At 40.1% G+C, this 120,084-nt stretch overlaps 2 protein-coding genes, 1 long non-coding RNA gene, 1 other non-coding gene and 1 pseudogene across 9 annotated transcripts; 2 read left to right on the top strand and 3 right to left on the bottom strand.

Annotated features, from left to right (window-relative positions):
- Positions 1–289: 289 nt before the first annotated feature.
- Positions 290–92,520, bottom strand: WDR89 (WD repeat domain 89). 5 transcript variants are annotated; one of them, XM_054716003.1, is made up of 3 exons: positions 26,300–26,350; positions 25,619–25,845; positions 290–2,326 (listed from the first exon to the last, which is right to left on the bottom strand). In XM_054716003.1, exon 3 carries the CDS (start codon positions 2,293–2,295, stop codon positions 1,132–1,134), a length of 1,164 nt encoding a protein of 387 aa, XP_054571978.1. In that variant the 5' UTR covers positions 2,296–2,326; positions 25,619–25,845; positions 26,300–26,350; the 3' UTR covers positions 290–1,131. The 5 variants fall into 5 exon arrangements, with proteins under 5 accessions (XP_054571978.1, XP_054571977.1, XP_008137184.2 ...); XM_054716002.1 differs by lacking the exons at positions 25,619–25,845; positions 26,300–26,350 and adding an exon at positions 92,472–92,520; XM_008138962.3 differs by lacking the exon at positions 25,619–25,845 and having other exon boundaries at positions 26,300–26,386.
- LOC114230613 (uncharacterized) lies at positions 26,616–91,840 on the top strand. 2 transcript variants are annotated; one of them, XR_003616541.2, is made up of 4 exons: positions 26,616–26,827; positions 73,496–73,537; positions 75,233–75,437; positions 91,760–91,840. It is a non-coding gene; the product is annotated as an uncharacterized LOC114230613 (long non-coding RNA). The 2 variants fall into 2 exon arrangements; XR_008556086.1 differs by lacking the exon at positions 91,760–91,840 and adding an exon at positions 79,541–79,772.
- On the bottom strand, positions 59,334–93,428 carry SGPP1 (sphingosine-1-phosphate phosphatase 1). Its single transcript, XM_008138960.3, has 3 exons — positions 92,472–93,428; positions 73,152–73,241; positions 59,334–61,725 (listed from the first exon to the last, which is right to left on the bottom strand). Exons 1-3 carry the CDS (start codon positions 93,189–93,191, stop codon positions 61,174–61,176), a joined length of 1,362 nt encoding a protein of 453 aa, XP_008137182.3. The 5' UTR covers positions 93,192–93,428; the 3' UTR covers positions 59,334–61,173.
- An 85-nt stretch (positions 93,429–93,513) lies between these two features.
- Positions 93,514–119,863, top strand: LOC114230562 (coiled-coil-helix-coiled-coil-helix domain-containing protein 2-like; annotated as a pseudogene).
- Positions 107,567–107,670, bottom strand: LOC114230694 (U6 spliceosomal RNA). The gene has a single exon (XR_003616660.1). It is a non-coding gene; the product is annotated as a U6 spliceosomal RNA (small nuclear RNA).
- Positions 119,864–120,084: the final 221 nt, after the last annotated feature.

Genomic DNA, 120,084 nt, shown 5'->3' with positions numbered 1-120,084 from the left:
ATATTTTATTGATTTTTTACAGAGAGGAAGAGAGAGGGATAGAGAGTTAGAAACATCGATGAGAGAGAAACATCGATCAGCTGCCTCCTGCACACCCCCCACCGGGGATGTGCCCGCAACCAAGGTACATGCCCTTGACCGGAATCGAACCCGGGACCCTTGAGTCCACAGGCCGACGCTCTATCCACTGAGCCAAACCGGTTTCGGCAACATTTGTATTTTTCATGACAATATTTCTAATGTAAAAGATAAAATATTTAAAAAATACTGTTGCAAATAATTTAACCTGAAAGATATTTTTATTTTTAATTAAGCATAAGAAGAAATAGCAAACCTTTATAGAAATTAACTTTATAATTAAGATTCTTTCATCAGCAGCAAACAAAAATTCATGTTTAAAATTATGAATGAAACACTATGGAAAAATTTTATCACAAAATATTAGGGTATTTTGAAATAAAAAGCCATTCTGCTATCATACTTTCATTTTTGTATATTCACTTTGAGTCTCAAAATGAATTTTACAAAATAATTTCATCAGTGAAATACCTGCCACTGTTTAACCTACAATATTTAAATACAGATGCAAATATTTACTAAGCATTTTCATTAAATAGATATCAAATCACTTTATTTCTATTTAGACTCATTAGAATATTTATATATAAATACTCCAAGGTAACCTTTGTGTATTAGGCAAGTAGGAGCTACTCAAATGAAGAAACGTCTCATTTGTTTTGTAAATAATAAAGATTATTTAAAATGTAAAAAATTGAGCATAAAAAATCATAGCCCAAACTACCTGTTTTTTAAAGTCACACCAGCCATCTACTTCTAAAAAATACTTATCAAAGCTATTTTTTAAAACCCAACATTTACTAACTCAACAGATGGGTTTTAGAAATGAGGAAAGTAATTTTACTTTCAATTCACTGATTATATAGTCAACTGGTGCCTTTAAAAAATAATTTTAGAATATGTGAAGATTAAATTAAACCATTCTCAACATTTTCCAGGACTGTTTGCTAACTGGCTTTTTACATATGAACTTTAAACATGTCTTCCACAGGTAGTATACAAAAATAATTATTTGCAACTATAAAGTCTAACAAGTAAACTCTCAATGTAGTTTCATTGCTTTTTCCTTTTCTTGTAAGAATCGTTACTGTGAATTCGAACTCGCTGGTACACAGAGGATGCTATTTTCATGTTGTCTTTCTTTGTAAATTTCTTCTCTATTGCTCCTGGTTTCCAAAGTAACAACTGTGCATCTTCTCCTCCAGTCAGCAAAGAATCATCCTGCATATTCCAAAAGAACGAACGGACTGTAGCAGCATGCCCTCCCTGAAGGCTGGTCACATGGCTCAATCCTGATGTAGTACAGCTCATTAAGTGAATAATTCCTGTGTTTGTTCCTCCAACAATAAATAATTTGTCCATCTTTTCATGATAGAGGCCACCAATCAAATAGTCTAAAATACCTCCTTTCATATTAATTACTTCTCTGACATCCTGGACGTTCAAACGTGTAATTGGTTCATCAGTATCCAGATGATTAAGATCCCACCAACAAAACCCTTCATCATGTGTCATGCAGTATATCTGTTTATAATCTTTCCCAGACCAACCAATATAGCTAACTGATGAAACTGAGTTACAAGTTGTAACCAGTGCATCTTCTTCATTATCGGCACTAATGTCAAATACATTTACCAGGCCATCTGTAGAACCTGAGACTACCATGTTGGGATTGTTGGGATGGAAACATACTTGAGTGATATCATCACTATGTGTTTCTGAGTATGCACCAAGTGGGTCTTTAGTAGTAGACAAATCTTGAGAATTCATTCTTGCATCCCAAAATACCAACAATGCATCATCATCAACTTTTTCTGTACCAGCACAAATGACATGATCATTACAGCTGATATCAAAACTGATAAAAATATTGGAAGCATAACCCTTGAAAAGCTGGACAGGCTTTTCACTGGCTAATCGAGCATCCCAACATTTTACTGTGCTATCGGTACACGACGAATATACAATGTCACAAGAATTTGCAAATTTGACGCCATTAAGATGTCCAGGATGTCCACTAAATTCTCGTACTATGTTTAACCTTTCTTTATCATATATTCTGATTAATCCATTAGAACATAAAACAGCAACCAAGCTTCCTTTTTCTGCTGGTACAGTCTTGGATGTGTCTATGTCAAGCAGATAAGTAGGCTCTTCAGTTCCTGAGGAACGTTTAACAATGTTCAGATTAGCAAATTGCTCTTCAATCTTCTCCATATCAGGAGTGGCATCTAAGGGTAGTAAATATCTGTAATAAAAATATAAAAATTAAAATTAAATCCACAGCTTCTCTAAAATTGTTAATTAAATCAAGAACATTTCCTTTCTGAAGGCTGACATAAACAAATAAAATCTATTTTATATATATATATTTTTATTGATTTTTCACAGAGAGAAAGGGAGAGGGATAGGGAGCTAGAAACATCGATGAGAGAGATACATCGACCAGCTGCCTCCTGCACACCCCCCACCGGGGACGTGCCCGCAACCAACGCACATGCCCCTGACCGGAACCAAACCCGGGACCCTTCAGTCCGCAGACCGACGCTCTATCCACTGAGCCAAACCGGTCTCGGCAATAAAATCTATTTTAATATTGTAATAATTTCCCTACCATGATGTAACTAAAAATAAGTTACCTCCTTCTAATTCTCTCTTGAACACCAAATCTACTACATATACTTTATGCCATTAAGAGAGTTTACAAACATGTACATATACTGCTGAGTAATTGGTTTTTAGCTCAAACCCACCTATTGGTCTTATACATAATCCTCAGCATTAGTCAGGATCTCCACTTTGGATTCATCTACACCTGGTCCCAGCTGCCTTATACAACTTTAGACCCTAAACATACATGTGTAGGCAGAAAAATGTTCCCCCCAAAGAGATCCATACCTTAATCCCTGGAACTTGTAACTATGTTAGGTTACATGGCAAAAGGGAATTGAACCTAGCCAGTGTGGCTCAGTCAACCCATGAACCAAGAGGTCATGGGCTCAATTCCTGGGCACATGGCCCAGGTTGTGGGCTCAACCCCCATTAGGGGTCGTGCAGGAAGCAGACAACTGATGCTTCTCTCATTGATGTTTTTCTCTCTCTATCCTTTTCCCTTCCTCTCTCACTAAAAATCAATAAAAACAGTTCTAGCTGATGTGGCTTAGTGGATAGCGCATCGGCCCTCAGACTAAAGGGTCCTGGGTTCGATTCCAGTCAAGGAGACATACCTCGGTTGCAGCCTCGATTGGGGTGCATGCGGGAGGCAATCAATCAATGTGTCTCTCTCATATTGATGTTTCTCTCTGTCCCTCCTGCTCCCTTCCACTCTCATTAGGAAAACAATGGAAAAATATCCTCAGATGAGAATTAATAACAACAAAATCAAAATAAAATTTTTTTTAAAAAGGGGGAGTTAAGGTTGCAAATGGAATTAAGGTTACTAATTGGTTGACTTTAAAAGGGAGAGATTAGCTCTGGCCAGGGTGGCCCAGTTGGTAGGGCTTGTCCTGTGCACCAAAAGGTTGCAGTTAGATTCTGGTCAGGGCACATGCCTGGGTTGCAAGCTTGATCCCCAGGAGAGGGTGTGCAGGAGGCAGCTGATCAATGTTTCTCCCTGTCTCTCTTCCTTTCCCCCTCTCTCTAAAACTCAATTAAAAAAAAAAAAAATCTCCCTTTAAAAAAATAAATAAAAGGGGAGATTATTCAGGATTATCTTTGTGGGCCCAATGTCATCAATCACCTTTAAGTCCATGGAGCAGAAGGTAGAATCAGAGGGAGATGTTACTATGGGAGAAAGGCACAGAGAGATACTTTGCAGGGAGAAAGGCACAGAGAGATATATTGCAAAGGAGGTCAATAAGTGGGTAAATGTTAATATGAGATTATTTTTTTAAACCCACAATTCTTTGCTACTGCTTCCATTTGATCTCTGCATATGGAAAATCAGACTGATGGGAATTTTAAACAATAAGACAGTTTAATGTGGCCTTTAAGCTAATAGTAATTTATAGGACTATGCCTATGAACTGTTATTCCCAAGCAGGGCAGTAGTACTAGACTCCTTCCCTTCAATTTGTTGCCTGGAAAGTGTTTCACATTGAAACAATCCTGCAAGGTTTTAATTCAAAGGATTCGGTGATTGATGAGGCAGGACCTCAGACAGAATGGCACAGCAAACTAGCACTTCAGGAATGTAGCAATGTTAACAATCACAATGGTTGTCCATGTGATACACTGTTTAAATGAAGTACAGTACAAAAAGAAAGAGAGAAAAAAAGAAATAAACAAATAAGATATCAGAGGTAAGGAGAGTATATTCTTCCACAGATACATTTTAATCTCTTATGGGGAAACATGAAAACTTCTAGCTTATGTTTAAACACATCAGTATGCAAGTAAGTAATATTTGAACTAAAACTTCCAAGGCTATATAGTTATTGCTTAATTTTAATACTAGTGAATCATTCAAAAATGATGAATACACTTTTACTTCTATGTATAGCCCTCATCTGAGTTTTATTTGCATGATCCACTTCCCAGTGTGCAAGAGAAGCCATAGGCTGTCTTGTCTTTTCTTCTCACTACACTCTCACGGGGTAACCTCATTCATATTCATGTTTTCAAGTGCCACCTATATGCCAATGATCTCCTCTCTCTATTTACAAATCCTATTTACAAATCTCTACTAGCCATTCATTTCTCCTTGAACGTGTCCCCCTACACCGCAAAATAAACTCATTATTTATGCTGCCCCCTAACCCCCCCCCCCTGTCCGCCAAGCCTTCCCTTAACAACACAAACAAACAAAAAAGTAAACTTCTCAATTTTTTCCATTTTGGTAAATTTCCAAATCTTACTTATGGCTAAAGGTTGCTTAGAGAAGTATTAGGTTAAATCTGTGTCTGTGGATCAAAAAAATATTGACAACTTCATATGGTTCAACCTAACAAACACATATGCAGAGAGCAAATAAGAGTAACCATAATTTTTATCTTTTCTTTGTTAGATGTATAAAAAAAAAAGCTTAGTTAGCATTCTAGATCTCAATAGATTAGTGAGAGACGAGGACATGGAGAGTGCCTTTCTTCTATCAACACACACACACACACACACACACACACACACACACAAATTAAAAAGGATGCAAAAAGATATGGACAGAAAAGAGTACTAAAGCAGAGTAAGAGAGGAGAAAAGAAGAGAAATGAAGATAATCTAAAAGAGAAAAGAGAAAGGAATGAATAAAAAAGAAAGGGGAATTACTGCCACTACCTCCTTAATCATATGTGGGTGAAACACTGCAGTTCTTACTGTCCCAACACAGAGATGAGACAATGAGAAGAGGTCCAGATAAAGGAAGTTTAGTAAAGTATAAAGCTATGATAGTTTGCTCGGCTAAAAGGAATTTTTCTTCATTAAAATAAATTCCTTGTCCTTGAGTTAAGAGAATGTAGCAAGCAATCATAACCAATTTAAATATGAACCCAATTGTTCTGAGAATGGAGGCAGAAAAAGTATCTCATCTTCACCCACCTAGTGCAGATCAGGACACAGCAGAACCACAAGCAGTGCCCCGGCCCTGAGCCACTACTGCTGCTGTGGTTCTCACTGGGATACACAATTCCCACGTCTGAATGTAATACAGGTGTAAGATGTTAGAAAGACACCCAAAAAAACCTTCAAGAGGGTGAGAATACAGTATTAAATTCCTGGTGAACCGCCATCTTGCAATACACTAGATGGAAATTGCTAACTAAACTTTTATCTGAATAACTGTCCTTATATAATTAAAAGTTGATTACCTAATAACAAGCTCCTAAACATAATTATGAATTCCTCTTGTGGCTTTGGCCTTAAAAAGATGTTATTTTTTATCAATCAAAATGTTATTTTACTTCCTATTAAAATAAACCCAGTAAAATAGTCTTTCTGCATATAAAGTACATCCTAAACACATCTAGCTGCAACTAGGTATTGCTCTTATTGCTGAACTGTCTAAGTTTGAATATGAAATCTTAAGGACAGCCTAGCTTAAACAATTCCATAATGAATAAGGAAGTAGCTTTTCCCCCACATAAACAAGGGACAAAAAAGTATTAAAAGAAAATAACATACACTTTACACCTATTCAGAAACTACTGATTACAAAAGGCACAATACTAAAAGACTTCTACATATCTATATAATAAAACCGTAAAATGCAAATCGACCAAACAGCCGAACAGCAGAACGACCATCAGGACAGCCACACTATGACACACACTGGCACCAGGCCAGCCAAGGCGGGTGCGATACCATTGGTTGGGGGGCCCTGCCATTGCCCCATGATGGCCCCGCAGAGGGAGGCCCAGGCCACCCTCCGCAGGGCAATTGATCGGGGGGCTCCATGAAACCGGGGAACTGGGATTGTGTGGCAGCGGACATGGGCAGTGCCAGGCCAAGGCGGGTGCGGGCAGGGGCCGGGGCTGCAAAGCCGGCAGCTGGGGGAGGGAAGGACTACGCTTGCACTAATTTCGTGCATCGGGCCTCTAGTTATTTTATAAAATCAGAAATGAGCAGTATTCTTAGAAATAGGTATATTTCTATTTCTCAGGCATGAATGTTCACCATACTTGAAAGAGTTGACAGCATAAGCATCATATACAATTATATTTTTTAACTATTGAGACAATTTATTAGACTTGGGCCAAAAACCTAATTCCCCACAGCTAAAACTTAATATTGCCCATTGACCATAAGAAACTAGCTATGATGACTATGAAAGGCAGAGGCCCAGCAAATGTCCCAAATGTAGGGAGATGGTTAATGGGAAAAGACATTCAGGGATGGGTTCTAATAACTTCACAATCTGCTCTTATAATTCAACTATAATAATGCTACCACATCTATCAAATTGGGCTAGGATAATTGAGCCTCACAGAGAAGAAAATAACCATAATTGGAGTTCAACAAATGCTAGGCTATATGCTAGAAACTTACACTTAATTTTTTATCCTAATCATTTAACCCTATGAGATAGGTATTATTATCCCCATTTTAGAGAAGAAATTGCAGTTCAGAGAAACTGGGTAACTTGCCATTGATCTCATAACTACTAATGGGAGGACACAGGGGAATCTGGTGAAACCCAAGCTGTAACTTCAAAACCTGTGAAGCTGTGTCCATTCCAATACCATGCTATTGCTCTTCTATATAAGTACTATAAAGTATTAGTGTCAACTTTAATTAAGGTATATGCATATTAGGCTTTGAGAGGAGGAATTATATGTTAATTCTACATATAAGCAGAGAAGAGAGCAGGATGATTGGAAAAACAAACACCAACCTAGAAAAATGTTGCCATAAGGAATCATCACTCTATTTTCTTGCGCCCCACTTTTCTTTCTTTTAAACTTTTTATTACAGAATTTGTATGGAGCAGAGACTAGTGAAAGAAACACCCATGCTTCCATCACCCTGTACGAACAATTATATTCCGAAAGACGGAAGTCAGTTAAACATCCCATTTTTTAAAATATTTTATTGATTTCAGAGAGGATGGGGGGAGGGAGGGAAGGAGGGAGGGGCAGAGAGGCAGAGAGAGAAAGAGAGAGAGAGAGAGAGAGAGAGAGAGAGAGAGAGAGAGAGAGAGAGAGAAAGAGAGAGAAACATCAGTGATTGGTTGCCTCCTGCACACCCCCTACTGGGGATCGAGCCTGAAACCTGGGCATGTGCCCTTGACCAGAATCGAACTCGGGACCCTTCAGTCTGTAGGCGGACGCTCTATCCACTGAGTCAAACCAGCTAAGGCTATATCACTTTTTTTTTTTTTGAAGGGCAATTAAGAAACTCTAGTGGACAGTGTGATGAAACCCCTCCAATTCATTCCCCTCTCCCCATTCTTTGTGGCATCGACAAAATTTTAGGACTTTGACCTCAGTTCCTAGGGCAGATCCTGATTAGCCAAACCAATCACAGTAATTCCATCTCTTGTAACCAGTAATTTGGTTTAGAAACCTTACATTTTTGCTAATCCATGTATGTATTCCCTTCCCAACTACAATTTGTTCAGATGTAGAACACTAATTCTAAAGTGGACCCAATCCAACTGATGGAAAGAACCTTTATCCCATGGTTATGAGATTCCACATTTTCTGACTATTTAAGTCATTTTGCAGCACAGTTTTTGTTAATGCAATCAGAATCACCCTAACTAATTAGGGATAATCAAATAAAGTCCTTGGGTATATAATCAAGTACTGACTTAATATAAGAGGCTCCTACAAAGAAAAATGTAGAGAGCATACTTTAAAAAGCCAAATTTTATTCACATTAAAGAGAGATTTTAATCTTTTGTTTCCTTTAGAACTTATATCCTCTCCTCCCCACTTTTTTAGTTGTTTTTGTTCCAAAATAAAAGAAAAATGATACACAAAGGAATTCTCAGAAGACTATAAAAATCTATGCTCAGTAATAATTGTAGAATTTCCTGATTCTAAAGACATCATCATCAACAACAACAACAACAACAAAAACCACTGAAATGGTATAATATATATTTTTTGAATTTATATATATTTTTTTAAAATATATTTTATTGATTTTTTTACAGAGAGGAAGAGAGAGGGATAGAGAAGTTAGAAACATCGATCAGCTGCCTCCTGCACACCCCCCACTGGGGATGTGCCCGCAACCAAGGTACATGCCCTTGACCGGAATCGAACCTGGGATCCTTGAGTCCGAAGGCTGACGCTCTATCCACTGAGCCAAACCGGTTTCGGCAAAATGGTATAATATTTTAAAACTTAATCTGAAACTCCATCTAGTAAGTTTCTGGATATTTTAAAAATGCATTTATAGTTTTATTTTATTTTATTTTTTAAAATATACTTTATTGATTTTTTACAGAGAGCAAGGGAGAGGGATAGAGAGTTAGAAACATTGATGAGAGAGAAACATCGATCAGCTGCCTCCTGCACACCCCCTACTGGGGATGTGCCCGCAACCAAGGTACTTGCCCTTGACTGGAATCGAACCTGGGACCCTTGAGTCCACAGGCCGACGCTCTATCCACTGAGCCAAACTGGTTAGGGCGCATTTATAGTTTTAAAAATCGAAAACAGTCACATGGTTCAAAGTTCAAAAGGTTTCAAAACCAATGTTTTAGAACATTTCTGTCCTCAAGTCCCTTTCCTCTCACAGGAGTCAACAAACGAATGCTTTCAGAGACTGTCAAATTGGAAGCAATGCACTTAAGTATTTTCAGCTTATCAAAAAAACTGCCAATTTAGTACAATAAAAAACGCAATAGGGCCCTGACCTGTGTGGATCAGTTGGTTGGCCGTCATCTCATGTACTAAAAGGTTGCCTGTTCAATTCCAGGTCAGGGCGGGGCGTGCAGGAAGCAGCTAATTGGTGTCTTGCTCTCACAGCAATGTTTCTCTCTGACTCTTACCCCTCCCTCTAAAAAAAGTCAATTAAAAAATCTTTTTTTTTTATTAAGCTATTATATGTGTACATATCTTACCATTGCCACCCCCCACCCCACTCCCATATATGCCCTCACCCCCCAGAGTTTTGCATCCGTTGGTTATGCTTATATGCATGCATACAAGTCCTTTGATTGATCTCTTATCTCCCCCACCTCTCCCTAACTTTCCCCCTGTAATTTGACAGTCTGTTTGATACTTTACTGTCTCTGTATCTATCTTTTTGTTCAAGTTTATAATGTTCTTTATTACCCATAAATGAGTGAGATCATGTGGTATTTTTCTTTCAATGACTGGCTTATTTCACTTAACATAATGTTCTCCAATTCCATCCAGGTTGCTGCAAATGATGAGAATTCCTTCTTTTTTATGGCAGCATAGTATTCCATTGTGTAGATGTACCACAGTTTTCTGATCCAGTCATCTGCTGATGGAGGTTTAAGAAACACCCCAATTTCAATCCCTTGTTCTACCACAAACTAGCAAAGTTATCATTGTACAAATTGCCTAACCTCCCTAAGCCTGTTTTCTCAACTTTAAAGTGGGAATAAAAATTAACACGATATTGAGTGCTTATTATGACAAAATACTATGCGCTAAATGTGGATGAAAAACTTATTTGCTGTCAAGAAGATGGGAGTTAGACCAGTAAACAATTATAATATAGGGTGACAGACACAAGGACAGAGGTAATCAGAGTATGATACAGGAATATAGAACAGAATTATGTAGAGGGCATAATTCTTGGCATAAAAAAAGTAAGCAACAAATATTAACTTCCTTTCTAATGAGTTTTCATTCAATTTGCCTTATTTAATTTAATTTCATATTCCTGTTCTTAAAACTACAATTCTTGCCTGGCCGGTGTGGCTTAGTGGTTGAGCATGGACCTATGAACCAGGAGGTCACGGTTCGATTCCCAGTCAGGGCACATGCCCGGGTTGCGGGTAGATCCCCAGTGTGAGGTATGCAGGAGGCAGCTGATAGATGATTCTCTTTCATCATTGATATTTCTCTCTCTCTCTCCCATTCCCTTCCTCTCTGAAATCAATAAAAATATATTTTAAAAATTAGGGGTAGACTAAGTTACCGGTATAAGAAGCATATTTCAGACTTTTTTAAAAAAAGGGGAGTAGGGTGTTTAGCAGAGCACCCGGAAGCAGTAGCTACTAATGTCTAATGTGGCAAAGTAGCTACTAATGTGCTAGTGACAAAGTTAGTGGCAAATTTGAAAAATCTAATGGTAGCCAGAAAAGCTCCATACTGAATATTAAAGAAGGTTATTATTTATCAAGCATATCTAAAGTCAGCTTATTGGAAATGAAACTGCATGGGTAAAACTTAGGAATCTGGTTATCAGTATTTCAGGGAAGAATGAAATAGGAACAGTCACTCATATGCATTACCAGTATGTCCTAAAAGCACCACCTTGGGATTAAAAGCATGTACTAGCTTAACTTCAGCAAAACATGTCTCAGAAAACTTCTATATCAAAAATTCAGATAAATTTGTGTGTGTTTTAAACTAACCAGAATTGGCTTTTAAACAATTTGCCAAAAAAAAACCACAAACCACTTGTTTTTAATTTGAGGAAAAGTGCTGAATATTTAGTGGAAGGTATGCTAACCTGACATCTGCTACAACTTCAATGTAATTTTAAATATCATATTCACTAATGACTGAGTCTTAATGTATTTGTAAATTAATCCTGTTTAGTGAGTCTGAATATGCTCTTCTTATTCACATGAATGTTCAAGAAACTGGTTGCAGCAACATATGGCATCTCATGCATTAAATACACTAAAATTCTTACAAAAAGCACAGTTTTCAAAGTGCAGGAATCTGTTACCAAGGAAAATGGGGGTGGGGGTTTGGAGGGAATGACATACCTTTTTATATGGTATGATATTATCTTCCATGCAAAACTCACCCTTTATTTTTTATTTTAAAATATGCATTTTTATTGATTTCAAAAAGAAAGGGAATGGGAGAGAGAGATAAAAACATCAATGAAAGAGAATCATTGACTGGCTGCTTCCTGCATGCCTCCTACTGGGGTTCGAACCCGAAAACGGGGCAAGTGCCCTGACCAGGAATTGAACCGTGACCTCCAGGTTCATAGATTGATGCTCAACCACTGAGCCACACTGACTGGACAAAAACTCACCCTTTAAATTAAGTCTATGAATACCCAGCTTCTTTCAACAAGAACAATGATCTGTCTTTGCCTTTCCATAACAACCAGCTGGTTAAGCAAACACAGAGAAACCACACTTCCCCAGTCACCAGATGCTTAATTTCAAAGTCAGTAACAATGTGGAATAATCCAATTCTTGAATTGGTAATGTTTACTACTAATTCTTTTTCTAATTCTTAGCAGACCCTTTTGAAAATTAAGCAAATGCTCTCTTTAATAACTGCAAAAAGAAAAGGGGTGGGGGATAAAAAGAACCATGACCTGCCCTAGCCAGATTGGCTCAGTGGATAGAGCATCAGCCTGAGAACCGAAGAATCACGGGTTCGATTCTGGTCAAGTATGTAGAGAGCACAATTCTTGGCATAAAGAAAATAAGCAACAAATATTAACTTCCTTTCTACCTGTTGTAGGCTCCTCCTTACCCAGGGCCCTGGTTGGGGCACACCCAGAAGGCAACCAATCGATGTGTTTCTCTCACATCGATATTTCTCTGTCTTTCCCTCTCTCTGAAAATCAATGGAAAAATATCCTCAGGTGAGTATTAAAAAACAAACAAACAAAAAGAACCATGGCCCAAAACAGAATGATGTAGCATTATGAAAGAAACAATCCCTTGAATACTGTGTTATAGTTAGAAATTGATAAATAATGTCAACATTAAATCTACTCAAAATTCCTAAAGATGTACCTTATTCAATAATTCAACAAGTCTCAAAGGGCTGATGTAACAGGCCTAAAACACACTAGATTGAGCAAAGAACAAAAGCAAAATCCCTGCCCTCAACGAGGGCAGTGGGAGGACAGATGAATAGTCAGTGATTTGTGTTATAAAAATAATATAGGGTAAGGCAAGAAAAATAAAGCTAGAAAGGATTTTTAGATTTGATCATTAAAGGAAACCTCTCCCATGAGGTGACATTTGAGCTGAGACCAGAATGAAAAGAGGGAGCAAGGTATTGGACTCTTGAGGGGCAAGAGCCTCCTGGCAGAGAGAAACAGCAAGTTAAGTCAGAGAAAGAAAGTGGTGTAGGAAATAAAGTAGCAGTAGGCGGATAAGAGCTTTGTGGGCCATGATAAGAACTTTAAATTTCATTCTTAAGCGAGAAAGAAAACCACTGCAGGTTGAGAGCAGGTGAGAACTCTTTAATAAAGAAACTCCTCTGGCTGCTGCCTGGAGAACAGACTTTAGTACAAGAGTGAAAGTAGTGAGAAGAGGTTTGTGCAAAGTTCTAGGCCAGAGATATGAGAGTGGAAGAAGTTGATGGATTCAGGCCACAACTCTGAAAGAGAAATAAACTGAATTTTCTGATTAGACTGCAAGTGGGGTATAAGAAAAGGTGTCAAAGATGATCCTTAAGTTTCTGGCCTGAGGAACAAGGCAAATATACAGTTGGCATGTTACTTTTAGGATACTTACAAGCTTTTAAGATAAATGCAAGATGATTAATTAGATAGACAATTATCCAATTGTTTAAAAAGCCTTTGATAAACCGTGTTATGTTAATAACACACTGGACTTCTACCACAGCAATAAAACATATTACTGGTACATGCAACAATATGGATGAATCTTAGAACTGTTTAGTGACAGAAGCCTGAGACAAAAGAGTACTACATAATTTTATTTATACAAAGTTAAAGAACAGGCAAAATAAATCTATAATGATAGAAATCAGAATACTGGTTATCTTTTGGGGGGGGGATATGGACTGGGAAAGAGAACTGTTGGTGGTGATTATGCACAGATATCTACATTTCCAAAAAAAAAAACCCCAAAACCAAACCATCATGGAGGAGAATGAGGCTCTGCCTTAACATGATTCTCACACTGTGTAAAAAGCATCAACAGTTTACTATTGGAAGAGGAAGAAGAGCAGGACGAAAACGCCTCTATTTGGCACAGACAAGGAGGGCCTGCTAAAAGTTGACAGTAGAGGAGAAACAATGAAAATCCTTCAACATCCCAGGCCCAATATAAGCACAAGATATTGACAGCCCACTGCTGAGGAATTTCAAGTCTATAGTGTACAGAAGGTAACTATAGCAACAACTAAACCAAAATCAGCTCCCTTAGTGATTAGACTGTGCCATATCCAACATCAACAGTCTGACAGAGGCAGAGAGGTGGCCATTTCCAGGGATAAATATTATTTACCTCAGTCTCTACTATTATTCTACACTTGATGTCCAGAATTCAGTTTTAAAAAAGAGACACACACACACACACACACAAGCAAGAAAAACACAACTAACTGTCAAAATGAGTCAATGAACACAACAGACCCAGAGATAACTGAGATGATGGACTTTAAAATAACTATGAATTGGCTAAGCCAAAACAAAAATTAAGCTAAAACAAAACAACAAATGTTAGCAAGAATGTGAAGAAATTGGAATCTTATACAATGCTGGTGGTAATATAAAATGTAGCAGCCCCTGAGAGAAACAGTTTGGCAGTTTCTCATAAAGTTAAACATACTCATGCAAAAATCTGTACACTAATGTTCAGAACAGCATTACTCATAATAGCAAAAAAGTTAAAACAACTCAAAAGTACTTTAACTAATAAATGGATAAACAATATATGGTAGATATGCAGATAAGGGAATATAATTTGCCATAAAAAAGGAATGAAGTCAAAGGCAGGGGTGGGGCAATATCTGTAATAGTGTCAACAAAAGAAAAAGAAAAAAAAAGGAAATAAAGTACTATTACATACTACAACATGGATGAAACCTGAATTTGTGTGTGAAAGCCACCACCCTTGTGACCCCTTGGCAGACGATCGCCTACAGCACTTGAAGTCTCCATTGCAGTGTAGCCCAATGCAATCTTGAACAACAAGGGATCGGATATAACTTCATTTTCTTCATGCTGATTTTTAAAAAGATATTTTTATTGATTTTAGAAAGAGAGAAAGGGAGAGGGAGAAACATCGATGTTGACAGATCGGCTGCCTCCTACATGCCTCCTGCTGGGGATCGAGCCCAAAACCTGGGCATGTACCCTGACCTGGAATCAAATTGGCCACATCTTAATTCATGAATTGCCACTCAACCACTGAGCAACACCAGCTGGGAATCACGACCATTTTTAACTTATACTAAAACTTAGAATAAAGAAAGGAGCCCTAACCGGTTTGGCTCAGTGGATAGAGCGTTGGCCTGCGGACTGAAAGGTCCCAGGTTCGATTCCGGTCAAGGGCATGTACCTTGGTTGCAGGTACATCCCCAGTAGGAGATGTGCAGGAGGCAGCTGATCAATGTTTCTCATCAATGTTTCTAACTCTCTATCCCTGTCCCTTCCTCTGTAAAAATCAATAAAAATATATTTTTTTAAAAAAGGAATATACGAAAGGAGGCAGCAGTTCAGAAGTGAAGAGGGTATTAACACAATTTTTAGTGGAGGTTCCCATGGTGACAGTTTTTTTTTCCCCTCAGAAAAACTTCACCTGCTTTATTTTTAGTAATACATTTCTGTGGACAAAAAAAAAAAAATCCTTAAAAAATAATTGACCGTGTAAGGCAAAAATAGTAATCACATATTGAGGGGTTATTAAAAGTAAAATATATGACAGAAATAGAGAATGGGAGGGAGGAAATAGAAAATGTTGCAAGGTTCTTACAACATAAATGACATCATCTTATTTGAAGGTAGACTTTGACAAGTTAAAGTAGTATATTGTAACCTATATGAATCACAAAATGTGTGGGGGTTTTTTCTCACCTGAGAATATGCTTTATTGATTTGAGAGAGAGAGGAAGGAAGGAAGGAAGAGAAATAGCAATGTGAGAAACACCAATCAGTTGGGGACAGAACCCACAACCTACGGTTTTTATTTTAGGACTGTTTTTTAGATGAGGAAATTAAGGATTAGAAAAGTAGGTATTTCGTGGGTAAGAAATACCTATTTAGATGAGGAAATTAAGGATTAGAAAAGTAGGTATTTCATGGTTAAGAAATACCTATTTAGAAAATGGGTATACAGTCAGACTGCTAGGGTTAAAATCCTGGCTTTGATAGCTATGTTTCAGCTTTCTATTCTTTTTCTTAAATATATTTTTATTGATTTGTATTTGCTTGTTTTTGTTCTGTTAATCCTCACCAGAGGATATTTTTCCATTGATTTTGTTTTTAGAGAGTGGAGGGGGACAGAGACAGAGACAGAGAAACATCAATGTGAGAGAGACACATCGATTGGTTGCCTCTCTCACGCGCCCTGACCGGGGCGGGGATGGAGCCTGCAACCGAGGTACATACGTGCCCTTGACTGGAATTGAACCCAGGATCTTTCAGTCCACTAAGCCAAACTGGCTAGGGAATGTTTTTACTGATTTTTAGAGAGAGATAGAAACATTGTTGAGAGATGAGAAATACTGATCAGCTGCCTCCTGCATGCCCCCTGCTAGGGATAGAGCCTGCAACCCAGGCATGTGCTCTGACCAGAATAGAACCAGAGAACTCTTGGTGCATGGGTCGAAGCTCAATCACTGAGTCACACTGGCCGGGCTCAGCTTCTCTCTTTTTTTTTAAAATAATTCTTTATTGTTGAAAGTATTACACATGTCCCTCTTTTTTCCCCCATTGACCTCCTCCAGCCCACTCCTCCACCCCCACCCCACACCCTCACCGCCTCATATATGCATGGCCTCATCTGTGTCCATGGGCTATGGATATATGCACACAAGGTCATTGGTTGATTACCTCCCACCCACCCACATTCCCCAGCCTTCCCTCCAAGATTCGGCACTCTGTCCCATGCTGCCACATCTCTGGATCCACTCCATTCATCAGTTTATTTTTATTTTAGATTCCACATATGAGATCATGTGATACTTATCTTTCCCTGACTGACTTATTTCACTTAGCATGATACTCTCCAGGTCTCTCCATGCTGTCTCCAAGGTAAGAGATTCTTCTTTTTTACTGCTGCATAGTATTTCATGGTATAAATGTACCACAGCTTTTTTATCCTCTCACCTACTGATGGGCACTTGGGCTGTTTCCAGATCTTAGCTATTGTAAAGTGTGCCGCTATGAACATAGGGGTGCATACATTCTTTCTGATTGGTGTTTTGGGTTTCTTAGGATATATTCCTAGAAGTGGGATCACTGGGTCAAATGGCAGTTCCATATTTAATTTTTTGAGGAAAGTCCATGCTGTATTCCATAATGGCTGTATCAGTCTGCATTCTCACCAGCAGTGTATTAGGGTTCCCTTTTCTCCACATCCTCGCCAGCACTTGTCATTTGTTGATGGTAGCCATTCTGACAGGTGTGAGGTGATACCTCACTGTCGTTTTAATTTGCATCTCTCTGATGATCAGTAACTTTGGGCATTTTTTCGTATGTCTCTTGGCCACCTGTATGTCCACTTTGGAGAAGTGTCTATTTAGGTCCTTTGCCTATTTGTAATTGGATTGTTTGTCTCCCTTCTGTTAAATTGTATGAGTTCCTTATGTTTTGGATATTAACCCTTTATCAGATGTATCATTGCCAAATATGTTCTCTCATACAGTGAGCTCCTTTATGTTTTGTTAATGGCTTCTTTTGTTGTGCAAAAGCTTATTTTGATGTAGTCCCATTTGTTTACTTTCTCCTTAGTTTCCTTTGCCCTAGGACAGTGGTCCGCAAACTCATTAGTCAACAGAGCCAAATATCAACAGTACAACAATTGAAATTTCTTTTGCGAGCCAAATTTTTTAAACTTAACTTCTTCTAACGCCACTTCTTCAAAATAGACTCGCCCAGGCAGTGGTATTTTGTGAAAGAACCACACTCAAGGGGCCAAAGAGCCGCCTGTGGCTCACGAGCCGCAGTTTGCCGACCACGGCCCTAGGAGATTATCCATAAACATATTGCTATGAGAGATGTCTGAGGTTTTACTGCCTATGATTTCTTCTAGGATTCTTATGGTTTCCCGACTTACATTTAAGTCTTTTATCCATGTTGAGTTTATTCTTGTGTATGGTGTAAGTTGGTGGTCTAGTTTCATTTTTTTGCATGTATCTGTCCAATTTTCCCAACACCACTTATTGAAAAGACTGTCATTTTTTTAATGTTACATGCAATAAACTTTAATATTTTAAGAAAAATGATTTTAAATATATTACATGCAATAAATATTAATATTTCAAGAAAAAATATTTTAAATGTATTACAAAAACTGTACTAACAAAGTATAATATCACAAAAGTTGTAGGAAATATTAAAAATCTGCAAATAACAGGATGAAGAGACTGTCTTGACTCCATTTTATGCTCTTGCCTCTTTGTCAAATATTAATTGAGCATAATGGCTTGGGTTGATTTCTGGGACCTCTGTTCTGTTCCATTGATCTATATGCCTATTCTTGTGCCAGTACCAGGCTGTTCTGATTACGGTGGCTTTGTAGTATAACTTGAAATCTGGTATTGTAATTCCTCCAACTTTATTTTTCTTTCTCAAAATTGCTGCAGCTATTTGGGGTCCTTTTTGATTCCATATAAATTTTTGGAGTATTTGTTCCAGATCTGAAATAGGCTGTTGGTATTTTAATAGGGATTGCATTGAATCTGTAGATTGCCTTGGGTAGTATGGACATTTTAATGATGTTGATTCTAATTCTACCAACCCATCAGCTTCCCATTCTTTTCTTTTCTTTTTTTATTTTATTTTATTGATTTCAGAGAGGAAGGGAGAGGGAGAGAGAGATAGAAACATCAATGATGAGAGAGAACCATTGATTGGCTGCCTCCTGCACATCCCACACTGGGATCGAGCCCACAACCCAGGCATGTGCCTCTGACCAGAATCGAACCCAGGACCCTTCAGTCCACAGGTTGATGCTCTATCCACTATGCAAAACCAGCCAGAGCAGCTTCCCAGTCTTAAAGCAGGGGATAACAATTCCAACCTCACAGAGTTGTTATAATGAATAAGTTAATTACTACATGTTAAATGCTCAGAATGATGCACACACACACACACACACACACACACACACACACACAGACAAGTGTCAGCACAGAGAATTTCAAAGAAATACATTAGCATCCTATACAATAAAAGCCCAATATGCTAAGTGTCCGACTGTTTCACCAGTCACTATGATGTGCACTGACCACCAGGGGGCAGACACTCCAACCGGTAAGTTAGTTTGCTGCTGGGGCCTGGCTGATTGGGACTGGGCGAGGTAAGCTGGATGCGCTCTGGATCCCTCCCGTGGTCCCTCCCAACACCGATCATGCACTCGTGGGGTCCCCTCAGCCTGGCCTTTGCCCTCTCGCAATCCGGGACCCCTCAGGGGATATTGGAGAGCCAGTTTCGGCCCTTTCCCCACAGGCCAGGCCGAGGGACCCCACCAGTGCATAAATCTGTGCACCAGGCCTCTAGTCAAATAATAAACTTGTAGAATAAACTATTAGGTATAAAATCTAATGTATATCTATAATACACCTATATACCCCATACTGTTCACCATAACAGAGAAATATATAAAACACTAAAGGCCTGGTGCACAAAATTCGTGCACTCGGGGGGGGGGGGGGGGCGTTCCCTTTGCACGGCCTGTGCCCTCTCGCAGTCCAGGAGCCCTCGGAGGATGTCTGACTGCCTTAGTGCTCCCGCCACTTCCACTGGGCTCGCCAGCTATGAGCCCAGCTTCTGGCTGAGCAGCGCTCCCCCTGTGGGAGCGAACTAACCACCAGGGGGCAGCTCCTGCATTGAGTGTCTGCCCCCTGGTGGTCAGTGCACATCATAGCAACTGGTCGTTCCGCCGTTCAGTAGATTTGCATATTAGCCTTTTATTATATAGGATTATATTGTCACCAAACATAAAGATGCTTTAACACATAAATAATTCCATTTCCATTGTTAACCAGGCACTGAAATAAGATTAAGGACAAAATGAGGCTTCCCGACATTGGACAGCTTATAAAAATGTCAACATATCTCTTATATAGTAAGGCAATATTTTATATTTTTAAATTTGATAGTTGGACACTTTCTCTTACATTTTGAAGTAGATTTACTACTTAATACTCCAAATTAGGTGAATATCCAAAAGGGGTCTGCTGAAATAGAGATCAAAACAGTGAGAAAACCCTTAAACATAAATTTTTGTAGCTTTATACTCATGTAAAGATACAGCAGGACACACCAGCTCTTTTAACCACTGTGCCATACTGTGGGAAGATCAGAATCTAGTTAAGTTCTATACTCATTTCCTTTCTTCTGAACACAGTGAAAGATCCTGACATCAGAGAAATAACCAAGAAAAGTCATAATTTTTTAACCATCCTGCAAAAGATATTAAGAGAAAATTTTTTTTCACATTTTATAGAGCTGATGTAAAGGATAAAAAGAACTAGAAATAACATACTGTCGATTGTAACTTTACTAACATATGAAAATGCTTAGCTTAGACTTAAGCTGCCTAGCCCTTGGCATTGATTACTACTGCCATCTAGCAACAGGTCCAAAAATTAGAACACAAAAAAATCATCCAAGACTACAAAGTCTCTAAACAGAAAGATGCTTTAACTTAGTAATTATTAAAGCTTCTGCTAGTCACCATAAATTAGATTAAATTACATTTTGCTTAGTTGTTCTTTTCCTTTCTCTATGTGAACGCATAGATTTTACCAACTCTGATCTTTCTCCAAAATTACAATCCCATATTTCTGTTTCCCTAGATCCCTACCTTTGAACATATTGCCAAATCTTCAAATTAAATATGCCCAAAACATAACTCAAATATCTATATTCTTCATCTCTTTTAACTACACAATATTCTCAATCATCTAGATGCAAAATCTCAGAATCATCTATTATTAAAGGGAGGCAAAAAACAAGATTCAATTAAGCTAATAAATCCCACCTTGAAAATCACCCTTCACAGCTCTCTCCTCACTGTTTGCTCTGCCATTATTCTCCGGTTTCTCATTACCGCTCATCTGCAACTATAGTAGCCTCCTACATGTCTGACACAGAGCAAAACAGGAAACACTTAATCTAAAATCTGATTCCTGGACAATGATGGGAAGTATATGAGAAAGTCTTATTTCCCGAAGGAAAAATATCATATAAAAGAGTTTTGTTCTTAGAAACTACCTTCATGTTGTAAAAAATGCTAACATTTGCATAACATTAAATGGAAAACAAAAGCAAATATATGATTTCACAAATAGTTCTTAAGTATGAATAGTTCTTAAACGAAATGTTTAATTTTTATAAAGTACATACATTCTTTTGTTGTTTCTGCACATGCTGCAGATATTTGAAATGTGAATTACACATTTTATTGCAAACCCAGACTTTTCAATGTATTTTTTATAATTTTAAAAAGGATTTTGTATTGATTTTTAGAGAGAGGAAGGGAGAGGGAAAGAAATATCGATGTGAGAGTGAAATACCCATCAGCTGCCTCTTGCATACCCCCTACCAGGGGATCGGGCTTACATTCGGGCATGGACTAGGAATCCAAGTGGCTACCTTTTGGTGCAGGGGATGCCACGCAATCAAGTCACACCAGCTAGGGCCAGACTGTTCAATATATTTCCCCGAATAGTACAAAAAGCGTTGCTTTTCTCTCCAAGAATTCTACATCATTTTCCTGAGTTATCTAGATTCTACCAATGCTTCAAGATCTAGCTCAAATGCTACTAGCACTATAAAATTTTTCTTAACCCAGCCTAGTTTCTACTTCCCTTGAATGTCAAAATATTGTCTGTTATTCATACAGCAATAATAATATACTAAATGTATTGAAGTATTTTTATCAAGTTATGTTTTACATACTTATATTTGTTTATCCCCACTGTAGTGTATACACTTAAGGACAGAAGCCATGTTCTCCAATTCTCTACAACCAATCTATTACTGGCCTACCTTATGAAATCCTACTTCCTGTGAGGAGTGTAAACACACAAAACAAACTCAACAGAGGAAGACAAAAAGACAAAGATAAGGAACTACACAGATATGTACAATAATGTCAAAGACAGAACACACACACACACCCCGCCCAAGCCTTAGAAGCAAAAGTCCCTTTTCTGGAGCTTCAATAAACACCTGCTGGTTTGAATGTAATTTAATAGCTAGTTCTATATATCCAAATTCCAGAATTAAACAATATGTTCAAAATGGTCTTCCTTCAGAAAATACTTTATAGGATCAAATTATCTAAAATTTCCTGCAAATAATGCAGTTAATACTATGTGCCTTATATGATATAAACCATGTTTTTGATGCTAAAAAAAGAGATACATCCACATTTTAATCATTTAAGATTTTAAAAAATAACCCAATGATTCATAAATTGTATTCTTTGTATTTTTAGAATAGCTCAGGGGATTTGTGTGATTCTCAACCTCCTTTCTTAGTTCCTAAAAAAACACCCTTCACTTTATTTTTACAATCTCAGAAAAAAGGAGGAAAAGTATGGAGAGAATAAAATAGTTTCATAAAAATAATTCAGTTTTACATTAAATACAAATTAATGATAGGCTAATAAGATCACAACTTAAAAAAAAAAACACTAACCACTATAAAAATTTAGCTTCAATATCTATTCTTTTCTTGGAAAGAAATGCCTGTAATGCATGCTAACAACTTTAGGTCTGAGTGATAGGGGGTCTAAAGGAAGGACTCATGAAGAAAGGGAAGGGCAGCCCGGCCAGCGTGGCTCAGTGGTTGAGCATCGAACTATGAATCCAAAGGTCACAGTTCGATTCCTGGTCAAGGCATATGCCAGGGTTGTGGGCTTGATCCCCAATGTGGGGTATGCAGGAGGCAGCCGATCAATGATTCTCTCTCATTATTGATGTTTCTCTCTCTGAAATCAACAAAAATATATTTTTTTTAAAAAGGGAAGGGCAGAATCAGAACCAAAAATAAAAAAGGTAGTTTAACAAAAATAGCCAAAAACTGGAAACACAATGGGAAATGAAGGAACCTGTATCTGGGATGAACCTAATCAATATGCATAAGCTCAACAGGTGTTACTTTAGAAAAGGTGGCAGTGCTTTTAAAGGAAAAGATCAGCACTAGAAGTGAGGAGCACTTAATTTTTTTTTTTTTTTGCCCATGACCTTTGGTAAATCATAGATCCAACTTGAATCTTGGTTTACACACATTTTCACTTTTTGGCCCCTTGAGTGTGGCTCTTCCACAAAATACCACGGCCTGGGCCAGTCTATTTTGAAGAAGTGGCGTTAGAAGAAGTTTAAGTTTAAAAAATTTGGCTCTCAAAAGAAATTTCAATTGTTGTACTGTTGATATTTGGCTCTGTTGACTAATGAAGAAGTGGGCAAAATATAAAAAGTTTACCAGTAAATACTCTTCTCAAATTGTCAGGCTTACCCTGCTTGCCATTTTTACAAACCCACTAATCTGATCAAGAACTCTCGTTTTAAGAATAAAACCACACATTTTTTTAAAGTTAATGCAACAAGCCTAATGCATTTTCACTTTTATTGTTTTTTTGTGTGTGCACCAATGACATAACAGTAATTAAGATACACTGAATTCTTGCTATATGCCAGGCACTATTCTAAATGTTTTATATGCATTATATTCCATTTAACGTTCTGGACAGCCCTATAAAATAGGTACCTTTACTTCCCCCATTTTATAATTAGGAAATGGAAGCTTAAAAAAGGCAGGTGATTTGTCAAAGGTCACTAAACTCACAAATGCAAAGCAGAATCTAGAACTCAAATATGATTCAAGAACCACTCTCTCTTTTTTTTAAAAGAGAACCACTCTCTTAAATGTTTTCTTACACTGACTCTAAAATGGACATAGTTTACAAAGCATTTTAAAATAACCAAATGTAAAATGGTGTTATAATTCTTTTAAGTTTTTACTTATTTAATTTTTAAATATTTCAACTGACTTTTAGAGAAAGAGGTAGAGGGAGAAAAACATCTATGTGAGAGTAAAACATGGATGTGCTGCCTCTTACACACCCCCTACCTGGCATGGAGCAGGCAATTTGGGCATGTGCCCCAACTGGGAATCGAACTGGCAACCTTTTGGTGCATGGGACAACACCCAACCAACTGAGCCACACTGGCCAGGGCAATTTTTATTTATTGATTGACTTTAGAGAGGAAGAGGGAGAGAGAAACATTGATTTTGTTGTTCCACTTATTTATGTATTCGGTGGTTGATTCTTGTATGTGCTCTGACCAGGGATTGAACCTGCAACTTTGGCGTATCAGGACAAAATCTAACCAACTAAGCTGGAAACCAACGTACCAGGGCAGGGGGTACATATTATAATTCTTATTTGCACTAACTGAAATGAATCATCACCAATCAACCAACCAAGCAAAATAGAGTTAAAATATGTAAAACAGCCCTAACCAGTTTGGCTCAGTGAATAGAGCGTCAGCCTGCGGACTGAAGGGTCCCAGGTTTGATTCCAGTCAAGGGCATGTACCTGGGTTGCGGGCACATCCCCAGTAGGAAGTGTGCAGGAGACAGCTGATCGATGTTTCTCTTTCATCGATGTTTCTAACTCTCTATCCCTCTCTCTTCCTCTCTGTAAAAAAATCAATAAAATATATTTTAAAAATGTATTAAAAAATATGTAAAACATACACATGTGGATTTTTTAAAAGATTATGGCAATATCAATGATATAAAGTCCAGTACAAATTTTGGTTGCCTGTGTAAAGTTTTTATAGGCTTAGAGATTTAAAATAAGATCAGCTATAAGATACAATAAGTTTAAAATATAAGTCATCACCTAGAGCTTTTTCTCTTCTAGCTGTTATTTCACATTAAAACCTGATGAATAAAATCAACAAGAATTTATTTCACAGTGTTTGTCAGGAACTGTTTTCACACATCACAAATATTTTCTCATTTAATTCTCATAACATCCTATGAAGTATTTATAATTATCCCATTCACAAATGGAAAACTGAAGCACAGAATGGTTATGTGTAAACAGCTAAAGATCATAGAGCTAGTAACTGGAGCCAGTACTCAATTCAGGCAGTTTAGTTTAAGAATCTGCTCTTATCTACTAGCTCTGCTACATTTCAAGGAATGGTGAAATTAAAAAAACAACGAACAATAAAAAGTAGTAATAACCAGGATAGCTGCCCACAAAAAGAATGGAGATAAGGCCCTGGCCCGTAGGCTAAGTGGTTAGAGTGCCAGGGTATCCACTGAAGGGTCTGAAGGGTCGACAGGTGCAATTCCAGGTCAAGGTTATGAACTTGGGTTGCAGGTTCAATCCCCAGCCCATTGGAGTGCACGAAGGAGGCAATCAATGTTTCTCTCTTCTCCCTCCTCTCTTTCACTCCTAAAAATCAATGGGGAAAAAAATATATCCTCCTGAGGATTAACCAAAAAGAAAAAAGAATAGAGGTAAGGAATCACTTATCTTAGTATACATACTAGCATTAGAAACACATAAAAGAGATATCTTACTCTACAGGAATTTGAAAAGCAGAAACAGTCATATGTAGTTAACATTAGTAATTTATATTCAAATTTATTTCTCATTTGATCCTAGTAACTCTAGGAAGTCGACAAGGCTGGTACTGATTTCAATTCTACACTTGAAGCAGCTGAGGCTGAAAGGGTGACTCCCCCAAAGGTTAGTAAGTGGCTCCTACTCCGATGTCTTTCTTCGATTAACAACCAATCAATCTACTTGTAGGTGTGCTGTATTCTGAAATAACTTCAAGTTAGGACACATTTTAGTTTTATGTTCATGGAAATCAAAAGCCACACTCAAATTTAAGTTGTCCAAGACAAGCTGAGTAGTCTAGAGAAGACGCGGACTAGTCATTTAGCATGAGTGTATTTTCGCGAGAAAATGAGAACAGTAAAAGCATCTCTTCAGAAGCGCTATGTGGATTAACGAGATCCATACCCGCAAAGTGCTCCACAGTGTGCATGATGACCTCGGAGTTCGTCCTACGCCTTTTCCCAAGCAAACACTTGCTTTCCGACCACGAAAATGAACAAGCCAAAGGAGGTGAGTAGGAAAGAATCCGAGGGGACAAGGGAGGAGCAGGGGGAAAACAGGTTCACCGCCGCCCGTTATCCTTCCTTGAACACTTGGTGAAAGATGCTACGTTTTTCCTGTTGTTGTTAATCCTTACCGGAGGGTATTTTTTCCATTGATTTTTCAGAGAGAGCGGGGGGGGGGGGGGGGGGAGAGAGGAGAGGGAGAGAGAGAGGGACATCGATCACATCGATTAGTTGCCTCCCACACGTGCCCCACGAGCCTGCAACCCAAGTACGGGCCCTTAACCAGAATCGAACCGGAGCCCCTTCAGTCCTAAGGCCGATGCTCCCGTCACTGAGCCAAACGGGCCAGGCCTAGGGCAAGGCGCAACACTTTTAATGAATGACCCAAGAAAGTGCTGGCGGCGGCAGAGGCCCTAGGGTCGGGTCTGCGCGGGTTGGACCGAAGCTCGGACCGCGGCCCCAGAAGCCCCAACGCGTGGTCCTTCCTCCCGGCTCCTCCCCACTACCCTCAGCGCTAGACTTCAGCCGTTCGGCCGCCATCGGCTGAGAGAGCTGCCCAGCCCGGCCCTACGAAATGTACCTCGGCTACCAGATCACAAGTGGCGCGGCAGAGAACACGAGCTCGGTCCCGGCGCAGAGCGGACAACCGGAACCCCACCCTCTCTACCTCTCTGATTGGGCAAACACGCCACGGAAAACGAAGACGATTGGTCAGCAACAGAGAGGCGGGCCATAGCGCAGGGAAGCGAAAGAGGCGGGGCGGCGCAAGGAATTGCCGGGAGCCGGCCTCTCTTCGGATTGGCCGAAAGCCGGACGCCTGCGCCGGTGTGGAGCCAGTGGACGCAGATCGCCGCCCACCACCGCCGCTACGTAAGGTGACGTCACCAGAAGTTTCATCCACTCATTGGTTGGTGATAAAGGGTGAGCCTCCTGGCCGCGCGGCCAATAAAGGGCAAGATTCAAGCGGGTTCCGCCTCTTCCGCTGGGGACTGGGTTCTTCCGTTGACACTAGGTCACGTGAGTTCCTTCCTGGGTTGGATGCTGGGACTCCCACCCGGCCAATGTTGGGGAGGGAACTGTTCTAACGTCTCAGAAGTTTCTGCTGCAGGTGAGACATACTGAGCAAGAATACACTCAGGACTTCTAAGTATGACTCAAAGGAACCAGTCTTTTACTCCCTCTTTGGCGTGGTTGTGTCATTGGCTGAAAAAGTTACCAACTTGAAGGTCGCGCCACCTCCCCCGCAGGGAACTGATTTGTAGTCCCCAACGCGCAAGTCCTGTATCTTGAAATGTGGTTGTTGCTACTGAATCCTTATTAACACCTCTGCTGACGTCCTGATGTGTTGCGATATGTTTTTTTATCCTTTCATTCAACAGCACCATCAAAGCCAAAAGACACCTGGTTAAACTGAAAGGACTTCATGTATATGTTTGTGAAAGAAATATTAGTGTTTCAGACACTTGACTACTCAGCTTGGTGATCTGCTAGTTGTTCGTAGTTACCGTACTGGGGTGAATAGTAACATGTCTGGTTTGTAAGATTTTTACTGTGATGACGAACGGTCTTTGATTTTGATTAGTGTATATTTGAGAATATTTGAAAAGTACCCTTGCCCTAGCCGGTTTGGCTCAGTGGATAGAGCGTCGGCCTGCAGACTGAAGGGTCCTAGATTCGATTCCAGTTAAGGGCACATGCCTGGGATGCAGGCTCAATCCCCAGTAGAGGGCATGCAGGAGGCAGCCAACCAATGATTCTCTCATCATTGATATTTCTCTCTCTCTCTCTCTCCCTCTCCCTTCCTCTATGAAAAAAATAAAAATATATTTTTTAAAAAGTACCCTAAATTTAGCAATTGTACATACTTTGAGATAAATGCAAGATGACTCTAGAGATACAGGAAGAGAATTACAACCCCTCTTTGTATTTACTTTTTAATCTCAACATTTTTCATGTCTGTGTTTTAAAAACTGTATACGTGATATAACAGTATAAACCTTTTGGTATGTATATACATACTAGAGGCCCTGTGCATGAAATTTGTGCAGGGGAGGGTGTCCCTCAGCCCAGCCTTCACCCTCTACAATCTGGGACCCCTTGATGGATGTCCGACTGCCCGTTTAGGCCCAGTTGGATCGGGCCTAAACGAGCAGTCGGACATCCCTCTCACAATCCAGGACTGCTGGCTCCCAACTGCTCGCTTGCCTGCCTGCCTGATTGCCCCTAACCGCTTCTGCCTGCCAGCCTGATCAATGCCTAACTGCTCCACTCCCAGCCCGATTGCCCCTAACTGCCCTCCCCTGCCAGCCTGGTTGCCTCTAACTGCCCTCCCCTGCTGGCCCGGTAACCCCTAACTGCCCTCCCTTGCCAGCCTGATCTCCCCTAACTGCCCTCCCCTGCAGGCCTGGTCACCCCTAACTGCCCTCCCCTGCAGGCCTGGTCCCCCCAACTGCCCTCCTATGCCAGCCCGGTCACCCCTGCCCTCCTCTGCTGACCTGATCGCCCCCAACTGCCCTCCCCTGCAGGCCTGCTCACTCCCAACTGCCCTCCTCTGCCAGCCTGGTCACTCCTAACTGCCCTCCCCTACTGGCCAGCTTGTGGCAGCCATCTTTCACCACATGGGGGCAGCCATTTTGTGTTGGAGTGATGGTCAATTTGCATATTACTCTTTTATTAGATAGGATACTTGTTAAAGTCAGTAAAACATTTTATTCAATGGGGACTATGGTGGGGTTTTGTAATATGGGAGGAAAAAATGGGCTCAACATTGAATACAATAAGAAAGGTGGGAATTTCTAGTCAAGTAGTTGGTTGTGGGCGGTCTGTGGATGGAAATTTACTAAGAGGAAACATCAGAGAGTAAGGAGAATTATTGTTAGATCTACTCAAAGGATTCTTACTGAAAGCAGGCTAGGATAAGAGATATGCCTGGAGGATAATGTAGGGCTGTGGTCGGCAAACTGCGGCTTGTGAGCCACATGCAGCTCTTTGGCCCCTTGAGTGTGGCTCTTCCACAAAATACCACGACCTGGGCGAGTCTATTTTGAAGAAGTGGCGTTAGAAGAAGTTTAAGTTTAAAAAAATTTGGCTCTCAAAAGAAATTTCAATCGTTGTACTGTTGATATTTGGCTCTGTTGACTAATGAGTTTGCCGACCACTGATGTAGGGTAAGGAACCCAATCAGATATTGAGGGAGAGGAATTCTAGTTAAAATGACGTAGCAGGATTATTACTGGAACTGGACACTATAAGGACGGACATAGGAGCCCAAGGTCGGGCCTACTCAAAAAGCTAACGCATGTGTATACTGCCCTTCCCCCCCCCACCACACACACACACACTCACTCCTATATATAAAAATCTATTTGCATTTGCTATTATTAAAATACAAATATTTGTATTTGTTATTATTAAAATATAAAGTCCAAATTGTACATAATACTACTTGAAATACTCATGCTCAATCACTGTATCAGGGCTCAACCAGAGTGTCAATAAAAGGAACATTTAAACCTGTAGAGAATTTTTATAAGTTTATTTGAGCCAAACTGGCAATTGCCAGGAAGCAAAATCTCAACAGATTGAGAAAAGCTCCAGAAAATGGCAATTTTACTAGTTATTTTATACATCAGAATCAAAGGGGAAGATATAAGGGAGTTACATGAAATCCACTGATGGTAGGGAGGCAGGAGAAAGCAAAGCAGGGAAATCTCAGGGATTGGATAAAAAGTAAAACAAATAGACACAGACTTCTTTTACATTTGTGGTTACAGGAGAGTTAGTTAACAACAGGATAACAATAGCAATGAGGGGTTTTGTGGTCTATGCCCTGGTGCAGTGAGGGGTCCGAGAAAAAAAAAGGAAATTACCCTGACATTCCAAAGATATGTTATTGTAGATGCCAAAGACAGTTGGCTCAGTTAAGGTAAAGATTTACCTCTGTCAGGGAAGATACCAGCCTAGGACTTTACTACCCACCATGACTCGCTTTTAGTTAGAGTTTTAATTTCAGACCATCCTAGGTGGTTACTGTAGGTCTCTGAGTTTGTAAGGCCTCCCCTGAGCTTGTCAAGATTAGTATGTGGCCCCTTTTTTTGTATACAAGAGAATCTGAAGCAATATACATTAAGGAATTTTTGCAAGGAATTGACTTACACAGTTGTGGGGGCTGACTAGGGATCAAGCCTGAATATAGCAGGTTGTCAGAAAAGGCAGGCTGTGCCGCGTCCAGCATGGGCAGGTTCGAGTCTTTATTTTATAGTCAGAGCACACAAAGCAAAACAAGGGTAGTGGTCAACATGTTTACAATGTTCTTGTGAGTTTCACCTTGTTTTTGCAGCACTTGTGCACCTCCCACAGCCCATTAGCTACCTAGGAAGCAACTCCTTTATTTAAAGTCTATTGATTATGAACGTTAATCACATCTACAAAATACTTTCACAATAACACATAGATGAAGAACTTCAGACCATTTGAGAGTGGGGTTTCAGGCTTAGAAGTCGTTCCAAGGAACAATATTTGACACAGTCTTGTATGTGTGGGAGTGGGTTAGAATAAGTTATACAGGATGTACAAATCAATCCCATTTTCCAGCCTGCCTCTTAACTCCCTGCTTCATTTGGCTGGCTAGTCCTTGAGACCTTGGCCTAACAGCCTGAATTTGAAGCTTCTGGCTCCATTCCTAAGCACCATACTCATTTGCCCAACTATTGAATCCCAGAACCCCCTTAGTATTTCCCAATACCTAAGGCCCACACTTAGACATGCATACTTCTATGTAAGGAGGACTTTCTGGCACGTTATCAGCTTTGGAGCTTTTGAAAATGTCAACAGGACTGCCCTTGAAGCCCAAAGTGTGGGGTGGTGAGGACATCCTGTGACAGGTGCCTGCTGGTTTATACCGGTCACTATGCCAAATTGTGGTGTGTGTGTGTGTGTGTGTGTGTGTGTGTGTGTTCAATATAGTGGTGATATTTTAACTCCTTCTGTTTTAAGATGGACTTTACTATTACCCCTTTTAGTTTAGCACATGAAAGTTGGGGAATAGGCAGAACTAGTACTGAAACTGATAGTGATGTTAAAAAAACAAAAATGAAACCACACCAATTATCTCCAGAAAACCTCTTCACAGAGCTGATCAAATGTGGCTGGCAATTAGTTTAAGCTGTATGTTCTCTTCCTGCCACTTTGAATTTAAAAAGAATGAGCAAACAGTAACATAGCTACTTTAAATGGAATTAAGAGAAGAGAAAAAGGCCTGAGTATTTGGTAAACTAGTCTCTGGGTCTTTTATTTAAACAGAGAAGTATGGTTAGGACCAAAAGGAGCAGCTTGGGATCTTGATAATTACTGTGAAAATAAATTCACTCCTTTCTTAAATAAGATATAAAAGTGTCTGTTTGTACACACATGTGAAGTTGATTCAGGGCATATGCTACAAAATTGGCTCTAAATGGACAAGCTGTATGTTATTGAATTGCTAAGGCAAATGCTACTACAAATTTCCACCGTCTTTTTTTTCTCCTCGATACTTGCACCAATTTTGTCCTGATTCTACCTCCCAGATTGTACTTACTTTTAAAAACTGTTCAGTATGGAAAAGTTCCCTCAGACACAAATATAGAAAAAACTGTATCATGGACTCTTATGTGTATGACCCTATCACCCAACTTCAACTGATTGCTAAACTTATATCTATACTTGCACCCACTATCTCTTATTTGATTATTTATAAGCCAATTACAGATGTCATTTCATTTGTAAATACTATTCTGTGTATCTCTAAATGATAGGACTTTTTCTCCAAAAAAATAATCACAGTAGGCAGACATTTTAATAAGGACTGTTACTCAAAATTAGGAGTGTGGTTTTGAGCAAATTATTTAATCTCTATAATCCTCATATTGCTTATCAGGTGACAATATCTACTTTCAGGGATTTTTTGAAAATTAACTGTAAATAAAATACCTAGCACAGGGCTTGCCACATTGTAGGCATTCAGGAATTATTAGTTCAAGTTCTAACCTTTGATCAACTAATGCCCCTTGCTCTGAGAGATTATAGGAAGGGTGTGTGAGAAGAAACAAGTCATCTTTTATGTCAAAAAGCAGTTTAGACAGCTCCATTTTGGACTGCGTAACTTGGCAGCCACCATGTTGGCCACATGGCTTACAGTTCCCCTGGGGGCTGCCATCTTGAAACAGCAAAGGCCAACCCCTCCCTTTGAATTAGCCAATCACAAAAGACTGTGCGCCTGAGCTCCAATCAAGAGTGAGGGACAGGTCACATGTGTCAGGGATTATAAAGCTGAGCAGACTGCCTGCTCAGTGTGCACGTGCTTCCAGACCATGTGTGCGCACCCTTCTACGTACAAGTAAAGATATTTGCCTTGCTGCCTGGCTCCCAAGTATGTTTTGTGTTCTACAGGACCCCTGAATTTAGGGGCTCACCTTATTTCAAACATGTGACAGAAAAGATGTTTGCTGAGCCTTTTAATTGTTGAAAATGATCCTTGAAAAAAAAGGGGGAAATAATGAAGTGATAGCACCAGGAATTTACAACAGCCAGGAAATGGAATCAAGGAAGTTTAAGTCAAGTATATCAAAGTTAGACAAAGTAGAGTAGAGGCCAATATTAAAAGAGAATCTATGTGAACTTATGTGAAACACAGACTATTTGACTAATCTAATATCCTTAGGGATATTCTTTTTTTTCATGTAATCTCCAACAGATGTGACAGTATAATACAAAATCATTTATCTGAGCTGTAAAAGAAATATGAAAGCCTTCTGTTTTCTTTTGTAGTAGTTCTAGAACTGTTAGCCACCAGACTCAAATACCAATGGTATCCCTACTCACTATCTGTTTTTTTTAGATTTACATATTGCTTGACTCTCTCATCTCCTATCCTACAAAAATAGTTATAGGAGGTTAAATTTAATTTTCTAAGCATTATAGTAAATACAAGGTGGGGGTAAAGTAGGTTTGCAGTTGTGAATACATGAAACAGAGTTTATTCTTGTATTAGTATTTATTAATTTTTATATTGTTTTACATATGAACAACTGTAAACCTACTTTTGCCCCACCCTATAAATTTTCTTAGCAGAATACACAATAAAGATGGATCTACTTGCCTGGCCGGCATGGCTCAGTGGTTGAGCACTGACCTGTGAACCAGGAGGTCACGTTTCAATTCCCAGTCAGGGCACAGCCTGGGTTGTGGGCTCGATCCCCAGTTTGGGGCATGCAGGAGGCAGCCGATCAATAATTCTTTCTCACCATTGATGTTTCTACCTCTTTCTCCCTCTTCCTTCCTGTCTGGGGAAAAAAAAAAAGATGAATCTGCTCTTGATTGCCAGCATCTTATTATCTGAACAATAATATCACATTGCAACAGAGCCATGTTTTCTTTCACTTTAAAAAGTACATTATGGTAATGAAGGAGATAAAATAGTCTCAGTGATAGTTGACATCTTGAATAAATTTTGTAATCAGGTGATTGCTCTTAGACTAATAAGGGAAAAATTGGAAGATAAAATGAACATTAAGTAGATTTAAGTCTCAGTCATGAATACATTAATTTAATTAATTAGCATTTTTCACCCTTAAATTCCAATATTGAAAACCAATAGATGATAGTTTTTGGTTTGAACTATAAAATTTGCTACTTTTGATAATCATTTCTTACTTAAACTTGTGGGATATAATTTCTCCCATAAATCTTCCATATTTAAAAAATAACATTTGAAAAAATTTACCTGACAACTACTTAGAACAGCATGAACACTTAAAAGAAGAAAACTGTTTCTTTCAAAAAGCAAGATCATAAATACCAAGTATAAATAGGATAAATTTTACCCTTTGCCCCCACCTCTATGAGAACGCTCTGGGTAGGAGAAAAACAAATCTCTTTTCTCCAAATAGTGGCTTTGACTGCCTATGTGATGGGCTAAGACAGTGGTTCTCAACCTTCCTAATGCCGCGACCCTTTAATACAGTTCCTCATGTTGTGGTGACCCCCAACCATAAAGTTATTTTCGTTGCTACTTCATAACTAATTTTGCTACTGTTATGAATCATAATGTAAATATCTGTGTTTTCCGATGGTCTTAGGCTCTACAGCAGCGGTTCCCACAGGTTGAGAACCGCTAGCTGGGTCGCAGCATTAGGAAGGTTGAGAACCACTGGGCTAAGATAAGGAGAAGCAAGATTTCAGTTTTACTGGGCCTTTGAATAGACAGATGGTAGCTTAGAGGTAGATGATTCTGTAACATGAAATGGTTACTGTTTTGGTTATTTCTTACGCACAAGGAGGCATGAATAGGAAACTGGAGGATAAAAAAATGAGATACAGAAACCACTCTGAAAAAAGTAACAAAATACTACATATATTTACATTAAAAATGTGTTTTATTTAGAAAATATTTTTCCTTAAAAAATTGGTTCATTCAACAAATATTTTTTCCATTTTTAAATATATATTTTATTGTTGATAGTATTACATGTATCTCCTATTTAACAAATATTTCTGATCATCCATTATGTGTCTGGTATATTTTAGGTCCTGGAGATGATACCATTGTAATTTTTTTTTAATTTAATAAATCTTTATTGTTCAGATTATTACAATTGTCCCTCTGATACCATTGTAATTTAACGTAGTTATGAGTAACTGGAAAGGAGCAAAGGGAAGGCCAAATATTACAGGCATGCTATTTGTGCAGCTTTGCCAGAAAGCTGCAGTTTAGACACATGCCCAGTAAAGTCTGGGTGAAATAGGGAAAATATTTGACTGTCAGTCCTTCCTGGGGATAGGTAATTGGCCACAGGAGACGTGACCACTGCAAGCATGGGAAGATTTGAGATACTTAATCCTCTAAACTAGGAATGGGGAACTTCTGGCCCACAGCCCCCAAAGGCCATGTAAGGCTCACGAAATTACTTGGTCTGGCCCTGCCAAGGCATTAGGAGTAAGTTGAGTTAATTGAATATAGCAGGCTAACTTTTTAAAATATGTATTTTTTTTATTGATTTCAGAGAGGAAGGGAAGAGAGAGAGAAAGATGAATGATAAGAGAGAATCACAGATCATCCACTGAGCCACACTGGCTAGGCACACTTTATTTTTAAGTTGATAACTTTGTATGGCTCCTGAACGATGTTATAAATATCCAAACGGCCCTTGGCAGAAAAAAGGTTTCCCACCCTTGTTGTAAAAATAGTTCGCTCTCAAAAAAAAAATAAAATAGTTCGCTCTCTTCCCAGTTTGTGCTCATGTTCTCTTCACTCCTGGCTTGTGGAGTTCTCAGGCTCCTGCACTTGCCCACACACAATGGACTAATGGACTGCAACCAGCCTGATGCTACACCAGACCCAGCTCCACCATGGAACAGAAATTCTGGACGTTGGCTTTGCTTCTAGCTCTACTGAATCCCCAGCTGTCCACCTTCCGGGACTGGATTAAGGGAAACGGGACTTTAGAGATGCAGAGATATAATTCCACGCAAATAGAAATCACTCATCCTCCCTTGCGAGTCTCAGAAAATTCTTTTTCTCCAGATATGGTAAGGAATTCACTCTGAGCACTCAGTGGGGAAAAGGATAACAGAGATATAATGTTAAAACAAAGTCCCTGCCCTCATGCAGCTTACTTTCTACTTAGCAGACAGACAATATTGGTCATTTATATTAAAAAGAATATAAAGAGTCGTACTTGCATGGCTCAGTGGTTGAGCATCAACCTATGAACTAGGAGTTCACGGTTTGATTCCTGGTTAGGGCTGGGGTTGGGGACTTGATCCCCAGTGTGGGGCATGCAGGAGACAGCCAATTAATGACTTTCATTATTGGTGTTTCTATCTCTCCCTCTCCTTTCGTGTCTGAAATCAACAAAATATGTACATATTTAAAAAGAGTGATGCTTTAAAAATATATAATTAAAAAGTTTTTTTTAAGTATGTAAAGTAATTTTAGCTAATGATAAGTACTATACAGGGTGGAATATTAAAAATATTTGACACTAGGCCTGGCTGGTGTGGCACAGTTGATTGAGCGTCATCCCATAATCCAGGAGGTCACAGTTTGATTCCCTGTCAGGGGACGTACGAGAATCAACCAACGAATGCATGAATAAGTGGAACGATAAATCTCTTCCTCATTAATAAATTTAAAAAAGAAAATAGGCCAGTCTTAGTTTTGTTGTGACTGGTGTTATGCCTTTAGTTATTGAATCATGGGAAGGTCTTAGAGATGCTGGGGCAAAAAGAGCAGGAAATGGACTCAGGATCTGGGACAGCAGTTACTTACCAACATAGAAGTAGGGTATTTCAATATTATAGCAATTGATGTAGCCATGCTAAAGTACATAGACTGAAAATTGGCTCTGGTGCTGTGAAGAAAAATAAAGCAGGCTAAGAGAGTGGAGAATGATAGAATAATAAGTTTATATTCTTTCTGAGAAGTATGTGTATGTGTGTGCCTGTGTATGTATGTGTGCACACATGCATATAGATATTTTATACAACACTTATCTCTTGGATGACCAGAGATCATCTGTTTACTCCACACTGATGGAGAGACTTCGGTGGGGACAAGAGGACAAGAAGTAGAAACGACAAAGCCAGCTTTAGACTCTTTTGATAAGGCATCCATTGTGTTGTTGTGGACTGAATAATATTTTAGGACATACGTTACAATGAGTTATTGTTTCCCATAAATTGAACTGGTGTGTGTAAGTGTGTGTGTGTGTGAGTGTGTGTGTGTGTGTGTGTGTGTGTGTGTGTATGGGAGAGAGAGGAGAAAGAGAAATATCCTAATACAAAACAAAAAACTTCTGGGTGAGTGTTTGTGTGTATATTTTAAGGGGAGTAGAGTTTATGAGAAGGAAATCCTAGAAATCTCAGGAGTACCCTTCTTTCTGAGGTCAATCTCTGTCCATGAACTTGATCATATGTCCTCTGAGGTATTGAATTATCAATTGCATCCTCACTTTATTTTTAATTTCTTCCTCAATGCTATATTTTCCTTCTTCCTACAATATACGTCTCTTCTACTCTGTAAAGAACATTCCTGTGACCCTGACTACACATTGATTTATTCCATTTTCTATAATACCTTACATTCTGCCTCTTTTTCATCATTACCTTCATTCTTCAATCTGCTAGAATATATCTTTAATCTCTAAGCTTCCATAAAACCTTTTTCTCAAAGGTCACAAGTCAACTTTTAATTGCCAAATGCAAAGGCTTTCTCTATTTTTTTAAAAAATTTATTAATTTCAGCTTTCTCTATTTTTGTCTGACAGGACCTACCTGCTTTGGAAAACATTGACTCCGCCCCTCCCTCCCCTTCTTGAAACCAAACACCACTGCCCTTCGGTTCTCTTTTATCCCAGTCCCTTTGCCTCCCTTTGAATGTAAATGCTTCCAAATCTCCACAAAAAATTGTCTCCACCTTCGGTGCTCCTGCGTGGCTTCACTATCACAGTCAACTACACGGAAAGCCTTGACATAATTTGACCCTCTTCATTAAGTCATGTGTTGATAAACATTTTCATGTACCCTTGCTTTCCCCACTACAACCACCCTAACTCAGCCACTCATGATTTACTTGGACTTTACAATAGCTTTAAACCAACTTTGTTTGCCTCCATTTTTTCCCTTCTCCAGCCTCTTCTCTATAAACTCACCAATATTTTATCTTTAAAAAGATAAGAACTCCTTAACTCTCCTACTTAGAACTTCGGTGGACTTTTGATTTTAAAAGGTAGAGTAACACAGAGTTTCTCTCTGCTTCCTCCCATTTTCTAAAATTATAAAGGACGCCGAAACCGGTTTGGCTCAATGGATAGAGCGTCAGCCTGCGCACTCAAGGGTCCCGGGTTCGATTCCGGTCAAGGGCATGTACCTTGGTTGCGGGCACATCCCCAGTAGGGGGTGTGCAAGAGGCAGCTGATCTATGTTTCTCTCTCATTGATGTTTCTAACTCTCTATCCTCTCTGTAAAAAATCAATAAAATATATTTAATAAAATATATTTAATAAAATTATAAAGGAATGGGAAAAGTTAACCCAGAAGAACCAAGCAAATAAGAGAGAAAAAATGAGATTTTAATAGATTTATAAGAAGATGAAAATTGAATGGAAGAGTGTTAATTGATTTAGCAGGGTGGAGGAAGTAACAATTTAAGGAACAAAAATCAGAAATGTTAATGAAAACAAGTTAATGAGTTCTGAAGACCCCTCAGAAGCTCAGTACTTATAGGCACCAGAGGCCGCTAGATAGCTTTAGACATGGGACCAAAAGTCTGGCCATAGACTCCCATCCCACACACTCTCAGCTTTGAAAATGGACAGACAGCCAAGTCCCAGACATTGGAGGAAACCTCCAACATAAAGCAAGTAGGTCCTGGAGAAAATAGGGTTGAAGTAGGGAAAACTAATTTTTATTATACTCACAAAGAGTTTGCACAAAGAACAGGTATTTGTGTGTATTGTATTTAACATCTACACTAATAAAAGAGAAATATGCAAATTGACCATATCTCCGTGCGTCCACCAGCCAAATCAGAAGTGAATATGCAAATTAACCCAACAAAGATGGCAGGTTAATTTGCATACGCAGGCACGGAGCGGCCGGGCGGGGCGGGATGCCTGCTATGAGGGGGAGGTCAGGAGGCAGAGGGAGCTACAGGAGCAGCGCTCTGGCCAGAGCGGAGAAGACCGAAGGCTCCAGCCAGAGCGAAGATGGAAGACGGTGGCCAGAGCGAAGGCCTGGGTACCGAGTGCCGGAGGAAAACCAGTGCCGGCAGTCAGGGAAAGGAAGGCCTATTGCATGAATCTTTGTGCAACGGGCCTCTAGTATTTATATAACAAGCTTTCTCATTAACATATATACTAATTACATGTGTAATATATGTCAGTTAACAAGGAAGAGCTTGATATACAGATTCTATATTAAGAAAGAGCTCTTTGGAAATGCAAAAAAAAATCACAGAAAGTAGAATAGAAAGCAAAGAAATGGAAAATAGAAGAAAAAACATTTTATAAAGAGAATTAATTCAGAAGGTTCAGTTGATACAAGGTCTGGAATAAGGAGAGAGAAAATGGAGAAAAGGCATTTATCAAAGAAATAATACAAAAATGTCCCTAGAGCCCAGCCAACGTGGCTCAGTGGTTGAGTGTTGACCTATGAACCAGGAGGTCACAGTTCAATTCCTGGTCAGGGCACATGCCAAGGTTGCGGGCTCGATCCCTGTGTGGGGTGTGCAGGAGGAAGCTTGTTAATGATTCTCTCTCATTAGTGATGTTTCTATCTCTTCCTCTTTGAAATATATATAAATATATATATATATATATCTTTTAAAATATCCATAGCCCTAGCTGGTTTGGCTCAGTGGATAGAATGTTGGCCTGTGGACCAAAGGGTCCCGGGTTCGATTCCAGTCAAGGGCACATATCTCAGTTGCAGGCTCCTTCCTGGCCCAGGCCCTGGTCAGGGCTCATGCAGGAGGCAACCAATAGATGTGTTTCTCTCACATCAATGTTTTTGTCTTTCTCTCTCTCTTCCACTCTCCCTAAAAATCAATGGAAAAATATTGGGTGAGGATTAACAACAACAAAAAACACAAAACAAAAAAATGTCCCTAGAAGAAGACATGAGTCTCCATTGCATCCCTTAAGCAATAAATGAGAACACATACTGAAGGTACATTATTGTGAAATGTCAGTATCCTAGACCCAAAAAGCATTCGCAATAATGAGGAGGGGGGGCATGGAAAATGAAGTCCTCATACCCTATAGTGGGAAGTCAATATCTGAAAAAATAACCCTATAAAACATTTAGAAATATGGCTATAAATTCAGGTAAACAGAGGAGTTGAGGACACTTGCCTGGTGACCAGCACTACGGGCAGGGCAGGGAACAACTGTTCTTAATTGTAGGCTTTTTAATTATTTATTTTTTGTATTCCTCACCCAAGGATATTTTTTCATTACTTTATAGAGAGAGTGAAAGGGAGGGAGGGAGGGGAAGAGAGAGAGACACACACACAGACAGACAGAGACATCTATGTGAGAGAGACACATAGATTGGTTGCCTCCCACACATACCCCGACAGGGGCTGCGGATTGAACCTGCAACCCAGGTATGTGCCGGGAATTGAACTCACTACCCTTAGGTGCGCGGGCCAATGCTCTAACCACCGAGCAACACTGGCCAGAGTTTAATGGTAACTTTGGGGAGAGGGAAGTAAGTACTATTAACAGAAAACCCTTCTAGCTTCCCTGTTGCCTACATAATAAGCCTTAAATCTCTTGAACCCTTTGCACTCGGATGTTGAGTGTGACTCGACACGATTAACAGTAGAATAAAGGAATCAAAAAAAGCAAGCGAGTGCAAAGGGTTAAAATCAGGCCTCACCCTGCCTTCTTATCTATCATCCTTCTCTCCCCAACCTGACACATCCTTCATGCCGATCACTCATTCATTTAAGAACAAGTATTGAGACCCTGGCCCAGTAGCTCAGTTGGTTAGAGCATCCTTTGGATATGTCAAGGTTGCAGGTTCATCCGGTCAGGGCACATACAATAATCAACCAGTGAATACATAAATAAGTGAAATAACAAATCTCTCTCTCTCTAAAAAAAAAATCAATTAAAAAGAAAGAACAAGTGTTAAGCACCTACTGTGAACTAGTGAGTATAAGACATCTTTCCATACTCACTAGCTCACAGTAGGTGCTCAAATGGTAGAAACAGATGCATAAAAAATTAACACACCAGTGAATCTGATGTGTAAGTGAAAATATGGACAATGACCTATTCTTTGGGAATCCAAAAAAGAGCAACATGTTGCCCAAGTTTGTCTTTCACTCCTAACGTCATACCCTTGATAATGCTTGTTTGTGGTGCATTTGGGTGTGTGTGTGTGTGTGTGTGTGTGTGTGTGTATACAGAAGGACAACATGAAACTTTCTCTTAACTAGATCTGCCTCCCAGAAACAAAGGCTTTTGTTTCCTTGCTCGCCACTTTGCCCATTATGCTCTGATCAATTTCAGTCAAAAAGCATTCATTATTAGATAATTATTAAGAACTCCAGCTCTGCCCTAGACAGTTTGGCTCAGTGGAAAGAGCATTGACCTGCAGACTGAAGGATCCTGGGTTCGATTCCGGTCAAGGGCACATTGATGTTTCTCTATCTCCCTTCTTCTCTGAAATCAATAAAAATATATTTTAAAAAAAAAAAAAAAAAACTCCAGCTCTGGAGTCAAGAGGATGCTGGCACTTGCTAGATATGTGACAGAGCAGGTTATGTATCTACTTAACATCCAGTTGCTTTATTTCTGATATGGACAATAGGACTACTGGTATAGTAGGGTTTGTTTGAAGATTATGTGAAATAATGTATTTAAAATGCTTGAAACATAGTATTATTAGGGTCATGTCATTCTCCCCATTGGATACATTCCTGAGCTGGACAGGGAGTATGTTTGATTCTATCTCTTTAAAAATATATTTTTTTTATTGATTTCAGAGAGGAATGGAGAGGGATAGAAACATCAATGAGGACAGAGAATCATTGATTGGCTGCCTCCTGCACGCTCCCTACTGGGGATCGAACCTGCAACCCGGGCATGTGCTCTGATCAGGAATCGAACTGTGACCTCCTGACACCAGCGGGGCTGATTTGACCTTTTGACTTTCTGTCACAAATGTTTAGCCCAGAGCTTGACACCTACCAAGTACATGTTTGCTATGATGAGGAGGGAAGAAAGAGACTCTGGAACCTTACTGGAGACTGTGGGACCTGAACTGGGGTTAAAGGCTGGATAGGAGTGGCCAGTACAAAAAGTGTATCATTGGGAAAGAGCATGTGAGGCAGTCAGCCTTTCTATAGAGAGGGCCTGTGCTGGGTTAATGGGAGATAAGGCTGGTAGGTGGGATAACATTGTAAGAATGAACACAGGCAGAGATGTTTATATCTGAGGTGATAAGCAAGGGCTCTGTGGGTTCTTGAGCAAGAATACTATGAAAATACCAATACTTGAGGAAGGTTAATAAGTTAGCAGGATGCAAGACTGAATTCCTGGCCTATTTCCTTCCCACACTCTACACACCCAGTGAGTCACCACACTTTGGATGGAGCTAAGTGAAGAGCATGCATCTGAGAAGTTTTAGCAATGAAAGGAAAACAAGAGATGAGTCAGTGGCTAGTTCTAAAGAGCAGCAGAGTCAAGCAAAGATAAATTTGAAAATGCGAGCAGATTTAGAATTAAACTGTGATAAATACAGAGAGTCCCCTCTCTTTTAGAGGGAATAATACAGGTACACATATATATCTCCATGTACATGAAGAAACATGATAATGCTGGGAGAGAGAAGATGAATGAAGGAGAGAGCATTTTAGAACTGTGGTTTTAAAACTTTTGGGTCTTAGTACCTCTCTTCACTCTTAAAAATTATTGAGGACACCAAAGAGCTTTTGTTTATGTGCATTATGTCTGTCTATTCTTACCTACTTGAAGTTAAAACAAAATTTTAAAATATTTTAAGTAACAATATTAAGCCCATTACATGTTAACAGAAAAATATATTTTATGAAAAATGTGTTTTCCAAAACCAACAAAAATAAATGGTAAGAAGAGTTGCTCTATTTTTTTTAAATATTTTTTTATTGATCTCAGAGAGGAAGGGACAGGAAGAGAGAAATAGAAACATCAGTGATGAGAGAGAATCATTAATAGGCTGCCTCCTACATGCCCCCTACTGGGGATGGAGCCCACAACTCGGGGGTGGGGGGAGGGCCAGGAACCAAACCCTGACCTCCTGGTTCATGGGTCAACTCAGTCACTGAGCAACACCAGCTGGGCTTATTTGATTTTTATATATATATATATTAGAGGCCCAGTGCACGAATTTGTGCACCAGTGGGGTCCCTTGGCCTGGCCTGTGGTATCGGGCCAAAACCAGCTCTCTGACATCCCCTGATGGGTCCTGGATTGCAAGAGGGTGCAGGCCAGGCCAAGGGACCCCATGGTGCACACTTGGCCAGGGAGGGATGCAGGAGGACTCCACGGCATGTCCAGCCTGTCTCGCTCAGTCCAGATGGGCCAGACCTCAGCAGCAAGCTAACCTACCTGTTGACTGTCCCCTGGTGGTCAGTACACATCATAGCAAGCAGTTGAGCGGCCTTAGCATATCATTAGCTTATTACACTTTGATTGGTTGAATGGTGGACTGGACGACCAGACACTTAGCATATTAGGCTTTTATTATATAGGATTTTTTATTGATGTCAGAGAGGAAGGGTGAGAGAGAGAGAGATAGAAACATCAATGATGAGAGAGAATAATTGATTAGCTGCCTCCTGCATACCCACACTGAGGATTTAGCCTGCAACCTGGGCATGTGCCTTTGGCTGGAATCGAACCCAGGACCCTTCAGTCCATAGGCCAATGCTATAACCACTGAGCCAAATCAGCTAGGGCTTATTTGATTTTTTTTAGAGAGAGAGAGAGAGAGAGAAACATTGATTGGCTACCTCCCCTATGAGCCCTGACCAGGGATTGAACTGTAACCTTTTTGGTATATGGGAGGACTCTCTAAAAAAATGAGCCACCTGGCCAAGGCAAGACCACAAAGCTTTGTCTCATCCACTCCACTTCACATAACTGCATACAAATACATATACAAGGATGGTCACTATATCATTGTAATTTTTTAAAACCTAGCAATGTATCTTAGTTGTACAAATAGAATACTAGTTAAATGATACTACAAGAATATAATAATATTCAGGCATTAAAATTAGGTAGATCTTTCATACACTTTTGTTGTTAAATCTTTGCCGAGGTTATTTTTTTCATTGATTTTTAGAGAGAGTGGAAGGGAGAGAGAAACATTTATGTGAGAGAGTGCAGAGGCAATTGATTGGCTGCCTCTCTCAGGAGCCCTGACAGGGCTTGGGATTGAACCTGCAACCCAGGACTTGCCCTTGACTGGGAATTGAACCTGAGACCCTTTGTTGCTCAGGCTGATGCTCCAACCAGCGAGCCACATTGGCCAGGGATCATATATATTTTTAAATAAAAAATGAAATGTACAGCCCTAACCGGTTTGGCTCAGTGGATAGAGCATCAGCCTTCGGACTGAAGGGACCCAGGTTCGATTCCGGTCAAGGGCATATACCTTGGTTGCGGGCACATCCCCAGTAGGGGGTGTGCAGGAGGCAGCTGATGGATGTTTCTCTCTCATCGATGTTTCTAACTCTATTCCTCTCCCTTCCTCTCTGTAAAAAATTAATAAAATATATTTTAAAAAATGAAATGTACAGAACCATATATATAGCTCATTTTATTTAAGTTAAAAAAATATATATGCTAATGTATACATTTAAAAAAAGTCTACAGAATAATTAATCAACAGGTTACCTCCGAATTATTTACTGAAGAAAGGAGACTATTTTCATATTTAGATTTTAATTTTTATGTAACTAAGCAAATTTTATTAATTTATGATAAAATTTTAAAAACATGAATGCACTGAAATGGCCACATAAAATGGCTACATTAAAATATGTACCCAATCAGAAGTCTTTGCTACAATCCCCTTTTAGGAAAAAGCAGTCTTTAAGCTCGGGGAACAGGGTCTCTGTACAGACAGCACTGCCACATGAAAATTTGCTGTTCCAGATTTTGACTGTAAGGGGAGATTAGACTTTCCATTGTTTTTGTTTTGTTTAAAGTGTAATTAAAAAGTCATGGCAAACTCTATTTGTAAACTTTAAAAAGGTGTTCTTTTAACACTCATCTAATTTTAAAAAGTTAATCAAATAGTTCATCTCAAAGTATTCTGGTTAATTTCTATTAACTGACATGTAGCTATAAATCAATACACTTTAAAGTATAGATAATATTAAAATTTACAAGTTAACTCACTGATCTCGTTTATTGTACATAAAAGACATCAATAAAGTTTATTTTATTTTATTTTTAATTTACAACTTACTGCTGATTAGTTTTAGGACTTCTCTATTAAGGACAGTGAAAGGAAGTTGTTAATGTTATTTCCTGAGTTTGCAAAACTCCAACATATTGTTGAATAGCTGCAAAGAAACAGAGAAGTGCTTTCTCTGGAAAAAAACAACTACTGTTCCACATTTCTGTGGTTACACATATTACTCAATTTTGAAATATAAATGTAATTTTTATTCTAGTGAGAGCATTCTTCATTAGATAAAAATATTGAGATTACTATTCTAGAAATACTATATGCAGAAATAGGACAGAATCTTTTTAAGAAATGTCAACCTGTATCACCAGAATTTATACTGAACACTTATTTGAAAGATTAATATTGAAAACCTTGAAAAAGCTAGCGTTGAAGGTTAAGGTCCTACCAGTATTACTAATGACACATTGGTAGGTATATAATATTGGAAATTACCAATAAAACATTAGTCATGCTCTCTTTTGAACACAGCAGAGGGAGCTGTGTGTTAAATCTGGCCACAAAGATTCATTTCCAATCTGGTTATAATACATTTTAGCCCTTTAAAGTTTTAACTGGTAGTTAATTATTAACAGTTGGTAAGTCTTCATCCTTTTATTATTGATTTATTTCAGACCTAGTAAAACATTCCTCACCTCTGCTCAGTTCTTAAGCAGGTGACATTCTTTATTTTAGTCTTAAGCTCTAGTAGCAGAAGAGTTATGTTAATTCTTTGCCGAGGTTATTTCTTTTCTTTCTAGCTGTTTTATACCTTTGTAATTATATGTTAACTTGTGGGAACCCCCCACAATAGGAATGTCTTCAAAGTGAAGTACAACAGGTTCAGGATTTTAAGGAATGCCTCAGAGCAGAAAATAAAATGCTAATTAAAAAATCTGGATAAATTTAGGTGGAAGTCAAATTTCAGTTTGTTCGACTTTCTCTGGAAGAAATAGTTTTATTAAATACACTGAGATGAAGACCTTAAATAATGGCAGGCTGAAAGGCAGAACTAAACAAGATAAGCATGCTTTCTAGATGAAGAGATCTTTTTAAGGGATCTGATTATTTTGAAATGCAGTATAATATGTATGTAACAGCATTGTAACAGATGTATAAATAAACTTGTTGGAGGGAAATGGGGGGGGGGTTTGCAGGATACATGTTACAAATGGGTAGTGAGCCAAAAATTCAAAAAAATTCATCACAAAAATTACTGTATGCAGTTTTGATGTGTTAGGAGTTGGCTCTGGTTGTCTGAGCCTTCTGAGTTCAAGCCATGGGGAGTTTGGGAGAGATTATCTCACTTGTAGGGTTGCTGGTTCCCAAATGAGTAATCATCTTTCCTCCAGCTCAGAGCTTTCTTAATAGACATAGCTGACCAATAGACCACAATACACTTAAAATACTTAGTTAGCTCTAATCCCTTGAACTAGTTTGACGATACAGAATCTAGGTACTCTAAGTCATGCAGACCAAGTAGATTAGTAATTTAATAACTATGTGGCTTATTTAATGAGAAAGTGATATTATACTACAATAACTCGAATATGCATCCAAACCACTTGGTGAGCTTGTTCAACAAATTGCCAGGGACCCACCCTCAAGTTTTTGATTCAGTAAGTCTGAGACAGGGTTCGGGGGTTTTGCATTTCTAACACTTTCTCAAGTGATGCTGACACTACTGGTCAAGGAACTTCATAGAGAGAATCACTGCTCCAGGTAGTTTGTAATCCCCTTGATGTGGTTCCCTAATGTTTTCACTTTGTCTGACAGATGTGAGATAAATGGTACTAAATGGCCAGATTAAGGGCACTAAAAGTTATTGCTTAAGATCAGGTGCTATCGTCATTTGATGGACACTGTTCACTTTAGGTTTTATACTCTTCCTGATTCAGGTGCAGTCTAATACTAGATTTAACTAGATTTTTAAAAACTGTATATAATAAAATCTAAGTTCTAACATGTACTATCTCCCAATTTTACAAATCTATAAATCTCAGGAATGTACTTATTGCTTCATTCCCCAATTTCTTTTTTCCGCCTAAACTCATTGTACTCTGCTGCCCCTACTATACATATTATTGAAATTGCTCTTTTAAAGGTTAACATGAAACCCATGGCTTTTCTCTACCCTCATCCTGAATCCTTCCACTAGCATTTCACACTGTTGAACTCTTAGTTCTTTTGGAAACTTTAGGTCCCTTTCATTGGCTTCTTATCTTCCAGCTCCCCTCCCCTTTGCCCTTGGACAGACATTACTTGATTGTAGCACTTCTATCAACAGAATTTGAATAATTCTTCACAATGTAGCCCTTCAGGAAAACATTCTTAGGTGATAAGTGATGAAACATTGGTTGTAAAGACCAAACTCTCCAGAAGCAATCATAACTATTTCCATGGCTTTAGATTTCACTGGAACAAGCCTGGTCTGAAGCCTACTACGGCTGGATACTCCATCAAATGAGGGAATTCATTCTTTTTACTTTTAAAAAACATTTTGACTAATGTTCCCATCATGTACTTCAAGCTCTATATTGTGTTCACGTATTTGTTTGAATACATGGAGGTTGCTGCTTACATGTTTTATTTGGGGAATTAGTAATAATAAACTCTAAAGACTACCTGCCTAAAATATGTTAATTAGTTCTTATGCCTCATTTGTAATTCATTTGCCAGTTGTTACTTTGTAAGATATTCTTGGGTTTGAACTGATAAAACATTGACAATTTGTTGAAATTCATATTTGAGAATTAGTTATACAGTCTTATCAATATTACTATTTTGGATTTAAAATATCTATAATATCCAGAGGAACATATTCTGCAATTGAATTAACTTAGGTATAGTATATAGTACTCAGAAGGAATAAAACATTGTTTCGTTTTAGCAAAAAACTTAGAGGAACAGTTATAAAGGGAAAGAGTAAGGAACACAAGAAATTATTGACTCATGGACACAGACAACAGTATGGTGATTGCAAGAGTGGGGAGTAGTGGGGTGAGGTAGAAGAAGATGGATAAATGGTGATGGAAGGAGACTTGAATTAGGGTGGTAAACACACAGGAAAATATACACATGATGCATTATAGAATTGTATATCTGAAACCTATACAATTTTATTAACCAATGTCACCCCAATAAATTCAATAAAAAAGAATATTAGCAGATCTGCTCTTTTAACAATTGCTACTAATTTTCTTAAATTATACATTTTCTTTATTTCACTATATCAACATTTTTATTTTAAGTATAATAATATGAATAGCAGTAAATACCCATGTAAAATGATAGTTACAAAATGATAGTTCAGTATGGGACTATTTAACATTCTAGTATAGGTTGCTGAGGATGTGTATAGGCAAGGAGCCAACAGAGATGAATAAGATGATGAGATGAAAGATTGAATGAAAAATTATTTGCAGAGGTAATTTTAAAGATCTTGTTCTAGCTTCTTATAATTCCATGGTGATTTCTGAGATATAAAAGAATTTTAAATATAACTGGACTGGGACAGAGAATACATTCTGGATGATAAAGTAACAACTTCCTCTTTCAATCTGAACTATCAAAAACAACAAACTTATTTTATGTTTAAAAATTAGTTTGTATATAAGGGCTCTTTAAATATCTGTGGGAAAGGAAATAAAAATGACATCAGGGAAGAAAACAGGATATAGTCTTATTTATTTATCTCTTGTTAGCTCCCTGCCCTTTGCAATCACAGCAATTACAAAAAAAGACACAAGATTCTTCCGAGTAGCATTGTTATAGCAGAAAGTTAGCAGCAATCTGCAAGTTCATTAATGGGGTAATGGTTAAATAAACTGTATTGTACCATGCAGCACTATAAAAGGATAAGATAGATCCATTCAGTCATTCATAGGACAAATATTTATTGAGTCCCTACTAATTCTAGGTGCTAGGAGTAAGCAGAGAACATGATAAATATAGTCCATGCTCTCATGGAGCTTCCATGCTAGTGGGGAAAGAATATATAAGCAAACAAATAAACCAGAAAATTTCAATGCTGTGAACAAAACACAACAGGATAATTTGATGAAGAAAAACATATAGGCAATAGGGGTTCCATTAGATAAGATGACCAGGGAAAGCTTCATTGAGATCTGAATAACGAGGGTAAGCCATCCATAGGAAGAGCTAGAGAGAAGTGTTCCAGGCAAGGAAGTTGGCAAAGACTTCGATGCTTGAATTAGAGAAATAGGCCATTATGACAGGAATGGAGTTTAAAGGCAAAGAAGTAGCTAGAGGCCAGTTTACATAAGCCCTTGATGACATTATGATGGTGTTTAGATTTAATTTCAACTACAATGGGAATACACTAGGGGTTTTTAAAAATCTGATTTACATTTTTAAATGTCTGTGTGTGGAGAATGAATCATTGGATGAATAAGGAAGTCAGTGTGGAAGCAAGATCAGTATGCTATAGGATAGTGGGCTAGGCAAGAATTGATACTGCTGCTGCTGCTTTAGGGCTGGGTGGAATGAAGTGGAGGTGTTCAAATTATTCTTTGAAGGTAAATGGATTACTTCGTAAAAGGTAAGAAAGGTGGAAGAATGACAACTAGATTTTTAGATCGAAAAATTGAGGGGGTGATAGTACCACTTACTGAGATGAGTAGGACTAGGTTAGGAACACATTTAGTGGAGAAAATCGAGTCCTGCTTTGTACATGTTAAATTCAAAGTGGAAAAGTCAAATAGACATTGGGATATAAAATCTGAAGCTTGGATAGGGAGAAGATTGAAGTGGAGTTGTCCAGGAACTGGTTGAAAGTATCTAGGGAAAGAATGTAGGTAAAGAGGGTAAAATAGTTCAGGAATGAACTTTTAGGCATTTCAACATCAGGGAGTTGGCAGAGGAGGAGTAGCCAGCAAAGGAGACTGGGAAGAAAACGTGATATAAAAGAAGATAAAAGAAAGTGTTTCATGATGAAAAGGGTGTGGACTGTGAGGAATGCTTCTGAGAATTCAGGAAGATAACACAGAAGATGACACTGGATTTTATAACATGGAGGTTGTTGCTTACCTGGATAAGAGAATTTCAATGAAGTAGTGAGGATGGAGGTCAGATCAGAATGAGTTGAAAAAGTAAAAGAAGAGGACAGAAGAAAGTATCACAAACAGAAAACAAGATGGCAGAAAAGCCCTATGTACCAGTAACTCCAATAAATGTAAATAAATCAGATTCACAGATGAAGGGAGATACCAAAACTTTCAGATTTTATTAAAAACACTAAATATGAGTGTATGTTCTTTAAGAAAGAGATCTATAATAATAAAAGCATACTATGCAAATCGACCAAACGACTGAACAGCAGAATGACCATCCAGACGACCGTCTGGATGACCAGGCTATGACACACACTGGCACCAGGCCAGCCAAGGCGGGTGAGATGCGATTGGTTGGGGGCCCCTCCATCACCACACAATTGCCCCGCAGAGGGAGGCCCAGGCCAGCCAAGTGATAGTACCCCTTGCCTGTCACCTGCAAAGGGAGGCGACTGGTGGTGGGGGAGGGAGGGCAGCGCCACACAGATGGCAAGCAATGGCAGCGGCCGGGGGAAGGAAAGCCCCAATAGACCCTGATTGCTGGCCAAGCCTAGGGACCCTAACCGAGGGGTCCTGGATTGTGAGAGGGCCCAGGCCAGGCTGAGGGACACCCCTTCCCCCGTGCATGAATTTCATGCACTGGGCCTCTAGTCTTAAATAAGACCACACAGAAAATTTAAGAGAAAAAGAAGAATGTGGCATGTTGATAAAAGGAATTATCCATCAAGATAATATGACATTCATGCATATAATATGTACATGCACCTGACACCATATTTTTGAATTATGTGAAGGAAAAACTGACCAAGTTACAGAGAAAATAAGATATCTTCATAATCATGATGGTAGAAGTTAAGAAACTTCTCTAAGAAATGAATAGATCAAAAATCACCAAAATAGACTACTTAGCTAGACTAATTGAAAACAAGATAACAAGCTTAATCAAATAACTATATAGAGACCTTTTTCTCCGAAGATTTTCTTTCAACAACACATGTAATATTTTAAAAACTGACCACATATTAAGTTACAAGAGAAATGACAATGAAATCCAAAGGTAATGTAGAGGCCGAATTTTGTGTTTACACTTTAATAAAAGCAGAAGTCAACAGCACAAACACCTTGAAAACTCTCTATAAATTTGAAAACAAAACAATACTTGCACATAATACATTGTATAAATAGGAAATTAGAAAATATGAAATATTTAGAATTAATGCAAATAAAAGCACTGATACTGAAACTTGGGAGTGAAGCAAAAAGTTCCCTTGAGAAAAAGGTGTAAACTTAAATGAATTTTATTAGAAAACAAAAATGATTTAAAGCAAATTTGCTAGAAATTAATTTTAAAAGATATAAACCCTAAGAAAATAATAGAAGAAATTAATGAAATAGAAAACAAAACACATTTAAAAAACTGATAAATTATTCTTTGAAAAAACTACTAAAATATAAAAACTTCTGAAAATACTGATCAGTACCAAGAGAAACAAAGTAGAAATCAACCCTATTAGGCAAAAATAATAGAAATAACTACACCTAGAGCCCACTATCAGTGACTATTATAACTTCTACCAGAGGCTCTAGTCAAAACACAAAGACAAGAGAAAGAAATAAGAGGCACATCGTTTTAAAAGAAAAAGTCAAGCCCAGCTGGGTCTGGCTCAGCAGTTGAGCATCAACACAGGAAGGAGGAGGTCACCAGTTTGATCCCCGGTCAGGGTATATGCCCAGATTGCAGGCTCGATCCCCAGTGCGGGGCATGCAGGAGGTATGATGATTCTCTCTCATCATTAATGTTTTTATCTCTCCCTCTCCCTTCCTCTCTAAAATCAATAAAAGTATATTAAAAATAAATAAAAGAGTTAAATGGCCATTATTTGCAGTTGATATCATTCACATAGAAAAAAAATGATCAGTACTACAATGAAAGTAGTATGGCAGTATTACTATGAAAAGGTGGTGAAAATTAAATCAATATATAAAAGTTTGTGGCTTTATTTTACACCATAAATAGCCAATGGAAAAAAATTTAAAGATAGCACTGACATATAAAAAAACCCCACTATAATAAAACCCTAAGAATATGCCCTGACTGGTTTGGCTCAGTGGATAGAGTATCGGCCTGCAGACTGAAGGGTCCCAGGTTCGATTCTGGTCAAGGGCATGTACCTTGGTTGCGGTCACATCCCCAGTAGGGGGTGTGCAGGAGGCAGCTGATCGATGTTTCTCTCTCATCGATGTTTCAAACTCTCTATTCCTCTCCCTTCCTCTCTGTAAAAAATTAATAAAATATATTTTAAAAAACTAAGAATAAATATGATAAAAATGGCTTACGGTCTTTGGGAAAAGTAACTGTGTTGAGGGCATAAAGAAGAGCTGATGAAATAGATACTATGCACATAGATGAGACAATGCAATCTTTTAAAGCTGTGATTCCTCCCAATTTATTTTAGATATTAATGTAACGACAGTGTAGTGTAAGAAACTTAATAACTAGATTCTGAAATTCATATGAGAAAATAAAACTGTGAAATGTCTAAGACAATTTTGAAGAATAATGGAGAAAATTTATTAGCTATCAAGAATTAAATGAATTAATGTAAAGATTATAGTATTGTAATGTATTAATGTAAAAAGTGTAGTGTCCTAATGTTAAAAGTAGAGGAGACAAAGATATCAATGAAACAAAATAAAGTGCCTAAAAATTGATCCATGCAAATACAGGAACTTAGTCTGTGATGTAAGTAACATCACAAGTAAGTGATTCTTCAATAAATGATATTAAGATAATTGAGTAAAAATGGTATTAAGATAAAAAGTAGGTCCCATCAGTGGGGGAAAAAGGAGTCATGTAATACTTTAATCAATAAAGAATAAAAAAATTAAAAAAGTAGGTCCCACATTACACACACAAAATTCAGATAGAGTAACTGTATACAGATGGGAGAAAAAACAACCCAAATTCTATAAATATTAGAAGAAAATATGGGGACATATTTTTATGAACACAAGGTAAGGAAGGCTTTTATATATAAAACTTTAAAAGCAGAAGCTATAAAGCAAAAGATAAGTTTACTATATTAGAAAAAAGTCCATGCTGAAACCGGTTTGGCTCAGTGGATAGAGCGTCGGTCTGCGGACTGGAAGGTCCCGGGTTCGATTCCGGTTGAGGGCACGTACATTGGTTGCAGGCACATCCCCGGTAGGGGGCGTGCAGGAGGCAGCTGGTCGATGTTTCTAGCTCTCTATCCTTCTCCCTTCCTCTCTGTGAAAAATCAATAAAATATATATTAAAAAAAAAGAAAAAAGTCCATACTGCAAAGGATATGGCAAACAAGGTTAAAAGGCAAATGACAGAATGGCAGAAGATACTTGCAATTTATATTGATAAAGAATAAAGGACTCCTGTCCTAGCCGGTTTTCTTAGTGGTTAGAGATTTGACCTGCAGACTGAAGGATGGAGGGTTCGATTCCTGTCAAGGATATGGTATGTACCTTGATTGCTGGTTCATCCTCAGTCCTGTCCATGTGGAAGGCAACCATCGATGTGTCTCTCTCACATCAATGTTTCTCTCTCTCTGTCTCTACTCCTCCCTCCACTCTCTCTAAAAATCAGTGGAGCCCTAAATGGTTTGGCTCAGTGGATAGAGTGTTGGCCTGCGAACTGAGGGGTCCCAGGTTTGATTCTGGTCAAGGGCATGTACCTTAGTTGCAGGCACATTCCCAGTGGGAGGTGTGCAGGAGGCAGCTGATCGATGTTTCTCTCTCATTGATGTTTCTAACTCTATCCCTCTCCCTTCCTCTCTGTGAAAAATCAATAAAATACATTTTTTTTTAAATTAAAAATCAGTGGAAAAAATATCCTTGGGAGAGGATTAACTAAGAAACAAACAAACAAACAAACAAAAAAGAATAAAGGACTCCTGAAATTGATTTTTAAAAGACAATTTAATAGCAAAATGGGCAAAACACATGAGTAGGCAAGCCACAAAAGGAAACTCAAATGGCTAAGAGAGGGAAAAGTGTTCAGTTGCACTAAGGAGTAGAGATACAAATAAAAATGAGATCCTATTTCATATTTTAGCCGTAAGATGGCCTAAAATAGTATGTGTTGGTTATGATAGGAAGCAAAAAGCACTATTATTGGGAGTGTAAATGGTACACTTCTTTTGGAGAGCAATTTGGTGATATCTACTAAAATTATAAATGTGCATGACTCATAACCCAATAATTCCACTTTGGATCTGTACGCAAGAGAAACTCTTGCATAATTCCACAGGGAAATTGGCAAAAGTATTTATAAAACCTTTTATTTTTAGCTTTTGTTTTTTTTTTAAAATGTACAATTCTATGGGGTTTACTCACACAGTTGTGTGAGCATCACCACTATCTAATTCTAGAATATTATCACCATCTACAAGAAACCCCATACCCATTAGCAGCTCTTCCCCAATCTCTCCCACCACCCCAGTATAACTCATCTATTTTCTGTCTCTACAGATCTGCCTTATTTGAACATTCCATATAATGAAATCATACAGTATGTAGTCTTTTATATCTGACTTCTTTAACTTAGCATATTTTCAAGGTCATCCATTTTATAGCATATATCAGTGCTTAATTTATTTTTATGATTGAATAATATTCCATCTAACATTTTGGACATCCCACATTTTATTTATTCATTCATTCATTGATGGGCATTTGGGTTATTTGCACTTTTTTGGCTATAATAAATGATGCTACTATAAAGACTTACGTACAAGTTTTTGTGTGGTCATATGTTTTTAATTTATTGGTTAAATATCTAGGAGTAAAATTGCGGGTTGTAGGATAACTCGGTTTATATTCTGAATTGCCAACTGTTTTCCAAAATAATTGCACCATTTTACATTCCCACCCACAACTTATGAGTTCCAATTTCTCTATATACTAACACTTGTTATTGTCCATCTTTTTAAAAAATATACTTTTATTGATTTCAGAGAGGGAGAGAAACATCAATGTTTTTTATTCAGCTTTTATTTTTTTGTCTTAGTTCTGAATGAAATTCCCAAAGATTTTCTTCTCTTTTTATTTATATATCCATTTCCATTGCTAGCAAGATTTGTTGAATGAATTATAACAATACTGAAGTCTTTGGTATTTTCCCTATCCTTCTGTTTGTTTTTAAACAAAGAACTATCTGTATAGGCGGTGATTTTAGTAGGTTGGATTAGGTAACACCTAGTGGTGACTTTAAACCTTGTAATTCAAACAAAAGTTATGACAAAGCCTTGTAACCTCCTGTTATGACTCTTCTAAAGCAATGAACTCATTGCTTCTCTTTGGAAATAAGTGTTACTTTCTTAGAGGGGTGCATACTAAATTTTCATAGACAGGGCAAGATATGCTCCCTCAGTACAAGTGGATTAAAATTCTTTTTCTTTTTTTTTGATAAATTTTAGTATCATAACAATAGAAATATTCCCTTTGTTTTTGCACACTTGATCTAGCACAGTTCATTAAATTTTAGAGAATATCAAGTCAAACCTCTCCATTTTATATGCGAGGAACCTGTCTCATAGAAGATGGAGCTAGTGCCAGAAGTCCAGCAAATGAGCCTGGCCAGTGTGGCTCTGTGGTTGAGTGTCAACTATGAACCAGGAGGTCAGGGTTCAATTCCTGGTCAGGGCACATGCCCGATTGTGGGCTTGTCCCCAGTGCGGGGTGTGCAGGAGGCAGACAATCAGTGATTCTCATTGATTTTCCTATCTCTCCCTCTCCCTTCCTCTAAAATCAGTAAAAATTATGTTTGTTCATTTTAAATAAAATCCAGCAAATTGCAGTCAAAGTCAAAACAAAAATCCTGGTCTTCGGACTTCATCCTTAACATACTGACTTGAGACTATTTCTTTTATCCAACATACCTGTTTTGTCATTGATTTTCTTGGAGAAAACAGACAGAATGGGAATATGAAAGTCAATGCCAGTTTGGCACTGGCATCTTCACACAGAATGGAATTCATACACAAAAATTTTCAAGAGAAATAACAAGCAGCAGGGTCAGGATTTCAGAGAAACCACGGCTTGTAAGCCCAGCATCTGAACCAGCTTTATTATAGACTTGCAAGGGCAAAAATAATATGTAACTTATGGCAATGGATAACATTAAAGTCTCCAAAGACTTATGAAACTGTTCCATGAAAAGTCACCAGAGGTGTCTTAGAAATGCAAGTTGCAGGTGAATGGAATGGCTATACTTGCAGATCTGCAATGACTAGTAATATGTTTGAGAGCTGGTAATTACAAGGTAAATTTAAGACAATATGGTCATTATGTCTTTTAAATAGATAATAGACACGCACACAACTCGAATAAGGAAGCAAAGACCCTTCTGGAACAATAATGTTGAATCAGAAAAATTTAGATGGTCATTGGTGTATTGTAGATTACCTCACACATATGGAATATATTGATGGTGTCTCTGTGATTTTACTAGCAAACACTCTTCCTACACTCACCCTACAATCTTCATGTTCCAAGCAGTTGGGGTTAGTCAGATATGTGACAGGCTCTTAGTTCCATCAACAGATAGTCTCATTGTCTCAAATATGGTGGGATAAATATTAAGTTGAAGAACACCAGCAGTATCCCTAGAGCATGCCTGGAAATCACCAAGTCCTCTGGGAGGCAGTCCTCTGTGTAGAACACATCAAGGCTCCCTGTAACTGGTCTTATCCTAAGACACATTTCCTCACGGTCTGCTAGCACGTTTCTGGGTATGTCATCAGTTTGCTTTACAATGCTCCAGTGAGGTTTTGGAAGGTGGTGTTGGACATCATAAGAAGACATAACGGCTAGGTGACCAAAAAGCTGGACCTGGGCAATTGGAGGCTCCCCACCTCCTCCCTTTTCTGGAATGTGTATTCCTCTTGCCTTCCCTGTACCCAGCAGCTGCCCCAAGATACCTAAAATCTTGAGAGAATAAAGTATCACTGAAACCCTGTGGATGGTATATATAACCACCTCAGTTAGGGGCCTCGATATAAATTTCTAAGATTTGGCAGACAGGTGCATAGATGTACTCAGCCCTCGTGAGTTCCCTTGCTTTTATACCTGCCGCCTTCAAATCTGGGGTGGCCTACCTTTCTTTGGTCTCTCCCTGCCCTCCATATATGGGGGCCAGTTTTAGATTATGGGGGCAGATGTTAACTAGACTTATTGTGGTGATCATTTCACAATATATACAAATATCAAATCAAGTTGAACATCTAAAACGAATATAAAGTTATATGTCAATATGTCTCAATTAAAAAAAAAACCGTGGGCCTGGAGACCTCAAGGGAGCCTTTAAATGTTAAGTAAGAAAATTGATCCTTAAAACCTTAATATATCTTGTCTACTTTTTAATTATTAATAACATTTTAAATATAAAAATCACAGGTTATAAACTGTACAAAGTAATATTCTCCTGAACACATTTATATAGCTTATTATTAAAAACAAGTTATATCCCTATATATACAGAATATTTTCTTTTCAGATTTTGTTTTAATTCTAAAGAAATTATTTTAAAACTAATTTGGATAAAAATCACATTCTATACAACAGCGAATTGTAATTACATGCAAAAACATTTCAAGAATCTAAATTATTATCCTTTAAATATTTGCATAAAAAGTGACAAAATTCTTACCAGATAATTTTAAAACAAGAAGTGACAGGAAGACTATTGCATAACTTTACTTTTTTAGATCATCAATATCTTTGAGCCTCTAATGAATGGTGTAGAATTTTCCCCCAGAAAATAGCACCTGCTGAAACCTGTCTAGGTCAGTGGTCGGCAAACTCATTAGTCACCAGAGCCAAATATCAACAGTACGATTGAAATTTCTTTTGAGAGCCAAAAACCTACTTCTGCACATGGGCCACGAAGTTTCAATTGCACCGAACGTGCGCGCCCGCACGTGGTATTTTGTGGAAGAACCACACTCAAGGGGCCAAAGAGCCGCATGTGGCTCACGAGCCACAGTTTGCCGACCACTGGTCTAGGTACCACAAGTATTCATTCTACATGTATTAGTTGAATGCCTACTGTCTCCCAGGGGTCCAGAATAGAGGCACAAGCTATTTTTCCTCCTGGAGCTTACACCATAGAAATGAAGACAAAAAATTGAAAAATACGTAAGACAATGACAGGTGATAATATATGCTATAATGGATTTTGGTTTTGAAAACTTCTAATTTTGGACAAGGGGTAAATCTCAAATATGAAGATGGATCTATAATAATATAAGCATAATATGCTAATTAGACAGGACAGCCAAACGATCTTCTGGATGTCATTCCGGACGAAGCCACGGCGGCGGGGGCCGAGACAGAGGCAGTTAGGGGCAATTAGGCAGGCAGGCAGAGCAGTTAGGGGTGATCAGGCAGGCAGGCAGAGGGGTTAGGGGCAATCAGGCAGGCAGGGGAATCAAACCAGCCACCTTCTGGTGTACAGAGGAAGGTGTATGGGATGAGGCTCCAACCCAACCAACCAATGGAGCCACACAGGCCACGGCTGTTTCATTACTGTTTCTCAAACTGTCATCTCTTCCCTTTCTCAAAATATCTCCTCAGCAGACAAGAGCTCTCTTCAGAAAAACGAATTCAACTATAAAGCTGAATTTTAAAAATTGGACCTATTGATGTCCCGATTAAATAGTTTTGTTTTTAAATCTAAACATTCTTTGTTAAAAAGAATGAAATTGGGGCATGCGTGGGGAGAGGGGTGGGATGGGAATGGGGAGATGAGGACAAATATGTGACACCTTAATCGATAAAGAAATTAAAAAAAAAAAAAAAAAAAGAATGAAATTGCTTTGGCAATAAAAAAAATACCTTTGCTGTATAAATTGTGATTATATTTAAAATAAAAACATTTTAGTATTTATATATTCATCTTTATCAAATGTCTTAGAAAATCTGCCTTTAAATTATATTCAGATCATTGAATTCATTTTTACGCTGTCTTTGAAAGACATGTTATTAAAAATTACTTGTAAAGAAAACTAGTAAGTAATTTTATAAGTCTGTAGTAGCATTGCTTTATATTAGATCTTATAATGAGTTTCTGGAAGACCTAGTTTTTGCAATTCACATATAATGGCATTTTTAAATGACAAAATGAAATATCCATGAGTTGTGGTGGGTGGATTAAAAAAAAAGGGCTATCCATATGTTTATTCTGCTTGAAAAAGTAGTTGTACCTAGTATGATTAATTCCTGAATTAATGAATTAACAATCAACTAACTGTTAGCCACAGATTTTACTGAAACATGTTTTATACATAAATTTTTCAAAGAAATATTATGAAACTTTTTATTAAAAGTACAATGTCAAAATGATCATAAATGGAGCCCAAAGTCAACTTCAACCTTAAAGAATTACTTCAATTCTTTATGCTGATTTTGAATAAAATGCTTCAGCAGGAAAGCCTACTAGAATTGAAAACTTTAAATATATTTTATAGATTTCTACCAGATAATAAAGACAAATGCATAGAAGGCAAACAAAACAAAACACCCTGCAACCTGAATTTGGCTTTTATTTTTAAATATATTTAGCATGGAACTATCAAGAACAGAAAATAATAAAACACAAAGAAATGGAATATTTTCAAATACCTTTAAAGCTAGATATAAAAATTAATAAGATAGCATGGGCCCAAATTATAGGAAATAGTCCCTAAAATTTGATTCATTAAACACATTTTGAAAGAAAAGTTCTTTGCATATTTTCCAACATACCAATATGTTCCCGAGTGCATTGGTTTCCTATTAATAGATAAAGGTCCCAAATTTGGTTGCTTTATTTAAAATGATCAGATTCAGTATTGGTAAAAATTACCATGTCTCTAAATTCTCAATCAGAATTATAAAAATATGAGCTTTAATAGTTATGCAGCCCAAAATAGAAACATCTTAAAGGATACTTCTGGATAATCAGACAGATATTGCACTAAAGTAATTCCATACCTGATGCTCATTTATGGAAAGTTAATTCTCTTCTTTATGAAAAACTTACTACAAATAAACGTAATGTTAACCTAATTATAATTACACTTCAAAAATATAAAGGCACAGACAGAATAAAGAATAGTTTAATACTATACCAAATTTTCCTCTGAAAATTTGGGGAAAAAAAGGATCTAAATACTGATACTTTTTGATTTTATAATTTACCTTAAGTAACTAATAAGTCAGTATTAAAAGGTAACTGCTACACCCAATCCTTTCCAAATAATTTAGAAAAATGGTTTGTTTATATTTGAAGCTTGTGCATTGTCCCATCTATAAATTTCAATTACCTTTCCATTAACTGGAAATATCTACTTGTAGTATAAACAATCAAGACAATGTACAAAAAAATATATCTTATTCCTATAACTTACAGTGCACAGAAAAATACTTACAAAAATGGAAATATTTGTCCATTTAGTTTCCCAATAAATTAGTGAGAAGATTTAGCCCATTCCACATTTCTTTCTAAACAAAGGCTAAAGAATTGAGTGTGTTTTACTTCTAGCCCTGTTAGCTTGACATATTTTTAAAATATTTGCCTGATTACATGTAAGTTAAGTTAGCATCTTATTTTTATATCACAGTATACATGGCATTTCTTATACGGCAAACAGAAAGGCACAATTAGCAAGCAATAAAATTCAGTACCTGAATTATTAAACTGATGTTCAGAACAATTACAAATAAAGTACATTCAAGACAGTACAGAACTGGGGGGAAAAAGGAATCCAAAAACGAATTTTTCTGAAATTTGGTCCAATAAAATGCCTCCCATGTTCAACATCATGGGTAACATGATGGCAGTATAAAATGAGGCATAAATCAATATGTGGAAGCATATGAATTCTGATCTAGTAATTATGTATTAATTAGGAAATGGCTCCCATAGTAAGTAAACATTAAATATATCTGTAATACGAACATGCCTGTATTAAGTCCAAATACACAGGCACAACTGTTTGCATATTATTATTGACTTTATAATACACCCCCCAGTTTAAAAATGTAGCTATATAATTTTATATATAACATATATTAGATACATAATAGTATATTATGTACCTTAATATATATTATATCTTGAATCCATAACAGCACAAAACTCTCCAAATATTACATGAACAGTCTAAATGAATACTAATCATTTTTTCAGTGTTGAAATAGCTCAGCTCACCTATACAATATCTGGATGTGCAATGGTAAAATGCACGAACTCATGAATTTACTTAATTATTTAAGTTAAATTCCTGCAAAAGCCTAACTCTGATTTGGCTTTTAACTAGAATATATTTTTAGACACCAGTAACTGATACCCTTCTTTCTTATTGTAAACAATATTTCTCCATCAAGAGATACCAATAAAGGAAAATATGTAAGGAGCCACAAATGTGATAGAGAAACCAACCATTCCGTAGGTAATGTACCGATAAGGGAGTTCAACTTCCATGTGCTGTCTTGCTCTTCGAACATCATCACATGGTATATTGAAGATTTTACAGGCTAAAGGAATGGTGAGCTTTTTCATTATTATTCTGGCTAGTAGTACAAATACCATCCCTACAAGGGTACGCAACATGGCTTTTCCAAAGAGAGTCACAGTAATGGGGGGCCTAACTAAAGGTAACGTATCCAGAGAAGGATCTAACATTAGACCCATGTTATAGGTAACATGAGAGCCACATGCAATTCCAGCACCACTTCCTAGAATCTCAGCTGTGTCTCCTCGGGATGTACTCCAGGTGTCAAGAGTGAAAGAAAAGATTCCCAAGGCTAAATGAAGCCCAATGATGATTAATGGAGCATATTTGTGAGTTTGGTTGAAGTTGTCGATCAGGTCCACAAATGGATAGAAGATAGCTAAGATTAAAATGGTATATAGGAATCCAGCAATAATATCCTGGGAAAAGAGAAAAGTAGAGTTGTTTAATATAATACTAAATTTGGCATTAAAAAGATATATGTTTTCATATTTCAAATGTTAATAAATACACATTTTAAAAAATATGTCACTTTGTCAAAGTAAACTTTACTAACTGCATATAATGGGTACTAAAAACTGTTCTAATGATAATAAAAAAGACATATTAAAAGAATTATGTTTTCATAGTTCTACCCTTTCATAAATTAATTTACAATGTAAGTTAAAAGTATATATAGCCTGGCCGGCGTGGCTCAGTGGTTGAGCGTTGACCTATGAACCAGGAGGTCATGGTTTGATTCCCAGTCAGGGCACATGCCTGGGTTGCGGGCTTGATCCCAAGTGTAGGGTATCCAGGAGGCATAATTCTCTCTCATCACTGATGTTTCTTTTTCTTTCTATCTCTGTCCAGCTCCCTCTCCCTCTCTGAAATCAATAATAATATATTTTGTAAAAGTATATATATGTAAGTATTTATAAATTTAAGTAAACACATATATACTACACAGAAATTCATACTCAAATCTTGAACAATTTATATGATTAAATTATGTAGTTTTGATTTCTAGAAGAATATACCTATTTTTCAAAGGTATATTCATTTTCATGCATTTAAACTTAAAATCCAGTGTGATTCAAATAGTCAGAAAGGAAAGAGAGATGTGGTATGAGGTCAAAGAGATAAGCAGAGGCCAAATCATGTAGTGCACTGCAGACTCGGTAAGAAGTTTAATTTTTATTTCAAAAGTGATAGGGAGCCATTGAAAGATTCCAAAGTAGGAGTGCAACAATTGGACTGCTGTGCAGAGAATGAATCATAGAGGAAAAGTATGGGATGGACAGGAGACACTGGTGGGAGGCTACGGCAGTGGTTCACTCTAGAAATGGTTCGTATCTACATGAGGAGAAGTACACAGATGGGTTTAGTAAACTATTTTAGCATTAGAGCTGACAACTTCAACTTGGTGATAGATTGAAATTGGGAGAGAAGCAAAAGAGAAAGGGCTGAAAGATGACTCCTAGTTTTAGGTATGAACAATCTGAGTAGGTGAAAGAGGAAATGAAGCTACTATTAAAAGAACTTGTGTTTCTGAATCATTCTTGACATGAACAAAACTATTTTGGAATTTCTTCCTTAAATTTCTAGGAATTTCTTCCTTAAATTTCTAGGATCTACTCTCTCTCACTGAAAAATTTATCAAGAGTTGCTTATGTTGCCTGACCGGTTTGGCTCAGTGGATAGAGCGTCGGCCTGCGGACTCAAGGGTCCCAGATTTGATGCCGGTCAAGGGCATGTACCTTGGTTACAGGCACATCCCTAGAGGGGGGTATGCAGGAGGCAGATGATTGATGTTTCTCTCTCATCGATGTTTCTAACTCCCTATCCCTCTCCCTTCCTCTATGTAAAAAAATCAATAAAATATATTAAAAAAAAAAAAAGAGTTAAGAGCTGGTTTGGCTCAGTGGATAGAGCATCGGCCTGTGGACCAAAGGGTCCCAAGTTTGATTCCAGTCAAGGGCACATGCCCAGTTGAGGGCTCAATCCCCAGTAAGGGGGTGTGCAGGAGGCAGCCGAACAACGATTCTCTCTCATCATTGATGTTTCTATCTCTCCCTTCCTTCCTCTCTGAAATCAATAAAAATATATTTTAAAAAAAGGAGTTGGTTATGTTCACTGCCCCTACTTCCTCACTTCCTATTTTTTTCTAAACTCATCACTGCACTGAAACCACTCTTTTCAACTAGTTTTCAGAGTAGTTGCTTAATGTTTTTGTCTTATAATTTTTATTATGTAATATTTGGTACATAGAAAAAGATATGTATAGCGCACATAAACTTATATATAATTAATATCTATGAAATCACTGCCCCCCCAAAATATAATATTACCAGTTCTTTGAAATACTGGTATGCTATCTCCCAATTCTATCACTGCATCTTCCCCAGAGACCATTATAAATCAGTGTTTTGGCTGAATAAACATTTCTTTTAACTGTTTTACCACATATCTTCAAACAAAATGTTATCTGGTTTTGCTTCTTTCTGAGCTTTATAAAAATGTTATCATATAGTATGCAGTGTCTTTTGATTTGCTTTTTACTCTACACATTATTAAGATTCATTCATTGTACGTAATTGTAGATCATTCACTTTCACAACTGTAGTATTTTTCTGTGTGATGATACAATTTACCCATTTTCCCACTAATGGTCATTTACATTGTTTTCAGGTTTTGGATTAGTTAATTGGTTATGGCTGAACTTAAATGCTTTCTGAATTGGTATGTATTCTTAAGCCAACCAGGAATATTCCAAGTAATACTACTATCTTTCTTTTGATGTTCTCTGGTGTGGGTCTGCAAGAGTTTCTCCAGGACATATGCCTAGGAATAGAATGGCAGAATCTTAGGTTAAGTGCATGTTCAATTTTACAAGAAAATAAAAAATTTTCCAAAGTGTTTATTGTATATATCCCAGGAGTCATTGCATTTTTCTGATTATTATTATTTTTCATAAGTTTATGGGCTAGTCCTTTTTTTTCTTTCCCTTATTCAATGATGGGAGAGAATCATTGGTCAGCTGCCTCCTGCATGCAAACCAGGCAAGTGCCCAGACCAGAAATCGACCTGTGGCCTTCTGGTTCATTTGTCGGCACTCAACAACTGAGCCACACTGCTGGGCTCCTTTTTTTTTTTTTTTTTTAATACTAGTATGTTTTTATTGATTTCAGAGAAAGAAGAAGGGAGAGGGAGAGATAGAAACATCAATAATGAGAGAGAATTATTGGCCGTCTCCTGCACTCCCCACACTTGGGGATTGAGCCTGCAACTTGTGCATGTACCCTGACTAGAAATGGGACCATGACCTCCTGGTACATAGGTCGACACTCAACCACGGAGCCACAACGGCTGGGCTATTCCTTTTCTATGCAATGTATATTTGTGTCTTTTGGGCAACTGTTCTTTTGGACTGTCTTCTTGCTGATTTACATGATTTCTTTATATAGTCTTCCTGATCATAAAAGAATTTTACTCAAAAAATCTGTTTGGCCCTAGCTGGTTTGGCTCAGTGGATAGAGTGTTGGCCTGCAGACTGGAGGGTCCAGGGTTTGATTCCAGTCAAGGGCACATGCTCGGGTTGTGGGCTCGATCCCCAATAGGGGGTGTGCAGGAGGCAGCCAATCAATGATTCTCTCATCATTGATGTTTCTATCTCTCTCTCCCTCGCTGAAATCAATAAGGAAATATATTAAAAAATGTTTTGTTTGCCTTTTACATTGAAGACATCAATATATCCAAAAATCCTGCCATTGTCCTCACTGTATGGTAGCAGTTCAATAAAAAATTTGGAGTGGTGGATTGGCAGTCAACAGTATAATACCTGAAACCAATGTTCTAAAAGATACTCAATTCCAAATCAGAATATTATGGAATATAAGAACAGCTACAGAAGATACAGATAATTACTAAACAGACTAAGAATTGAATATTCAACTATCATGTTTTTTAGGAAATAGATTCTATTTTGTTCACCACCCCCTACCAAGTAGCTTAGCATATTGTAGAAACTCAAATATTTTTTGAGTGGATAAATGAATGAATGCTTTATAGGAATTTATTTTATCTATTTTAACAAAATCTACTAAATTACTTATAAATGAATATCTTTACTGCTTTTCAACAATTACTACATTATATACATTAGAAAAATATTTCGATATAAAACAAGTTCTCACTGATATTTTCCTATTCTACAGTATGAGGTGAGACTTAAATTTTTTATTTATCTATAAGTGGCTCCTTTTATAGTTGGTCCAGAAAGATAAAATCAATTAACAAAATGTTTTTAAAAGTATCAACTAAGGCAGTAAATACCATTGGTGTATTCAAAGTTCTTAGAAGGACATAAAAAGTATTTCATATCTAGCTTCTACCTATCATTAAGCTTCAATGTCAGATCCTATAATGAATTTATAGACTCTATTTCCTCTCATTTTGGGATTACCTTTACCATGTATATTTTAGACAAATTATTACATATCCTTTGCAATTCTGCCCAGGCATATATCTCCTCCATAAACTTTCTCTTCCTACCCCATAACAGGAACAACTTTCTTCTCTCTGCCTCCTAAGCTTCTTCTACATACCTATTATAGCAGTTACCACGTTGTTCTCCATTTCTTTCTTTTTAAAAAATATTTTATTGATTTCAGAGAGGAAGGGAGAGGGAGAGATAGATAGAAACATCAATGATGACAGAGAATCATTGATTGGCTGCCTTCTGAATTTCCCCCACTGGGGATCAAGCCTGCAACCCAGGCATGTGCCCTGACTGGGAATTGAACTGTGACCTCCTGGTTCCTAGGTTGACAATCAAACCCTGAGCCACGCTGGCCGGGTGTTCTCCATTTCTTTGCTTGTTTACTTCTCCCAGAAAACCAAAGGCTCACAACTCTTGCCTGTCCATTAAAATCACTCAGAGAACTTAAAAATATTGGTGCCTGCGCCAGTCCTCAGGGATTCTGATTTAACTGAGTTGAAGTGGGAGTGAAGCATCAGTATTTTTTTCAAAGCTTCCTAGGGGTTCTATTGTGTAATTTTCAGTTGAAAATTACTGCATTATCTATTTATATTACACATTAGTATTCAGACTGTGATTTCTCAAAGGCAAAGACTTTCCCTTATTATACCTATACTAGAGGCCCGGTGCATAAAATTTGGAAGAGTCCGAGGGAGCCCGAGCGGGGGGTTGTCCCTCAGCCGGGCCTGCACCCTCTCCAATCAGGGACATCCCTCTCACAATCCGGGACCACTGGCTCCTAACCACTTGCCTGCCTGCCTGCCTGATCACCCCCTAACCACTCTCCTGCAGTCCTGATGAACACCTAACCGCTCCCCTGCCGGCCTGATCTCCCCCAACTGCCCTCTCCTGCCGGCCTGATCGCCCACAACTGCCCTCCCCTGCCGGCCTGATTGCCCCCAACTGCCCTCCCCTGCTGGCCTGATTGCCCCCAACTGCCCTCCCCTGCCGGCCTGATTTGCCCCCAACTGCCTTCCCCTGCTGGCCTGATCGCCCCCAACTGCCCTCCCCTGCTGGCCTGATCGCCCCCAACTGCCCTCCTCTGCTGGCCTGATGGCCCCCAAATGCCCTCCCATGCCAGCCTGATCGTCCCCAATTGCGTTGGGGAGGGGGCAGCAAAAAATAGAAGACATCCCTCCCTATTGCACGCGGACCCTATATACTGGCCCACCGGGCCCAGGCCGGTAGGATGCTTGGCACATTCTCGGATCCCTGCTCAGGGGTGGGAGGGGTGACTGGTGGCAGCACACGTGACAGGGGACCTCCAGGTGGCCACTCTGGTCCTGGCTATTGGTCCTGGCACTTCCTGGTCCCCGGTTCCTTCCTGGTCCTGCCTGCAGCCCTGGTCCCCCTACCTGGCTCAGCCTCCCCTCTCTATCCTGGCCTCAGATGGCCCCCTTGGCTCCTGAGGGGAGGTTATGGCTTCTCAGAGACTCCCCAGCAGCCCTGTTGCTTGTGTTCACACAGGGGAAGGGGTGCGTGTGGCAGAAGCTGTATAAATGTGGGTGCAGGGGCAAGTCCTCCGGGGTTACTTGGACAGTTTGCTGATGACCTGGATCAGGGCTGTGTTCTCATCCTTGAGGCACTAGTTGTCAGACCGGAGGTTGGACAGGCCCTTCAGCTCCTCTTCCAGTTCAGCGGCCTTGTGCTCCAGGGCCCTGAGCTCAAATCTCTCCAGCTCCAGGAGGGCCGACCTCTCTGCAAAGCGCTCCTGCCTCTGCATGGCGCACTCCGGCTCCACCTTGAGCTGCGCCAGCCACAGCATGGTCTCGGTCAGGGCCTCACAAAGTCTCTCGTTCTCAACGCGCAGCTCTGCGTAGAGCTTCCTGAAGCCTCCCTCAGGCTCTTCCAATTTAGGCTGGGGTTCTGGGTTGAGGGCCCGCTGCCTACGGGGGGAAGGGCTGGATTCTGGACTGATCCCGCTGGATTCGCCGCCTCCGCCTCCGCAGGCCCTCTCCTCTCCTTGCCAACTCTGCGGTGCTCCCTGGAGGCCTGTGGTCCCTGTCCCTGCCCATCAGGCACCTCTACTCTTTGGGCAGGGCCATCAGAGCTCTCAACCCCAGGGACTCGGGGCTGCCAGGAAGGAAGGGTCCAGGCTCTGTGCAGCCCACTCTTGATCAGGATGGGAGGTTGGCCGGCCCCACCCCTGATTGGGCGGTTTGCTGGAGGCAGGTGGGAGCCGCCTGTGCCCGAGGGAGCCGGGGGGAGGGACCGAGAGGTCAGCAATTCGGCCCGCTCGTGAGTCAATGCCACCTCATGGTGACAGGTTGTTTGGTCGTTTCGGTCGTCATGGCCCCTGGCTTTTTATATATATGGGTACCCGGTGTCTAGCACACAATAAGCGGCAATAAATACTTGGTGAGCTAAATTAAGACAGTTAAAGTAACTCTTTAGAGTCATCACATTTTGCCTGACAAGAACTCTATAAGAGAAATAGATGAAACATAATTTCTTGAAATTAGGCTAAAGACATTTTCAGGGAATAATAATTCTTTGTGTACTAAAAACATTTATTGTAATATTTTATATTTAATTTTCACAACCATCCTGATATAACTTGCCTGGGACAATCAAATATTGCTTTGTTGCCCCAAAAATAAATGTTAAAAGTACTTTTCTTCCCTTTCAAAAGTGTCTAAATTTGATGAAAATTTATCGTTACTGTAAATAACCAGTTTTTAAAGAAAGAAAAATAGACTAAGGCCACATAGCTAGTTATTCAATCTCCTAGATTGAAAGTGCTCAATATGTTTGTTTAAAAAAAAAAGAAAAATGTCAGTATTAGGAATTAAATATTGAGAGTAAGAGAAACTAAAATTTCAACATTCTTTAAAATATGAAGTCTTCCATAAAAACTCACTGATACACACTAGAAGAATTACTCAAGAATTCTGGTTAACTGAATTTTATTGCAATCACTCAAAAATTCTGCAAATAACCCTACCTCTGACCATACTTTAGAATATGCAGATCTCAAATCATATGACTGTCAAACTCTATTCCTTACATTTCAGACCCCCAATTGCCAAACAATTTCACTTTATGAGGTTATGTTCCTTTGCTATCTTACCCTTCCTTCCCTACTTGAAATTAAAGACACAGGTCTCAGGGAACCACCACAAGATTTTCACTACTAGGACGTAAGCTGTTGCTTATTTATTTATTTGCTTATTTTTTATTTAAACTTCATGACTGATTCAAAATTTTAAATTATATGCTAATGTGGAAATGTTCTGAGCTTTATAATTCTCATATAGAATTAGATGTTTTAAGTAAATGATGATTGTGTATCTCCATGAATATTAAACTTAGATTGCTAAAAGACTATGCAAATCTTTATTTCAAATATATTTTTATTGATTTCGGAGAGGAAGAGAGAGATAGAAACATCAATGTTGAGAGAGAACCATTGATTGGCTGCCTCCTGGTCGCCTGCTATTGGGGATCAAGCCCACAACCCTGGCATGTGCCCTTGACTGGAATAGAACCTGGGACCCTTCAGTCCACAGGCTGGCACTCTATCCACTGAGCCAAATTGGCTAGGGCTGCTTCCTTTTATGTTTGTTTATTAATTGTTCATGATATTACGCTGGATAGTAAGGGCATGCTGAAATTCCATGCAACATAACCAGAAGTAATGCATGATAGAGTTCAGGACATAAACACGATGGCTATCAATGGGATATTGAATGTATAACATTAAAATGTATAAGTGCTTTTAAGTATTACATCACAAAGTACGCAATAAAGAAAGTTAATGTTAAATGTAACATAAAGAACTCAAAGTAGCAAATTTTCCAAAAAGAAACTTAGTGAATAATTTAGGTATTAATTATAATTTTTATGCCCTGAAAGTTAAGTTATATGCTAATGTGGAAGTGTCTCTCTCACTTTGATGTCTCTCTCTCTCCTTCTCCACCCCTCCTTCCCTTCCACTCTCAAAAAATCAATGGAAAAAATAACCTCGAGTGAGGATTAGTAAAAAACAAAAACCAGAACCAACCAACAAAATTTAAAAAAAACCGAATAGTTATTATCCAGGAACTACTACTATTAAAACGCATCACTATAAGAACGCTTAGTGTTTACTGTATAACAAAAGTAATTTGACAAGTACTTGGTCTAGTAACTTGGAAATGTCTTGTGTTTTAAGAAATTAAATTTGAGAGCTAGGTTTGGTAACAAAGAAAAGATGGGGATAAAGAAAATCAATTTAGTGAAGTAGGTGGATATTAAAAATAAACGAAGCTGTTGTTCTTTGTGTTGTAACAATAACAAAGCATATAGGAAATAATGAATGAATGAAGTTTTCATTATAAATTATTTAGAACACTTCTGAACTCTCCTCTTAATGTAATGAAGATATCAGCTTAGATAGTATGGTATCTAAGCACCTATGAGCAACCTCTAGGGCACACTCTGCCTATAATTCCATACTAATTTCACAATAAACAGTGAAGATACAAACTATGATTAAGAAAATAGTTCAGCCCTAGGCGGTTTGGCTCAGTGGATAGAGTGTCGGCCTGTGGACCGAAGGGTCCTGGGTTCGATTCCGGTTAAGGGCACACACCTCCTCGTGCAGGAGGCAACCAATCAATGTATTTCTCTCACATCAATATTTCTCTTCTTTCCCTCTCTCTTCCACTCTCTCTAAAAAATCAATGGAAACATATTTTCAGGTGAGGATTAAAAAGAAAAGAAAATAGTTTAAAATGCAGGTAATTACCAAAACATTAAAATATACAAAAAAACCCACAAAAATTGTGGGGAAAATTAGGCCCAAATGTTAAAAGAAAAAGGGTTCATTACCAATTATCAAATGAAATAACTGTGGTTATAACATAATCATAATCCACAATATTTACAAGTTATCTGTGATTTTACTTTTAAAGGAAAAGCAAAAACTTGTAATATACATGAAACAATTCTTAAATACTTAAAAGTACTAAGATTATAGGAGTCATCATTTGAAAAATAATACATCAGTATTGTTTTTATTTCAGCTATTCATGAATAGACATTATCTGGTATATAAAAAATGAACTAGCCCTGGCCGGTGTTGCTCAGTGGTTAAGCATTGACATATGAACTCGGAGGTCACAGTTTTAATTCCCAGTCAGGGCACATGCCCAGGTTGTGGGCTTGATCCCCAGTAGGGGGCATGCAGGAGGCAGTTGATCAATGATTCTCATCATTGATGTTTCTATCTCTACCTCCCTCTCCCTTTCTTTCTGAAATCAATAAAAATATATATATATTTTAAAAGAGCAGCATCTTTGAGATTATACAGTCAATATAATCAGATTCATATTACTCATTGTATGATAATAATGAACCTAGGTATAGATAGTATTATCTAACTAGAGGCTCAGTGCACGAAAATTCATGCACTGGGGGAGTGGGGGGGACGTTCCTCAGCTCCGCCTGCACCCTCTCGCTGTCTAGGACCCCTCGGGGGATGTACACCTGCTGGCTTAGGCCCACTCCCTGAGAGATTGGGCCTAACCTGGCAGTTAGACATCCCTCTGGCAGCCCGGAAACCCTTGAGGGGGTGTCCACCTGCAAGCTTAAGTCCGCTCCCCACAGGGAGCAGGCCTAAGCTGGCAGTCAGACATCCTTAGCGCTGCCAAGGAGGTGGGAAAGGCTCCAGCCCACTGCCGTTGCACTCAGCTGTCAGCCCGGCTTGTGGCTGAGTGGAGCTCCCCCTGTGGAACTGCACTGACCACCAGGGGGCAGCTCCTGCGTTGAGCGTCTGCCCCTTGGTGGTCAGTGTGCATCATAGCGACCAGTGGTTCTGCCATTAGGGTCAATTTGCATATTACCCTTTTATTATATAGGATACATTTTCCTTCAGGAAATCTCAAGGATTCATTTTTTCACTCAAAGATGCATAACCATTTCTAAGTTTTTTAGGAGTGATATTGCTAAATTTTGGTAGTAGAAGGAAATAACTCTAACAAGGCACAGATATAGATAATAATATTTTCTTGTGACAAATATTATGGTTGATATAAGACTGTGATACTTAGTCTCATTAAAAAATTGATTGACATTAGATAGGATTATATATAAATTCACAATTTGTATTAATATAATTATAAAAAGTCAAATAGGAAAATGTTAAAAGTAAATGTTGTTAAGGACAAGAAAAATTAAATATAATTCACTAGAAATTTTTTGATTCTGTGAATTAGTTTATATATCTCCACCTTTTCTTCTGATCTTTCATTAAGGTATAATATATAACAGGTTCATAGAATGTCCTAAGAGACACCACACTAGATGCAAGGATAGTGAGAGAAAACAGTTTATTTTTTCCTGTTGCTTATTGTCTGGTGGGGGTTACAGATAAAGGAAAAAGCATTTGCAGTTTAGGGTAAGTGCAATGCTAGAATTATATTCAAAAGGCTCTGAGAGAAGGGTCTTAAGAAAGGAAAGATGGGAAAGGTAATGAGACCTTTAGGAGATAAGAGCATTTTTGTGAATCTTGAACAATAGGTAGATTAGCTAGGCTAGTCTAAGAAAGATAAAGGGCATTTCGTACATAGGTTATAGCAATCCTATAAGTATGGAGGTAAGAAACACCCTTTGCATTTGAGGAAATGTAAAGTCATTCAGTATGGCCTCATATTTCTGATTTGGGAGGTACACTACAAGAGACTGAACACTGCATGGAACCCTGTCAGACCTGAAAGAGAACTAATTAAGAAGCTGTTGCAGTAATTTGGTTGAGAGATGACTAAGGGAATGTCAATAGGGACAGGGAGGAAGTGAGCACATGTGACTAAAAAGAGAACATGGTCTCTGTGTTGCTGTTTTTGAAACTGAATTGCATTCTCACAGTAAAATATCTGCTGTGAGCCCTAAAGTACTGCTAGGAAAGAGAAGACACTAGAGTTTAATACGTAAATACAAGTTGCACCACAATAGCTTAAGTGCATTTACTAAGTTTCTAGTAATTAACAAGTAGAGCTCTCCTTGGTTTCTGTATTCACACTGTGGTTTTGACTCAGAGTCAGGAGAGGCATAGAAGAGAATGAGAAAAATAAATAAATAAAACTGAGACGGGAAGAAGGGAGAAATGTTATCCTGAGTATAACACCTTGTATTGTGGTTGCTGGGAATTGTTTTTATGAAGTACATGATTACTACATTAAAACTTCACAAAATCATGCTGATATTTTTGCAAAAAAACACACCAGATTTACAATAACAACATTTTCTCATTTAGGTTTCACATAAGTTTACAAATAATTAAAAAGTATTAAATTGCCTGTCAATTTCAGAAAAAATAAAGCACTATAAATACAACATTTTTCTTACCAGAATGGAGTGCATTCCCATGTAAATTCTACTTAGGCAAACTAGGGAACACCAGCAAGGAATAAGAATCAGTCCATATATAAGAGGATACTAAAGGGGGAAAAAAGTAAAATGAAATAAATTAGCCTAAATATAAACAAGCAAATTAAAAACAATCACTATACTATAAGTTCCATGAAAATAAGAACTATGTATTTTTATTCCCCAATGTATTCCCAGCATTAACCCTTAACATGACACATAGCAGACACTCAAGAAATATTTTTGCATGAAATGAACAAGTGATGAAATCTTATGTTTCCTTACTCTTCATTGTGGGAACTGACTCATTTTTGCTTTTACAGTAAAGATTCAATCACCAGCATGCTACAGAAGAAGAAAAACAGGTAGGGGACATACTTTTAATATGGCTACAAATAAAAGCACCCCTGGAATAGTACCTGAATCTGGCCCATGTAAGGGTCTTCACTTCTCTGGACGAAGACTAAGCATTATCTCCCTCTCACTTCCATTAGTAACTGCTATCTGCAATTTCTATTGACATTTCCCCGTTTTGTATTCAATATTCAACACCTTGTAATATATTTTCCACTTCTTCCCCACCACTAAAATTTCAAGTGGTAACTTTATTGAAAAAAAGTTTGATGGGCTACTGGGAGCAGTAGGCTATAAAAAGGAACAAACAAAATGTAGCCAAGTCTTGGTATCAATGGCACCAGTTTATAAGTTGGCTTTGACTCTCCTGGCATTAGAGGGGAGAAAGAAAGGGGGGATGGGGTAAGTTTCTAATTCTCAAGAATTTGAAGCCAAGGTGGTTCAATGAGAAGTGGTGTTTAAAATAAGCGAGTTAAGGAGGGTTGTAAGAAGAATGGTAAAGATTTAGTACATGGTTCTTTGCATGTGACATGGCCCATCACTTTCTTTATACAGCATCATACTCTCCTGATTCCCTTTTAACCATCTATTTTCTTTTGTTTGTTTCCCACACAAGAGCACCTCTTCTTGTTCCTTAAACATTGGTATAAGTACTAGTAAGAATTCAGCCCTTACTAGTTATTTGCAGCTTCACCTTTTATTTTTTAACTTCTACTTAGCATGCTGAAGACTTATCCATTTCCCTGGGTTTAAAAACCAGACAGCCACCTCCTGCACATACTCTACCTTGAGATTTCCATGGAGCTAAACCCACAATACCTCAAGCCAAAAATCATCATCCTGCCAGCCAAACTTGTTCTTAGTTTCATATTCACTATTTCATTTGGAAACATTTAATACACATAATAATTTAAATGATAAACATGAATTATCTTTTACTTCTTCCTTACCCCTCCATTGCAACCAATAACCAAGTCTTACTGACTTTACCTTCTAAATATTTCTTGATTCTGTCATCTCTTCTCCATCCTACTTACACTGCTCTTGTTTAGATCCTCATAGTTTCTTTTCCAAGCTCTATCTATTTTTCCAGCTATTTTCCCATATGCATGAAGAACGTGGTTAAATGGGCAAAAGGAATGTAACCATATAATGAGATAAGTGCTATAATAGGAGTATACTAAAAGCCCAGAGGGAGTCTACGGAATGGGCATTTAACTTGGTTTAAAGATGTTAACAAAGACTCCCAGATTAAATAAGATTCGAGTTATCCTGGAAGGTAAGTAGGATTTAGTCTTTGGAGAGAAAGGAGTGAATACAGGGCAAAAGAGGTGGAGGGCATTACAAACATCAGGAATACCATGAGCAAAGGCTGTGTAGAAGTCATTGTAGGCAGTGTCTAGCAGAATAAGCTTACATTCTTGCTGGAGAGAGGCACTACACAGTAAACATAAAATATGTACTATATAAATATATGAGTAATATATGAAAATATAAATTTTACAAATGTGGTAAGTACTATGGAGAAATAAGAGAACAGGTATTGAAGAAACATTAAACATTCATCAAATATTCCTTGTGTTCCTCCTACATTTTCAGGTTTACCTGCAGCTAGACTGGGGACCAAGTGACTAGTTTTGGCCAGTGGACTGGGAGAATGGGACTTATGCCACTTTCAATCAGTCTATGAACTCTCTTCCCTACAGATGTGACCCTGGAAAGCCACATGCATCACAACAAGGAATGAAGAGAGATGCATCACAAGATGGGAAACCTTCCATCAGCCTGTGATTTTGGGGTTCTAAGTAGAACAAAGCTAACCCATAATGAATATGTAGCAAAAATGAGAAGAGCAAAGATTGGAGGGTTAAGCCATCTCAGAGCATAATCAAGCCTATCATAATTAAAATGGTAAGAGAAAAAGGATCAGATATTTAGGAGTACGTGTGGGGCAGGTTAAAGTAGTAAATAAAAGACTACTATGTGTGGCTCAGTGGTTGAGCATAGACCTATGAACCAGGAGGTCATGGTTCAATTCCCTGTCAGGGCACATGCCTGGATTGCAGGCTCAATCCCCAGTGGGGCATGCAGAAGGCAGCCAATGAGTCTCTCGCATCATTGATGTTTCCCTCTCTCTCTCTCCTCCTCTCCCTTACTCTCTGAAGTCAATAAAAAAAGAAAAAAGAAAAAAAAGCAAAGGCAGTAAATGCAGGCTTTACTGAGAAGCTGAGACTTGAGGCAAGACTAGTTGGAGGAAAGAGAATTAGCTAAGCAGATAGATATCCAAGGCAAGAACACATACCAGGCAAGGGGATCAAATAGAACAAAGTACTTACTGAGGAAATATGACTGGCAAGGAGGCTAGTGTGGCTGGAGCAGAGAAAGCAAGCAGAAGTGAGAGAGTAGGTAATGGGGCCAGCGCAAACAGAGGCTGTTATTGTGAATTAAGTGGGGAGCTATTGCAGACTTTTGAGCAGAGCATTGTCATGATGGCTGCTATGTTGAGATTAGACAATAAGAGATCAAGGGGGGGGGGGGGAGGAGACAGGGAGACCAGTTAGAAGGCTGTTGGTATAATCTAGGTGAGAGATAACCATGGCCTCTGTCTTTGCATCAGGCACTAAGGCCTGTTTAATTTTTTTGTTAATTAAAAAAACAACTCTTGCCCTAGCTCGTTTGGCTCAGTGGATAGAGTGTCAGCCTGCGGACTGAAGGGTCCCAGGTTAGATTCCGGTCAAGGACACATGCCTGGGTTGAGGGCTTGATCCCCAGTAGGGGGTGTGCAAGAGGCAGCTGATCAATGATTCTCTTTCATTGATGTTTCTATTTCTCTCTGCCTCTCCCTTCCTCTCTCAGAAATCAATAAAACCATATTTAAAAAATAAACAATTGTTCAATGAAATAAACATAAGCCTGCAGCACTAAGGAAATCAGTCTTAGAGTATCATATTCATAACTTGGGATTACCAATGATACCATAGTATTCAGTTCCTGACCTCAAACCTGGGCTGTGTTAACGTTAAGTTCTAGTAGCATCTCTGCAATCCACCATAATAAACTGCAATCTGAAAATCCTTTTGAATAAACTTAGGACAAGGAATTTCCAATGCCTGTTTTAGAATAATCCTTATTAAGTACAGATTCTGTAGCTTGAAGCTTTTAAAACTAATATACACTTTCTAAAACAAAGCTTTATAGAAATATAAAAACCACTTTATACAACAGTCCATCATGAATCATATTTTCTATGCAAAAACAAAACAGACCAAAAAACTTAACCAAAGTCATGTTTTCCCTCACGGTACTTTCCACACTAGTAGGCTAATGTAGAATAATATATGAGTTCAAATAGGTAAAACAAAAAGTGACCCACATACAGTCATTTAATTAACATATTAATGATAAAAATATGAAGATGGCTTGGTTGGTTGGAGCATCGTCCATATACCAAAAGGTTGCAGGTTTGACTCCTGGTCTGGGCCTTTACTAGAGACAACCAACTGATAGATGTTTCTCTCTCACATAAATGCTTTTCTCTCTCTAAAAAAATCAATAAAAAAATCAGACAAACAAAAACATATCACCCTGGCAGTTTTGCTCAATGGTTAGTGTCACATGGACCAAAGGTTCTTGGGTTCAATTCCACAACCAGGTTCAGGTGAATGTGGGAGGCAACCAATGGATGTGTCTACCTTACGGGTGATGTTTCTGTCTCTTTCTCTTTCTCCTTCTCTCTCCCCCGCCTCCACTCTCTAAAAAAAATTAATGGGAAAAATATCCTTGGGTGAGGATTAACACACACATCCTCAGGTGAGGATTTAAAAAAAATGTGAACTGAAACATTTTCAATTCAATCTATTGTTTTGACCTATTCATATCTGATGTCATTTTAGTTACTGTTTCTCTTTTGAACTCAAATCACAAAGTATCAGTTTAACAATAGAATTCATCACATAAATATTAATTACAATCATATATATTAATTATATATTACAAACCATAATAAGGAAAGTACTAATTGTTACCATTCTAGTTAATATAGCCTTATGTTAACAAAATAGGATCCATTTCTCAATTCCTATTATAGGGAAGGGATTTGTGAGGAAAGAAAAAGAAAGGCTATGTGTTATGGCTTATGTCATTTTAGAGCTGCAGGAAGACCACAGTTTCCCACATAGTTAATTAAGATGAAGAAATTCCTGACTGCCTCTGCAAAACTGAGTGTAGACACAAAAGAAATAGTAAATCCAGTCTTCCAATCTCACTTTTTAAAAAATATATATTTTTATTATTGACTAGAGGCTCGGGGCACAAAATTCATGTGTGTGTGGGGGGGTGTTCCTCAGCCCAGCCTGCACTCTCTCCAATCTGGGACCCCTCAAGGGATGTCCAGCTGCCTGTTTAGGCCCGATCCCACCTAAACGGGCAGTCGGACATCCCTCTCACAATCCAGGACTGCTGGCTCCCAACTGCTCGCCTGCCTGCCTTCCTGACTGCCCCTAACCTCTTCTGCCTGCCAGCCTGATCACCCCCTTAACCACTCCCCTGACAGCCTGATTGACGCCTAACTGCTCCCCTGCAGGCCTGGTCGCCCCCAACGGCCTTCACCTGCAGAACTGGTCCCCCCCAACTGCCCTCCCCTGCAGGCCTGGGTCCCCCCCAACTGCCCTCCACTGCAGTCCTGGTCCCCCACAACTGCCCTCCCCTGCAGGCCTGGGTCCCCCCCAACTGTCCTCCCTGCAGGCCTGGGTCCCCCCCAACTGTCCTCCCTGCAGGCCTGGTCCCCCACAACTGCCCTCCCCTGCTGGCCATCTTGTGGCGGCCATCTTGTGTCCACATGTGGGCGGCCATCTTGTGTGTTGGAGTGATGGCCAATTTGCATATTACTATTTTATTAGATAGGATTTCAGAGAGGAAGGGGGAGGGAGAGAGAGATAGAAACCTCAATGATGAATCATTGATCAGATGACTCCGGCATGCCCCCTCCTGGGGATCAAGCCTGAAACTCAGGCATGTGCCCTGACCGGGAATCAAACTGTGACCTCCTGGTTCATAGGTCAATGCTCAGCCACTGAGCCACACTGGCCAGGCCACTCTCACTTTCTACTTCTATTCCTATCTAATTCAACCCTTTATTTCTGATAAATAAACAAGGCTGGATTTTTTTAAAACCCAAAGTTCAATTGTAGGCAGATGTTAAAAGAAATGAATGTGGATTTGTTCTTTATTAAAATGTTAATAGATGAAATTTTTTTTTTTCTTAATTCTCACTTGAGGATATTTTTCCATTGATTTTTAGAGAGTGGAAAGGAGGGGGAGAGACTGAGAGAGACACATAGATTGGTTGCCTCCTGCACACACGCGTCCAGACCAGGGTCAGGGATTGAGCCTACAACTGAGGTATGTGCCTTGGGCTAGAATCAAACCTTGGACCCTTCAGTCCCCAGGCCAACATTCTATCCACTGAGCAAAACTGGCTAGGGCATCACTCAGTTATCCTACCTAATAATCCTACCTAATAATAGAGTAATATGCAAATTGACCATACCTTCGCTACACCCACAAGCCATGCCCACCAGCCACGCCCACCAGGAAACCATCTCAGGGACGTTGGGGTGCAGCGGAGCCCAAGGCCAGGAAAGCCTCAGGCGGAGGCTTTCCCGGCCTTGGGCACCAGCGGGGAGCCTGCACGGATAGCAGGCAACCACCGGGGGTCGGCTCCTACGATCCTTAGCAGGGATGCTGGGGTGCAGCAGAGCCCAAGGCCGCTGCCCGGGGCCAAGCCCTGACCCTGAAAGAAGGCAGAAGGCGGTGACCACAGCCAAGGCCTGGGTCCCCGGTGCCGGCAGAAAACTGGTGCAGGCAGCCAGGTGAATGAAGGTCTATTGCACGAATCTTCGTGCAAACGGGCTGCTAGTTTTTAATTATATTTTTCTTATAATGGAGCTAAGTACAAATTTCACTTAGAGGTATGAGATGCTAAAGGTATTAATTTCACTCTCCTTGCTTTACAGATGAAGAAACAGACCCAAGACACACTAAATAACATGTAATAGTGTATTCTAGTGGCCTATTCTGATGCCTTTTACAATTTATTATGCTTGTTATTTTCTACATTTTATCACACACAAATACAGTAGGTAATAATTTAAGTTTGGCAGGAGTTCCTAGTTTCTATTTTCTTTTTCTTGGAGAATGTTGACCTTTATCAGCTGAATTTATGTATCTCCTCAAATAAGGTTTTTACTTAAACTCTATCTTTAGGTCTTATAAAAAAAAGATGAAAGAAAAATGTGTAAGTCCTCACATTATTTTCAAATTAATAAAAATTTACCAAAACCAAAATAGTCCACAGGACCTCCTAAAGCTTTTAATTACATACTTTCTAATCTTTTCATTGCACAACCTACTACAGGAACACTTATCTAAACATTTCCTTCAGTTATTCGACTGAACAGTTGTATTCTTACTGATATGCTTTCCTTAACTATTTATCACACATAATCACAATTATTTTTTACGTTATGGCATTTTCCACTTACATTCATGGAAGTTAGTAAAAGAAGTCAATAAAATTACTTGCAATTAAAGCAATTACAAAAACTATAACAGAATTTAAAATTTTTAGAGTAACTTAAATATAGACAAAGGCAGACACCAGAAAAAATTACATTTTGAATTTGAGGAATGGATAGTGTATATGTAAATAACATTTGACAACAATAACACATTAATGATATATCTGCCTTGTTCTCATACATTGTTATGTTAATGAAAATAGATGTAATCTTTCTGGAAAGCCTTTTTGTCTATACATAAAAGAGCTCTAAATGTTCTAAATGTATATACAATGACCCAGTAATCTCTCTCCTAGAATTGTATACCAGTTCTATATTACACAGAAATGTGGGCAAGGATTCATACATTATAATGTTTATCATAAAACTATATATACCACAAAACAATGAATATGCCAACGTTTACTGATTATGTCATAGTTTAAAATATGGGTTTTTGGAACTCTACAGGCTAGCTCTAGCCATTTACTAATGCATTTATTGGGACTCTAAATAACAGAAATCTTGAGGGGAAAAAAAAGATATAAGGATACAGAGAATCTCACAGAACCCTAAGGCAAAATGAGGCTAAGCTTTAAGAAGAAACTGGAACTATAAACAGGACAGTCATAGGACCATCTCTTCTTTTGATATATTTGCTTCATTCTTTTTCTGCAGACTAGCTTCTCTGCTCTTCAGTCCACATGGCAGATGGTTTCTGAATGTACTTCTTCATTGAGGAACCCTGCCCAAACTCAGTATCTATTCTCAAATCCTGGTGGACAAGATTATATACAGAAAGTATTGGCTGCCCTATAAGTGAGGGAGCTTATAGAGGGCTGTCAGTGAGGCAGACTCCCCAAATGGTGCCTATTTCTTCAGGTGTGGAAAAATGGGCCAGTTTCATAATCTCATGGCATCACAAGTTCCTCATCTCTATATGGAGATAATATTCTACACTAAGGACACCCAATAGTGTAAAAACTATTTTGTAGGAATATAAAAAATTTTATTCATGTTTCTAGAAATTTTTGCTGATTGGAAAATTTATGACATGTATTAGAGTTTCTCCAGAGAAACAGAACCATTGAAGTTAGTAAAAGTCAAAAAAATGACTTGCAATTAACTTGACTAACTTCAATAGGATGTATGTATACACACACACACACACACACACACACACACACACACAGAGGCCTGGTGCATGGATTCGTGAACCGGTGGGGTCCCCTCAGCCTGGCCTGTGCCCTCTCTCAATCCAGGACCCCTCAGGGGATGTCCAACTGCCAGTTTCGGCCCAATCCCCGCAGGCCAGGCAGTAGCAGTGCGTGAAGTGGCAGGCGGCCGGGGGAGGAGCCCGAGCCCCGGCCAGGCGCCCTGCCACTCCCGCTCATCCTGGCCCCACTGCGCCTGCTGCTGCCGCTGCTTGGTAGCTCTGCACAGAAGCAGGAGAGGCTCGCGTCGCTGCAGCTGTGCTAGCCAGCTGTGAACCCAGTGCCTGGCTTTGGTCAACTGAACGGTGCTCCTGCTATGGGAGTGCACTGACCACCAGGAGGCAGCTCCTGCATTGAGCGTCTGCCCCCTGGTAGTCAGTGCGCATCATAGTGACCAGTCGCTTAGGCTTTTATATATAGACACAGAGATTTATTATAAGGAATTGGCATATCAGGAGGATGTCCCAACCAACTGAACTACCTGGCAGGGCCTAAAATACAGCTTCTAAAATAAAAGTGGACCATGGGGCCATGGTGGGCAGGTGGCCATGAAGGATGGGGGTGAGAGGTGGGGCACTTCACCAGCCACCTCTGGAACCAGGAAATCTAAAGTGGAGAGAATACTTGACCAGGCTCCCTGAAGTGCGGAAGGTTAGAACGTTGACCAAGGAAGAAGCAGATGATGCTAATACAGAAAGCTAAATTAAGACGCACAGAATTACAGAAAGGAATTGAAGAACTCAAATTAAAACCTGTTGCTGCTAGAGCAACTGGTAGTTTTTAAAACTGCAGGCAGCTCTCTCTCTCTATGGAGTATGTCCAGCGGTGCTCTCTCTCTCCTTTCTGGAGCAGACCTGCACCTCTCCTCCCTCTTTCATCTCTCAAGGCACATCTCTCTCCCGCTTTCCCGTAAGCTCCAAGGACCTTGCTTTTGCCTCTGTAACTTATTTTTTGAGCCCATTTCTTCTACAGCTCATTTCTTCTACCTCTATGACTTTATAAATAAACTTTCTCTTATAAAAAAGAAAGAAGAAAGAAAGGAGGAGGGAGGGAGGGAGGGAGGGAGGGAGGGCGGGAGGAAGGAAGGAAGGAAGGAAGGAAGGAAGGAAGGAAGGAAGGAAGGAAGGAAGGAAGGAAGGAAGAAATTTCAATCACAGGCGAGTGACAAGTGAGGCAGGCAACTTTTCATGGAGGAGAGAGAAATAATTGCTATCAACAACTACAGCACATCTAGCAGCGCTTTCTGCAGAGCAAGACACCAGGTTGTTTTGAGATTCATTATGGAGATACCAAATTCAGCAAAAGGGAAAACACCTGGAGATTCCAGACTGCAAAAAGCTGATCACCAGGCAGGAATATAAGCAGATGACTAAAGACGGAGCAAGTCCTCAGTTAATATTGTAGATAAAGTCTTAGAAAGTGCAACTTTAAGTAAAATGAGATAACAAAAGCAACTTTACCATAGGCTAATTGATAACAAGAATTAGGTTTCTACAGCATATTTCTGGTCACAAAAACATCACCAAACTTCTAAATAAAGACTCAAGCCCAGCCAGTGTGGCTCAATCGTTGCATGTCGACCCATGAACCAAGAGGTGATGGTTCAATTCCAGGTCAGGGCACAAGCCTGGGTTGCAAGCTCAAACCCCAGCATGCAGGAGGCAGTCAACTGATGATTCTCTCTCATCATTGATGTTTCTATCTCTCCCTTTCCCTTCATCTTTCTGAAACCAATAATATATATATATATATATATAAGACTCAAAACACTCCAGTATTAAACACTGAAATAAATGTGAGCTATACATACATTTAAGAAAGATTAATTTTAAAAGTAAGATAATTACCGTATTTTCTGGCATATAAGATGACTTTTTAACCCAGGAAAATCTTCTATACGCCCAGTCGTCTTATATGCCGGAAAATACGGTACTTTCCAACCTGCTTATTCCAGTTCAAGGTTGCAGTTCGTCACAGCCTCTGCAGGCAGCTCAGGGGGAACCCCTGGACAGGATGCCTTTCTATCACCAAAGGTGTGTGTGTGTGTGTGTGTGTGTGTGTGTGTGTGTCTCTCTGTCGCTGTCTCTCTCTCTCTCATTTAGACCAGAGGCCATTTAGACACACCAGTTAGCCTAATATGGACATTTCTGGGAAGTGGAAAGAAAGCCAGAGTACCCAGAGAAAATCCATGCAGAAATGGGGAAAACATGCAAACTTCACATTATGACAGTGGTCTGGCCAGAAATTGATTTTTTCCCCCCATCAACACTGTACCAAAACAACGCTGAATGAAATGTTATTTGAGGATCTACTATACCTGAAGTGGTATAACATTATTTGAAGGTAGAGCAACCACTAAGACAAATAAAAATATCAGAAGTATAGTTTAAAAATATTAGTAGGTAAAATACCAACAATCTAATAGAGAAAAAATAGAGGAGGCTCTAAAAAGGCAGTCTTGGAACAGTCCACTTATTAAATAAATTATGCTATATAAATATAGTGGAACATCATGCAAATGTGAAAAAATTAGCTCTATACATACAGTCGTGCACCACTTAATGATGGGGCTATGTTGAGAAATGAGAAATGCGCCGTAATGCATCTTTTTCTATTTTTATTAATTTCAGAGATGAAGGGAGAGGGAGAGAGAGAGAAACATCCTATATAATAAAAGTCTAATATGCAAATTGTTTGACCGGGAGTTCGACCGCTCGCTATGATGTGCACTGACCACCAGGGGATGGCGCGGAACATGGCAGGTGTCAGTGATGCTGCACTGGCAGCGGGCGGCAGTGGAGGCGCTGCCGGCCCTGATGAGCCCTGACAAGAGCAGGACCGTGGCAGGATGGTGAAGCAGATGAGCGGGCGGCGCCAGGCCAAGGGGGGTGCGAGCAGGGGCCTGGTCGAGCCCTGCCGATCATCCCACAGATCAGCAGCAGCGGCAGGGGGTGGGGCTGTTGCCCAGCTCCCAGGCACTGAGGGAGCTGGGCATCCCCTGCCCTCCCCCTTCCCCCGCCACGACTGATCACCCCGCAGATGGTGACCCGCAGGCCCTGATCACCCTTTTGGGGGCCGGTCCCTACGCTGGGACGGGGAACTGGGGGTGAGTGGCAGTGACCAACCTCCCGTGGTGCCTGGGCGGGGGGGCTGCGACCTCTCGCCGGCTACCTGGGGACGGGGGTGAGAGGGACAGAGGTGCAGCGAGAATGCGGGATGTCCGCAGAGCTCGCTCTCACTCCCCCTGCTACCCTCCCCCAAGATGCCAGAGAAGCCCCCAACGCTCAGGTGCCAGGTGCCCGGGAGGAGCCCACCCTACACCCGCACGGACCTCAGGGGCGGGGCGGGCTCCCCGTGGGTTCCCTCAGGAGCCGGTCTGCGAGGCCAGCCAGCAGAGAGTGCGCTGCCTGCCCGGCTTCCATGCAGCGCTGCTGGGCAGCCCAGAGGCCCACACTGCGCTCTGGCCAGTGGCATCGACTGCGTTCACCACATCTCCACCTGGGAACTCGGGCGCCGTGACTCAGGTGGAGAGGGGTGTGCAGGGGCCCAGGTGCTGCCCAGGGCCCAGAGGTCAGCTGGGATCTGTCCTTCCATGCCAGATGCTCGAGCTTCGATCGCCAACCAGGCCTAGGGTTGGCACCCGTGCATGAATTTTGTGCACCAGGCCTCTAGTCAATGATAAGAGGGAATCATTGATCAGCTGCCTCCTGCATGGCCCCTACTAGGGATCAAGCCCACAACCTGAGCATGTGCCCTTGACCGGAATCGAACCTGGGACCCTTCAGTTCACAGGCTGACACTCTATCCACTGAGCCAAGCCAGCTAGGTCTGTAATGTGTCTTTAGGTGATTTCTGGTTGTGCAAACATCAGAGTGCACCTACACAAATGTAGATGGTACAGTCTACTACACACCTAGCTTTCCAGGGAGGAATAATTTCCCCTCTATTCTCCTGGGTTCTTGGCTGAGACATCACAGGAATAAAAGACATATTAATAGGAGAAAAACAAACAGAAGTTTAGTAACACCTCCTGTATACACTGAGTGGCCAGATTATTATGATCTCTGAACACATAATAATCTGGCCACTCAGTGTATATCCTATATAATAAAAGACTAATATGCAAATTGTCCCCTCGACCAGGAGTTCGACCAGCAGGCAGGCCGGCCAACCACCCATGTCCCCTCCCCCTGGCCAGGCTGGCCGGACCCTACCCATACACGAATTCATGCACTGGGCCTCATATATATATATATATATATATATATATATATATATATACACACACACACACATACACATACACACACACACACACACATATATACATATGTGCGTACACACACACACACACACACACACACACACTGAGTGGCCAGATTATTATGCATTCAGAGATCTTAATAATATGGCCACTCAGTGTATATGGGAGAGACGCAGGAAAACTGATTTATCTCACCAAATGGCTGAGACCACCACCTTAAAATACCGTCTTCAGTAGAAGATAGATGTTTCAGGTGGAAGGATTCAGTGAAGAGAGGTTACTAAGAAAGAACAGTAAACAAGGGTAAGGTTGTTATGCAGATTTATTTATGTCTTTTCATCTGCATTGAGAAGATAGGTCAGCACCCTGTTCCACACACAAAGGGCAAATTCTACTTGATTTTAGAGCTTCTCCCATGTGTGCCATTTATTTTTAAAATATTTTTATTGATTTCAGAGAGGAAAGGAGAGGAAGAGATAGAAACATCAATGATGAGTGAGAATCATTGATCGGCTGCCTCCTACACGCTTCACTCTGGGGATCGAGCCAGCAACCCAGGCATGTTTCCTGACTGGGAATCGAACCATGACCTCCTGGTTCATAGGTCGATGCTCAACCACTGAGCCATGCCAGCTGGGCGATTTCTTAAAATTAACCAGCCCAAAATAGCTTTCTGTCAAAAAGACATATTTTGGGGTGACATACTGTTTCCCTACAGCTCCTAGGTCCACTACAATCCTATACAGCATGTTACTGTACTGAATACAGAAGGCAATTGTGACATAACAGAAAGTACTTGTGTAATACTTTGCACTACTACATGAGAACAGCTACCATATCACTAGGCAATAGGAATTTTTCAGCTCCATTATTATTTTATGGGACCAACTTTATAAATGTGGTCCTTCCTTGGTGGAAATGTCATTATTTGGCACATGATTGTAATACAGAGAATACTACTATGGACAGGCAGTATAACAGCAGCATAGTGTCATTTTGCAGCCAAACTTCCTGGGTTTGAATCCAGGCTCTGTTATGTACTTGCTGAGTCATCTTGCACAAGTTGCTTAACTTCCTTCTGCCTCAGTTTCTTCTACAAAGAAGTGATAATTCTCATAGGGTTTTATGGCAATTAGAAAAGTTAAGTCATTTAAGGCATTGAAAACAATCCCAAGCACAATATTAGTACTTATTAATTTCTGAGTTAAGCAAAAGGAAAATCTCCACAGTACATTTCTACGTGAAAAAAAAAAAAAACAAGGTCCAGAACAGTATGGTATGTTACCATCTGTGTAAAATATAAACTATATAAATATATGTCCATAAAAATAAAGACTATCTGTAGAAGGCTAAACAAGAAATATAAAACAATAAATCCTTCTGGAAAAGAGATCCTGCTATCTTTGAAACAGAAAAGAGAAATATACTCTTCTCTTTGTATTTTTTTAAAATATTTTTTTATTGATTTCAGAGAGGAAGGGAGAGGGAGAGAGAGATAGAAACATCAATGATGAGAGGGAATCATTGATTGGCTGCCTCCTGCACGCCCCACACTGGGGATGGAGCCGGCAACCCAGGCATGTGCCCTGACGGGAATCAAACTGTGACCTCCTGGTTCACAGGTTGGCACTCACCACTCAGCCATGCCAGTCGGGCTCTTCTCTTTGTATTTTTATGTAAATGTTGAATTTTCCATTCAAATCAGTAAAATTAATTTTAAATCAACAATTAACAATAAGCATTTTTAAAAATCATGAAAATGTGCATTTTAAATGCTAGGTAAAAAAAAAAAAGTAGCAAACCAATTTTATTTTCCATAAACTGTTTCTTGCCAGGATTACCACAGTGACCAGCTTCCCTTGGCTCCTGAAGCAATTTCTGGTCTTTGTCTTTTGTGATCAACTTTTGTACGTCTGACTTCTTGCCTTCCTTCCTCTTATCTTTTCATGATTTCACAGATGTCATCCTTTATTATCCATAATAAACTATACTTTGATAGAATATCTTCTTACGTACTTTTCTTTTCCAAAGCTCTTATGTCGATTAAATTTATTTATTTATGTCAGGAATATAGAGGAAAAGGGTGATCAAATCTGCATTAGATCTCAGTAAAGGTCATTTTGTTTAGAACACAAATATTTGTGGATATTGCATATATGTGTGCATACACATTATCTTCTCAAGGCATATATAGCTTATTTTTATGTTTTAAGAACAATGCTATCTATTTTTAAAAAAATCAAACCTTGATCTCTTGGTTCTTGGGTCAACGCTCAACCACTAAGCCACACCACCAGGTGGAAACTGGTTTTATTAAACAAGATCTTGAGTGAATGTCATTTTTAAGCGACACCTGCATAGACTGTGGATGTCACCAGAAAGCTTTAAGGAATTAAGATGGACTTTGGTCCTGGACAGGTAGCTCAGCTGGTTAGAGGGTCGTCCCAATACACCAAGGTTGCAGGCTCAACCTCCTATCAGGGTACATACAAGAATCATCCAATGAATGCCTAAATACGTGGAACAACAAATCAATGTTTCTCTCTCTCCCTTCCTGCCTCTCTGAGTAATTAAAAAAAAAAAAAGATTGACTTTGGAAGCCGATAAAAGCCCCTTGGAAAAACTGTTTGGTACCCTGCTTATTTCCATGGTTCATAGTGGTCTTTCCAGGTGAAAATGAAGGTGGCTTTCCTGGGAGATGGCAAAGAAAGAACCTTAAAGCATTCTGGGGTACCTCGAGAACTTGAGGAATTCACCCAAATCTATGGGAAAGTCAGATGGCAACTATGTGGCGTGGCTTCTTCACCCTGAGAGGCTATTGAAAGTTCAATCTGGAGATTCCTTGTGAGACTCAGATTTAAGAGAGTCTATAGGATCAATCACTATTCTTGTTGAATTTTTGCAAATAATCAAGCCAAATTAATTGAAACTATACTTAGGCAGTAAGTGACCATCTTTGAGAAAAATGAGGGTGATTTTAGGGAGAGAAATTGTGTTCCCATAGAATCTACACAGGGTTGGGCAAATGTAGGTTTAAGTTGTTTATATGGAAAATAATACAATAATTAATAAGTAATAATACATGATAAACTCTGTTTCGCATACTCCTACTTTTGCCACACCCTGCATAATACACAGTTATGGATATTAGACTCTAGTTCAGTTAACTGTATTTAAGGTTTAATTTTCACCTATATACTGGACTGGCTCCTGAATTTTTCTAATTTTCTTAAATATTTGGCTATAACCCTCCAAACTTTTCATTTTTCTACCATCCTTTGACATGGAATTACTAAGAACTAAAGTTTTTCTGAGTCTTGCAATTCTAAATGGCAGCTAAAGCACATAATATAGACTTGAGAAAAATCGCCACAACAGCTCGTACTTAAACAGTCTCAGTGACTGATGCTCTGTAAGCCATGCAGCATCCACCAGAGCACCGGATGACATTGTCAGAGACATTAAACAAGGCAGACAAGTAAGATCAGACAGTCACTGCCTACCTTCATTCCAGCAAAAGAAACTGTGGCTTACATCCAGAAATTTTCTTGACTGACATCCTTATAAACTCAGGAACTGGTTTATAATTTGCTCTGATCATTACCCTTTTTTTCTTCTGTATTCATAGACATAATCTTTATTAAATACCTGACTGCTTGCATACACAATATAGGCCTCACTTTGGGAACCTATGTGCATTAAAGCCTCCTGAAATGAAACTCAACACATTTAACTGAACTGAATTATTCTCGAAACTGCATGACTCAATGAAATATGGAGGAAGCTACCAACTTACTGGTTGCTTCTAGAATGTGGAAAGTTTATTATTTAAAACTAGAGGCCTGGTGCACGAAATTCGTGCACTTGGGGGGTGTCCCTCAGCCTGGCCTGCGCCCTCTAGCTTCCAGGAGCCCTGGGAGGATGTCCGACTGATGGCTTAGTGGGCCTAAGCCGTCAGTCAGACATCCTTAGCATTGCCACAGAGGCAGGAGAGGCTCCCCCGCTGTGCTCGCCAGCCATGAGCCCGGCTTCTGGCTGAGCAGTGGGGGAGCTCCTGCGTTGAGTGTCTGCCCCCTGGTGGTCAGCATGCATCACAGTGACCGATCATTCCACCATTTGGTCGTTTGCATATTAGCCTTTTATTATGTAGGATTTCAAAGGCAAGACTAAAGGGACAAAAATTATGCCAACCTGAAGCTGCTTTTTGGATATTGACTTTAAGCCAGTTATTAAGAAACAAAAAACTCAGAACCTTAGACTATCCACTCCCCCTCCTTTCCTGCCTAAGAGATACAGATAGAGAAAAACATGCTCCAGGAAGGGTATTTTAGGATACTACCTTGCCCTAATTTGAATTAAATATGGTAAATAAGAGGGCTTCAGGCACCTGCCTGTTGTCTGGATATCCACTGTGTCCCATTGTTTATGAGTGGCCTTGGGGGATGTTCCTGTCCAGTGTGTTCTGCCCTTTTTCACCTGGCCCATTCTCCCTTCTAAAATACCCCTTTCCCCACCTTCCCCCTTTTCCTTTGTTTAAATAGTTTTATATACCCAGTGTTGGCTCACTGTCTTTGAGAATTTTCATGGATTTACCATGTCTGTGTGAGTCCCCCATGCATACGTATTAAACTTTTATTTTTTCAAATTTTTTAAAAAAGGTCACCCTGGCTGGGTAGCTCAGTTGGTTAGAGTGTCATCCTGATACACCAAGGTTGCAGGTTAGATCCCTGGCCAGGGCACATGCAGGAGTCAAACAATGAATGCGTAAGTCGGTGGAACAACAAATCTCTCTCTCTCTCTCTCTCTCCCCCTTCCTTTCTAAAAATCAATAAAAAATATCATTTTTTATTTTTGTACTGAATTATTACAGTCAAACAATTGTAAACATAAAACTTTCATAAAAGGGAGCCTTTCTTTCAAAACAACTAACCAAAAGATAAACAATTACTCAAATTTAGACATATAGTAAAAAATGTAAAATAAGAAACTTAAATTAATTATATAAGATGAATTTGAATGTAATTGGTGTTTCCACATGTGTAAAATGACAGTTTGCAACTAGGAAATTTCTAAAATCCTGTATAGCTCAAATTCTAAAATTGCATACAAATTCCTCAAACTTTGAATTAAATATATTAGGTTGTTCAAACTTCCTGTTAGCATGTTCTGAATGAATGATGAGTAATAAATAACTATTTTCTCTTACTTGGACTGCTAATATTAATAGCATGCAACATAACTACTCATTGAGGAGGAGTTACATGATTATAGATTCCTGAAAGTCTCATGAATATATGAAAAACATTAGCTAAACAGTGAATATCATGCCAAACATAACTGAATACAGTACCTTAACTTATGAAATATTTAGATTAAATAAAATTTGAGATATTTATCTGTACACAAGACAGGCGGCACCACTTTATAATCTGAATATTACTGTAAATCTCCTTTAGTTAAAAAGGAAAAAAGCCCGTCCTTGGTACCCTTCCCTCGTAGTTCTGTCATTCTTAGTACGCACATTGCGTATTTTCCATGTACTGTAAGAGAGATGCACTGCACAGAAGTGTCCGTGGGAACAAGATTTTATCTATAATGAAACTAAATCTGGAAGAAGTAAGCTTATCATAAAGAAGTGTTACACAGAATGTGTATTTCTCAGTGTAAGATGATTTTATGCTTTAACGGAAAAAACCTGGAGAAAGTCTGACTCCTTAGATTCCCCCATAAATATTAACTTTCTTCTTAAATTAAGGGACTGGTCTTACAATTTAAAACACTGATAAAACAAGACAGCAGTCTAAGAATAACTTTTGCATCTTTAAGAAAGAGTTTTTAAGCTTAACTTATGGACCAGCCCCGTGGTAGGCAAACTGCGGCTCGAGAGCCACATGCGGCTCTTTGGCCCCTTGAGTGTGGCTCTTCCACAAAATACCACGGCCTGGGCCAGTCTATTTTGAAGAAGTGGCATTAGAAGAAGTTTAAAAAATTTGGCTCTCAAAAGAAATTTCAATCGTTGTACTGTTGATATTTGGCTCTGTTGACTAATGAAGAAGTGGGCAAAATATAAAAAGTTTACCAGTAAATACTCTTCTCAAATTGTCAGGCTTACCCTGCTTGCCATTTTTTACAAACCCACTAATCTGATCAAGAACTCTCGTTTTAAGAATAAAACCACACTTTTTTTTTTTTTTAAAGCTAATGCAACAAGCCTAATGCAGGAGCTCCACAACTGATACTACAGATCAGTGATCCAGAAGCTAAAATCTGCTACGTCAGCAAATTTGCAACCACACCCCTTAAAGAGAGAACTCGGGCTGTTTGTTCTCCACTAACTTCCATAACGGGGTAGCTCTTTCGTTTAAAAGTCATTACTTCATTGCCTGGTCTGACCGTGTTTGTTTTGGAATTATACTGTTTCAAACACTGTGTCTCAGAGTAAAGCTAAACACTTGACCTACGCCTGAAACGATCCGTTTGCGGGACGACACCACCATCTACCCCGGTGGAAACGTCATCTTGGTTCCCGGACAATTCAATTATAAGGACATTATCCTTAATCACAACTACATCCCGTGCATCACAAGGATTCCACCCGTCTAAAAACTCAATCCAAGCCCAATGGTCACGCACGACTTCAAAAACAGCGTTTCCTCTGGGTCCTGGGAAAGGCGTTGCTGTTAACACACGGTTAGACGGCCCAAGTCTCCGGGTCTCCCCCCATCACTTGCTTTCTCAAACCTAGGGCATGGGCCTGTGTTTGTGGGCGCCGTGAACCCCTGCAGAAAAGAGAAGTTCGGGAGGGGAACGAGCTGCCACGTTAAAATAACAACCGTGGACCGCAGAGAGAACTCCCGGTTCCTTGAACGCCCGCGGGCTGAGCGGGGCGGGGAGAAAGAAGGGACCTTACCTGCCAGCGGCCATAGGTGAGGAGGACGATGGAAATGGGGATGGCGGTGCCGGACATGGCGTGGGTGGAGGGCATGCTGTACTCGGAGTTGTAGAAGACCTCCAGCTTGACCACGGGCGGCGAGGCGGGCCGCGGCCAGCGGACGACGTCCTTGGTGCACTGGCCCAGGTACATGACCAGCACCCAGACGATCACCAGCCGCCGGCCCACCAGGGCGTCCAGGTTCCAGATCCAGAAGGGGAAGAACAGGATGTAGAAGAGCTCGTTGCCCAGCTCCGTGCCGAAGCAGAACAGGTAGTAGAGCGGCCAGTTGCTCACGTGGGCCAGCTCGCCCTCCTCACCCGTCAGCGAGTTTCGCCGCAGGGCGCCCGCTCGCCGCGGCGAGGCCGGGCCCAGCTCGGCGGCCAGCCCGTTCCGCACGCCGTTGGGGGCGCCGCCGCCGCCGCCGCCGCCGCCGCCGCCGCCGCCCGGCTTGGCCGGGCACTGATTGCGGTCGCTCCCGGGGGGCTGGGGGCCTCCGCACGCCCCAGGCTGTCGCTCTCGGCACCGGGCGTCCCCGGAGAGCGGCGCCTCCGCCTTCTCGCCCTCCCTCGGAACGGCGGCGGCCGCGGCGGAGCGGCTCAGCGGCGCTCCCACCCCGCACAGCCGCTGGAAGCGGGCCACTTTCTGCGGGTCCTGCAGACGGGCAGCCAGCCGAGCCAGGCGCTGCCTCAGCGACATGGTAACGGGACCCGCGCGGTCCGCGAACCGGAGGACGACGACGGCGGCGGCGGCGGCGGCGGGAGGGCGGGCCGGCCCCCGGCGCAGCCCCGAGTCGTTCCCGCGCGCCGGGCCGGCGGCAGCAGTGGCGAGCAGCGGCGCCTCGCTCCACCCGCCGGGTTCTGCTGGGTGACGGCGCCACAGGCCGCAGCAGCCACCGCGCGCCCCTCCCTCGCCGGCGCGCGCTCCGCCACCGCCCGCGGCCTCCACGCGCCGGCGCGCGCCGGGCCCCGCCTCCCCCCCAACCTCCCCCCTCGGCCCCCACCCCCCCGCCGCCTCTCCGGGAGGGAGCGCGGCCGCCCGAGCGCGGCCGGCGGCGTCTAGGTGCTGAGGCTCGGCTCCGCCGCGCCCTCGGGTTCGCCTTACTCGCCACCGGGCGTCGCGGCGCTCGGCGTGCGGAGGGCTGCGCGTCCTCCCTCCCTCCCTCCCCAGCTTCAGCCCCGCTTCCTCGCGGGCTGGTGCTGCCGGCGGCCTTCCGTCCAGCGCTGGCCCGGAGAGGCCACGATCCCGGGGCTCGCTGCGGCGGTGCCGGTGGCCGAGCACCCGGATATCCTGCCGGCACCGAATCCAAGGGTGAACGAAGGCGAAGTCACCGCCACGCGCCCCGAGTCGTTCGACTAAAAATCATCACAAGTAATCGCAGAGCTGTCTCTGGGGTAGATGCCCTGCAAGCCACGTGCCCGTGGACCCGCGGTGACAGGACCAGATAGGTAGATCCCAGGACAACACTGTGCCGCTGACCAAGTGTTGTAATAGAAATACCGAGATCTCAGGTATTTTTGACTCACGTGGAGACATTCCTTTTAATACATTCTAATAGCTGCGGGGCTGGCACAGAAATGGATGGCTGGATGCAGTGTGTAGATTTTGTTTGTTTGTTTGATTTGGTTCCTGTCTCACAAGTTACAGATCTGACTTCTAGAAAGAATCGTTTTTATTAGAAAGGCTCAGATCTTCAGGAAGTTATTTTGGGTAAGGTGAATGCCTATAATGAAAGAATCTGGACCTCTTCCAAGAAACAGGCTGGACAATTCCCCTGCGGCTAGGTCATTGGAAATGTTTTCTGCTTTCCCAGGTAGAGTTCTCCTCCCACGGCAGTTGTTAAGCTGTGACCATCCCTGCCCTCAAGATGCTCACAGTGTAAATGGGAGACAGAGTTGGGCCCACTCTAGAGAACAGAGAAAAGTCTAAAATGGAGACGGTACAACATGCTCTGGGAAGAAGAAACAAGTTCACCAGGACAGCAGGAAAGGTGTGAAGAGGTGATGCTGTTCAGATGGATTGTCATTAAAGAGCAAGGTACCCATAGACAGAGGAGCCTATTTTAGGAAGAGAGAAAAAGGAATAAAGAGGGGATGGAAATGAGTAAAGATGTATTTAGTGAACAACAGCTCATAGAGTACAGGGTAGGAAGGTGGTTGGAATGAAGTTAGAAAGGGAAGATAGGATCAAATTGTAAAGGCTTTGCATGCTGAGCTGGGGATTATATTTTGTAGGCCGTAGGGAGTGATGCAAGGCTTTTAAGCAAAGGATAGACAACATCAAAACTGCTTTAAAAAGATAACTGGGGGGAAAAAATCTAAGATAAGTTGCCAGCCTTCTGAGACCAAAGGCCAGATTTATAAAATGTCTTTGGAATATTTTCAAATGTATATTTTTAAACAACCTATCCTTTTAGAGGCCAGTTTTTATTGTCAAAAATACATAACATGAAATTCACCATCTTAACCTTTTTAAAAACCTATCTTTTTGTGTGTGTGGTTATTTGAGGACTTTGAAGACTAAAGATGAGGATTTAGAAATGGACAAAGAATTATAGAACTAGAAGGGGTTTAGAAGCCATTTTATTAATTAGTTTTATGAGAATCATTTAGTTTATAAATTAAGCACCAATTGTGCTAGATTCCTGGAGATGCATTGTTATTAAGACATCTGCTTTCAAGATGCTTATGTTCAAATCATCACTGAGATTACTATTAAATGCTATCATCCTTCTTCTAGGCTCCTAGATTAGATGAGTGGGTGTTGTCTTTTGAGTTTCTCTGAATTCTCTCACCCATTCTTCATCTCCTTTTTTTTAATCCTCACCTGAGGACATTTTCCCATTGATTTTTAGAGAGAGTGGAAGGAAGAGGGAAAGACATTGTTTGTTGCCTCCTGCACGAGCCCTGATCAGGGCTGGAGATTGAAGCTGCAACCCAGGATCATGCCCTTGACTGAGAATCACACCCAAAACCCTTCAGTGCACAGGCCGACGCTCTAACCACTGACCCACTAGCCAGGGCTCAACCATTCTTCTTTATACCCACTGCCACAACCCTAAACCAAGTTTAGTTGACAAAGAAGGAGCTTTCTAGGAAGTGGTTGAGGATTTATTTGTGTTATAAACTGGGGTTTCAGAGTCACAGTCTATACAAGAAACCTGTAATGGCTGCTTCAACTTGAACAAATTCTGTTGTACCTTTTAGTTCCATCATAACCCGTTTCTTCTTAGCAATCCAATGTTGTTGTCAGAGGGAACAAGGATGTAGCCTCCATTCCAATCAGGCTTGTCTTTCATTCATAGACCACCTACATCACTAATTTATAGCCTCCTCCCCCTACCTGAACTATTGGCTTTCTTTCCTTCTACCTAACTATATCATGTCCTGTATTCAAGGTTCATGTCTTTCATAAAGTACCCAAGAAAATGAGCACCTGGGATAATCTTGCTAGCACGCTGTGGAATTGACTGCTCTGCTGACCACAAATTGGGCACCTACCTTCTGCTGGGCCAAGAGAGCAGGTTCCCTGAGATGTTTTGTGCTTTGGGCAAGTGATAGATTGGGGTGATCTCTCTCCAATGGCTAAAAGCTTTAACATATACTCAGAAACATTGTGGATGTAGTTCTTCCTTTAGAGAAAACTAAGTAGTAGTGAAAGTGAAACTGTCATATACACAGCAACGGAAACCAAATGTTTTGAAGACTCCTAACAAAGTTTGAGCCCTTCTTTCCAGTTGTTCCTAAGGGCCTCCTCTGCAGCCCTGCCATTCTTGACACTTGATTGTTCATTCCTTCTTTGGATTTCATAGGCCAACAAATTCCCCTTTTAAAAAAGGGATATTGAGCCTGCAACCTGGGCATGTGCCCTGACCAGAAACTGGACCATGATCTCCTGGTTCATATGTTGACCCTCAACCTCTGAGCCACCGTGGCCAGGCAAGATTTTTCCAGGTTACGATATTACCCACCAAACATCGAAACGTGACGTGCACAAGACTGAAAAAAATTTAGTAACTCATTTTTACATTAAGTAGTGGGTCCCTGAGAAGTAACTGAATGTCCTTGACACTATACTATGGTTAGTCACTGCTGCTCTAGGTATTTTGTGGAATATTGGTGTTACCTATATGGGCATGCAGTCATAAACAGTGCCAGGGAATGGTGAAATAAGTACATGGACTTAGTTGGTCTTGTTTGCAATAAGAAATTGTGGAATTCTTATGAATGCTTTTTGCTTTTTATATGTTTAAACTAGTGGCCCAGTGCACGAAATTGGTGCACGGGGGGGGGGGGGGGTTGGGGGTGTTCCTCAGCCCGGCCTGCACCCTCTCCAATCTGGAACCCCTCGAAGGATGTCCTACTGCCGGTTTACAGGGATTGGGCCTAAACCGGCAGTTGGACATCCCTCTCACATCCGGGACTGCTGGCTCCAGCCGCTTACCTGCCTGCCTGCCAGCCTGATTGCCCCTAACCACTCTGCCTGCCAGCCTGCTTGCTGCCCCCCACCGCTGGCCTGCTCACCCCCAAATGCCCCCACCCAGCCTGATCACCCCCAACTGCCCCCTGTGCCAGCCTGCTCACCCCCAAATGACCCCCCTGCTGGCCTGCTCGCCCCCACTTTCCCTCCCCACTGTCCTGCTCGCCCCCAACTGCCCCTCTGCTGGCCTTCTCACTCCAAACTGCCCCCCCTCCGCTGTCCTGATCACCTCCAACTGACCCCCACTGACGGCCTGCTTACCCCCAACTGGCCCCCCTGTTGTCCTGCTTACCCCCAATGGCCCCACCCCCCACCAACCTGATCACCCACAACTGCCGTCCCATCCTGGCCTGATCACCCCCTGGTGACCCAAGCTCTCAGCCCCTCCTTTTTTTTTTTCTTTTTTTTTTTTTTCAGCGCCTCCTTGAGTGGAGGCCAGGGCCGGCTGGAAGCAAGTATCTGGGATTTATTTATATTCTATAATTGAAACTTTGTAGCCTTGAGCAGAGGCCAGGGCAGGCGGGAAGCTTGGCTTCCTCCATCGCTGGGGCAACCCAAGCCTCCTGCTCACTCCAGCTCTGTGGCCGCTGCCATCTTGGTTGGGTTAATTTGCATACCCGCTCCTGATTGGCTGGTGGGCATGGCTTGTGGGCATAGAGGAGGTATGGTCAATTTGCATGTTTCTCTTTTATTAGTGTAGGTAATTGAATGCAATTGTTTTAAAAATTAGAATAGATTTGGAGCAAAAACAAAAAATATATATATAAACTTGATTATTTGGTTTTGGCTCATTCCCAGCATGCAGTGGGTTATATTAGGTCATTTCCTTATCTGGTCCTTATGCAAGTTTTTGAGGAGACCTGATGATTCTCAAAAATGCCACAGGTTTTAATCAAACCAGTGTGTCCAGTAGCTATGAAACCGGACAACCAATGGGTCTAGGCTTGTCACTTAATGTCTCTGCTTAATTGGCCTGTCACTACTTGAGCCAATTAAGCAGAGACATGGTTGCATCAGATATGAGCGTTTATTCCAATAATGCAGGCAGTATGGGAGAGGAGCAGGTTATATGAAAATATGCTCTGAACCCCTCCCCCCCAATAAACCAGCTGCTTATTTTGGATAGGACTAAGATTACAGGGGAAGTAGGCAAAAGGAACAAGAGTGGGCATAAAGATTACAGGTTAAGGCAATGTAGGCAGAACTCCATTGTTGGGGCAACAAGGTTGTTTGTTAATCTTTCCATGATAATAGGATGGGAATGGGCCTCATTCCAAGGTTGGTTCCCAGGTCCAAGGTTGACTCCCACATCCCACAGGCGTATAACTCCCAGCCAGGTTAGAATGTGCTTTCTTTAATCAGAACAAAACTGTCATGGTTAACAGAGCATGATTAATATTTCTTATAACTATAGCTAGTCCCCAATATTCTATTTCTGCCTCTAACAGCTACTTGGTAATGCATTCTTTGGAAATATTTGACTTAAATTATTACTAAGAAGCAACAAGAAAGAGAAACTTTTCCTTTTTTGGATAGCCAATTTTGATAATAAAGGTAATACTAATTGGATCTTATGCTAAATGCACTACTTGATGTGCTTTACAGATAGTAATTAATTTAATCTTCACAACTCTGTAAAGTATATGTTCTTCCTATCTTCATCCTACATATGAAAAATTGAGGCACAGAAACATTAAAGAAATATGCTCAAGCTTACAGAGCTAGTAAGTAGTAGAGCTTGGTTTCAGATATCTGAAGACAGAGCCTACACTCTTTTTTTTTTTTAAATTCCTTTATTGATTAAGGTATCACATATTTGTCCTCCTCCCCCCATTCCCATCCCACACCCCTCCCCACACATGCCCCCATCCCCCTGTTGTCCTTAACCGCCAGTTAGGCTCATATGCCTGCACACAAGTCCTTTGGTTGATCTCCCCCTTTACCCCCACCCTTCCCTACCCTCCCCCCCCAGAGCCTACACTCTTAATACATTATGCTTCATTGCCTCCCAAGAACTCTTAAAACCACTGGTTCAAGCTTTGCTGTTCTCTTATCATCATCATTATTTAGGAAATTCCATTTTCTGCCTTATAGTAACAACATTCAGTTGCCTTCTCTGAGTCTAGAACTCTTGCACTATATTAAGTAGATCATCTATATATATAAAAGCCTAAGTGACCGTTAGACCAGTAGCTATGATGTGCACTGACCACCAGGGGGCAGATGCTCAATGCACAAGCATGGAAACATGGAACAGACTGATGAATCTCACAGGGAAGGGGGAAGGGGAGAGGGCAGGAAGAGATTAACCAAAGATCTTATATGTGTACTAGAGGCCCAGTGCACAGATTGGTGCACCGGTGGGGTCTCTCAGCCTGGTCTGTAGGGGATTGGGCTGAAACCAGCAGTCTGACATCCCCCAAGGGGCCCTGGATTACGAGAGGGCTCAAGCCAGGCTGAGGGACCCCACTGGTGCACGAATCTGTGCACCGGGCCTCTAGTTAAGATATAATAAACAGCACTTGCCAGTTTGGCTCAGTGAGTAGAACACAGTCCTGCAGACTAAAGGGTCAAGGACACGTAGGCTCAATCCCCGGCCCTGGTGAGGGCATGTGTGGGAGGCAACCAATCAATGTGTCTCTCTCATATCCACATTTCTCTCTCTCTGTCTCTCTCCCTCCCTTCACTCTCTCTCTCTCAAAAAAAAAAAAAAAAAAAAAAAAGTCCTGGCTGGTTTGGTTCAGTGGATAGAGTGTCCCCTGCAGACTGAGGGGCCCATGGTTTGATTCCAGTCAGGGGCACATGCCCTGGTTGCGGGCTCAATCTCCATTGGGGGCATGCAGGAGGCAACCAATCGAGGATTCTCTCTTATCATTGATGTTTCTTTTTTTTTTTATTGTTATAAGTAAGTTTTTATATTTTTAAAAAAGATTGCGAGTAATATTTCAGGGAACGGAATGTGTGCTCTTATCTCATTTTCTGTTTTGTCTACTTGCACCGTTTCAGGATGTGAAGGACAGGTCCTGGGCTTGTGGTATCCCAGGACCAAGTTTCCAGCAGGAGAGATGGAAAGGTAATATTAGCTGCTTTAGGTTAGCTCTGTGGGGGAAACATTTTTTTCTTGGGTAAATTTTCAGTGAATAAATGGCAACATAACAAAACTTAAAACGTCCTTTACAGTGTTTTATTGAAGGTCTCCTGAAGGGGAAACAATTGGGAATTCTTTCAGATATGCGAACATTAGAAGTGAGATTAGGAACTGTCCAGGTGAGACCATTTAGGGCTGTGAGAGCATGTGTGGCCCCTGGTGAAAGGCTGTGGATCACAGGATGGAACAGAATAGGTAGGACAATGTGGGAAGACTGCTGGCCTGGTCTAGGGCAGCCATGATGAAGGGCCAAAGCTGTGCGAGCTGGAGCGAGATCACCATCTGTGAGCATCTGAAGAGCAAAGGCATGGCCATGCAGCTGCTTGGCTGTGCTCTGGAGAGGGTTTGTCAAACTGAGAAGCAGTGCCTATAAGCAGATTGTAGTGAAACCCTGGACTTGGGAAAATTAACATATCATTGATGTTTCTATCTCCCTCTGCCTTCTTCTCTAAAATCAATAAAAATCATATTTTTAAAAAACAATGGAAACATATCCTTGGGTGAAGAACAACAACAAAAGGTATAATAAACATACATTACACAAAATGTTACATGGAACCACAAAGGAAATAGAATAGTTTTCAGTTCATTTTAATTAAAAAAAATAAATATCAATAGCTTTCCAAATGCAAGGCAGTAGGCTTAGGGCTAGAGAAGATACCCAGAGGAATAAGGCACTGTCTTGCCCTTAAGAAGCTTATAATCTGCAATGAAAGGTTAAAAAAATGTACTCAAGATCCCTGTAATAAAAGACAACTGCCTTAAATGTTTTCATGGAGGTACAAACACAATGTCCAGGAAGAATAATGGAAGAGATCAATTCCCAAATGGAAGGAATAACATTTGTGTTGGATAGAAATTCAGAGTGTAAGGAATTCTGGGAGAAAAACATTTGATGCCCAAGAAAAGGAAATGGGTATGTGTGTAGGAACTAGGCCTCTGTGATCCTTCTTCAACAGAGTCAACTGTTCCTGGAGAATACTAACAGCAAGTTGCCAGTCGGTGACTGAATTTTCCCAGGGCAAATAGGATATAAGGAGGAGGGGAAAGGCCAGAAGAACAAAGAACTGTGTAAGTGACCAGCAGCACATTTTCCCATGAAGATCCTCCAGCCACAACTAGACAAAGGGAAGTGGAGACAACGAGAAAAGGCCTCAGCCCGTTTTTTAAAAACTAACCCAATTAGGAGACAATAAAACCTAGGCGGCCTTCGGGGAAAACTGTTAACCCCATAGAACTCACCCCATAAAGAACCAGGGGAGGGACTCTTGCACAGGAGGGATAAATTGCCTGTGATCCCCACTCCAGGTGTACCTGCTCAACCAGACACCTGATCTTGCAAGACCACCTTAAAGGTCTCGTTTTCGCCATACTTCATATTGCCAAGTCCAGTATCTGAATTCGGACAGGTGAGCATTTCTCACAGATAAACATGATGAGACTAGAAAAAGGAAAACATGTTTTTAGAAACAGCTGAAAGGGTTCCTGGGAGGAGAAGAGATGTGGTTATACCTTAATGAAAAGACAAAATCTATGCTAGGGAATTTGGACTTTATTCTCTGAGAAGAAAAAAAAAAGAGCAATAAGAGTGCAAAAGAATGCTGAGATTGGAATAATAATATTTAGGAACATTCATTTGCTAGCAACGTGAAAAATTAAATGAAATTGGAGGCTGAGGAGACTAGTTAATAATGGGCAAGGATGAGTTTAATGAGGGCCTGAATGAGAGCAGTGGCAATGGAAAGAAGGTGGCAGATATAAGATATTCAGTTAGAATGAAATTAATGTGAAATCAGTTTAAGAAATGTCATATTCACCCAGGCGGCGTGGCTCAGTGGTTGAGCATCGACCTATGAACCAGGACGTCACAGTTCGATTCCCAGTCAGGGCACATGCCTGGGATGTGGGCTCAATCTCCGGGTGGGAAATGTGCAGGAAGCAGCCAATCAATGATTCTCACCATTGATGTTATCTCTCTCTCCCTCTCCCTTCCTCTCTGAAATAAATAAAAACATATTTTTCAAGAAAGAAATGTCATATTCAAAGATAGACTATGTCAAATAAAAAACAAATCTGAAAGGATTATCCAGGTGAAGGTGGGGGAAATTGTTGCAATAGGGAGAACCCTGGGAACATAAGACATGTGAGTATTAAGAGTTGGACAAAAAAGGTATTTCTTAACCTTTTCTTTTGTTGTTAATCCTCACTCGAGGATATTTTTAGAGAGTTGGAGGGAAGGGGAGAGACAGAAGAAACACCAATGTGTCACATTGATTCCTGTACCCTGACCAAGGGCCTAGGATCGAGTCTGCCACCGAGGTACATGCCCTTGACTGGAATGGAACCCAGGACCCTTCAGTCTAAGAACTGATGTTCTATCCAGTGAGCCAACCCAGCTAGGGCAAAAAGGGTATTCTTCTATAGAATAGGGAAGAGTGAAAAAACCAGAAAGGACCAGGTTGGGGACTTGGGATGAAAGGGTGGTGTGATAAGACGGTAGATAAGAGAAGTTTTACTCCGAGGCCAGTTTCTTTTCAGGGAACTGCCCTAAAGGAGTGGCTGCGCTGGCTCAGGGTGTGCCAAAGGTCCAGGTCACGCGGAGGAAAGAGGCTTAACTAAAGCTTGATTAGTATCGTTTTGTTTCTATTGATCAGTGGGGACACAACAATTCAGCCAGCCGTTTATGAGATAAAGAATGGGAATTTGGAGCGTCTGTGTCTGGCTTTGTCATAGCTAAACAAGCCAAGAGTCTTATCTAGCTCATATAGGAAAGAGTGGTTCCTCGCAGTAAGCTATTTTCACAAATGGGTGCGTGGACTTACTAACCTTCAGGTAAAGTTCAATATTGTCCAATAAGGAGGCATTACTTTACATTCAGATTCCTCCTGAGGAGTGAAAGGGTTGGTATTCTTTGAGAATGTCAAGCCCAAACCTGAGTTTCATTTCAACACCTAGACATAGTTATTAACTCTGACACACCCACATGCAGTATATACAGGACAGATTCCAGTATTTAAAAATTTATTTGAAACATAGCCATTTATTGTTTTCAGAACTGTTCTTATCTATTTAATGCCCTTAGATAGTCACTAAGAATAGGAGTGGTTACCAGATACTAAAATTGTTGCTTCAAGGTAAACAGCAACAAGGGTAATACGGGGTGTTGACATGAAGCAACTTTGGATTTTTCTCAATGTGAGGCTAGTGTGAACCAAAAAAGGGGCGACATACTTAACCTGACCAGCTCAGGGGAGGCCTGCATGGCAGCCTTATAAACTTAGAGACCTAAAGCAACCACTTAGGATGGTCTGAACTTAAAACTTCTAACTAAAAGTGAGTCCTGGCGGGTAGTCAGACTCTAGGCCACTATCTTCCTTGACAAAGGTTAATCTTTACCTAAATTGATCCTATCTATGTATGTTTGCATCGAAGATAACATACCTTTGGAATGCCAGAGAAGTTTCCTTTTCCAGACATCTCAGGCCACAATCTCCTAATAGAGCACTAAACTCAGAGCTCAAGCCCTTCATTGTTATCTTGTTGCCTGCCTACCGTTTCTATATCCTGTAAATGTTCATTGTTGACTATCCTATACCACCAATGGAAAGGAAGCACGCGTCTCTCCATTTTACTCTTTATTTCAAGCATGTCAAACTCAAAGGCTAACCTGGGCCAAATAAACAAGGTTTAAGTTTATGTGGGTCTCAAAAAAACAAAAGCTTCAATGTTCATAGAAACGTAGGTTTATTTCGATAGACATGCTGAATACAAAGGACTGAAATAAATGAGTAATCGTTAACATAAAATAATAGAACATTTTAATAAAAATTAATATTTTTTCTTCAACATTAACTTACCAGACACTGAATAACTGCACAAATTAATAAGCGTCACGCAAATAAACCTATTTTTCTTGTTCTCCGAAAGCGAAATATTTCCTGTTGCACACACCAAACAAGTCAGTACAAGACTAATGACGTGGCAATTGGCTGCTAAAATATTTGCTGCTGGTATTAGTGGGGAGAAATGGTGCGCCTGTGTGTAAGGTGCATAAGGGAAATGAATGCAACACAATTATAGTAATCAGTCACTAGCGAATGTTGTAATTCGTTATTAATAATTATGTATAACAGGATATTGTAAAAATTAAGTTACAAAATTTTTATTAAAACGTTTCTTACAGACTGTTATATAGATGTGGCCGCAAAAATATTCATTCTGGGCTGCATGTGGGCAGAGGGCTGCGAGTTTGACATGCTTGCTTTATTCAATCTCGGAGATACATTCATCCTTTGCTTTCTAGCCTCCCTAATCTACCACCAATGAATTTTACATAAAACCTCCACCCCACATCTCCTCCTTTGATTGTAATGTATAAAATAAACTGTAAAACTGCCATTCTCTGGAGCATTTTCTCAATCTGTTTGAGATTTTGCTTCCTGGCAATTGTCAGTTTGGCTCAAGTAAACTCATAAAAATCTTCTACAGGAGAAGCTAATGTTTAAACCATCAAGTCAAGAGACAGGTATTACCGCTTCAGACAGACTTTCTCCTTGACCAAACCTGAGTCAGACTCCTGGAGCCCTCCTCTCCACTAGGTCCCAAGTTTGGGGTCTGTCCTCTACTGCTTAGTCCAGTTTTAGCTAGAATCCTGCTGAGTCTTGATATCTGATCATCTTCCATAGATCAAATTTATCCTGCATCTTGATATCTTTTTTTAATCATTTTAAAATTTCCAATTATAGTTGACATAATATCATTATATTAGTTACAGGTGTACATCACGATGAACAGACATTATATAACAATAAGTGAGCACCAAAAAAACAAAACAAAACAAAAAAATACCTGTACCCATCCTTGGCTTGTTGAGTTGAGTTAGCAAGAATTTCTCTAAGTAATTTTTCCATCCACTGACCTCTGCTCTCCAACTTGGTTATAAATCCCCACTCCTCCTAGTTGTATTCAGAGTTGATCTCATATTCTCGCCCCTACAGCAAAACCTCCATCTAAGTAGTCCCTCTTGAATAAAATCTTCCTTACCATATTTTTAAAAATTGTTTTTAAAATATGTTTGTATTGATTTCAGAGAAAGGAAGAGAGAGGTGGAGAGAGAGAGAAACATCAAAGATGAGACAGAAACATCAGCTGCCTCCTGCATAACCCCCTCCCCGGCCCCCTCTCCCCGGGGGGTGGGGGATCAAGCCCACAACCCGGGCATGTGCCCTGACGGAGAATAGATTCTCAATCTCCTGGTTCATAGGTCGATGCTCAACCACTGAGCCACACCAATGAGGCTGAAAAATTTTTGACATCACAACCAAGTTCGTGTGTAGATCAGAAGTGGGATATCACTTCAAAAGCAGGTCTGTATTGCTTTTCCCCGCCTTGTTTTTCATATTGTTTTGATTGCTTGGTAAACAAGATTATTTAGTTTCATGTCTAAATTATGAGTGCTATAAATCCATACCATTTTCACTTACTGTCTGAGGAGAACAGAACAATCTTTTGGCTGCAAAACTTCCATTTTTCTATCTTTTTACATTAACTCTACAACTAACTTTAGCCACTTTAGATTTTCAAAAGTAGGTACATTTTCATCCAAAAATATATTTAATCGAAAAAGAAGTTAAATTATATATTCTTATATTTTGAGTTATCAAGAATACCAGAGTATAAAAAGAATAATGATACATCATAGTTCAAGTAGTACATTTATGTAAATTGATTTTCATACACATCATTTCATTTTATCCTTAATAAAAGAACTGTAATGAATATTATCTCCATTTTATAGTTGAGGCAACTTAGAAAGTAGCAGAGCTGGAATGAGAATTAAGTCTGCTGGGTAGTGGTGGACTACTGTTTTCCTTTTACTACACTGCTCTGTCCAGTACACAGCCAGAAAAATATTCTATGTAGGAGTGCAAGAAGATTAATATAATTAATTAATAAGATATACTAATATATAAAAGGCTAGGGTTGTAACGACCGATCACAACCAAAGGCTGACCAACCCTTCAGTCAGCCCGCTGGCTGCCCCACTGCAGCCTGGCAACCCAGCACTGACTGCCCAGGGGGCTGAGACTCAGAGAGAGAGGCAGGGTCTGATCCGCAGCCTCAGTGGCAGCTGTTGATCAGTACTTACCTCTCTCTTTCTCTCTCTGTTTCTTTCTGAGCTTCACCAGCAGCCGGGCTTTTTTTTCTCTCTGGTCTCGGCTGGGGCTGCTGTTCAGCCCCGCCTCTCTGATCAGGCCCAGAGATAGGCCCAGAAATACTGACTGGCATAGGAACCGACCAATTAGAACCAAATGTGGGTGCTGTGAAGAACCAATGGCTGCCTGGGAGGCGGAGCTTCTGATGCTGACTGGCATAGAAATTGACCAATCAGAACCAAACCTGGGTGCGGTGGGGAGCCAATGTCTGCCTAGGAGGCAGAGCTTTTGACACTGGCATAGAAACTGACCAATAGAACCAAATTGGCCAGCAGAAGAGGGCAGATGGGGAGAGGTCAGGCTGGCAGGGGAGGGCCATTGGGGGCAAGATCAGGTCGGCAGGGAAGGGCAGTTAGGGGTGATCAGGCAGGCAGACAGGTAAGCAGTTAGGAGCCAGTGGTCCCAGATTGCGAGAGGGATGTCCAACTGTGGGATCGGGCCTAAACCGGCAGTCGGACATCCCCCAAGGGGTCCCCAATTGGAGAGGGTGCAGGCTGGGCTGAGGGAACCCCCCTCCATGCATGAATTTCGTGCACTGGGCCTCTAGTAATTAATATAATAAAGAATGATAGTGTACATCAAAGCATTTACTTTTAAAATATCTGCCTCTTTAACTGGTTTATTTATGACATAATTCAGAAATGTCCATTTACAGAGGAATAACATTTTTATCTACAAACTTATATATTCCTCTTCTATAGATAAATGGCACCCTGCACAGTTTTTAAGTATATCAATGGAAGTGGATTGAATGCATGCTTGGAGCTATGTAGTATAACTTAATTTCCTATTCTATTATTTGGGTGACTCAAGAGCTGATATAGTTTCTAGATGTACCATTCCAAAGAGTAATATTTAATCGACAAATGTGACCTTGAGAACCAAAATCAGAAAAGGAAATTACTGGCTACTTTCATTCATGAAATGAGACATGGATATTCTAAATGAAACATTAGTAAATCAAATCCAACGATGCAAGAGAAAACTAAAAAAATAAAATAAAATAAAATAAATACAATGCAAGAGAAAACTAAAAAAAAAAAATTAAATAATCCAACAATGCATTAAAAATGCTAGCAACTTTGCCCCACCTTATGTGTATGTAAACCTACTTTTTCCCCACCCTGTCTATAGTGGTTACCCAAAGAATATGTAGTGGTTACCTCTCAAGTGATGTGGAAAGAGCACAAAGTGGGCTTCTAAAGTACTTATGATTTTTTTTTCTATCTTTTTAAAATATGGAACATTTCACGAATTTGCATGTCATCCTTGCCCAGGGACCACGCTAATCTTCTTTGTATCGTTTCAGTTTTAGTAATATGGGCTGCCGAAGCCAGCACACTATGATTTTCTATTTCTAAGTGGGGGGTTGATATCTGGATGTTCCTTTTATTAGTATTCTCTAAATTGTGCAGATGCATTTTGTAGCCTTTTGTATGCATGATACATTTCAAAATAGTAGAAATGAAAGCAAAATTTTAAAAATTACGGCCAATGTGATGGGGTTGTGCTTCATTATACCTAAGCAAAGGCTGTGACACATTTATTTGCCAGAGCTTACAGACTCCAGATGTGCAAGGACCTGAGATTTTAGTGATATCTTGGTATTACCATATTGATAGTGTATCTACAGTCAAGGTTTTCTTTTGTTTGCAAGTGGGAGAAGCCCAACTTAAACTAGTTTAACACAAAGGGCTTCTATTGGCTGTGTGACCGGGAAATGCAAGATTGTTTCAGCTTCACCTACAGCTAGATTCAGTTTCAAATGATGTCACTGGAATGTTGCCACACGCCCACTCAGCATTTTCTTCTCCCTGTTGTTGGCTTTATTCTCTTACAGACTTTCTTCAAATGGTGACAAAGACCTAGCTAGATACTCTGCCACCATCTGTTTACTCCTAACGTGATGGTGGTGGTGGTGGTATATGTGGAAGTGTATGTATGGTGGAGAGGAAGTACGGAATTAGCCCCACCTGAACCACAATAAATGGAGTGCTCACAAGAAAACAGGGAAGAAATGCCACCTGGGTAGAAAAGAAGACGGTAACCATGGCAGTGCTCTACCAGTACTAACGTGGCCTGGCATGCCCAGTGTGTTACATTTGTTGCTCACACACACAAAAGTTTCAGATCCTCTATATGCACTCATATTTCAAATTCTTAAACTTTGAAATCATCTCTAAGAAATGGGTCTAGAAAGTATTCTGCAATATTATAGTTCAAAGATCAGCCCTATTAATAGAATTTATCAAGAAAGTCAGGTATTGCAGCAATACATAATGTGACTTTTATGACTTATGCAAATGATTCATACATTTCCTGATCAATGGCTGCACAACTACAACACCAATAGCTTTTTTTTCATGGCTTTATCGCCTCCTCACAGACTCGTTATTTTACTTTGTCTGAAGCAGATATTGTTGCCCAAGATGCCAGACAAGTGCTAGATTTGGGAACTCGTTTAGAGAGTTTTGTCCGTTACCTCCCCAATTTTCTTCCCTGTTTACATTTTTATTTGTAAAGTGGTAAGCTCTTATTCGCTACCTTCCATGTCACTCAGAGCAATTACATTTCCAAACTTGGTCTCCAGTACATGTTGTATGGAACTCAGTATTATGGTGGTCAGGAGATAAGCTGTAGAGACAAGTAGAAGGATGTAGATTCTGGTCCTAGCACTGTGACTTGTGGGCTGGGTGATCTTGGAACAGGTAATGTTGCTTTTTACATAAGATGGATTTTTGTGAAGAATAAAATGAGGTTATTTATGTAAAAAGTTTAACACAATGCTTGCCACATAGGAAACATTTAATAAATTGTAGTTATTATTGTTGACCTTCTGTTTTCAACATGCTAAAATTGCTATTCCTTTTTTGTTATTCTTTGAAGTATTTATTGTAACTTTTAAGTTTTCTTATTTCCTTGCATCCCTTATTCTAGTTTCCTATCTTTTGGTCACTGAAATAAAGTTTATTTAGACAATGAAGGATCCTAAAATAATTCAGCACCTCACTTGAAGAAAAACTGGCCTAGAGAGTAAAATGAATTTGTCAAGTCACTTTTGTTTAGAATTGGTATTTAAAACTGGCAGTTATGGGGTACATGATATCTAAAGAGACAACTAGTTAGTAAAATACATAATAAACCATAATTGTGAAATTTTGGAAACAGCTCAGAGGAAGCATAGGTTAGATTTCTTTGTCATTGTTGCTGTGTGTGTCATAACATTTTTATGAAAAAGAAGAGGCAAAGAGAGGGATATTATGAAAATAAAAGAAACAAGCATTTGAGATATTTAATTGCCACACTAAAGGATTAATAATGTGCCTTTGTGTGGAATTTTTGTTTTTGTTTTGTCTGGAAACAGTCATTTTACTCAGTTCCCAATGGGCCCCTCTCGGTCCTTCCATGCCAGTTCTATCACCTTGCCCACACACCTCGAACACTTTATCTGCCGATACACCCCAAAACAGACACACACCCAGAGGCAGTAGAATTTCTCTGGTTCAGCTCCCAGCCTTGCTCTTCTTGTTTGTGTAACTTTGGGCCAGTCCCAGCCCCTCTGAGCCTCATTTTCCCATCTGTGAATGGGGAGCAGAATCTCTACTTGTAGGGAACTCCTGGGTGCAGGTGCATTGCAGTCCTGGTTTCCTGCTTCCTTCCTTCCTTCCTTCCTTCCTTCCTTCCTTCCTTCCTTCCTTCCTTCCTTCCTTCCTTCCTTCCTTCCTTCCTCTTTCTTCTTCTTCATCCCCTTCTCCTCCTCCTCCTCCTCCTCCTCCTCTTCCTCCTCCTTCCTCCCTCTTTCTTCTTCTTCATTCCCTTCCCCTTCCCTCCTCCTCCTCCTCCTTCTTTCTTCTTCGTCATCCCCTTCCCCATCTCTTTCCCCTTCCCCTTCTCATTCCCCTTCCCCTTCTCCTCCTGATCCTCCTCCTTCTCCTGATCCTCCTTCTCCTCCTCCTCCTCCTCCTCCTCCTCCTCCTCCTCAGCCAATTTAAGCACTAAGGTCATTCCTAAAAGCTGATTCCCCACCCCTCAAGGCCTGTATATGTGTGTGTGTGTGTGTGTGTGTGTGTGTGTGTGTGTGTGTGTGTAGTATTAGTTTTCAATACTGCATGACAAATTACTATAAATTTAGTGCCTTAAAACAGCAGCCATTCACTATCTCACAGTGTCTGTGGGTCAAGTGTCTGGTTAGTTCATCCTCTGGGGTCTTCCCAGGCTGAAATCAAGGTGCTGGCTGGGCTGTGGTCTTATTTGAGGTTGGCTCCTCCTCCAAGCCCACTGGTTGTTGGCAGGATTCTGTTCTTGCAGTTATAGGATTGAGGTCCCATTTTCTTGCTGGCTGTCTGTAGGGGGCCCCTCTCAGTTTCTAGAGGTCGCCCTCAGATCTTCATCATGCAGCCCTGGGACAATATGGCAACTCACTTTTTAAAAAATATATATGTTTTTATTGATTTCAGAGAAAGGAAGGGAGATGGAGAGATAGAAACATCAATAAGGAGAGAGAATCATCATTCAGCTGCCTCCTGCACACCTCGTACTGTGCCCTGTGCGAGAATAGAACCATGACCTGGCATGTGCCCTGACCGGGAATAGAACCATGACCTGGTTCATGGGTCGACACTCAACCATTGAGCCACACAGGCTGGGCAGCAGCTCACTTTTTTTACAGCCAGCAGGAAAACCTCTCTCCAGCTTGCTATGAAGGACAGAGAGAATCTAATAAAACACAACCAAGAATTTAAAATGTTTCTTATTTGAGTTGTCCAAGGGTGCGGTACCTGTGTGATAACCTTTCTGTATTGAATTCATTAGATACGGTAGGTGCATTTAATTTACTAGTAAGTTGAGAAATACTGCTGCAACTCTATAGTACTTCATTTTATACTATTTTTGCCAGTAAATTGAAACAGATATGCAACTAAAGGTGTCAAGAATTGCTACAATATTCTTATCATCCTGTGTCTATTATTTAAATAGTTTTAGAAACATTCCTGATGCCATTAACCAGAGAATTTCAGCAAGTGAAGACTTCCATTTATTTTTATTTTGTTATATACATTCACATTCTAGTGAGAGTTAATTGTAATTTTAAAGATTTTCTATTAGTATTTCACATTTGTTGAACACTATAAATTGGAAATTTTTGGATATTATTGGAATATCCCAACATTAAAATGTTGGAAATTATAAGTTGTAAAGGATAAAAATTTTAGTCATCTCTGATCAATGAGTTTTGCTACTAGAAGATTGAAAATATTTTTAAGTCATGTTTGTTCAAAGAACCTAATGTTTATTGGAGTAAGACCATGTCAACATGCATATTAAAAGTAATTGGGCTGAAAAAAATATAATTGGGCTGAGATATTAACTGAATCTCATTCAAAATTTATCTATTAAATGCTGATAAACTTGTTGGCCTTATCTCAGTTTAGCTGCAAGCTAAAAGATTAATTCAATTCATCTGTCTCTTGTCAAGTATTTGTTTTAAGTAATTTAGGGCAAATGACCAAAGAATAGAGCTTTAAAGGATTAGAGTGGTGGAAATAGATGTTTCATGTTTCAAAGGGTTCTCTCAATCTCCTTTATTCTTTATAACTTAAGCTGCTTATTTTGTTTGACTTGTTTTGTTTTGTTTTGTTTTCTCTAGTGACTTCTGTTGATAGCACCTCTCATTTGATTCTCTGCTTGGATTTTCTCTCACTGACTTTGTGGGCTTAATTTCCTTTATAATGCCAACCTTTCCTCACCATGCACCCCCACCTGGCTTTTGATGTATCCTCTTCCTGTGGTTCACACAGGAAGGCTAACTTTTTTTTTTAAAATATAAATTTCAGCCAATAGTTTGAGGGCACTGGTGAAAGAAACACAGTTGCAATGACTCAATGGTTACATTCATTGTGCCTTCAGACATACTGGTATGAGGTTCCTTTGGTACAAAGACTATCTAATAGATCCTAAGGACTCTGTCTTTGGCCTCCGTGTGTGTGTGTGTGTGTGTGTGTGTGTGTGTGTGTGTGTGTGTGTGTCTACATATACATATGTACAAGTATATATATCATAGAGATAGAAATATAGATGTGAAATAAGATCTTCACACAACGAAGCACTCACATCCAATTAATGCCAGCTTACTATAAAATATCATGTCGACCTAAACAGCATGTTCAAGAAAGGCTTGTCTGGCCAGGCCAGTGTAGCTTAGTGGCTGAGTGTCGACCTATAAACCAAGAGGTCACAGTTCGATTCCTGGTCAGGGCACATGCCTGGGTTTCTGGTTCGATCCCCAGTAGGGAGTATGCAGGAGGCAGCTGATCAACGATTCTCTCTCATCATTTATATTCCTCTCTGAAATTAAAAAATAAAAGAAAGGCTTGTCTCATAAAACAAAAATAAAACATCTGGGATGGGGTTACTAGATATATTATCAGGATTATAATTCTTCTTGCATATTAGTTTTTTTTTCAATTTTTATGAGGGCATATATGTGCAAACGGGCTGTTATGCAATCATTTAAGTTTATATGTATGAATTTATGATCTTACATATTCAGATATTTTTATTTATAAGTGTATTTTCCAAGTGAAAAATGAAAATTTATCTATATATGATATCATCTGTCCAAAAAAGTAGAATAAAAAGATGAAACAAATGACTATCCCAAATGCAATCATTTAATATTTTACATCTAACTGTGCATTTCAGTTTATTCCTTTTGAAAATGAAAATTTATCCCACAACTTTCTCAGAATTTGAATAGAATGTATGAAATCAAAGTGTATGAACTTTAAAAGAGTGCTCTCCAAACTTTTTTGCATATTACTTATTTATTTCTACATTATATATGTGTATTACTGTACCAATACATAAGGTACATTATACAGTACACAGACATTTTTAAGGATGTAATTAAAATATAAGTAGATATTTATATAATAGTTTCTTCCCATGCTCCAATGGATTGTCTTGCATATTCCTGAAGGACAAATACCAGATTTTGGAGACCATTGCCTTAGAAAACTAAAAAGTCAAATAACTTGGGGTATTACGTTTATTTACATGCTTTGTTACTGTCCACTGTTTAAAAAAAATTTTTTTTGTTGATTGATTTGAGAGAGAGAAACAAACACCGATTTGCTGTTTCACTTATTTATGCACTCATTGGTTGATTCTTGTATGTGCCCAGACTGGGGATTGAACGTGCAACCTTGGTGTATCAGAAAGATGCTCTAACCAAATGACCTACCTGGCCAGCCCTCTCCATTATTTAAAATAAAATAAAAATTAATTGTAAGTAGTAAGCATAAAATGAGATTAAAATTTTGCATGCATTTGATGCTAGATATTTGCATTCATTTTTTGAGGATTGAGTTTATAATTCAGGTTCAAAATTTGCATATTACTTAATTATTTTTGCTGCTTAACCTTATGTTTCATTGAATTTTATAAGAAAAGCTAGAAGTATACATGAAACTGTCAAGCACAGTCCACAAACTAAAGTGGGCAGAACAAGGGTCGCCATGTCTAAGGCTCACTTTAGCACATAACCTAGAGATGTCATTATACAAAGACAAGCACTACTAGCTTGTATTAGAAGTTTTGGGCTGCTTATCGTAGGCTTCTAGACACTATTTCTCAGAAATAAGCAAATAGTTCAAGGCATTCCAGCAGGATCTCGAAAAATATTTCCAATCTCTGTAGTCTCCATTTTAGGGAAGACATACAGAAAGAGGATGGGAAATTAATATTGAGCCATGCACTGGGAGAAAAATCTAATGTCCCTGAAGAAAAGGAACCTTGTTCACTGATACAAGAAAATATTAAGTAGTAAGGCTTATGAACTATTATTACATTTATATTTAATAAGCCAATCAATGTTAGGTCAGTGTGCTAAATAGAAAGTACCAGGGAGGTAATAAACTGAAAGAAACATGCAGTCATATTCAGGATTTTATTTTGAAAGTGTTTAGCCCACATTTGCAGTGTGAATACATGAATAGACTTGTGGACAGAAAAAGGGGGTTGTTGGAAAGTAACCTCAGGAGGTGATCTGATCATAAATTCCTAACTGGGCAGGTCATGTAGGTAGTCATGCCCCAGGCATACAGCTTCTTTAGCAAAAGGTTCATCTTTGCCCTAAGCAAGCCCTGTTCATTTTTTCTGTGCATCTAGGTTAACACACCTTTGCCATAAACACCCTCAAGAGAGCACATCATCTTAACTGTACTGCAATCCAGTCCCTGCCGTGTGCCTCCCATCTCCCGTAATCTTTCTTTGTGCAATGCCAGGACGGCCAAGGGTGAACCTGAGTTGGGGCGGTGAAGGATTTAGAAAAGACAGACTAGAGAAGAAAGCTGGGTCTGGGTGGGATGCTGCCCTCTCTGATGGAGAGAGACAGCGCCACAGCCTGTAAGCTGTCTCTTTATTTTATAGCCAGATTCCACCAGGCAAGGTAAGGGCATGGTTACAAAGTTCTCTTGAGTTTCGAATCTACTCAATTACATGCATCTGAACTCTATCAAGCCCACATCACTCAGAAACGTGGGACCACGTGTTCAGACCATAGGTTCAAGCTTACAACTATAGCCTCTGGCTATAATTATGCTGGGAGGGCTCTGCCCTCCAAGCTGGGCCTTGCACATGGCTTTGCCATGAGAGGACTGTGCCCTCTCATTAGTCCGAGGCTTGAACCTGTCCAGACACTGTAGCCGCTCTTCACATTTCTTAAATTCCCTCCTTCATTTCAAATGCATAAAAGAAGCTGCAAAACTGTTGTCCTCTGAAGCATTTGAGATCTAGCACCCTGGCATTGTCATCAGTTTGGCTCAAATAAACTCTTTTTTTAAAAAAAATATATTTTATTGATTTTCTACAGAGCGGAAGGGAAAGGGATAGAGAGTTAGAAACATTGATGAGAGAGAAACATCGATCAGCTGCCTCCTGCACACCTCCTACTGCGGATGTGCCTGCAACCAAGATACATGCCCTTGACCAGAATCGAACCTGGGAACTTTCAGTCCTCAGGCCGACGCTCTATCCACTGAGCCAAACCGGTTAGGGCTCAAATAAACTCTTATAAACATTCTCTACAGGTTTGGATGGTCCACAGATTATCTCTAAACCTAGGTTAAATGAATAATCAACTGCACTTCACTTTTTAGACTTTTAGTCAAAATTATTTAGGAGAAGTAACATAAGCTGCGTTAACTTTTTAATCTGCCTGCCCACTGGGTGGGTAATGAAATAAGCAGGATCTGACTAAAACCCACATTTGTTGATCATCCACTTGGCTGCATTGACGTAGTTGCCCCTTTAAAGGTTTGTTGAGGAGACTAAGCTCAGGCTCGGTGTTACCTGCTCTGATGGCTGGGTCACAGCTTCTCTCCCACTATGATCTGCAGAGGAAGGACTCATCCCTCCCTCACTACAGCCAACCTGCAACCCCATCCTCATTCGCTTCCTTCTAATACCTCAAAGTGACCTGGCTGAGAAAGGAAGTAGATCAAAGGGCATTGTCCCTGTCTTCCCAGAGAAGTTTTCTTTACAGAGGAAAAGGTTTTACAGACTAAAAAGTTTAAAGAACGTTGTCCCCCAATGTTTTCCCTTTCTAGAGAATGGTACCTCTAGAAGAGAATAATTAAAAGACCTTATCACTCATATGTGGGATATAAAACTGAAACTCGTGAATACAAACAGCAGCACAGTAAGGGGGAAAGAGGGGATGGAGGGGGTCCTAATATAAGGTGACAGGAGAAGATTGGACTTTGGGTGTGGGCACATGGTGCAGTATACAGATCTTGTAACATAGAAACCCACGCCTGAATGAAACCTGTATGTTCATGTTGACCAATGTCACCCCAATTAATTTAATAAATAAATATTAAAAAATAAGAATAATAAAAATAATTTGACTTAAAAAAAAAAGAAAGTCATAATGAAATGCAGAGTCTAAATTACAGATCACAAAAAGGCAGAGACATTCTATTCAGCTTGCACAATTGTTTTTAAAAGTTTTAAGTTGACATTAAAAATTGAGAATTTCGTTACAAAATCTAAATTCTAGCTTCTCTTATAAATTGGGATGCTCTGGCCACCCTGGGCCATCAGTCCTGCGTGGCAGCCTTTTGCTGGAGCAGGCCCTTTCCAGTTCTCTACGTCCAGCTTTGCCGAGTTCAGATGCTCAAGCCAGAGCCATGGATGCCGCTTGCCTGGCCTCTTCTTTCTTCTCTCATTCGAGACTGCCTAAGGATTTGCACTAGCTCTTACCCCCATATTCTCTCCTTTCCTGTTGAGTCAGCTTCTATATCACTTAGAGTTTTCTTGTTAAGTCAGTAGTTGCATCAGTGAAACCCCAGCTCAGAAATTCTAGTACACATTCCCATGATACATCACCTCAAATTCTTTGTGAAAGAAGGGATATTTGAAAGTAATTGTGTGATTACACGCGCAAACGCACCTTTGCCTACAACTATGCAAATTCTACAAATGAAGTTGCATTGACTTGAAATAAAATTAGACTGTAAAACCAAAACAATTTCAAAAAACTAGAGTAAAAAGCAAATATCTAGTAATAAATGTTAACTCGTTGAGGTTAATTCCTCATGTTGTAAGCTTACTTTCAGTCCTTATAGCACCACCTGGTTACAACTTGCTTGATGCCTTGTACTCCTGCTAGACCGACCATAAGCTCATTCTGTCCATCTTTTATATTGCTGTATTCCAAAGCAAATAGCAAAAAGACCCACTGATTCAATAAGTAGATGAAAATATGTCAAGAAATGTTTAAGCAAAGCTGTAGTCATCAAACATAAAATAATGTTTCAGATTCCTAGCAACCAGGACCGAGGGGGAAGCAGCCAACCGACTTGGCTCGTGGCCTGTCCATAGTCCAGGATCACCTCTGTTCCAGACGTCAGTGTGGGGAAACACACAAGCAGGCACTGTACCTACATTAAGCCACTCCGCGTTCCTCGTTGTTCGTGCCTGAGGGAGAGAGTCCAGAGTTCAGGCCACTGCCCTCGGTTTCAGCACAGGACCGGTCTCTTCAGGAACACAGTCACGGAGGCGCTGATGTTCAGGTGGGAACCTGGTTGATGAAAAACAAAACACAAATCTCGTTACTTGCAATGAGGGTTTAGGAGGCGGCAGAATCTCCTTACTAGTCCAGGCCAACAAGATTAGAACAGGACACACTTAACCCTTTGTACTCGCTTTTTTCTTGATTCCTTTATTCTAATGCTAACCGTGTCGAGTCACACTCGACATCCGAGTGCAAAAGGTTAATTTGTAGGAAGTGACTAGGCTAATGCACTAAACTTCCCACCTTCAGAATTAGCCCCGCAGTCTAGGGAAGAGCAAGACTGTGATGGCTGGGGAACACTGTAGGAATAGAGCAGCGATTTTCAACATGTTTCATTTCATGGCACACAAACGAATTACTAAAATTCTGTGGCACATCAGAAAAATGTATTTTTTTCCTGATCTGACAAAGAATAAGAATAAGTTTGATTGAGTTACAAATAATAATAACAGCAGTAGTAATTACCTACCCTTTTTGCTCCAAAGTGACTTAAAAAAAAATTTGGTGCCTAGACTTGTATATAAGGATTTCTGGTAACCAAGAATTAACCAATCAGCCCGGCCAGCATGGCTCAGTGGTTGAACCTCAACCCATGAACCTGGAGGTCACTGTTCGATTCCTGGTCAGGGCACATGCCCGGGTTGTGGTGGATCCCCAGGAGGGGGCATGCAGGAGGCAGCCGATCAACGATTCTCTCTCATCATTGATGTTTCCATCTCTCTCTCCCTCTCCCTTCCTCTCTGAGATCAATAAAAATATATTTTTTTAAAAAGAATTAACCAATCAGATGCAACCTTATTATGCAAAGTGACCAATAAGATACCACTCTATTATATGACCTATTCCGAAGTGGATTTAAGGTTCAAGAGAGGACAGTCACACCAGACAGCTGTTGATCTGTTGAAAATGGCTGGAGTAGAGATTCAGGAGGGCCATTAAAAATCCTACTGGGCAATCTTCTCTGAGTTCCGAGCTTGTGAAACCGGACAATCAGTGGGTCAGGGCCGCCTGTCACTTCTTAAGCCCATTAAGCAGATACAGGATTGAATCATATATGAATGTTTATTGCAATATTGCCGATAGAATGGGAGAGCAGCAGGTCATCCACGGAAATCTGTTCTACGCTTCCCCATAAGCCAGCTGTTTATATTGGATAGAAGGACAGTGATTACGTGGGAACGTAGGAATTACAGACATGGGGAAGTAGGCAAGGTGTAATGGTTACAGGCAATGCAGGCTGCGGGTACGGCAAAGGTGGGTGCTTCTGGGACAAGACTGTCTCAGCAACAAGGTTGTTAACCTTTCCGTGATGATAAGCCGTTCTTGGAAAAGGAGGATGGACTACATTCCGAGGTTAACGCCCATGTCCTGGGGCATACAGCTCTCAGCCAGGTTAGAATGTGCTTTTTCTCATCAGAACAGAACAAAGCATGGTTAACTGAGCACGGTTAATATTTCTTATAATTATAGTTAGTCTCCACCTTTCTATCTCTGCCCCTAGCACGTGTAGATGCCAAACTGCCACCCTGTTGTGATGCCTTCTGGAACTCAAAGCTGCACCCTCTGGCCTGCCAGGCACCTCAGATGAGCACTGTGCCCAGGCCAGCACCAGCCACTCGGACATCCCCAGCAGCTCCACCACCCGCTGTCGGCTCACCTGCTGCTGCACCCTGGCAACCAGGTCTGATGGCCCAGCTGGGGTGGCTGTGGGCTCTGCTGGCAGCCACACCCGAGATGGTGCCATCTCTGGGGCTTCAGCGGAGGAAGTACTGCGAAGCCCTCAAGGCCTGACATCGCGTGTCAGGAGCATGAGGGAGCCCGGCAGCATCAGCAGTTTGACCGGTGTCACTGTGACATGAAACGGTCTGGGAGTGTGCCCAGGACCAGGGTGACCTTACACTTGGTGAGGGTGTCAGCGAGGTGCTGAAACAGGGCAGGTTTGCCCGTGCATTAGCCTGATCTAAGACATGGGAAATCATCCCGTGGTGGGAGGCTGCGGACTGTCCATCCTGAAACCAAGGCCCAACGTGTCTGTACGCTCGCAGAGAAGGTCCCCGTGCTGGTCAACACTGCTGTGACGTACTCAGAGCCTGGACTGGCCGCATGTTGGCACTAGGCCACAGCTGAGCTGGTTCCTCGGGCCCCTGTTTATATCTCTACAGCTATGCAGAGCTTAAACAAGAAAGTCAGCAATGCTCAAACTGGTAGCTTCAAACAGCTTACAGTTAAGGAAGTTCTGCTGAATGGTTTTGTGGCCACGGCGTTGTGGATGTGGTTTTAGGTCAGCGAGATCATAGACAAGTGTGGACTCACTGGCTATAATATTTGAAGACCAATCTTTAACATCTGTTTGGGTTGGCTTGTTTTTGTTTGTTTATTATTTGGGTGTTCTTGGACCGTGAGTGATCAGAATGGAATTTGAATAAAAAAAGGATATATAAGAAAAAGAAAATCATCTCTCATGACCAAGTTAATTTAGTGTAAAAATATAATTGATAGTGAAAGTATAAAAGTAGCAATTAACCTCTCTTCTATCATTAATAGTTTTTGCCTCAGGATTGCAACGGAAGAGGGTATTCTTACTGTATGGAAGTTCATTGAGATGGTACTGTGTTTGAGGCAGGGCAAATGTTTGTATGGCCTCCTTAAACCAGCTTTTGTGATGTTATTGTT

This window comes from Eptesicus fuscus, chromosome 5, assembly GCF_027574615.1.
Source record: "Eptesicus fuscus isolate TK198812 chromosome 5, DD_ASM_mEF_20220401, whole genome shotgun sequence".
In the NCBI taxonomy this organism is placed as follows: domain Eukaryota; kingdom Metazoa; phylum Chordata; class Mammalia; order Chiroptera; family Vespertilionidae; genus Eptesicus; species Eptesicus fuscus.
Note: the sequence above shows the minus strand (reverse complement) of the source record. Positions and strands in the feature narration are given on the sequence as shown.

Bases quoted from the DNA above. Each gene is read 5' to 3' on its own strand.
- SGPP1 (XM_008138960.3), bottom strand. From the start codon at position 93,191: ATGTCGCTGAGGCAGCGCCTGGCTCGGCTGGCTGCCCGTCTGCAGGAC. The intron at 73,242-92,471 runs GTAAGGTCCCTT...TTCCCCCTTTAG, and splicing joins TCACCTATGGCCGCTGGCAG to TATCCTCTTATATATGGACT. The intron at 61,726-73,151 runs GTAAGAAAAATG...CTCTTTTCCCAG, and splicing joins TGGGAATGCACTCCATTCTG to GATATTATTGCTGGATTCCT.